We start from the raw sequence: 144,179 nt of genomic DNA on the forward strand, positions 1-144,179 counted from the left end.
TCCCTTTTAGACATGAAGAAACGGGGTTCAAAGGGCAATCTCACCCAGGTTCACACACTGGGGAGTGGGAAATCGGACCTGAGCCCATGTTCTCCTCCACCCTCCTGGGCTCTTTGGTCAGCAGAGCTGCTCTCACCTACTTTCTTACGGTCCAGACTCCCATGGCTCTGTGCTCCCACCTTGGACTTGTATATGGACATCTCTCATCCCAACAAGACAACCCCCCATCATTCAGGTGCATTTCAGATATCACTTTGCCTACAAAGTCTTATGAGATAGCTTCAATTGGCTATCATCTTTTCTTATTAACAGTATATTGGTCATGACTTTACCGCATGATCAGATACTTTCTAAAGAGATAGTCCATGTTCAAGTCGTCTTTGTAATTCTACAACACTGGCTTTCATATAATAGGTGCCTGATAAGTATTTAGGTGATGTTTTATGAGCATCTGTCAGAAAAAATACATAAAATAATATCTTTATTTGTCTTTTCAAAAATTTTGCCTTGCGTGCACAATGTTCCCTGCGTGATACTAGGCACTGGCGATATAAAATAGCTCCTGGCTGCCAAAATATGATCGTCCGGTGGAAGATACGGAAAAGTAATGCAGGACATCTCGGAAACTAAATGGAGTGAGTGAGGTTGGTGCCGCGATAGGAAGAAGCAAGGATGCAAGCCTCAGGGAGGTGGGGGCAGGGTGTTCCCAGAGGATCTGGTGTCTGAGCTGGGAGTAAGGATGCGTTATTCAGTGAAAGCAACGAGTAGAAGGATGTGATTCTAGACAAAAAGAGCAGTGTGGGTGAAGGTCCAGGGGGCAAGAATTTATGAAAAGCTCCGCATGGCAGAAGCACAGATCTTGAGACTGGGGTTCCCTTCAGGGAGGACAGCGAGCCTTGCAGCCCTGCCTGTCTGCCCCGAGCCTGGCACTTGGCCGCACAGGGCTGGTTGCTGGCACACACTCCGCCCTGTCCCACCGTCCACAAGGGGGGCTGGGGCCCCAGACCGTTGGCCAGGGGTTAAGAGTTGTTTCTTCCTGAATTGCTTAAGGGAAAGAAAACGTAACATGTATTAGTTTTCTGAAGAGAGCCTGACCCTCCTACTCACATTGATCTGGACCCACCCCTTGCAAGAGGACGAGCTGAGGGCTTGGTGGGGTGCTGACCACGGGAACTGGACAGCAGTGCCGTGTTCCGGCTCCTGGCCTGCTCCACCATGTCTCCCAGGCCAGATGCAGAGAGCCCAGTGGGGACTTCAGATCCCAAGAAAGACAGAGCCTGAGCGACAGCAGGAAGAGACCACTCCCCTCCACACATTAGACCAGGACTTGAGAGAAATACACTTGTATTGCATTAAGCCACTAAAATGTATGGACTGTTCGTAAGAGGGGTTATCTTACCCTTACCCTATCTTTGGAATATGGCACCTTTTTGGCACATTGGAAGTGCCTACATGACCCCAGTCAGTACATGTGTCTCCTTTGATCGGGATATTTATCTCCTGCAGGAAAAAAAAAATCCAGAAAATATACTGATGTGGGTGTGTCGTGTTGTTCCTCAGCATGACTGACTTTGTATGATATTCCCATGGGCAAATCGGACTGTTCATGAATTTGAGATGGGCTTTTTACCAAATAAATAGGAGGGTCTTTTTTTTATGTGTTGATGCGGGGTGTGTACATTTCAATTTACTCTCACCGTTGCCATCAAAGTTGCCAGACTGGAGCCTCCAAGGACAGATGAGTGTCACCAAGCCTCAAGACATCTTCCCCAGGTGGATTTTGTAACTGAACCAGTTCCAAGGAACAAGGTAAGGTCCACGCTCCCTTTAAGCCTTTCGCCTCTGAGGAGTCCTCTTCAGCTTGGCCCTGGGACAAGAATCCGAGCTCGAGTCAGTCAGTCATGCTCAGCGTGTCCCCAGCCTGTGCACAGCCTTTGGCCTCTATCGTTTCTGGACCAGCGTGCAATGGTTCTGCAAATTCAAAAGCGCGTATCGAGGAGTGAAAGGGGGGTGGGTGAGCTACATATCCTTAGAGCAGTGTGCTCCCTTTCATACCTGAGGGAAAGAACTAGGTGAAAGCTGTATTTCCTTAATCCAGAATACACTACTAGGTAGTGTTGCTACTTATAAAGGGTTACATGTATTGTTGATACATTTATACTGAGAAGGTCAGTCCTGTTAGAATATAGTTTGTCGTGTAATTTTCTCATTTATCTTTTTTGGGCACTTCATAGTAGAAAGTTGTTCGCTTTCTAAAGGACGGAATTAAATTACTTAATATGAATATCTCACCTCTTCTTGCCTGAAAACAGATGTGAAACTCATAGTGATTATTTCAGTGAATTACCTTCAGCTTTTTGTAGGAAACTTGCATTATGCTGTTTTTAAACTTTGTTGGTAACAATCATAGAATTATATAGTTTTAGATTTCAGAAACCATCCAGTCCAACCACCATTTTGCACAAAAGATAGTGGAGAGTCTAAGCGATTTGCAGCTACAACTTCACATTCCCACGTGAACCGGTTTACAGTCCGCTCCGCCTTCACCAGCACAAATTAATTCAGCCAATCAGGTGTGCCAGCAATCTGCACGATGCACATATTTCTGGTGATCGGAGAGCTCCAAAAAGTTCATTCTGACAATACCACAAATGGAAAAGCTCAGTAGAGATTCTAAATCAGTGCACTCTTTTATTAAGTTGAAAAAGTCTGTAAAAAAGTCTCAAACTGAGGGCACCTACCGTCATTTCAGCACAGAGCTTTGCAAAAACGGATGAACAAATACATGAACTGTCTGACCCTCACATGCCAGATCTCCTGAATCTAAAGACTGACCAAGTACCAGTTTTGTCGCTGTTGTTTATACATCTAAGTATCTAATAAGCTGGGCTGAAGTGTTGGCATATATATATATAACTGGGTGGTAGAAGGAGTCATTCAAAGAATCCATTTGTCTGTCCCGTTAAAAACTGCAAAATAGAGAAAAGATAATAGTGATTACTAACAAGACTTCTTTGCTTGGTGGGGCAGTGGAAGATAGTTCTTACTGGTATTTTTTAGAAAAAAATATCTAGCTTTTGATATGGTAAGATACTATTTAGAAAGAAAGATTATTTGTAAATTTAAAATAATATGTGATTGGGCTAATTTCTTTTCTTTTTTCACTGCAGCAAGATGTTTTTCCAAAAACAGATTCACACCAAAATATTTGACGATAGCAGCGTCACATGCTTCCATCATGCCGGAAAGGAGTCCGGCGCAGACAGTACCCGGGCTGCCTGAGGGATGCTGGTGAGTGCTGGCGGAGAAAGACTTGTCACTAGGCGGTGCTCTCCCAAGAGGAGCTTAAACTTCCATTTACACACAGAAAGGGGAAAGGGAAAAAGGAAACATATCTCAGTTTATCTGCTTAAGAGCAGTTTGATATGAATGTTTACTGTTTCTCGAGTATATCTTGACAGAAACATTCACATTTTAGTCATATTGCTTGGGGGGGAGAAAAACCTCACTGAGAAATCAAACCACCTCCTTTAAGCACATACCCTTAAAAGGTGCGTGTGTGGAAGGGGCTGGACTTGGATACTCACAATTTAGTATCTTTCGTCTCTGTTCTATTTACCCCACCTGACTCTGCCAAGCACTCTTGTCTTCTTGAGGAAACAGACCGAGGGAAGGGAGGGAGAGGGAGAGACGGAGAGACAGAGGCTCGGCGCGGGCCCTGCCTGGGGCGTCGAGGCCGCCAGTGCCGCGCCCGCAGCATCCTCTCCATCCGTCCCCATCCACCCACTGCGCTGCCTGGCTAATGGCTAAGGCTTTTAATTCTGGTCCCCACGCTCCCTTTCGGGTATTGAACTGAGAACACCTTTCACAGTCAGATCGCCGACTTGGAGGATGTCCAGCTCCTGCCCAGAAAGCGCCAATAAAATGGGAAAGTGCGCAATTGATTGATAATACATTTTACAAGAAAAACAAACTAAAGGAGATAAATCGTTGAACTCTCACAAATGTGCCTGCCTAAATCCAAAGAACCAAAACTTTCTGAAAGAGTCGGGCCTGGAGGGAGGTGACCCGGGAGCGCTCCCGCGGGCGTTTCCGGGGAAAGGGAGCGAGAGAACCCGGGAGCGGGTGGGCGCTGACCGTCCAGAGCGCTGTCCTCGTGCGTGGGTCTGGGGGCTGGGGGGTGGTGGTGGCGGGGGAGGGGTGCTGCCGGTGTCCTGCCCGGCAGCTGTGCCCCGAGGTGCCCAGCCCTAACCCAGCCGCTGCCCTCCGGGCTGCCCGCCTAGGACCGACCTCGGGTAAAGCGGACCTCGGCCCCAGAGTGGTCCCCAGCCTCGCCGGCAGATTCCCCCCAAAACGCACAGACTCCAGTTGACTTATTAAATGCCGAGGCAGTCAGGCAGCTCCTTTTTTAATAGCCCAAGATCTACATTTAGACAAAAACAGATCCGAGTTCCTGGTAAAGGCGTTTCTTCTCATCCTGTCACAAGTGACAGGAACGGAGGGAAACAGACTGAAGGAGAGAAGCGGGCGGTGAAGGGGAGGGACAAAGGGGAGGAGGAGAGAGATGGGATGAAGGGGGAAGAGGCAGGAGAGGGGAAATGGGGGAGGGGGGAGGGGGAGGGGAGGGGAGAGGGGAGGGAGACCGACAGGGCGGGTAGAGATGGAGCGGAGAGGAAATGGGGGAGGTGGGGGGGATGCGGGAGGGGGGAAGTGGGGGAGCTGGGGGAGGAGACGGGGGAGACGCGGAGGGGGAGCTGGAGGGGGTGGGGAGAGGGGAGACAGACGGGATACGGAGACATGGGAGGAGTTGTTGGCGGGGGGGGGGGGGGGGGGGGAGGGGGGGGTGTCTGACGAAGATCCGCGCGGGGATACGAACACTTCACCGGCTTCTAATTAAAGCCCCGCGCCGGGCCCTCGGGGACCCTCCTGACGTCGGCGGCCGCGGGGATAAGAGGCTCCCCGAGGTCCGAGGCCGGACTCTGCCGGCGCGCACCCCAGGCAAGCGCGGGTTCCCAGCTCGGAGCTGCCGAGGCACCGCGTCCCCTTCTCCGCGCGTCCAGTGCGCTCCGCCGGCCCGGGCGCCGCCGGGCATGGAGTAGCGAGCGGGGCGCGCGGCTCTGGGGCGCGCGGACAGACGCCGGGACAGACGCCAGAGGACGCCCGCGGCTCCGGGGCGCGGGGACAGGTAATGCGGCCGGACTCCTGCGCGCAGCCGGGCAGGTGTGGGCCGGGCCCTGTCACAGGGGGCCAAGGGTTTTCCAGAACCTGGCCCAGCGGGCGGCCGGGGCGAGGGTCCCGGCGCGGGAGCTCCTCGGGGTGGGGGGGGGGAATCGGGGACAGCGGGAGGAGGGGGCGACCGCCACACAAAGGCGCTGCTGGAAACTTGAGCGCGGCCGCTCCCCGAGGGAGATGGGTGTGGGCCCGACCCTCCGAGCGGCCGCTGCCGCCCCGCTCGGCGTCTAAAGGGGCCGGAAAGTTGTGGCGACGCGTTGAGCCGCGGGGCGCCGGCGATGCGCCATTTCCAGGAAAGTTCGGAGGCCGGCGGCGGGGGCGGGACGCGGGCGCAAGGCGGCCAGGGCCCGTGTCGCCCGCGCGCGGAGGGCGGGCGCACCCAAGGCTTGCTCTCAGCATCAGCGCGTGGGACCTCGGGGAGGGCGAGTCCTCGTGGAGACCGCGGCCCAGCCTTCCGCCGCCGGGCCCCCGCCCGCCCTCCAGGCCCGGGACGGCGCGGGGCGTCCGTCCACTGGGTTGGCGGGCGTCCTCTGGGTCCGCAGGGCCGGGGCGCGTGGACCGAGGGGAGTGGCCTCTCCCGCCCTTCCCGCTCCCCCCGCCGACTGGCTGTCCGGGTCTCCCCGCACCCCTGTCCCTGCAGCGAGCCGAGCTCCGGGAGCGCGTCGGATCCGCCCAGCCTGGCCGAGCGCAGGATGCGCGGACCCGGGCGTCCCCTCCTCCTGGGGCTGCTGCTCGTGCTGGGGGCGGCGGGGCCCGGCCGGGGGGTCGCGGAGACCCGGGAGGCCGCGGACAGGCAGACGCTGCTGCAGCTCATCGTGGAGATCGTCCAGGAGCTCAGGAAGTACCACTCGGGGGAGTCCAAGAGGCTGCAGCTCTCGGGCCGGCAGGACTACACCCTGGGCCGCAGGGAGGTCTCGGACTACGGGGCTTACCCGGAGGAGCAGAGAGTGGGTGAGTGTCCCCGCCCGCGTGGCTGTGTAGACGGAGTGGACCGCTTCCCAAGGCGTCTCGGGTGTGTGCGGTGCTGACGGCGGGTCCGCCTGTCCTGTCTCAGGAGACGCTAGAACTAGTACTTGCTTGGAAATAGAATTGTCTTTGAGGCCACGTACGTATTTTTAAAACATAAATACATTTTGACCGTCAAAAAAACTGGGAAATATGTTTTTTAGAGAAGGAAATAGGAATTCCATGAATGATGCCTGGCAGATAACATAACTACCCCTCACCCACTTCTAAGACATGTGAGTTGTTGCCTAGGTCAGTAATTTCAGCATAGAACTGTCATCTGTTATTTTGGAAATGGAAATATTTTCAGCAAAGCGGTTTCAACTGAGACAGAAATTCCCATTCCCCGCCCCCCCTCCCCATGGCAGAGCCTTCCCAGAGTGGCTGCCCCTTGGGATATTACCAAGGAAAGCATGAAAGCTTTTAATGCTTTCATGACACAATTAGGTCAAATATGATAAGGTCAATTTTATATAGACTGACTAAAGTTAGTTGTAAATGAAGACTGACATTTAGGAGATGTCTAACCCTTGCAAGTAAGATTCTTATGGAAACGTTCCCTCTTCAGATGAGGGGAATTGGTGGTAGTGTGAACACGTGCCATCGCATTACTAGTGCAGAACAGGTGAGTGAAAATGAATCCAGATGGCTATAAAAAAAAAAAGCAGAAACAAGGCTGAAATCAGAAGGAACGTCAGTCAGGTTAGTTACCAACACTAACTAGGCGCTGTGCCGGTACAGTCAGTCTTTCCCTGGGAACTGTACCTTTATCTCATCCAACCAGGTTAATGTCTGTTTCCATGCATTCACACCAGCCTTCATAACAAGTGGTTTTGACAGCAACTAACCCTTTTTCTAAATATATACCTCGAAGAATATATACCTATAGCAAATTTTTTGTTTGAAGTATGAGATCAGGTTTTCTTCCTAGAACTTTGAGAGGTTGTTGAATTTGATTCCCAAGCTCTTCAAGATGAAACTGTCTACGAGTGATTTATTCACTGGAAGATAACTGTCACACACACACCACACACACACCCCTTTCTTTTCCTATAACTTTACAGTCCCTGCCTCTATCCTAGTGGTGGAGACTGGGCGTTAATACCGGAGCTGGGAGAGCAGTTAATATGATTTGAGGAAAATGTGCCCTATCACCCGTCTTCACATTGTCACGTACTGCAATCACGGGGCTGCTGTGTTCAGGGCAGAATTTCCAGTAACTTTAAACATTCACTTCGGATCACATGAAAACATGCTCCTTTCAGGCAATTGAATAATTAACTTACTTTCCCTCAAACAGAAATTGTTCCTCGAGATCTAAGGATGAAAGACAAGTTTCTGAAACATCTTACAGGTAGGCTTTCCACGCATTACTTCGCCGCTCCCCAGCTTCTGGCATCCCGCAGCCCTCACAGTCTGTTTCTTCTTCCACGTTCCAGGTCCTCTTTATTTCAGCCCAAAGTGCAGCAAACACTTCCACAGGCTTTACCACAACACCCGAGACTGCGCCATCCCCACCTGTAAGTGACCGCATCCAACTCGCTTTAGAAATGCCGGTACAGTGTAGACGAGGCTTCAGGCCCCTCCACCTAGGTGAACAGGCCCCTCCCTTCTGTAACCCAGGTTTGCTAATACTACTCCCTGTTGACTATACAGTCCGGGGCTGGGGTGAGGAGCCCGCTTAAGATAACCGCAGGCAGCAGCAGCTAGTGCCAAACGGAACGTGGTTCACAGTCATTGGAATGAATCGGCTCTTGGAAGGGGCTGGACTCCTCCATGCACGCTCTCGAATTCTGGTCTGATGCCTGTCCTTGTATCCACTCAACTCTGACAGTGGAACAAATGTTTCAAAGGAGTTGCTAAAATGACTACTGCAGGGTGTAAGGTAACTATGGTTGGCCCTGGGCCATCCCCACTGCCCTGGCCAGAGACTTTCCGTTTCCACCAGTAACTGTAACCCCATCACCCAGGAATTTTACTGCTATTTCAAACTCCTGCTCTTCTACTTGGCTTCCTCACTAACTCAGAAACGCAGGTGCCCTTTTCCGTCTGGCTCTCAGCTGGAACTTCCCGGTTCATCCACAGCAAGTGCGCTCATTCCCCCAAAAGTGCTTTCTTGTGCCCTTCACAAAACATACAATGATGACAAGTAACTGATTAGCTAGAGGGACATATGCTAGAGCCCTGCACCAACTTTTCTTTGTGTGTAGGGACCACAACTTTCCTTCTATTTAAGGCTCACAGGAGGGCAGTTGTACAAATACGGCAGGTCTCCTAGGAGCTGCTTTCAGGACTGTCCGAAGGGGCAGCAGACCAGACCTGCCCGTCCTGCTCAAAACAATAAGCCCCTTTCCATGAAGGGGAAGCTGCTCTGTGCAGGCAACAGCATCCCTTTACGGAGCTCCTTGTCTCGCACGTCCCCAAACGTGGCAGGCAGACAGGGAGCGCCTTCAGGAGGGAGCTGACGTGGTCCCGCTCAAGGCTACCACGGGGACAGTGGCACGAGTCAACGGGTGGCACCCGTGTCCCAGAAGCTCCGTGCTCCAGGCTCACCCTCTCATCCAGGCCACGTGGACCTGGGACACCTCACTTCCCTCTTTCCTTCCTCTGAAATGGAATCACCTTCTGTTTGAGAATTACTAACCTGCTTCTAGGGGTCAGAGAACCTTCTCATTTTGTTTCAGTATGTATATATTTTTATATTAAATCTTGTTTTACAATAATAGGATCATAGATTCTAAATTTGAAAGTGACCCTTAGGGTCATTGCTTGAATCCTTTCATTCACGGACAAGGAGACAGACAAGGCACTTAGGCTGCGTGTGCCCCATCGCAGGCGCCACCCACATTGCTGCCTCCTTTGCTGAGTGGGCCGCCACCAAGCTCCTAGTAACCCATAAGGTGAGGCAGTGGGACCAGGACCGGTCAGAAATGCCCCTGGGCCTGGAAGCAGATCTGTGCCCTGGACAAGTGGCTGCTTGTGTGGGTCCCACCTCTCTCAGCCCATAAAGAGCTGCAGAGCCAACCTGACCACGTCTGTGCTGCTCAAGCCTGCATACGACAGTTCCCAGAATCCTGGCCGGTTAGACAGAAGGAACCACAGACCTTCTCACTCAAGGTGTGGTCCTGGGGTAAGCTCTCGGGAAGAGCAGGACTTGTGAGTCCACCACACCTGCTGAGAAAAGTCTGCACCTTAAGGGACCCCAGGTGGACATCAGGGTGGAGAACATGTGGCCCAGCGGGGTCGTGGTCGCCCTCAGGATCTCGGGGTGTGTGGCAAGTGCCAGTTATCTCCTTTGAGCTCCTACAGTCCGCCGCTTCCACATGTGGTCTCTTCAGGAAAAGCACATCCTAAAAAACATGGCACATCTGAAGAAGAGCAGAAAAGCCAGGAATCCTGACGACCCTGCCTCCAGCTGTCACATAATTGTTTCCTTTGAGCCCAAACTGTTACGTCCTCTAGATATTTAGCGGGTGTGTTTTTAGAAGGCTTAGGTGCTTGCCTAACAGACATGCTGTGCGTATTTATTGCTGTCAATTTACGCATTCACTCAGAATTTCAGCTAAGAGCATGAATTCTTCCATCTTTAAGTAGGATTCTGTGACTCTTGAGAACTGAACTTCATATTGAGGAAGGCCTTTATGGGCGTGATTGCTGTGTCCTCTGAGGCAGCACCTGTGAGACTGACGAAACAGGAAACCATACGAGATACCTAGGAAAACCAGTCTGCGCTCAGAAATCAGCTCTTGCTTCCCTCCATTGTCCAGCCAGGTTTTTTGCTCTGGCCCTTGGCTGTTAATCCACGGTCTTTAGAATTTCTGTGCGGAAGGCTCTGTGTTATGATTAACTCAAAAGGGGACTCGGCCTGCACGTGACCTAAAAGTTAAGTAACACCGGGCACGGGAAGACCGACCGTACTCTAGGAAGCAAAACGAAAGCTGTTTTAATGAGCCCAGCAGCTACTGCGAGAAGAAAACAGGCAGAGAGCAGCCGCGTGGGAGACTCTGCATCCCCACTTCCCACAGCCTCCCAGTTACATCATTTAACTTCTGTCACGTGATGCTAAAGGCCCCGAGGCACCATAAATTATTAAATCAACAACTTCCAGCCGTGATTGCAGATGACAGTCTATGTATTGTTTCCAAGGAATTCAGAATATTTAAAGGAATGAATGGCTTTAGCAGTTGCTATGCTTGTTTAAAGTGAATGCAGTTCATTTAAGTTGTTGAGGTAGCTGACGAGGGTCTGTGATTTATTTCCCTTGTAGACTATAAGAGATGCGCCCGGCTTCTTACTCGGCTGGCTGTCAGTCCGATGTGCATGGAGGGATAAGGTAAGCTGACAGCCCAGTCGCTGTGGCCCACACACCAAAGACTGGATGCATTTGGGACATGAAAAATTCATGGGAGTTTAGAGACAGTCATTCTTTGGGTAAAGTAGCCTTACTCTGAGTAAGGTTGACAGAACACTCAAAGTAGCTCTAGGTACTGGTCAGTAGTAAACACACAGCACCCCAGGCAGCCACTGAGACCTGGTCGCAGGAGGGCACGCTGGCCGAGCTCACGTTAACCCGCACACAGCCCACTGGCTACTGACTTCAGTGCGGGACATGGTGTGTATCCGCCCACCCACTTCTAGGCTTTCATTCAAACACTCATAGGTGAGTACATGACTAACCATATCCATGCGAATTTTAGCGACATATCCGGCGAGTGTTTGCACTGAATTCTGTCATTATACCAATACACTTGAAAAGAACAGCTAAGAATAGGCATCCTCTTCAAATGTTTCTATCAAAGCTATTTTTAAAAAGCCTCTGATGGTAAAAATATAAATACACATTGAGTTTATGAGCTAAACTTTTTACCTTGGCCTCTTGAGGGCTGACATGTAACACACAACGCTAACTTCAGCAAGAGTCAAGGGATGGGCTGAAAGGTCTTATTTTCCTGACACAAATGCCATCGATTTCAGCCACAAACTGTAACTTCACAACTGGACACTAGCTGTGTGTCTTGTGTGCTAGGCACAGCCAGATGCGGGGTCTACCTTGCAGTCAGATGGCTGTCCCTTCGCCTCCTGTGAGTGGAGGAGGGGTGCTCACTGTGGCGAAGGCTGCGCCGAACAACGTCTGCACAGATGCTCGGGGTCAGCCGGGCAGTGGGTGCTGCCCTGAGCTGCGTCCTTAGCGCTGCTTCTTCCCATCAGGAGTCCCACTAGCAAATGGGGGTTCAGTGAAACAAGTGGTTAGTGGAGGGTATCATCCCACATTTTCCCCAAGCTCACTGAAACTTGTATAACACTTTCTATGTGGGGGAAGTGAAAGCACAGTTTTTAATGCCAAAGCTGAGAAATTCCTCCACCTTCACTTCTCATCTGAATGCTGTCCAGTTTCTCTTCCACTGCCCACATGGCAAACAGAAAACTTCTTATTTTTAAAGCAATGAATGGATTCTTGTAAGTCTCCCACAGTACCTGCCCGGGGAGATGAGAATGTTGTTTTCATTAAGCATTTCTTTATAGTTAAAGCATCACTATTTCCAAAGATGAACCAGGCACATCCCTGGAAAACAACCGCCATCTACTCACAAGTGGGGAGACCAGATGCCCAGCGTCCACATCCACCGAAGAACCGCTCAGGCCACAGGCTTCCTGTCTCTGTGCCTGCGAGCTAACCCCCTGCTTCCCCACAGCGGTTCCCCAAAGACTGCTCTCCTGCAGAGACAGCTCCCCGGAGCGAAAAGACGAGAGTAATGGTACCCAGGAGCCTACGCTTCCGTGGAACTGCTCCCGAGCGTGGACCTACCTCTGCACCGTCTCAGGACGGGCACACCAGGGCTTTCCCAACACAACACGGAGACCCACATCGCACTGGTCACCGCCGTCGGTAACCGTGTTCACTTTGGTCAAGAAGTGGGTAGTTTAAAATACAGATACTTCTGCTAAAATAATTTTATAACATTTAAGAAGATTAACTTCTTCCAACTCCAGAAGTTCTAAACCACAGTAGCAAAGTCTTAACTGGCTGGTGACGACGCAGACAGTCAAGGGTTTCTGTGTACCCTGATGTCCCGGAGGGCAGAGCACACATCCTGCGTAAGCAGCAGGTTTTCCTTAAGTGGCATAAGCTGCGTCCACATACGTTTCTTCCGCCGTCCTAACACATGAAGATGTCACAACAAAGCTGCAGGGTAAGACTCCTCTTCCTACTCCAGACCAGAGCCTCAACTTCTTAAAGGCTAAGTCTGAAAGAAGTGGGTCTTTAGAGGGGTCCGAGCACAGGGACCCTCCACACTTGTGGTCTCAGTGCAGAGCCCGAGCCTGAGCCCTTTGCTCCTTCTTGCTGAAACTCGTGACCTGATCTCCTCGAGCCAAAGAGAAGCTGTAGCTTCGCAGCCATCCTCCCACACAGCAGGAGAGCCTCCCAGACACACCCCTTCACTACCTGGACTTGCCGCTCCAGTAAGTTACAAGCCTGAGCCCTGGAATATTTTCAGAGAAACGGAGTTTTGAGTAACAAGTATCCAGCTCGCTCTACAAAATGCAGCCTATTCTGAGCAACCCAGGATCGCCCCACATCAGCGTGGACTGAACTACCGAGGACTTGGCGGCGGACGCATCAACACTGAGCACCGTTCTTCAAACCCTAACAAGCATTCTCTCTTCGTTTGTGATGATTTCCATCCCTTTAGCGCAGCAGGCCCGTGAGCACCGAGTTACTTTCCAGAATAAAATATACACACATTTTGGCACACAGGGAAACACGCAGACTGCAATACCTCACATCTATGCACACATTATGTTACACGTAATTGAATGTATAGGTCTTCCAGAATCAGTAAGCAACTGTGAATCATTCTCTGAACCCAAACGTGTTTGTTTCGCAGCGAGCAGAGCGCCGCGGACGAGCAGCGGCCCGGGACCGTGAGAAGTGCCTTGGAGACCAGCAGGGCAGAGCCCACTGCCTTCTGGACACGCCCCATGAACAGAGATTTATTTTTGCAGACAGCCTCTCCCATAATTCCTTTACCTTGAGTTTTGTATGCTGACACCGTCTGTGGGCACAGAGTCAGTAAATGGGTGTGCCCGACAGTAATGCTCGCCGCCGGTCATTCTAGACGGCCGGAGGATGCTCCACGCTTGATGTGTCATGCTGTGAAACGGCGGAGAGATTTCTCCTTTTCCTGATTAGGTGACGTCACAAATACTTCTTGAGAAGCATAAGCAGAATCTAGAACTATATTTTCATATAGCATATGGTATTATTTAATATTTTATTACTTTTACAATTAAATGCCCAGAGTATCATTTGGAATTGCATGAAAAATTTAAAAAATATAAATAAATAAAAAGAGACAGAAAAGAGCTTCAGTTGTGGAGACATTGGAGTGTAAATCTGTGTACACGCCCAGGCTACTTTCATTTGTCCTTTGTATAATAAATGTAAGATAGTATCTAGATGCTGTGTAATATGTACATACTGTAAATAAAACGCAAGTAATAAATGAAGTGTTTGTTATAATGAAGTCTTCAGAGTGACTCTTTACTCCTGAACAAGTTCATCAGTGGGCATTCATGATTTACAAATCTTCTGAAAAGACTGAAATACTGGCAGGATATCACAGAATATAAAAGGCATAAATAAATAAAACGAGAAAGCTATGAATTCTTGTAAGGGACATTAGCATTTTTTAAAAAGAGTGGCACTATATATTGGCGACATATTTCTTAACGTACGTGTTTGGTAGCGAGTATTTCAAATAAGGTTGCATCCGTATTTCCTGTATGACTTTGTAATGGAAACACTAAACTCCGTATTTCCTGTGTGACCTTGTAATGGAAACGCTAAACTAAGAGGGACCTTAAGACTTCCAAAAAGCTCCAGATTTTTACAGGTAGATATATTTTGAACAAATCTGACTGGATCTAATTTTTCAGACAAGTGAATTCAGCAACGAGGTTTTCTGTTCCATGAGCCCTAGTCTGGATACAGCCTAAGGACAAAGTCAATTAGGAACCCTAGGATTTGTCTGAGGGTCTGTGTTTAAGACATGTGTGTAAATGTTAAAGAAAACGAACTAGAGAGATTTATTCATCAACATAAAGGAACAGAAAAGAGTAAGAAATTTCCTTACTTTGAGAGTATTAAGCAATTACTGAACGATTAGGGCACTAGGGTGTAATTTTTGAAGTGCTTTACTTTCCTGTTTCCTAGTTGCAGGTAGACTTTTTCCCTCAATTCTTTACTTTTTAAAGCTACCATTATCAAATTCTCAATCCTCCCACGTTTCCGGATAAGCCCTCATGGAGCGACCCCGCAGGCCACCACACACACGCCTGGCCAGCCTTCTTGCCGCCACCTCCCCGGTGTCCCTGAGTCTGCCGCCCCCGGTGGCCTGGTGGGAAAGACACCTTGCTCATCCCTCAGGCCCGAGTAAGCTCAGGACCGAAGGTCCCCCGTCTGGGGCTCCTGTGATACTGAGGACCAGAAGCCGTTCCTCTGAACTCTCCCTGCTTCTGAGCGACCGTCACTCAGACCGGTCCGTGACCCCGAGTCCTCCCGGGACTTCGGGTCATCAACGATGAACTGGGCTGAAGACCGAGAGGAGAAAAGCTGTCCCTCATCTAGCCATCCACAGGGGTCTGCCTTGGGGTGCTGGCCCCAAGGAGAACCCACACTCCACTGAGGATGGGGCGCAGGCAAGGCCGCTGTGGCTGCAGGGCTGCCAGCTTCTCCCATGAACATATTACTTGAGTGGAAGCAACGTGCCTACTTAGGCGCTTACGCCGCTTAGGGTGCTGCCCGGCACGGGGCAGACAGGCACACATCACACATCATCCAAAAGGGACAGTGGAGGCAATGCTTTCTGATTCTTCTCCACCTGTCAGTAGAAAAACAGGCAGACACCAGACTTGTACTTAGCTGTAGTTTTGTAATTTCCCCAGTTTATTTGAAAACAATCTTTTCTGACATATATTCATATGAATTTTAGATCAGTTATCTCCAAGTGCACAGAAATTACCTATATTTGCCTATAAACTAAGCACTGATAAAAGAATACTTAACATATCAATATTTAAGCATTCCAACATAAAAGGACTTTTTCCCCACTTATTATTTTTTTCCCACCTAAGCTGATCTATATTTGACATTCAGGTTAATCACACGCATGTAAAAGCAGACGTGGTCCCCACACTGACCCTAAGGTAAACCAGCACACAAGTGTCCTTCTTCCCGGACATAATTACGTTTCCAGAGGCAAAGTGGTTCAAACGGGAACACAAGGTGACTTCCTTATGAAATCAGCTAGACAGACACAAACTAAGGAGTGAAGGTGCTGAAGATGAGTCACGCAATTCTTCCTCCTTCCTGTCCTGTCGGTGCACAAGTGTGCACTGTGCATGTGTGTGAACACTTCTCACCAACAGCACTGGACACCAGGCCCTGGCATCAAGAGGGAGTGCAGGGCAGGGGCCCCGTCCACACAGAGGGAAGAGGTAGTGCAGCTTCCTGGAAGTGCCGATGGGCGCAGATGCTGCCGAGCCTTACAGAGATGCTTTACTTCATTATGTTCTATCTTGCTGCTCTACGATTTTCTTTGTTCCACTATTTTTGTAACTGGGGCAAAGTGGGAGGTTCAACTAGTCTAAGAACACTTACCCCATAAACTGGCTGAATCAGACATTTTTATTTATTCGTCCACCAAACGCAACAACTGATTTCCATCTACAATTATTTTTTAAGGTAAGAAACAGTGAGTCAACTGAAAAAAGGGCTGCGGCCTTGGCTAGGGAATGGCGACACTGTGACACCTGGCTGAGAATGCGGGCCTGTGGGAACGAGCCTGGGCCGCAGCAGGGCTGGACCCGGGTCAGCGAACCTTCTCCAGGAAGGCTCTGCAGCAGCGCACACACTGCTGGTAGACGGTCTCAAAGTCGGCGTCATTACCCTGAAAAGACAGCGAAAAGGAAGAGTAACAAAGCCTGCCTAAGGAAAAGGCCCTTCAGGACTCTGCCTCCGACTCCCGACGTGAGGGCGCACAGACAGGCTGGTGTTCACGTTATCCCTACCCGTGAACCGCAGCATGGAAGTGAGAACCATACTTACATAATAAGGGTCTTCAATGATGAGCTTCTTCTGTGGATCGTAGCTCCCAAGTAGTTCAATTCTCGCTCTGCAGTTTTTAACTTGACTACTTTTCCTATTCAGATCTCTGTAAAATTGAAACATGAACTCAGTTTTCTGATCTATGGTTTCAAGTTAAACTGGGACGTCTGCTAGGGTTTTATGAAGCACCCATATCAAAATCCAGCAAAAGTGACCTGACTTAAAGAGGAAATCAAGCACTCGGCAGCTCTGCACGGCCCTCCGTGGGGCTGCAGTCATGGGGCTCTGTCTTTCAGGCAAGGGAGCTCGCAACAGCAGGGGATTTACACGAAATGTACAGCTTTGAGTCAGACAGTAATCTGCATTCTCCTGACAAGGTGACAGAGTGGAACGCAAAAAACCATGAGGACCAAGTCCCAGAGGGCGGGAGGTTCCACGCTAAGGTGTCCTGACGGTGGTCCTTGCACCCACTCCACTGCCTGGGGGGGCTCCGTGCCCATCTCCCACCTCAGCTTTCTCACTGAGCTTCGTGTGGACTGTTCCTGCATTTGGTTACCAAATCTCTATGGGGGACAACAGAGTCTAACGGGAAACCCGCGAGGCCTCAGAGCACAGACCCTCCCCAGGAAGCCACCGAGGCTGAAACGTGAAGGGCAGGTGGGAGCAGGGGTGGCTCGGGCTGCACCACCACGTGCCAACCACGTCTGGACATTTCATTAATAGGGTGCCACACAGCGTTCTCTGACAAGACACTGTTGATGATACTGATGAGCTATTCCGTAAGTGAGAAAAATGTGGACAAAACAAAACCAACAAGTGAAAAACAAAAATAGAAAATCTACGTATTTTAACGCAGTTCGTGATTAATGAAAACCTAGGTAAGCCTGCTGCATCCGTACCTGTCCACCCTACAACAGTGACTAAAGGAAAGAGTTTCTGTTAATCAAACACACGCAACATTTACGGGTTAGCAGTGAAGCAAGGCAGTGTGGTCCTGCGCTCACACCGCGGGCTCGTCTGTCCTCTCGGTGAGGGTAGACACCGAGGGCCCTGCGGGCGGAGTGCTCAGGCATCTCACTCAGCAAGACCTATTGTGTGACAGGCAGCACGGTGCCCGTCCTGCAACTGGTGCATGGTCTGCTCATACACTCCCTTTGGTCACTTAGCCCGAGTCTGCCTCTATATTTGTAAAATACATCGTATTCATTTATCTTTGCATGGTCACATTGTATCATATTGTTTGTTAGGTTTAATTTGAATACATGAAGCCCATAATACATGTAAGCCCACCTCAGACTTCAGGAGGAGAGGCCCAGGAAAACGCTCTCATCATTGGTTACCAGTGCCTGGCTGAAGAAATGCCACACCAAGTTCCTTGTTGCCCAGATCCATGTCCCCTGAGGTCAAACGCACAAGTGAGGCGATAGGGCACGGTGGTGAGTGTGACTCATGCCTCACACAGCCTAGGCTAAAATTCCAACACACCCACCACTGAATCTGTGACCTTGGGCAAGTAACATAACCTCTCTGTGCCTCGAATTCCTCTTTGACAAGATGGAGCAACAGTGCAAACCTTCAGAGGAAGCGCTTTGGCGTGCACAGCACATGGTATGCACCATGCTTAGCCATTTTTATCTAATACCTTAATCTGACAGTTTTTGTTTTTTAAATTGATTAAGGCAATCAACAATTTAAATGAACTAAAACGTCTTCTTTTTTGTTAGTCTTTTTTTGGGGGTTGCTGTGAGGCAGCTGTAAGGGGGAATAAGATGAGAAACACAATAAAACACCATGCTGGCCGTGAATCATTATAGCAATAACAAACTCGTTCTCCTGCAAAACAAAGCATCACCTTATATGTCAGACTTTTCCTTATCCAAGGGTGTGTCTAAGTGTAAACAGATCTATGAGACTTCAGCTCCAAATTATTCCCTGGATTTCTCACTCTTCTAAATAAGTACTTCCACATGTTGTGACCAGCATTATATATTACAAGCTTAAGGTACTAGAAAAGTCATTTTGGACAACAAACTGCCTAGCCTATTACTGAACCGAGCTGAAGAGAAATACCCTTTAAAAATACGATTACCTCAGGTTGCTTTCATCCATACATAGTATATAATCAAAAGTGGCAAAGTCTTCTTTGGTAACCTAAAAGTAAATGAGAAGTGAAAACATAATGTTTACGTTTAGACCAATCAAGCCTAGAGGATCCAAAACAGAACCTTAAAAAAAAGAAAAAAAACAAAAGGCTATACTTGAATCTGCTACTCACTTATTAAGTTATAAATCAATTAAGGTACTTTAAACAGTTAACCTGATTTCCTAAAATTGTATTGCAAATAAATTTTATTTTATACAGTTCCCTAGAATAATCATAAATAGTATAATATGTGGATGCAAAGTTTATACTTCATCTTCGACTTCTTAGAAACAAAGTATAATTCAGTTAACGTATTAAAATGTTCCGTGTCCGAGCCCTATTTTTCATTCTACAAGTACTCATCCTCAGCCCCAGTGACATGGGTCAACTGCAGCACTGGCGGCTGTCCTTGTGGGGCTTCCCTCCTACGCAGGGTGGGCAGCTCTCAGGACTGACAATGCCTCACAGAAAAATAAAGCAGAGAAGAGGGCAGAGAGGAAGATAACATTTGAAGTAGAGGGTGGTCAGGCTCACGAGAAAGAAACACATGAGTAACTGAATCTCTGGATCTTCTCTATTCCGACTAAATATCCATAACTTGGACATGACACAGAAGAAAGTACCACTCAGTATTTTTACTAATTCTAACCCAAACTTGGCACTGTTTTCAGACATAATTCATAAACATAAGCTCACTAAAATATAAACAAAAAACTCTCTTATGATTTTTTATTAGTATAAGTAATAACAGAATAAGAAAAGAGCGACTATATTCAATTTTAATAACCTATAAGGGGAAAGATACACCTGAAACTAACAGCATTGTAAATTAACTATACTTCAATTAAAAAAATGGTAGGCAGGTGGGAAGGAAGGAAGGGAAACATGCCGTAATCAAGGATGGAAATAATTTCTAAGAATGCTTTCAATACTCATCTTCATCACTAAAAAAATCCTCTAGGATATAGTGGCACAATGAAACTACAAAGATTTTGAATGCCTGGTTAAGCAGAGTAGTGGCACTCTACGATAATCAGCGCTGCAAAGGAACCATGAATATACTCACTCTTCTGTGAAAAATAATAAATTTTGGCCCTTAGTGCGCGCTTGCATTAATTTGTAGCGCAGCACATTAATAAAGTACCGGGACCAAATTTTGCTAACATTCCCAAGGTACTAGCTTATTTTAAAATCTGTTAGAACAAATATTACAAGTTATTTCCCCAAATTAGTTGTCTGAGAAATGTCCTGAGATTAAATATTAAACACTGTTTGTAATTTTGGAATGACTGCGATTGCAGATCCTAAGAAAGACTTAGTAACTGACAGCTACATGTAGCTACATGATGTTTGGATGTTAAAAAGACTGTGGAAGAGGAACAGCTATAATTAACATCTTATAAAGAATGCATGGTAAAGGATTTCCGCTTGCAGCTATAAATGAAATAGCTTGTGGCAAAACAACCCTATTGCCAGAAAAAAAGTAGAAAACGCCCATCAAAACTAAACACTTCTGCACAATCATTAACGTGCTCCCATGACAGCCAGGCTCAGAAAGGCCAAAATCCCAACCGCACGCACAGGACCAGGTATGCAAATCGGCGGGCCCTCTGCTGCTACAGATAAGCCTGGCTACCTGCGAGGGCTGACCGGCCACAAAGGGCAGCTGGCATCTTGCCCCTGCCCTCAAGAGGACTTGCTGATCCTGGGCCCTGGCTAGAGCTCGGAAGAGAGATCTCAAACTTCCTGGATGCAGAAATTTTTAACTCTTAAAATTATTTAGGCCTTCCCTCTAAACAACTTGTTACTTAGGGTTTTATCTATTGTACCAATATTCACCAAAGCTATTAAAAGTGAAATTTTTATAACACTTATTATTCACTTAAAAATAATAAAAATTCATTACCTGTTACTATAACATTTTTATAAATGAAAAACAGCTCTATTTTCCACACTGAAACTTAGGAAGGAGAGTGGCACTGTTTTACATTTATGCAAATCTCTTTAATGTCTGCTTACTCAAGGCAGACGGTTCTCCTCTGTGCTTCTGCATTTGATCTGCTGAAATATGCAAAACCAGCCTCACACAAGTATGTAGCTTAAAAGCAGTATTTTAACAGCCATTGTGTAACTGTGGATCTTCTCTGATGCAACACCAAAGCTCATTCGCAGTGGTTTCTTACAGGTTATTTGCAATGCAGAACCTGAAAACATACGAGCAAACTTTTCCTACTCTGTCCTAGCTCACTGGTTATGGTTAGTCTGAGCCTTTGAATGGATCCCTGACTCACACATTTTGACCTCACTGGCCTAGGGGTCCCTGGAACCCACTTTGGGGACTGTGCTTTAGACTCTCACAGGAGGGGCTGTTAGCAACGTCTGAGGACATTGTGATTGTCACGATGGGGGATGAAAGGGGTGCTTAGCATCGTGTGGGTCAAACCACCGGCCTCCCAGGTCATGAGAAGCCTGGGCAGAAGGCCGCTGATGGAAGGCAGGAGCACCAAAGGGCCAGTGGCCCTCACCGGATGGAGATGCCGGAGGTGAAGCTGGCACCACACGTCTTCTCCTCAGAGCATCTGCCAAGTTCCTAAACTATTCAGAGAAAGAAGCCAAGAGAACAAGTGGAAGGCCGCATGCAGCAGACTCAGTGGGGAGGGAAGAAGAACTACTTCAGAAGCTGCTAAACAGGAACAGCCCTGTGTGCCGAACGCCTCCCCGGCAGGGGGACTCCTGGAAGTTCACCCGAGAGGGGCCCGTCCAGCACAGCCCGAGCCCCGCGAGGCAGGTCCAGAAACCAGTCAGCTCCAAACCAATTCCTGCCCTACCAAAGCGGAGCCACCTGGGGGCGAAGGTCCTTCACCCAAAGCTTCTACATTGTCTATACATCATGCTCCGCATTTAATCCAAACTATCAAGCATGCCGAGCAATACAACAAAGAGGAAAAGAAAGAAAAGCAGACTCACAGATGACCCAGGTATTAGCTACTAGGCTTCGTGTAAAATAACTGTGATTGGAGTTGTTCACGAAAATATAGGGCAAGATGTAGAATTTCACCAGAAAGCTGGAGTCAATTTAAAAGATCAAATAAAACTTAAAGAATTAAACAAAGTAACAGACACTAAATATTCAATAAGTAGAGGCTTATGAACTGTTTGAAAACAGAAAGATTTGTACATCACAAAACAGGTCAGGAGAAAAGTCTCAGACTGAAAAACAGTGAAAAAAAGGATGGAGAAAGTAGCAAAAGCACAAGAAATTTATGTTCAAAATACATTTAGGTTGAATCTCAGAAGAATGAGGGGAAGAAAAGTAGACAAAGATAACAGCCCAGAATTTTCCAGCACTGATGAAAACCATCAAGACACAAATTCAGGAAGTGAATCTGACCACATAAAACTGCTGGTAACTACACACCAAAGAAAGCTAAAGACAGCAGAAGAAAATGACAGCAACAGCAGGGAGCAACAAAGGACAATGGATTAGATGAATCCTTCCAAACAGTTAAGGTAGAAACACCATCATTGTTTGACAAAAGTTTTTTAACCGAAGAGAAAAGAAACATTAGCCAACTTGTTTTATGAGGCTGCTCGACCCCGACACAGTGTGTGATGCCAGGTGTGTATCCACCCAACAGAACTGCACACACACAAAAATATTCAGTGGACTCAGCCCCAAACTAGAAACAACCGAGTGTTCCTCAAGAGTGGAACTGATAATAAACTGTAGCCTAACTGTAAAATGATACTGAGTCCACAAATGAAGACGACTAAGCTTTGCTATGAGCAACAATCCGGAGAATCTCACAAAGGAAAAAGCTGACAAAGTATACACACTCTAGGATTCCACTGCCATAAAGCTGAAAAGGTAGACGGCATTCTGAGCGGTGACCTCTGGAGTAGAGGGAGTAGAGCTGGTCGTGCCATAAGATGCACTGAGCACCCTGACATCTGTGCATATGTCAAATAAAGTTTACTGAAAAGGGAAAGAATGTATGATAAAGTAAACATCCCCACAGAACTAACCGGATGCGAGAGTTCACATACTCCAGAGAAATGATTACATGCGCTAAAAAGAAAAAAGTACCCTGAATGTATCCTGTCTATAAAACCCAGGTTTAATAGAAATATTAGAATAGTTCTCATACAAATTGTGATACTCACTAAAGAGGAAATCTGTAAACATTAGAAAATGCTAAAAAATAACAAAGATCTGACGTGATACTGACATATCCTACTAGGACTTTCACATTTTTAAAAAAATCATTGTTGAGAAAATCTTCTTAAAAGCAACAAGAAAAAGAAAATAGATCATGTGGAAGTACTACTTCTAAAACTGGTAATAATTTCATAAGCAGTAACTTTCTAGCTTTGTTTTTTTAAGGCATGTGTATTTAAAATATTTCATTTGTACCCACTTTTATTATAAACTTAGTGTATGAAAAATAATCTGATCTTAAAAGCAGAAAACATGGAAGTGTCATTGCTCATAATTCTGAAGGTCTACTCAAAATAAATCTACATTATTTAGAAAACAAAATAGAAACTGGCAAGGTATGTACGACCCTGAAGAGATTAGAATGGACAAATGATATAAAAAATGTTTAATCTCCAATGAAAATTCCACTTAAGAAAGGGTCCTTAAAATAGTTAATTTAAATAGTAAATTGTTAACATGCAGAGTCAACTGATGTAGCCAGAAACTAGTTCACAGATCTCAGTTATCTAAGTCAAAAATAATGTGTGTATTACTAATTTCTGAGACATTATTAACATATTAAAAGTGTTTCTATAGTAATTTTGTTTTGTGAATTTTCTGGCTCACACCTCAACAAATAAACCTGTAATTAAATCCAAGTTCTACCACTTTGCAGCTGCATAACCTTCAATAAGTCATTTATTTTCTCCCCAGAACTGTTTCTTGACCTGCAAAATGTGTTTACCAACCACTCCTTTCCGTAACTGATAAAATTTGAGAACGACCAAAATTTAAAATACGATGCTATATGGCAAAGCAATCTGCCAAGTTTTAAATAGAGACAAAATTTAGTATAACAACGACTAAGGAATCTTTATCCGGTCTTACGAAAAGTTCTGATCCAAGCACTAATACTAAATTATAGTTCTCACACTGCCATCCATACTTACAAACATGCAATATATTTGACAACTGATTTGCAAAATATTTGGCTTCTCACTTTGAAGGCCTCAAAAGCTCATGTGACACCAAGCCATAACCCTTCTTGGCCTATAGAGCCTACATTTTGTTAGGATGGATACAAAAGGAAGTTAGCAGATTTTAGCGAGGTTTTTAAAAAATCCAATTGAATCTCCACAAAATAATCATATTGATAAAAATAGCAGTCCCTTTAGAACGACACGCTAGTCAGAAACGAAGCGTGTTTCTGTAGCAGCTGGTCCCCGTGGTTATAGAAGGTGCCAGCGCGAGCACCCACAGCAGCTCCTAGACTGGGAGGGACTGGACGGGCCGCCTACGGACCCCGACGTCTCACCACGAATGCTGCCATGAAAACCTCAGCACCCCACCTCCCGCGGTTCCACGGGAGTCTAGAACCCTGCAGCCCAATAACGTGCCCACCAGACCAAGTGGCTATTTAAATGAGTTACAGTTTAAAATGCAGCCTCCATTACACTGGCCATATCTCAAAAGTGCAAGAGCACATGCAGCTGGTGGCTTCCACCCTGCAGAGCAGATAAGGCACGCCAACCTCCTCGCGGGACGTGCTGCTGGGCCGCGTTCCAGAACCAAAACCCAGAAGTACTACTGCTGGTGTGCAGGATATGCATCCATAGTAATATCAGCGTTACCCGGTATTTCTAAGGCACTTCACAGCTGGCAATGTTTCTGTATTTACGACCGAAATTTATTCTAGCAACAACCTAGTAATGGAAGCAGACTAAGTCACCAGGGCTTAAATGTTTAAAGACCTCACGCACAGAAAAAAAGGCGATGCCAGCTCAGGTCGGCCAGCTCTTAGCCAGGGCTCTCTCGACCATGCATTTTAACAAGTCGATTCCAAGACCATGCAAACCTTTCAGAACTGTGGAACCAGAATGGGTGTATTGTGGCTGGTTAGGCTGACCCTAAATAAACAGACTCAAATAAACGCACTCATTATACATAAGTCTGGTTAAGCCTCTCACAACCGCTCAGGTTACGGGATCAACGTATTAGAAATTAAACGAGGTCTCTTCTACCTGTCTTGCTTTATGGACTGTGTTAATGCCATGATTTCTCAGGCAGCTCACAGCTCTCGGATCTGGCGACCGGCCCACGTTCCAGTCAGAAACAGCGCCACTGTCAATGACCCACTGCAACACAAAACACACAAGTGCACCTTCAAGGTCAAGTACGGTACCTGCCGGGCAACGTGACTCATGGGGACACCATGCTTCTTCATGCAAGCCTGCCCTCGATAATCAGGAGGGTTTCCTAGTTCATACGTGGACGTTGCTGCACTGTCTATCCTCCACTGCAGGAGAAAAAAAGAATTTTTTTCACAATTTTCTGCCCCAAAGCCATTCAGGTTGTCCTCTTTAAGGCTGTGAACAGTACTTACAGTATCTGAAATGTTTTGATCAGTTACAAGTTTCCTGAAAACTGCTTCTGCGATGGGTGATCGACAGATGTTACCTTAAAAAAAAGGAGGGGGCAGAGTGAGCATCTGAGGTGAGGGAAGCAAGGTACTCTTCTCTGAGGTGACCGTCCTGCCAGCACGTGGCCGAACCTGGGGGAACAGCTGACCCAACCCTGCTCAATGATTTCACACCAACTGTCCAAGTACTCAAAGTACAAATGACAAAGACATCCGAAATCAGAACAGTCATGACCAAAATCACCGTTTTTCAGGTTTGCTATCACTGACCCAGAAGCGAGTCGTGAAATCAACGAAGTGGGTCGCAACCAGCCTATTTTAAAATGAAATACGACAGAATAGTTTAAAATATGCATTTTCAAGTATACTGCACATAATAAAGATGACTATTGTTTCATAAAATACACAAGCAAATGTATTCAGACCTAAGAGTAGCTCCACACAGACTTCTACCGCAGGACCTGTGCAGAGGGAGCCCTTGCTTGAGTGCTGTGGACCCAAAAGTCAGCCAGCTGGGGTAGGGATGGTCCTCCAGGCTGTCCAGTCTGCCCAGAACTTACAGCAGCTGCAAGTTCACAGATCCCCAGAGCCACCCTCACTTCAAACCAGCTGAACCTTACAGGTTCAATATTTCTCCAGAAGGGCTGCAGAATTCAGGAAAATGCTATACTTACGATTATAGTTTTATTATCACAAAAAGATACAAAGCAGAACCAGCCAAAGTCAGAGAGCACAGCAAAGATTCTGGAAAGTTCCAAATCGGAAACTTTCTCGCCCTTGGGGATGTGTCACATTCCCGTCACCCATGTGTGACAGTACTCAGAGTACTCCCAATCCAGGACACCTCCCAGAGCTCCAGTGCCAAGGATTTATTGGGGTTTCATAAATAAGCCCAACTGATTGAATTACTGGCCTGTGGTTGAACCCAATGTCCAGCCCCTTCCCCTGCCATGTGTGGCTCGCAGCCTCCACCCGAGTTACCTCCTCTGCATAAGCTGTGTAGGGCCATCCCTGAATCACAGAACACTCCTATCACTCCAAGGGAATTCCAAGGGGTTTGAAGGTTACCTCCCAGCAGCCAGGACAGAGGCAAGGCCTCTCATTAAATGGGGTCAAATTCCTTACTACACAGGGGAAGAAAGATAAAAGACAGAAAATCCTCCCTCAAAATATCTGTCCGCGTGCTAAGCATTGTATTTGTGGGGGACGCGGAATCAGCTGAATACAGACAAGAGGGCAAAGGCTGCCGGACCCGCGATATACTACAGGAGCGCCGGAAAAGGCTCCAGAAAGCACAAGGAATACGACAGCTTCCTATGAGAAAAACAGAACAGTCAGGACTGGTCTTTAAAGGATGAAGAGTATTTAAATACGGCTTAATTGTAGGAAAAAGGTAACCTGACACCACCATGCTCTCTCTCATCTCCCAGTGTGCTGGCTGGGACACAATTAACAGCACACATTCTTCAGACCTTTAAAACATTAAACACTTAATAATCTTGCCAAAACAAGGAGTTCCGTTCTTTTCTGCTATTACCCTTACCAATGGTATACCTCTGACACTTCCCTGCACTTCAGTCTGAAACAGGTCCAAATAAACGCTTTGAAGGAATACAACTTTTATGTTTCAGAAACGTACTGTTGTTACTGTCCTGCACACAGGCTACCAAGTGAAATGGCAAACAGCAACCTCAAATACCCCAGAACTCCATGTCTCACCCCCTCCACCGGCAAAGCTCTGGCTCAACACACAAACTCTCTCTGAATTGTGGGTCTCCCTCCTGTGGCCCTCACCCCTTCTCAGTCCAATCTCAACACAACAGCTGACGGCTTCTTTTTAAACTTCCCACCTCTGCTCAAAACCCTCCAATGGCTTAACTCGCTCAGTGAGCCCAAGTCCTCACACGGCCTCACCAGATCTGTCCACCGCAGAACCTAAATGTGGGTCTGAAAACTAGGGCTCAGGACCCACCAGCTTTGTATATAGTTCTCAAAGCTAAAAATAATTTTTTTACATTTTTAAACAGTTGAAAAATACTCATAATATCTTGAGAATATTCCACAGAATTCAAATCCCAGTGTCCATACACAATTACAGCCCAGCATGATCACTTATGTATTGGCTAGGGCTGCTTTTGCACTACACCTTTGGTATGGCCTACAGAGCACAAAATATTTGTTCTCTGGCTCTTTACATAAAGAGTTTGCAGACTCCTGCCCCGGAACACTCACTGTATGTCAGGAAGTAACTTCTCCCCTACGCACCAAGAACAGCACTGCTCATGTATCCACTGGGAACTGAGCAAACAGTCACATTATCTGAGTCCTCAGGTACAGAGGGGTGTCTGACTGAGAAGGTACTAGGTCGCCAGGCCAAGAACTTCAGCTTCCCAGCCGTTTCTTGAACATGGCCAGCACCCTCACTTCAAAATCTTTCACCTGCCTTCCTCTGGGTCCAGAGTGCTTTTCCAAAATACCCTACACTTGCTTCCTCACCTCCGTCAAGTCTTTGCTCAAATGTCACCTTCTCGGTAAGCCCTCCCCTGAACAGCCTACTTACAGTCGCACTCTCCTTCTCTGCCCCTTTCCCGCTTCACTGTCCTAACCAAATACCTGATTGTTGGTGACGGAATGTGAGCTCTAGAGACGCAGGGAGTTTTGTCTGTTTTCCTCACCACTATGTCCCTAGCACTCAGAACAGTGCCTGGTCCCATGGCAGTTGCTTTAAAAAAAAAAAAGTACTGAAAATAAATACTTACAAGCAGACATCTCCCATTAAGAGCCACCATAGTGCATTATGTCAGCCTAATCAACGATACTAAGTGAAATAAACAAGGCAATGGAATCCTATTAGATGCCCAACCTGGGCTGAACTGCCCTTTAAAAACTGTGTTGAAGCCATCAGTCAGCCTTCAGTGGAGAGCTTAAAAATCAAATGATGCCGACTGTCAAAGTGAAACAAGGAGGCCTTTTACTTTTCCCCTCATAGAAATTCAATTCTGCAAATACCTAGTATGCATCATATTTTGTCCTAAAGCTGGAAATACAAAGAAAAATAAGCCACAGTTATTGCCTTCAAGAGGGCTAAATCTAGCTATAATCTCAGGAGGCTATCAAGTTAATTATAATAAAATCTGTGTGAGGAAAGGTGTCTATAAAGGGTCATGGGAACAACTACCTCTACCTAGATGATCTGGAAAAAGTAAAGAAGGGGATACTTGGGTCTGACATTTTAGAAAGGCTTTCCAGGCAAAATGCAAAATGGGTTCCCAGAAAGAAGCACACACGGAAGGCACACTGAGCATCTGAAGTCCTGGGGAACAGGGAGTCCACAGGGTGTGTGAGTAGGAAACGGTAAACGGGGTAAAGTGGGAAACGCTGAGCACACTTCTGTGGCCTTCTTTAAGGGAGCACCTAAAGAGGAGTGGAAGGAAATGCAGGAAATGCAGACTCATCAGGTTTTAAGTCACTGGACTATTGACCATATAGGCCGTCCTCTCTGGGGAATTAAGGCGATGGGGTGGAAGCACTGAGGTGCCCTCTCAGAGGAAAAATCCTGAAAGCTAAAGGGAAAGTGAGCTCTATTTTAAGTAAGGGAGGCTAACTGTTGAAGTCCTAAAAATGAAAATAATTCTGAGCTGGGAGTTACCTGAAGAATTAAAAATAAAAAATACCTTCATTTTCATGTAGAGGAATATTGGCACATGGGGCTGTTACATAGCGACCTAGGGAATCAGATCTCCCTGGTTTGGCTTTTACAATCAAGAAATCCTAAACCTTTGCACTTCCCCTGCCTTTAGGTCAGATCCATTTGTGAGCATGGGCCGAGGCAACATGCCAGCAAACCAGTGTTGTCATGGGTTTCGGCGCATCAGGAGGCCCTTAAGGGACAGATCAGCCCAGTGGCCTCGAGTCTGTCTGATGAAGGGGAAAAAGGGATTCTAGGCAAGTGCAATGTCAGGAACCCTGGCTTGGAGTACAGGTGCTGCAGGTGAGAAGGGAACCGGGCTTGGAGAAAGGACTGTACAGAAGCTAGAGGTCCAGGCTTGCATAGAGGGCTTCGGCAGGTGACAGGGGATCCGACTCGGAGACAGGACTCAACAGGAGACCCCGCTTGGAGAGAGAACCGGGCACGTCAAGGACACCCCGCCTGCAGAGCTGCCCAGGCAACGGCGCCGCCCCATGCCACCCTCGGGTCTCCCCTCTCCGGCCTCTTCCGCATCACCGTTCCTGGCCCAGCGGCGCAGCCCAGAGCGCACGAAGCCCTCCCCAGCCCTCCAGGAAAGTCAAAGTGGGGCTAGATGAGCGCTGTCTCACCCAGACACACGAACAGCACTGACTTGGTCACCTGTTCGGCCATCTTCCCGCGCTCATAGAGGCGCCCACTAATCACGTAGGAACTTTTCTGGCGCGGCGCATGCGCACCGCGAGGGGCCCGCTCCGCGCGCCCGCGTAGTCCTGCCCCGGCCCCACCCGGAGCAATAGTGCAGTCTCGCGCTTGCGCAGTCTGGCCCCAGAGCCTCCCGCGGGAGGCGGCGCCGAGAGCCACCCCGAGGGCGGGGGGTGGGGCGCGGGGAGGGGAGGGATGGGGCGGGACCAAGAGCCACCTGGAAGGGGAGGGGCCCAATGGGGGAGAGCTGGAGTCACGCGCCTCTGCGGAGTGACCACCCGAGGGCAGGAGAGGGCGTAGCCCCGAGTCCCGGGGTTTTGGGGACCACAGACTGAAGCCAGAGAGACGGGGCCTGATGGGTCCCCGAGTGTCCTCGGAGAGTAGGGGGTCAGTCCTGGAATTCAGGTGAGCGCCCGTCACCTGGGCCGCGCGGCCGAAGGTGAGGCCCGCGATCAGGGGCTGTGCGGGGTCCGCAAGGGCACCTCCTGGTACCCCGAGACCCCCGCCCCCAGTGCCCGGGTCGGAACCAATGCGCAAGGTCCGCTCTGCGGCAGGACGGCCGCTGGGCTGCCCAGTTGTAGAAGCTGGGTTGCTTCAGCAGCCGCCCTGGGACCGGTGAGGGCGAGCGCACACCTCCCTTAGCTGCAGTTTTTGTCCTGCGAATATGTGTGAAGTAGGTGCTTTGCCCCGGAAAAGCGGGTGTTTACCTGCTCCCTCACCTGTCGCAGGTGTGCACCTCGCTAGACCGGTCCCTGCCCTGGGAGGCGGAGCCGAGCGGGGAGGGCCTCTCCTCTTCCTGGGTAGGTGTCGGCAGCTCCAGGGGCGCCGGAACGGACCAGGCTCGGGGTCGCAAGTGAGTACGGGTGTCGGTGACGCCGCTGAACCTCACCTGGAATCGGGACCACCCTTTACGCTATACAAAAGTTTTGCTGAGGAGTGTAAATCTTTGGTGAAAGAGGTAGAAACGATGTCTTTGGGATTTTTTTTGCCGTTGCGCATCTATTAACACTCAGTTATCCCACAACTGTTAAAAGTTAAGAGGAACCAGCTCCCTGGACTCTCCACAAATGCGGTTGTGATTCAGGTTTGGCCCCAGTTGATTCAGTTCACAGAATGGCTTTTCTCGTTTTTAATTTTAGCGATTGTCATTCACTTCATTTGTAAATATCTAATATTTGAAAAGCCAAGGCACTATCTTTTATCGCTCCCGTCTGTTTTAGTGGGGGACACTCTGGACCTTTGTTGGACGGTTTGCGTTCAGCCTGGGCCTGGCTCGCGCAGCCGGAGGCAGAAAGCTGCCATTGTTTCCGGGCTCCCCAGGTGTAAGTGCCGGGCCCTCCACACCTCACCTGGCCCTGCCTGTGATCAGCCACAGTTCCGGGGAACCTCTTGGGGCAGAGTGGCCGCCTCCCTGGTGCTGTGAGCGCTGGACCTTGGATCTCTTTCCTTTACTGTGGTGGTTTATCCTTGTGTAATGAAATAGGAAACTGCTCTGAACAGGTAGATGACCATAAGATAATGAGATTTACCCTGCTAGCTGGAAATGTGTCATTTTCACTTCATCTCAACAAATAGTTCTGTGTCACCACTGCTGCTGCTGAGGCTGAGTTGGAGAGAATGACACAGAGAGGAGACCCCTGCCCATAGAGAGTAGGAATCTGATGGCCCCAGAATGTTCTACCAAAGGGGAGGAGGTTTTCAGGTTTTCTTTTGTATACAGAACATGCGTGTCCTGCATTTTTGTCCTCGTGAGAGTTTTTATTGAGGTGTGGGAGATGCCTGAATTAATAATGGGTTAGTCAGAAACTCTGCACACACGCACCTCAGAGAAATAACAAGTCTCCATGGTGCTGTTTAGTTCTTTGTGTGGCCTGCTATTGGCATACCTGCGCAGTGACCAGCTGGAGGTTAAAATCGGTTGTTACTTCCATCCTGTTTATCATGCGTAAACTAAGGAGAATTGGTTATCTGGTTTACAAATATTCTATTTAAACAGTTTCTTTAAAATGAGTTAATACTATCCCTCATCTTTTGTAAGATTAAAAAAATATTTAAAAGAAATCTGTGCTCATCAAGAGTGATTTGATGCTTTTATTCCATTTAGGAAATTTTCTCAGGGGCTTTCTCACTGTTTAGAAAGAAAGATATGGTGTTTGGAAAGAGAACGCTGACAAGCGAAGGGGATGTTGCTGCCGTGACGCCGAGTGACCGGTGGTCACAGACGTCTTTCTACAAGTTGCCTTATGTGCAAGTGTGTCCCGATAAGACATCATCCTGTGAAGTTTGAGACCTAAACACACGGAATTTTTATTTTCTTTGGGAGGAGTCCATTTTTCACAGTCACTGACCAGGTTAATGTGGCCTGTGTAGTTCTTCTCTGAGCCAGGATCACTCTTCAGTTTGAGAAAAGGTAACGTGGTATAAGTCAAGGGGCTCCTTATGCTGGAAGTTACGGTTCTTGTCACTCCATAGTCTCTGTCCCCTGTCTGAATCCTGTGGTCAGGGGAACAAGAAAAGAGGCACAGGCCACAGTAATGTTTGGGGCTCAAATCATCAGTTTAGTTTGAAGTTTGGATTAGAAGGTTAATGACCTGACCAGAGAGACCAGTTTTGATTTCTAGAACTGACAGACTTTGTCTCCTTAAGACAAAGGAAGCAGTTAAACCCAGGCCACAGAGAGATGAGAATTAGTTTAAGAAACAGTGGCATCCACCTAAAGGGGTGGGATAGGGAGGATGGGAGGGAGACAGAGGGAGGGGATATGGGGATGTATCTATATGTATAGCTGATTCACTTTGTTATACAGCAGAAACTAACACACCATTGTAAAGCAATTATACTCCAATAAAGATGTTAAAAAAAAGAGAAAGAAACAGTGGCCATAGTTATCAGGTGGTAGTGTCCGAGATGATAACGTCCTAATAAAGCTAAACTCAATATTTCAAAGGCTTTCAAAAGGTTACATAGATATATAAAGTTTCTTTTATTTTAGCTAAGGTTTATAGCCAAGATAAAAATTAATAAAAAATTTCCTATAGGTAGCCCTCTCATAATTGAGACTCCATTAAGGAAAATAATATATTAGATGCTTGTTGACCAGAGGGAAAGTTTGGGAAGCCCTTGAAGTCTTAAAGCGATGAGGTGTTGGGAGGGGGCCTTTCCTCTCCCTACTTTCGTTCTAGACGGGAGGGCTAGGCTGGAGACTAGTCAGTTTTATCACCCCGGGTGGCAGCTTACTCCAAATAGTATTCTAATGTCACTGTGGCCCCCAGTCACCCCAGCCCTGAGTTTACTGCCCCATGACCAATATGGGAATTATTTCTACATCTTAAGCTCATTTCAAGCTTTTGAGGTTTCCAAAGTAAAAATTTTCTCCTCAGTATTAAAAAAAATCCTCTTAATTAAAAAAAAAAAGTCTTAGTATGGAAATTTTCAAATATTTCAGTTACTTTTTAAAGAAAACTTTACATCTGTTTTCTTGGCTTGAGGTTTGGCATCCATCCTTCTCTTTGGAGGAAACTCAAATATTTATAGATGATTTGCTTTGCCTTGGAATTCAAGAGACTTATGAATGTTGAGATGCAAACCATGACTTAATAATGACCTTGTCTTCACAACTTCAGCAATATAATGATAGCAACATTCTGAACAGACCATGCCCCTTTGCCGAATGGTACAGCAGAGGAAAAGTGGATGAGCCATGATTTGATGCTGAGGACAGGAATTGAGGCTTGTCTCTAAGTCGTTGTTATTACTTGTTGGCTCTGACAGAAAAATTCACCATTATACAGCTATGACCTGGCAATATGCTCATATTAGAAATGTAATAGGATCTGTACTATTCAAACAGATTAGCCAGGTTCTTCTGGAATTCAGCTGAACGTGAAGGTGTCCTCACCATGACCAGCCTTGTGACACCCAGCTCGCAGTGACACAGGGCTGTGTCTAGCACTCAGGCTCAGTGATTGAGCTGTGTGGTCTGCAGGCATCCCGGGCTGCATGTGAATTCCCCAGTCCAGTAGCTTTCCTTCCCATGTTTATAAAAGAGGCTCTGACCTTCCCTACACAGGATGTTTGCAACAGCAACTCTCAACTGTGGAATTTGCTTATTTAACTGGTTTAATTCTGCCTGGTTGATGGAGTTCAAAGTAGAAAGTCTTTTGGGGGTAAGGTTTATGTATCATTTACTGAGCTTTAGTTGCACGTGCCAGAATATCTGATCCAAATTGGCTTTAGCAGGAAAGGATTTCACTGGTCCATGTGACTGAAGAGTCCAGAGCTGCTTGTGGCACCAGCTGTGGCCCAGCCCTGGGCTCAAGCAGTGCCGGCAGAGCCCAGGTTCTCTCTCCAACTCTAGTCAAGCGCTCCTCTGCATGGCTTTGCTCTCAGGCTCTCCCCAGTGGTGACAAAACCTTGCAGCAAGTCCAAACAGAAGTACCTGTGAAAGAGGCAGTTCCGGCAGCTCCCACACAAGCCCTTGGTCAGACGCTGACGTGGATCAGCCTTGGTTACAAAGCTCTGCTGTAGCACAAGGAGGACACTTGGTCTAATTCTGCAAATGGGTCCCCTTCAGGTGCGGCATCCGTGGAAACAGACACACTGTGCTGGTTCCAAAAACCAGAGGCGTAGATGCTCAGTAGGAAAAGGAACCAATTTCCACTGAAGTTTATTAATTCAAGTCAGTGTGATGTACTGAGCACCTGGAGGTATGAAGAGGGCTCTACAGGGGCACAAAGCTTTGTAAAAAGCACTGCTTCTGACCTGTAAGGATTGCAGCTGAGTGGTGGACAGCTGTGTGGGTAAGAGTCTCAAATCACAAGCTCGAGTGCTGGAAATGTAAACATTCTATTGAGTCCTCGTTTTCAGTCACGTCTCAGAGTGGGTGTTGAGAAGAAGCGTCAGGTGTATGCCGCCTCTGCCCACTCAGATTTGCTTCTGGGTCTTCAGTTATCATTAGTTCTGAAGCTGGCCCCTGCTGCACTCCCAGGGTCCTGACATCCCAGCTCTGATGGAACAACAGTAGAGTTTCCTGCAAGCAGAGAGCTGGCTCTCCCGTGCCTTCTGGGCTGAAGGGGTCTTAGGGGGGTGGGCACCACTTGGCAGTGGGGCTGCTTGAGGCTCTTTAGACCGGTGTGCTTGTTGGTCTCCTGACACTCAGGTCTCCTTAGTTTGGGGTTTGGTTTGGTTTGGTTTTGTCCTGCCTTTCCTGTGACAGCCTAGAAAGGACTATTTTAAGGTACTGTGCCATCAACTTGTACCACGCTTCCCTCTCACCCTCCTCTCTCTCAAGATCTAGGAAATGTTACAGAGTCTGAGAGTCAGGGAACCTTTGCGCTTACTCAGCACACGTTCTTCTAAACCCACTGGGTTTTCTATGTAAATGAGCCTTTCCTAGTCCTCACAGGGTTTTGATCTTTAATTCCTAAAAGCAACAAATCCTTCATTCATTTAACAAATATTTATTGGGCACTTACTATATGTTATTATGGTGTGTGTTGGAGATATTACAGTTAATAAAGTAGTGTGATTAACCTCATGGCACTTACATTCTAGAGAGGGAGATTAGCTTAGAACGATTAGATTAGATAGACAGATAGACAGACAGGGTAGATAAAAGCCATGGTGTAGACTAAATATGGTGGAAAAACTTTGAGGCATGTTATCAGTGATATTACTTAGAGCATTTCTTTGGAGAAATGACCATAGGTGTTCAAGACTGGAAACAGAGAAACCACAGAAAGGCTGCTGAACAGACACCACAGGAACAGATATTCCTTGGGCCAGACTGGTGGCAGGGGAGCGGGTGAGATGAAATCAGATTCTGAGCGTGTTGAAGGTCTGTATTCCAGTAGGGTGTGCTGGTGGACTGGCACTGGGAATGAGAGCGATATGGAAGTTACAGCTGGCTCAGGTTTTGAGTGTGAGCTCCGTGATGGATGGAGCCTACCTGGAGAGGAAACCTGGGGAGCAGGCTGGAGAGGAGGTTAGGGCATCACTGTTAAGTCTAAATGTGATTAATTTGAGATGCTTACTTGGATACTTGATTTCAAGGTCCAATACGTAACTGATACGGTGAGTCTGGCATTTAGAGAAAGGTTAAAGAATAGATCAAGCTTGGAGAATTATCAGATATAAATGGTGCTTAAAGTCACAGGACCTGAGGTGTGATGTGAATAGGAAAGGTGGAGCCTTGGGGAAGCTGAGAGGACCCCGAAAGGGCTGGCCTCCAATGCTCCGCTCCCTCTTGGAAGCTGTCGACGGGAAAACAATGCACAATGTGAGAGCTGTGAGTCAAGTTTTATTTGGGGCAAAATGAGGACTGTAGCCCGGGAGACAGCCTCTCAGATAGTGCCAAGGAACTGCTCTGAAGAGACGGGTGGGGAGGCCAGTGTACATGTGATTTCGGTGAAGGGGGTACATGTAATCAAGCACACATTTTGGCAGAAGTTCGCTGCCGGTCACAAGCAGATGTCTGTATCAGTGATTTTAGTGCTTTTCTGGATATGAGAAAATGTGAGAAACTGTGCTCTTAAAATCTTCTCCTGAAAGGATCTAAGTATCTGAAGGCCTGTTCTGCCAGTTCTTTCCAGAGCACAGAGGGCCTCCTTCCTGAGCTCCGCCCTGAGCTCCTTTCAGGGTGTGTTAAAGGTCAGCGACTGCAGTGACCTAATCTTTGTGGAGTCAGATGGCAAGTGACAATTTTCAGTTGGCAAGACAGACGAAGGCAGTGTTAGCAACCTTGGCACTGCTGGGTCCTCTGGGGCCTCTCCCACAAGACATGGGGCAGGTGTCTTCCTTGCTCCTTGGGTCATCTGTTGTTTTGTGCGGCGCAGGTGGTAAAGCTCTGCTCAGCTGCCCCAGGAAGGGATGGCCCCGGGGTGGGGGGATCTTGCCAAATCTCAGGTCTGGTCTAAGATTTAAGTACTCGTGGTTTCAAGTAGAAGCGGTGTTTAAGGTTGATTTGGAAGAATGAGTGGAATTTTAAGAGGTCAGAGGTTGGCATTTTTTTTTCCTCTAGGGCCAGGCAGCCCGTATATCAGGCTTTGGGGGCCAAGAGGAAAACTGAGGCTATGTATTGACACTTACGCAACAAGAGAGAAAACAATCTTCCACAAATTGTTACTGATAAAAACTGAATTATAATAATAATTGAGAACTTTTTTTGTAATCCAAGTCTTCTGGTGGGTAGAATGGGATTCTCTTTATGGGAGAACGTTTTCACCTTGAGTTCACTATTTAGCGCCCCTCATCATGACAGATCATAAATGTTCAGCTATCAATGCTGATCTAGGATGGGATTTTACCTGTTTCATCTTTGAAAGTGTGTTCTCACATAAAATATTCTTCTTTTGATTCATTTTTTTCAACCAGCCGTTCCCATGGGAGAACAGTGCGTGGCTGGGTATGCCCGAGTCCTCGGGGCCTCTGAGCTCCCGACGCCCCTTCCGTATGTGCTCTGGGAGGGGCTGTGGGGCTCCTGTAAGGGGCTGATGCCGAGCTCCCTCGGGGAGCGGTGAGAGGCCATCTGGCAAGCCCGTTTGGCCAGAGGCCCGGGAAAGCCCTCTCGGAGTCCTCTCCACAGCTCCCCGCACTCAGAAACCAGAGGCCCCACTGCTCTGAGGACTCCTGCCCCTGCCACCCCCAGAGGGAGCCCAGCCTGGTGGAGTGCAGCTGTCCGCCGTCCTAGGGCTGAGCGACAGCTTCTCCAAGGAGGGCTACATCTCCTCACATTTCCCCCCGAGAGGGAGGACTGGCCCTCAGCCGAGGGCACCACACAGCGTGAATAACTCCCACAGTGAACATCCCCTCTTTGACCCGCAGTGTGCATCCCACCTGCCGTTGGACTCTGCCTGCTACATCTATTCCAGGTGGACAGGGGGGTTACGGCCAGAGGCATGACTCGGGCGCAATGAGGAAGGTGCAGGAAGGGGCCTATGACATCAAGTTTTCAGGCACGTGCTAATAGGAGCACTTGGTACAGCAAAGATCTATCTTTTTATCCATTTTAACATTTAATAAAAAGGCAAAACTACTGCTTTGCTCTTTTAGAAGGACCTGCAAGTAGTCTATTAGGAATGCTATGTAATCAAAGAGAAAGATATTAACATATGGTGTGTTATATTTTATGTGTTTTTACCCAGTTATCTACCTCCCCAAACTAACTGATTAGAATGTATATAAAACAAGTCTAGTCCTAAGTTAGAAAATAAAAATTACAGATACTTCTCCATCTTTCTTCTGCAGCAAATACCATGGAGAGATGAGAAGTCATTTTTAAGCATAATAAGTAGGGTTATGTCAGCTGCAGCAACAAGCCCCCAGATCTCGATTTCCTAGCACAAGAAGAGTTGTGGTGGGCAGCTTCCCCCGTGTTCTGATCCAGGGTTCTCCATCCCTCCCACTGTGGCTGTACCCTGGAGACCCCTTCAGGCAGCCAGTGATAGGAAAGGGAGGGTGCAGAAAACGCTCCTTCCCACTATTGGGGCGTAGAAGCTACATCCATTACTGTCTCTTGGCAGCAGCTCCCAGGACCAGCGCTGTGCTGACGCGGGAAGCACACGAGTGTGTGGGAACTAGCTAACACAGGAGACCCCCTGCATGCGACTTGTTCATTCCATAAAGAGTAAGGTTACATCATCTTAGATCCCAACAGAAATTAAGAAAACAAAGGCCTCATCTAGTCCTATGCCCGGTATCAAAGCACACACGTTACAAATGGACAGTGCACGTTAGTCGGTTTTCTAGTCGCACTCCGGTTGCCTTGCTGATCGCCAGCTCGGTACCTCCTTTGTAGTGATCCAGCGGAGAAGAGGCGGGCTCCCATCGAGGCTGTTCACACCGGTTGTGGTTTTCGGAAGCCGTCAATTGTGTCAATACCATATCGGAAACTTGGAAATGCCGCCTACCGTGCACACTTTTTCTTGATCACTGTGGAATACCAAAACCAGTTGTATGTCATAGCTTGCTACTGACATTAGTCAAGTCATGACTAACAGCTACTTCCATAAAATGTACTTTAAAGGCCGAAGTATCTACATAAATATGTTCACTTGGAATTTTTCTACGTTGTATTTTTTCTAAGACCTCCTAAATCCAGACTGTCTAACCAAAGCATTGATAATAGGAAAAGTTTAAAGACCACTAGTAAATTGACATAATTTTAAATGGATGTTTTAAGATTCCTTCCCTATTTAAAGATTATGTGCTTCTGAGAATTTTTCTGTGTTCATCTTTGTGTTTCATATTCACCATCGCAAGTGAAAGTAGAGAACCAAGAGTAGCAGCTTTTCAGTATCTCAGTACCATCGTCAAAATGGGACAGTGTGATTTTAAACAAATACATGATCGAGAAGATGAAGAGCAACTTTATGTTAGTTCCTAAAGATGCAAATTTCAGAATTGTCAATGGTATACAAATGCATATAATAACAAGTGAATATTTAGTGTATAGCCACTCACCAAATCCCTGTCCTTTGAATTATGTGTGTGCGTGTGTGTATGCGTGAGGGAGGGGAGGCTGTGTGTGCTCTCTTGTTTGTGTAAAACATAAGGGTACATTTTTCACTTTTCTACACCTCTTCATGCAAGACATGTTGGCTGTGAGAGGTCAGATTTTAAACAAAAGACAACTTATGGAGTAATTATTCATGATATACATATTTTTTTACAGCTGGAGTCATACGTTTCCACTAATATATTAAATATTTAATAGTACAGGATTCAATTTATGCTGAGCAATCTTTGTTCTGTAATATTTCAGACATACAAAGGACTATTGAGAATAACAATTTTTACATCCGTGACTTACTATGCACAGCCTAAGGGAAAATGTACAAGTTTCCAGTAAGCTTCCTATATAAGCCTTCCCCAGGACCACCCCACCCCCAAATCAAATATCATTTTACTTTATTTTTATATATAAATATTTGTATAACATTTATGTAAGCGTTTACGTAAATGTGTGATACCCTATATATCTTTATGCAACTTGTTTTTGCTGTCAATATTACTCACATTTTGCCATGTTGATACAGTAGATCTAGTTTATCTGAAGTTCTGTATAGAATACAATTTTAATACTACACCAAACTAGATATATCTGTCCTCCTCTTGAGGGACGTTTGTCTCCTGTTTGAATGTATTTATTTCTTTGTGCTGTTAAAAGCCCTGCCTCGGTGGCTGGGCTGCCGCAACAAGTTACCACAGACTGGTCGGCTTACAACAGACACGCTGTCTCCCGCGTGGAGGCTGCCCGTGGGGCGTCAGCCGGGCCGTGCTTGGAGGGACGCACCCCTCCAAGAGTCCTGCCTTCTCTCCCCCAACTCCTGGGGCCCCAGTGCTCCTGGGCTTGTGGCCGCATGGTCCAGCCTCTGCCTCTGTGGCCACGTTGCCTTCCCCTCCTCTCTGCATCTTCCCCTTTCTGTCTCCTTAAGGACTTAGGGGCCACCTGGGTAGTCAAGAATGATTAACTTAATTACGTCTGCAAAGACCCTGTTTCCAAATAAGGTCCCTTTCACAGGGTCCAGGTAGACGTGAATTTGGGGGCCACCATTCAGCCGGGCAGCCAGTGCCTCTGAGCACGTCCAGGAGTAGAATTGGTGGGTCATCTCCAGCTGTCCTCAGAACAGCTCCCACAGCAGCTACACTTACTCACGTCCCCACCAATGGGACAGAGGCTTCCCTATGTGCCCCTGCACAACCTACACATGCTCATTGGCAGGCTTTTATAATTTCCGTCAACCTAAAGGACAAGAAACGGTAATGCTTTATGGTCTAGCTTTGCATGTCCCCGGCTTCTAGGGAGTTTGATCAACTTTTCATATATTTATTGGCCATGGAGGTTTCCTCTTCTGTGGATTAACTAATTGAACACTTTGCCCCATTTTCTATAGTGATTTCATATTTTTATTGATATTAAAAGATCTGTATATATTCTGGGTGTGGTACATGTATACAATGGAATATTACTCAGCCATAAAAAAAGAATGAAATCATGCCATTTGCAGCAACATGGATGGACTTAGAGACTGTCATACTGAGTGAAGTGAGTCAGACAAAGAAAGACAAACATATGATATCACTTATATGTGGAATCTAAGAAAAGGGTACAAATGAACGTATCTATAAAACAGAAAAAGTTACAGATGTAGAAAACAAACTTATGGTTACCAGGGGTTGGAGGGGAGGAATAAACTGGGAGATTGGGATTGACATATACACACTACTATATATAAGACAGATAACTAATAAGCACCTACTGTATAGTACAGGGAACCCTACTCGATACTCTGTAATGGCCTATATGGGAAAAGACTCTAAAAAAGAGTAGATATATGTATATGTATAACTGATTCACTTTGCTGTACACTGGAAACTAACGCAACATTGTAAATCAACTATACTCCAATAAAAATTAAAAAAAAAAAAAACAGAAATGGAAGAAGCAAAATGTCCAGAACTAAAGAAGGATTTAAGAATTCAACTTGAAGAATCCTAAATTTTAAATAACAAACAAAAAAGTAGAAGATACTAAAGATATGATAGAAATACAAATTGAAAAATTCAAATTGATTTGTAATTATAATAAATCAATTAACCATAAATCATGTCAATCATAATAAACGTAAATAAATTTAAAATTTCTATATTAAAAAATAAAAGATCTTTATATATTCTGGATTCTAAATCTCTGTCACTTATGTTTATGACAAATATCTTCCAATCTGTGGCTTATATTTTTATTTTTTAAACGTATGTTGATACAACTTTTTAAACTTTAATGTAGTTGAATGTATCTGTAGTTTCTGTAGTATCTGTAGTTATTGTTGTGCCTTGTTTGTAGCATTCCTCCATCCTCGAATCATAAAGATATTCCCTAGTCTTTTTATTCTAAAAGTACTAAGTTTTGCTTTTAATATTTAGGTGTTCAATTACATTGAATTTTTTTGTGTGTGTATGATGTGATATTGTAATCTAATTTTATTTTGTTTTCCTTTGAATGACCTAAAGTCCCAGAATAATTTATTAATTTACCATGTCATCTCTCTCATATATTTTAAAATATATGAGTATATATATATATATATATATATATATATATGAATATTCCTTTCTTGCTTTTTTCATGAAGGTAGCATTTTTAATTAAGTGCTGTGGATCATTCAATAAGTTGTGTTGTATAATTTTAAAATATTAGGTTCTCACTTCATATCCTATACCAATGCAAGTCTGAGGAGGGTCAAATATTTAATGTAAAGTAAAAGCTCTGGAGGAAGAAAATTTAGAATAATACTTGTATAATTTTTTTCTTAAAGGCCTTTAGTCACAATAATAGAAAGATGATAATGGTAGAAAGCTCAGACAGATGTTGCCATATAAATAAAAACAAATACTGAAAAACTATACATAAAAGTATGAAAACAAGAAGCTGAGATACAAACTTGCGACATGATTAAAATTTTAGACAAAAGGAGTATGGCACCAGAAAAATAAGCAAAGAACATGAACAGAAAATATGCAAAGCAAAATGTAAACAAACAATAAAAATTGGTCATCCTTTCTGATGTGCACACTTTGCCTCGACCAGCTTCCCCAGTAGCAGTACGAATTTTTTATGGTAATACCCAGTGGTTCTAAGGTTGGATAGTAATTTTAGAAGGTGATTTGATAATGGAATAAAAAGCTAGACATTTTTGACTTTTTGCAGTCATTAATTCCAACTCCTAAGAGTCTCTCAAGATAATTACCATCGAACAGTGGTATCACTAAAAACTAAAAATGGAAATAATCTCCTTGTTTAGCAATAAGAACCACCTGAAGCAGACGCTAAAATGCAGACAGTAGTATTGGTGAGTATTAGTAGCAGGGATGCCTTTTTTCTTCAATATTTGTGTATCTATATTTTTCCTTTATTTTTACAATGCACTTATGCCATAATTTCTGGTGGTTTAAAAAATATAGAAAAATTTTCAGGGACTTCCCTGGCGGTCCAGTGGTTAAGACTCCATGCTTCCAGTTCTGGGGGCATGGGTTCAATCCCTGGTCGGGGAACTAGGATCCGACGTGCCACGTGGTGCGGCCAAAAAAAGGAAAAAAAAATTTTCCTCATAGTTGGGCCTTTTGCACTATGAATTTGAAAAGTAATTCTCCCATAATTTCTGGTTCTTTTATGGTTTGACTTTTGGTTGTTTTTTTTTTTTTTTTTTTTGCGGTATGCGGGCCTCTCACTGTTGTGGCCTCTCCCGTTGCGGATGGAGCACAGGCTCCGGACGCTCAGGCCCAGCGGCCAATGGCTCACGGGCCCAGCTGCTCCACGGCATGTGGGATCTTCCCGGACCGGGGCACGAACCCGTGTCCCCTGCATCGGCAGGGGGACTCTCAACCACTGCGCCACCAGGGAAGCCCTGACTTTTGGTATTTTAAATCATCAATGCATTTGGAGTTTATTATTATGTAATGTGAAACTGTGGATGACATTTTTCCCCCAAAGGACCACTATTTATTGTGTACAACAGCTTTTCCACAATGATTTGAGGTGCAATATTTATCATATATTAAATTAATTTATATATTTGGGCCAATTTCTGGATTTTTTTAATGGATTTATATATATATTTATTTTGTTTTACTTATTTTTTAATTTTTTTTGGCTGTGTTGGGTCTTCGTTGCTGTGCACAGACTCTCTCTAGTTGCGGCGAGTCAGGGCTACTCTTCGTTGCGGTGCACAGGCTTCTTATTGTGGTGGCTTCTCGTTGGGAGCACAGGCTCTAGGTGCGTGGGCTTCAGTAGTTGTGGCACGTGGGCTCAGTAGTTGTGGCTTGCAGGCTCTAGAGTGCAGGCTCAGTAGTTATGGTGCACGGGCTTAGTTGCTCCGCAGCATATGGGATCTTCCCAGACCAGGGCTCGAACCTGTTTCTCCTGCATTGGCAGGTGGATTCTTAACCACAGTGCCACCAGGGAAGCCCTGAATTTTCTATTTTGTCAAATTGATTTTTCTGTCTGTATTTACATCACTAAGAGGTAAATTATTGAGGCGTTATAATATGTTAAACCAGAGCTTATCCCCTTCATTCTTCTTCTTTCACACATTTTCTTCTAGCTTTTCTTGCTTATTTTTCCATATGAATTTGGGAACTACTTTGTTTAGTAGTTAGACACTTGTTAGACTTAAAAGAGAATATGAATTTGATTTCATTTTTTAAAAAGTAGAAAAACCATCATAAGAAAATTGAAAAGACAAATGGCAAAGAGGAAATCAATGTTGGTAACTCGTATTCTAGAAAAAAAGGTTAATTCCCTTAATATACAAATCAATAAGGAACAGAGAAATACCCTCCATAAATGGACAAGAAATAAATAAAAAAGATTTGGCAGAAATGGAAAGATATTCAATATTACTCATCATAAAAAACAAAAGTACACTGAGAGCTTCATGACAAAGAAACTGGTACTGGAATTGCCACTTGCTGTAAACAACCAGAAACTGGGGAAAACATAATGGAGCATCTGTTTTCATGTTGGACAACAGGCAAGTGGGTCTAGGATCCCAGAGGAGAGGGGAAATTGAGGTGAAGTCCACAATTGTCCGTTTTTCTGCCTGGGCCACTTTCCAAGCTGCAGCACAGGGAGGGAAGCCCACCGTGGCATGGGTTCTTTCTGAATGGGAGAGACAAATTGAGTTTGGAGAGGCTGAGCAACTGGAGTTTACAGAGCAGATTCCCAGAGGAGAGTGAATCAGAGATGGAAAGAGCTCAAGAAATCTGCAGAGTCCTTGGCTGAGCAGGAAGCATTGGGTGAAGGGGACACTTTCAGGGCAGGGCAAAGAACGACTCTCAGGAAGCTGTGAGGCAAACAGTCCTCAGAGCTTATGCAGCGTTGGGAGCAGTAGTTCCAACCAGCCGAGTGGAGAGAGTGTGTCACATCCGAGGTCGTTCTGGAGACAGCCCAGAGTCACGTGGTAACTGCAGGCCTGGCACCGAAGACTACACACTCCAAGCGAAACATAAAAGCAAGCCTTGGAAAGACTGAGCTGATCTGCAAGTGATGCCCTGGCGCCAGCACAAACGCAGCAACACTGTTTAAATAAGACAACAAGATCTAGATCCTCAACATGGCGGTGTTCATAGTTCTAGCAACCACCAAATTTCGCTAGCAATGGGCAGAAACAGTAAAACATAACCCATAACTAGGAGAAAAGTCAGTCAAGAAACAGACCCAGAAAGGGCAGAGGTGACGCAGTCATCAGACAAGGATATAAAAACACTTTTTAAAATATGCTCAAGGATTGAAAGAACAACAAAAACACAATGAGGATAGAAATGGAAAGAATGAAAAACAACCAGTGGAACTTTCAGGGCTGAAAACACAATCTTTGAAATGAAAAATTCATCTGATGGTCAGAACAGCAGGGTTTATATTGAAGCCTCTTGATTTCTTTGACTCTTCTGGTTCCTTGTCCTGTGATAAAGGAATGGTCCGTCCCACATATTTCAGAGCTGGAAAGATTATGTGAGCATCGCTAGGATGAATAAACCTTCCTCTGAGTTTATGAATACCCAACCGATGCTGAAAACATAGAATGCTATACAAATGCAAATGCTCATTAATTGAAGTAATCACTCAATTCCTGAGTCTCCTAGAATTTTACTAATATGGAAAATCTGTGCAGACAGGTCAAACATTTTCAACAAAACAGTCAAATATATTAAATTTTGTATTATCTGTTATAGACGGTAATAAAATACATCTTTTGTTCATTCTTACCATTTTAATATTTTTTGCTAATATTGTGCTGAGTTAAGAATTACAGGGAAAAGGTACATAATTGAGAGACTGGACCAGATTTTAAGATCCTTTAGAATTCCATGATTTTATAATTTCTGAGATTTTGAGAGTTTAGGGTTTCCCAATCTTAGTGAATTTAATTTAGTAGGAAAATAAAGATGAAATGATCAATAAACAAGGATTTTCAATTTATTTTCTTTGGTAGGATACAATTTGATAATGCTTAATTGTGTATGAAAAAATGAAATTACAACAAATTTCTAACTTCTATTTAGTAGATCTCTTCATTAAAATCATTTTTTTAATCTTTCAGTGAATAACCCTATACCTTCCAATTTGAAATCTGAAGCAAAGAAGGCTGCTAAAATTCTAAGAGAATTCACAGAAATAACTTCCAGAAGTGGACCTGATAAGATCATTCCTGGTAGGTAAATGAAATACATACTTTTCACTTCTACATCTGCTCTGTTTCTTAAATTACCTTTGCAACCCTTGACTCACACAGGTCCTCAGACCACCTTTCTCCTCTGGGCCCGTCGTCCCGGCTGGTGTCCTGGGCAGCCCTCTCTCCTCCTCCGCTCTGCAGGGCCCATGGCCCTAAGTACCCTGTGTCCGTTTCCACTGCACGTTCCCCAAACTCACAGGTCCTTATCCTCAGTTTCTGAGGACTTTGGCAAACTCATCTTGCAAACTCACCAGCTAATCTCATTAATAAATTTTAATTTTGTGTTTTTTCTTTCTAGGTAAGATAGTTATACTTTATAGTGGTTTAAGAAGACTAATCAATGATTCCCAGCACAGCTACACATCTGTATTCCCTGGGTCATTAAAGTGCAGTTCCTAAACTCCCCCCTGACCTGCTGAATCAGACCCTGGGAGCAGCGTGGCCAGGAGTGCAGATTTTATCTCGTCTCTAATGTGATTCTCCTGTAGTCAGGCTGACCACACAAGACCTGGTCCAGAGGCCAGCCTTTGGGAACCACTGTCTGTTCATTACTAGTACCAGTTATTTCTAAAGGTGTTTCAGAGAATACCTGTCTGACGCAGACACTCACACGCAGACTAGCTCAGGCAGCTGCGGGCTGATCTCCCTCTTAGTGCACAACTCATCCTACATTAGAGAAACCGGTTTAATTTCTTAAGCCAGATTTTCTGAAGTTATTTAACAGACCTTTAAGGGTTGTAAAAATTTCTAATTTGTTGTTGTTATGGTAATAATACGAAGTGTTGTTATTTTGGCTCAGCCACTCCTCCCATCTTAAGAAAACAGCGCTTCATAGAGCCTTGCTCCTTGAAGGCAGGTGGCCACATCTGGGCATCACCCGGGAGCTTGTTAGAAACGCAGGACCTCAGGCTCCACTTCGGCCTGATGAATCAGAATCTGCATTTTTCACAAGCTCTCCGGTGAGTCACGTGCAAGTACAAGCTAGAGCAGCACGTGTAACACTTGGAGAAAATTCAACCAGAAAAGCTCAATTTTCTGTAGCTCTCTTCTGAAGCAGGAGACAGAAGACGTTTCTCAATATACAGCAGCATCTACGTGCATGTCAAGCTAGCCCAAGTTACAGATAAGCTGTATTTCCTACCATAAAAACTTTGGGGTATGGATTATTTCTCGTGGATTTTGTCCAGCAAAATTCTGCCTTGCCTTTATTCTGCTTCCAGTCAAAGGCCACCCGACTCCCTTTCACTGGGTGTAGCTCAGAAAATGAAAACCCGTTTACACAGCAGCCTGAATAAGAGCGAAGTCCCGCAGGGGTGCGGACTGTGTGTCTGATGGAAGCCAGGGAGGCCGCAGCTGCCAGATGACCAAGCCTCGTCCCTCCTTGGGATGAGTAGGGAGGGCCCATTACGCGTACATTAAAGCTAGGGAGGTGTATTACGTGATAGGAGATAAAATCTAAAAAATATTTTAAAACAAAATGCCCAGACCTTTAGACTTTCTTAGGCTGTGAGTTCACAGTCATCTGGTGCGAGGGGCTCTGAGACGTAAGTGAAACTCAATTTAGAGAGTAAATCTGCAATCAGTGCATCTACATTACAAATGAAGAGCTAATTGGACAATTATTCAGGGATTATTGGTATTTTAATGTCCCTGAATCTGGGTGGATAAGATATAAAAACACACCTGACATTTGAACTATGTTCATTTTAAGAATATACTTCTGTTATACCTAACGCTTCTGAGTAGTGCCACTCACTCTAACAGCACTGAGAATGGCGTGTGAGGCTGTTCTGCCAACAAGTGTCGTATAAACAAACCTACCTGATGTATAATGAAGCTGTCAGCATCAGTACCATGTGTTACCCTTTAGAACACGAGCTAAGGCACACTTAGGTGATGACCGTCGGAGAGAAGAGAGCCTTACTTCTAAACCTTGTTCAAGTACCAAGAGCTCCAGGAATGGTCTGTGTGTTACCCTCCTCGTGCTCTTGGTTGAACCGTCTCTGAGAGTCTGTTGTTAATTTAAATTTTGAAATGGCGTGCATAAGTGTATTAGAAATTTAGTGTTTCCTAGGGACACCTACAAAGCCTTTTTTGTGTATTTGAGTACACTGTCTGGTTTGACTTCCTTGACAGAATATGTGACTAAAATGATGGTAAATTAAACTACCTTAAAAGTAACATTGGGATCCAAGAATAATTTCCAATGTTTAGGCTTCCTTTGTTATTTGAAAGATGTACTATTGTGTAAATAAATCCACAGACTATAAGGCACTGTGTTTAGTGGTACCTATGTTAATAACCTTCCTGTTATGTAACAGACTTCCCTGAAATGTGGATAAACCAATATTCTGTAAATTGAATTATAGTTTCAGTGCACTGGTAGTTATGTGTTATTCGAATACTGATCAGATCACTTTATAAAGTCAAAACACGTTTTAAAGTGGCAAAATCATTGAATTTTCCTGGTTTTGAATCCAGATTTTCATATTACTAGAAGCCGAACTCAACAATGCGGCTCTACGTTCAAACGTCCTGCTGCAAACTGCATGTCGTCACTTTTGAAGTTTCTCCTTAATACTATGTAGGTCTTAATTTCTTTGAAATACTTTTGTAACTTGTAAAATTATAAATTATGTTGTAAATTAATTGAAATCTCCAAATTATTTGTCCTGCTACTAGATATCAGTACAGTCTCATCCCAGTGTCTCACTTCTTGTGTCCATTGCAGGATTCTGAGCGCCTGCCCTGTCGGTTAGGGCCGCCGAAGGCTTCAGGCGTCTCTGTCCTGGGGCGGTTTCCTCGCAGTTCCCTGTGCCGCTGAGGCTATAGGGAGGCCCTGGTCCCTGGGAAGCAAACCTGCGTGCACAGGCCTGCTGAGCTGTCACCTGCTGGGCGCTCACCTGTCTTCATGTTTTGCAGCACACGTCATTGCCAAAGCCAAGGGCCTGGTGGTCCTGTCTGCGATAAAAGCTGGGTTTCTGGTCACCGCGAGAGGTGGCAGTGGGATCGTGCTGGCGCGCCTTCCAGATGGAAGTAAGCTAGCCTCCCTTCACTGGGAGGGGCAGAGAATCCTTGTCCCTTTTTTGTTCTGTTTCTACTGTAAACAGGTTTTGTAGGGAGAGACAGGTTTTCCGGTGCCGCCTGGACTGCCTTCCTTGGGCCGCTCCCTCCGTTTTCTCTGTGGTCAACCGACCCGTGAGACTCAGAAAATCAGAAGATGGGGCCCCCCGTCTTTACACACTTTGTTGTCCTCCCGTGGAGCATATACTAAACACTGACACTGTATTTCTGTTGTTAAATATGCATTCCTAGTCCTCAGCTTCACCTTACAGTTGCTTTCTTTTGTTTTATGGAAGCTTTTCTCCCCCATTGTTCCTGCGTGGGATCTTAAAAACTAAAACATTTTCAAGAATACCGCCAGGGCAGAATCATATCAAGATCAGGATAATTTGGTTTTACTTCTGGGGTGAAATCTAATACTTGATTTTTCAGACATGACATCAAAACATGTTTGCTCGAATCCCAAGAACCAACATATATAATATTTAAAATGTGTGTGGGTGTGTCATAACCAACTAAAAGGCTTTTATATGAATTTTACATTTGCTGTTCAGTTATATAATTGAACACAGTTTTCTGTTAATAACTCTTTCTAGTGTAGATCATTTAATTTTACTTTGAGGGAGAACATGGGCCATCCACTGACAGGAGATACATCCGGCATTTGGGAGGCGCACAGCCCCGGAACTTGAGTCAGCAGGATTTGTTGTCCCCTGTGAGGCGTCCCCACAGCAAATGAGAGTTTGCCCCTGAGGTTGTGGTTCAGATTTCATAGCTCTGGGCTTGGCTACAAAACAAAAAGTGACAACATTCTCTTCTTCTCAAGAAAAGAAGCATTAGGCAAATTTTCACGGGCAGATCCCCAGCAGTACGACCAGACAAGTAGGCACACTCAAACCGAGTCCGCCGTGAGACGGGCTCTGCGTCTGCAAGGAGCCCCCGGCCCTGCAGGTCCGAATGGTCATGGACCGGCGACTGTCAGAAAAGGGGGAGGAGCCGTCAACACCTGGGGCTCCTATCAGAACCTCAGGTGGACCTTCCTACTTAGATACCTAAGTTTCTGTCTCCCATCTTCCCAAGTAGCTGCTGGTCACTCTTCAGAGGGTAATATAATATGTGCCCAGTGGGGCACAGCAAATCCCCAGACCCTGGCCAGGTGGGCAGTTTGTTTTTCTTTTAGAAATTAATCACTTTTAATAGTTTTTTTTTTTTAAAGATATTAGGGGTAGTTTATTAAGTAATTTATTTTTGCTGTGTTGGGTCTTCGTTTCTGTGCGAGGGCTTTCTCTAGTTGTGGCAAGCGGCGGCCACTCTTCATCGCGGTGCACAGGTCTCTCACTACCGCGGCCTCTCTTGTGGCGGAGCACAGGCTCCAGACGCGCAGGCTCAGTAGTTGTGGCTCATGGGACTAATTGCTCCGTGGCATATGGGATCCTCCCAGACCAGGGCTCGAACCCGTGTCCCCTGCATTAGCAAGCAGACTCCCAACCACTGCACCACCTGGGAAGCCCAGGTGGGCAGTTTTTAAACAGGGACAGTCCCTAACGTAGGAAGTGGAAAATAACTTTGAGATTATGAGACATTAATTTCTGTAATCAAAACCCCTCTAAGCCCAGATAGATTAGTTCTGGGTATATTCAAGCACTAGCCTGCCATCTAGAATACATGGTAGCAAGAAAAATTAGGCTTAGGTAGCTACTGGGCATTTTCAGAAAGTACTTCATCTAGACTATCCCACCCACCCCCCAATTTTTTTTTTCTAGACTTGTTTAGCACAACTGTGTCTAGATCAGGAAAGCTAGGCACACAATAATCCTGAAATGTACCATATCATGGCAAATGGAATTATTGTACTTAGTTTCCAAATGTAAGGATGTGTATCTTGTTAGAATTTTAATAATCTTGAATTTATAACCTATTTCTTGTGCTTCTACTAGGCACAAAGGGTGTCAAAACAGTTTTCGCCCTCCAGGATTTACCATAGAAACGGTTTAGTAGTATGTTACCCTTAGAAGCGATTATAATAAACTCTTTTGAATCCATTTGCTCTCTTATAGCTATGATAAAATGCTAACAAAAGACTGGAATTCCAGCTCAATTATTTTGTACAACATTAGGAATACTGATGGTTGAAATTATCAAATGCTATGTATATTTAATTGGTGAGAATTCAATAGTTTGGTATTATGCATGTTTGTAGGGAAAGATTAGAAAACACAGACTTGTGAGTCTATGAGGCTCATAATGAATAACTAACACCTTTCAAACCTTTTTAACTTAAAAAATTATAGGGCTTCCCTGGTGGCGCAGTGGTTGAGAGTCCGCCTGCCGATGCAGGGGACGCGGGTTCGTGCCCCGGTCCGGGAAGATCCCACATGCCGCAGAGCGGCTGGGCCCGTGAGCCATGGCCGCTGGGCCTGCGCGTCCGGAGCCTGTGCTCCACAACGGGAGAGGCCACAGCAGTGAGAGGCCCGCGTACCGCAAAAAAAAAAAAAAAAATATATATATATATATATATATTTATTTATTTATTTATTTATTAAAGAACATTTAAAAACATAGGCAAAAATGCCAAAATCTCATTATTTTAAGAAGAAACACTAGTAATTCATATTTTAGCATTTTTCCTCCCCATATTTATGTGCCAAGGAGTTTTAATATTAGAGTAATGTTTGTTTGTTTTTATTAGAATGGTCTGCACCTTCGGCCATCGGGATAGCTGGGCTTGGTGGAGGATTTGAACTAGGAATAGAGGTGAGTGGTGATGTGTGTACATACGACTGCCCTATTCTCTAAAAGCAACTGCTACGTGAAAGTCGAGTGATCTCCTACTGTTCCTGTTTAACCACCTATGGAAATCGTTCCCTTTTATTTTCTTGACTCTCTACCTGAAGCTGTGTAATGTTTATCATTTTTCTCCTTTGCCTTCATTGAGAGTAGAGTTTCTTTCATTCACCATCTCATCTCTTTCCATCTTTAGCACATCTGCAGAACACTTGTTCTCAGACCTGAAAACTACAATTGGCAGTTTATGGCTTCTGATTGCAGAGTCATGGGTGCAAACAACTCAATGCCATGTATCAACATTTGTGGCAAAATCCAGTTTGGTATCCCTAATGTTCAAACTACTTCCAATTTTTTAAGTAAAGATTGACTTTGTATTGTTTCCTTTTACAACTTTGCTGCTAATGATTTTGGTTTCTATCAAACGGACTAGAAATTATACCAGTACACACTTGTTTACAGAGGTCTCTCCCACAGGGAGCATCTACATGATATCAATCTTTCGTCTGCTGCTTTATTGCTAAGTGATTTGGTAAATCAAATCTCCTAATATTCCCCAATCATTTTCTTCTGAAATTTCAGTCAGTTCCTTCCTGAACTACCCTTTTATGAACTTGCTCTGTTGCCATAGCTTTAAATGCCCTCGGCCTTATTAGGAGGAAGTATTTCCACTGATTTTCATTTTTATTTGACCTTTACTTGCTGCTGCATAGATTCGTGATATAAAAAGAGGAACATATTTTAGTTTTGCTAACATGACTGCCTTTTGGTTGTATATTCAACCAAATCATGGCCTTCAGAAACATCGCACTCGTGTGGAAAGCGTATTTTCAGCATGTGTTATGCACCCCTGCTCACACGTCCTGGCGCTGTACCCAGGTGTCTCTCATCACTGCCCGCTGACCCCAGGCTTTGGGGCTCCATCTCAAAGAGCATTTGCTTATATTTGCCGTTTGTGGAAACTTTGAATGCCACTTACCCTCATGGCTGTGTAGAAATTAACTCTGGAATTCCATTTAAATACTGTACATGGAAGATAAGTATTAACTTTTAAAAATATCCACTTCAAGTAGAGATTAGAAGACTGTCCTAGGAGTTTGTGCCTCTTCAATAGGACCTGGCTTTGCTTCCCTGAGTGTAGCCATAAGGTTAGAGCTGTCGGTCACTTTTCAGTGCTAATGAGAGGCCGTGCTGGTTCCCCAGGAAGCATCTCAGACCTGGCCAGAAACATGCAGTTACCTTGGGGGTGCAGCTCTGACCCAGGATGAGCGAGGGAGCTTGGGGGTCGGCGGCCATGCACCCGCGGAGCTCCTGCGGCTGGATGCTCTTGTCGCCCCAGCTCCAGTTCCAATGAAGTGCAGCAGGCCCGTGGCCACCTCAGGCAGCGGGACCCATGCCCTCGAGTCTGCAGCCCCCCAGGCTGCCTGGGCTCCTCTCTGGCGTTCTTCTTCCGCCAGACGCTTGCTCCTAGTGGGATGGGGCGCTCAGCGCTTGCGCCAGTCTGGAGGTTTCCTTGCCTGGCCCTTACCTAGGTTGTGAGTCCTTCATACCTGCGCCCTCAGACTGGCCAAGTGTCAAGCACAAGTAGGCACCCAAAATAAATGTTTCTTTAAAGCACTGGCATCATCGGTTCAAACTATTAAATGTTTGTTGAATAACTTAATTATCTGCCATTCTGTTTTGGAATGGAATAATTAGCAATAATGGCTAACATTCTCATAAAACTCTCACATGTACTCTCATAGAATCATTTCCATACTGTGGCCATGCTGAGTGGCTGTCGCTGCCGTCATTGTGTAGATAACTGAGTTATGTGACGCCTCCAGCCGGAGAATGACAGGCTGGCCATTCAGAGGGAGGCCTCTGGCTTCCATGGGTGCTTGGGTGAGTCTCCTCGCTTCTAGTGCCCCAACTGGTTCTAACTGTAACTCCCACCCATATAACACGCCGTGGATTTCAGGGCACGGATGAGGTAGGCAGGGCGCATGTGATTCTTTTCAACGCACAGAGATGCTGAGCATCTTGCAGAGGTGGTGTGTGGTTGTCTCTCATTGGTTTCACTGGAGACAGAGCCTGAGACAGGGCTCGTGGTGCACGTGACTTACTGAGCAAATGTTCTGGGTGGGGGGGAAACTATAAGGGGCTAAGGGAAGCAGGACAGAGAAGGGGAAGAGTCCAAGCAAGGCCGTGGTTCCAGGTAAACTCGCCCTGGTCTGATGACAGGAGGAGAAGGCAGGTCTTACGACAGAGGCAAGGGGGCTGCCGTTTGGGGTCAGCTGCTCTCGCCACCTGGCAGCACGTGGGTGTGGTGTGTGGTGGCAGGGCTGGAGGGGACTGCAGCGCCCCCCATGGTAGGACCAGACCCCTCTCCTGGGCCCAGGACCCCCTGCGAGCTTCCGGCCCCCCCCCCCCCCGCCCCGCTGCCTCCCCCAGGTGGCGACCCCTTCGTTACACGTGGAATGCATACTTGACTATCAGGAAGTCTAGTTCTAGCTCCACTTTGGAAACTAGACCAGGAACGGTTCTGAAGGTATGTGAAGTTAGGGACGTGTACAGAATCTGTTGGCCTTCAGGAGCTTGGGCATTAGTTAAATATAGATTATGACACTGGTCCACTCATGAGAGCTGCTGAGAATTCCCAAGGTTGTATAACTCACACATACCCACCAAACACAACAATAACAGATGAAAGATTTAAAAGTCAGTGGAGTAAGGAAAGATAAGCTAAGACTTGGTTTAAACACCATTAAATTTTCTTTCCAGGACAATTATAGCAGAGCCCAAAGGTCTGAAAACCCTGATACCTTGGGTTATCCAACTGTTCGTTGTTTACCAAAAGCCAGAATCCACACTGGGCCATCAGATCACCCAAGGTTGTAATGTGAGAAAAATGACTCTGCTTTTTCCAGGAGAATTTGGATGAACCCTTTTCCTTTAATGATGAGGAAGGCATCTAGGCTTAAGTTGAGAAACTACTCTTTGAGATCAGAGTTCAGTTTCGAAGTCCCCTAAGATTGCTGTGCGAGGGGGGGGATCTGTTGGTGTGAGGAGAGGCAGGGGATGGGAACCCCTCAAGTTTGGGTCGAACATTGAGGCTGACGATGCCACGTACTGAGTAGGAAAGCTTACTGCTGTGCAAGGGGGGGATCTGTTGGTGTGAGGAGAGGAAGGGGATGGGAACCCCTCAAGTTTGGGTCGCACGTTGAGGCTGACGATGCCACGTACTGAGTAGGAAAGCTTACTGCCCACATGATGAGGCTTTCTGGGGAGTGAGACCGACTCCTGAGCAGAATGGCTTGAGAGATGGGAAAGAAGACCCTTCTATGGAGGCTAGGGGTGGGGCTGGGGGACGGGTCTCACTAGAACCACAGGAGGGGGCCCTGGGCTTTCTCGCCAGGTTGTCTGGATTTGGGGCTTGAAAGCTATCTCTTCGTTACAGGACGACAGCGTCAGGGACTCGGTGGCTTGGGTTCAAGGTGGGTAAACACTTGAGAGGGAGATGGGATAGTGCCGTGTTGGGGACAAGGTGTCAGGGGATGAGAAGCCCTCCGGTTCCTGAGAACATTTCTCCCCCAGCTTTTCCTGCATGATACTTGTATTTTTTAAAATTCTTTTTAAAGAATTGAGTTTAATTGTAAAACTCGCATTTTATTTACCGTTAACTGTATCTTAATGCGAACTTATTAAGAAGCCTTTATCAAATTCTTAAACGTCTGTCTTAACTGTTTATTTGCTCCGTTGCTCCGGTTTTCTTTCAGGAAATCTGTTTTGCTTTTTATTCTAAGCTGTGGAAATAAATCAAGAGCCGTAGTCAGTACCGCTGCTCTTCAAACTGTGGTGCTTTGGACCTGGTTGTCTCATCAGTCACGTCACCAAAGAACACGGGATTATCTTACTCTTATTTCAGGAGAACTGAATTGAGACTAGACATAAAATTAAAGGATTAAGTTATTTTCTTTATTGACTCATAGAGTTGTGCCTTACTTAACTACCCTAAGACGTACCACGTAGAAGGAGACATAACAACTAGAGTATCCACAAGGTCGCGGCTGGAGACTTACACCGAGTGTGTATACTCTAAGCATTACACAGTGATTTCATATGTGTTATCTTGAAAAGTACGTAAGATTTGGTTATATAATCAGTGAGAAACGCTAAATAATTCCGTATCATTCAGCATGGTGATCATCAGAAACTGTCCGTGTATAAAACGGAATTAACAGTTGACATGAGTCACAGTGATGTGTTTTGCATGCGTCAATTAGCCGGCATATGTGGTCTGTCCTACGGAACTTGAGTGTATTTTTTCATGAAGGGATTCATATTAAACTGTATCAGGAATTCCACTAGGCCCTTCCGAGTGCAGTCACATTTGGTAATAATCAGATTCTTCTGTCAGATGAAAGCAAAGATTTGAAAAATTTAAAGAACGGTATAAATGAAGTCATCTTTTAAACAGTAATCTGCTTGGCCTTTGCATATTTTATTGAGATGTGATGCCAGGGTTTACAAATGATTTCAACGCATCTTTCAAACAACCCTAGATTTGTGTATATGCGTATATACATGTATATACATATACCTATACGATTATATATACTTAGAAATCCGGTTACTATTATACCCATTTTACAGAGGAGATTGGGGCTTTGAGCCACTCAATCATTTGCCCAAGGTCACACAATATGCCAGGGGCAGAAGTGGAATTAACACCCAAATGGTTTCCATTTTGAGCCCAGATTCCCAGCGCCAGGCCCTCAGGCCTTCAGTTCTCCGGCACTTGACACACGTGCTTGACCTCCACGTGGTTCAGGGGGCAGGTCCTGCCGTGGACTTTAACCATGAAGAGGCCAAATGGAGCCAAGATGCCGCAGGTGGCCCGGTGCTGCGAAGAGGAGCTGGGTTGAAAGTCTGGCCTCCCCAGCCGGCGCCTCTCTGCGGTCGTGGGGTGAGGGGCCGTGGCCTGGGCACCCTGCGCCGCCTCACCGGGGGGTCCCGCCCCAGAGGAGGCGAGTCTGAAGAACACGCCCTGTCCACAGCGACCTGCCCAGAGCGTGGAGACTCGCTCCAGCTTTGCTTTTACTTGGAGGATTAACCATGGTAATAGGCATAACTACTGGTTAACTAATCTTACTACTGGTGTTCTGCGCTTTGGGGCGGCTTCTGCTTGGGGGTCGCGTGGCCCTGCAGGGGCGCCGGTGGCGACCAGACTCGGGCCCCCGGACCTTCCAACCTGTGTGTGACCTGTTCACGTGTCACTAGGACACGTCACTCAGCCTCACTAACCCGCGAGGCTGCTGAGAAGAAGTCGATGCCTGGAGACCTCACACCACGTGCTCGATGCACGGTGAGTGCCCGGAGGCCTGCGCTCTGATTACCGGCGGGAGGTTAGCGGCTCACATCTGCAGCTGAAAATACAGCACGGCTCTGCTTTCAACTTTCTTTGGCTACATTGAAATTCTTGCTACATTACATATCGTATCTTGGGTTTTAGTAAACATATATTTTAAATGATATTTAGACATTATTTTTAAAATAAATGGCTGTCTACATTTCAGGTATCGGATCTGGTAATAATTTTGAATTATGACAGAGCAGTAGAAGCTTTTGCAAAAGGTGGTAACCTAACACTTGGAGGGAATTTGACTGTGGCAGTTGGGCCCTTGGGAAGGTGAGTACGCTGAAATCCCATTTGAACAGCTCTTGGATAGTAAAGGCTTTAAAACTACATTGTTTATCATTAAGAGAGACGAATTAAAATGACAGACATTTATGATTTACACGTGCCCCAGAGGGTTTGAGGCTGCTTACAAATAAGAAATATACAAAACACAGCCATTGTGATAAAATGAGAAAATCTGAAACTAAAACACACAAAAAGAAATTAAATATTTCAGAACTGCAGGCTGTTGTATCTACCGGAATCAACATAAAATTCACCTTTAAGCTTTGAAGGAGCCAGGTCGAGTCAATTTTAATTAACTGAGAAAGGATGGCATTGATCAGGGAAAAAAAGGGTTTTTTTTTTCAAACTAAATTATGAAAAATTGAAATGGAAGTGTTTTACTCGAGTGATGTTTACAATACTTACAGTGTATTTTCCTTCTCTATTAATAACTATTCTTGAGTTAATTGAGCAATTAAATATTTTAAACCCAGACTGTTTATAGAAGCTACTCAGTAAAATCATTTAAAAATGTTTCTAAGTTCCATGAAAATACTCACTGTAAAAAGAACCACAGTCTTTTACTCTTGAGGTGTGTTTCCCTGTTTTAGGGAAGGAAGACAATATGGGCAAGTATCAGCTGTACGTGTGTTCTCCACGTGCATCACACTGCTACAACCATCTGGCCTGCTGTGTACTTGCCATGAGCTGTCCGTCCTCTAGATCCCTCTGAACACACCTAGCTTAGGCCAGCAGGAAGTAAAATATGTAAAATGATTGAAGCTGGGGATGGGGTTGGTGGTGTGATGAACTGGGAGATTGGGATTGACATATATATACTAATATCTATAAAATAGGTGACTAATAGGAACCTGCTGTATAAAAAATAAATAAATAAAATTTATAAAAAGAGAAAGCCCTATGGACGTGACCTCATTAAATATTCAATAAACAATATTTCTTCCCCCCCCAAAAAAATGATTGAAGTAAGTGCAGAGCAGTATCCTTCTTTTGGGTTAGAAGTGCAGTGCCCATCAGACGTCTTCAAGTGAACATGCTCACAGTTCTGTGACGCAAAGCCTTCTGTTTTGCAGGAATTTAGAAGGAGATGTCTCCCTAAGAAGCTCGGCTGCTGTCTTTACTTACTGCAAGTCAAGAGGCCTCTTCGCTGGCCTGTCTTTAGAAGGTAGCTGTTTGATTGAGAGGAAAGAAACTAACCGAAAGTAAGTGCAAGGCAAATCATTTTAATTGATTTGAAGAACGTGCGATGAGAAAATAATACTTTGTAGACTCATGTAGTTCTTAAGAGTATACAGAGTACCTTTGTACAGGCAAGTCTGTTGGCACCATTTTTCCAACGGCATTTGCTCACTTTGTGTCTGCATCACATTTCGGTAATTCCTGCAATATTTCAGACTTTTTCATTATTACTACATTGGCTATGGTGATCTGTGATCAGTGACCTTTGGTGTTACTATGGTTATTGTGTGGGGCACCAGGAACCGCACCCCTATAGGATGGAGAACCTAATCAGTAAACGTGTGTGTATTCTGATGGCTCCTCGGACTGGCTGTTTCCACTCACCACCACCCCCTGCCCCCACGTTTCTGTCCCTCTCCTCAGGCCTCCCTATTCCCTTAGACACAACAATATTGAAATTAATAACCCTACAAAGACCTCCAGGTGTTCAAGTGAAAAGAAGAGTTGCACGTCTCTTACTTTAAATCAAGAGCCAGAAATGACCAGGCTTAGTGAGGGAGCCACGTCAAAGCCAGGATGGGCCGGAAGCTAGGTCTCCTGTGCCAAACAGTTAGCCGAGCTGTGAGTGCAAAGGAAAAGTTCTTGAAGGAAATCACAAGTGCTCCTCCAGTGAACACACAGATCATAAGAAGGCGAAACAGCCTTATTACTGCTCCGGAGAAAGTTTTAGTGGTTTGGATTGAAGACCAAACCAGCCACAACACTGCCTTCAGCCAAAGCCTCATCCAGAGCAATGCCCTAATTCTTTTTAATTCTGTTCAGGCTGAGAGGCAAGGAAGCTGCAGAAGAGAGTGTGAAGCTGGCAGAGGGTGACTCATGAGGCTGAAGGCAAGCAGCCGTCTCCATAACATCAAAGCGCAGCGTTCCTCATGAGAGGTTTCCTATTGTTAGGCTCAGCCTTTGTCTTTCTTCCATAAGATAGAGACCAATTTTGATTTAAAAAATGCAAGATTTGGAAGTACCCTAACAGGTGACGAGGAACTTCCACTTTAACTGGCATCTGGCTAATTTTTCCCAAAACTGCTCTTCTGTATTTCCACGAAAGTATGTCTAATTGCCCAGAAAAAGATAAAAAGCTAAGACTGAGAGGACTAATTCTAGAACCTGGCAGGAATCCCACTAATAGTGACCCTGACGGGGCTGCCTCAGCTGGTGGTGGACACACGTCTGCCGCTTACAGCAGACTTGAGAGAAGCTGAGTACCAAGTCTGCGGTGCCCGTTTACCCAGAATCCCACAGCACATGCAGAAACATTCAGTGCAGACCCCAACAACCAGAAAATAGGAGGAATGGGGGGATTCTTCAATTTCTCCATCTTGTAAAGTCAAGAGAAATGTTTTTACTTCTGGTTTTACTAATTTGAGAAATTTAAGTTAAGAATGCTTTTAGAAATTTGTGATTCTAGGCCTTTGGAAGATTTTCCAACTAAAGTTCACCTAAATCCTGGATAAACTAAAACAAATATACTTCTTAATCAGTTGCAGGGCTTCTAAACATGCAAGGCAAATCCTTACATAATTTTGATACAAATAAATGTTTTAAGGAAGCTATATGTTAGCACCATTTTTATAAGAAACTTAAAAAGTAAAAACCTATAAAGATGTATAGGTATGTGATTGCAATTATATGTGTATTAGTGTTTATATAAATATATGTTTATTATATGCATTTGTATATAAATATTCTATATATGTTTGTATGATGTGCTTTTATATTATTGGGAAAAGGATATAAATATCAGACCATTTATGGTGATTGCCTCTAGAGGTGAGCTTGGAGAGGTGAATTTAGAGGCTTTAACATGGGTTATGGTTTGTAGTTTGTGTTTGAAAAGTAGTATCTATGAAGTGCTATACGTGAGTAAATCACACACACATACACAGTTGTGCGTCCTACATTTAACTCTAGAAAAGATCTATGTCTGCAAAAGAAATGTTCTTAATATATTTCTTATTAGATTTTATTGTCAAGACATTCGAGCTTATGACATTTTATTTGGAGATATACCACGGCCTGCTGAAGCAGAAGATCTTTATGAAATTCTTGATTCTTTTACTGAAAAGTATGAAAATGAAGGACAACGAATCAATGCAAGAAAAGCAGCACGGGAGAGGAAGAAGGCTTCTGTAATCATGCTTGGTTTTTATATTTTTCTTAGTAGCCACAGAAAATTTCTTTATATAGAACATTCTATCCTTGATATCACGTTTCTAATAGCCTACTACACTTCCCTTTTAATTTCATTAACATAAAGTTCTTGTGAAAATGTCATAAAACCTTGACAGTCATCTATGCAAATTTCAGGAAGAAACATGGTTCTCCGTGATTGCATTTCTGCAAGGATAGAATTTTATAATATTAATTAATAATACTAATAACTGCCACTAGCCAGGGGCCTTGACGTGCAGAGGGTTTTGTGCGCCTCGTTCATCTAGTTCCGCATCTTTCGGAGCCGCGTGGCCCTTTCCTGGTCAGCGCATCGCTCTGCTCCACCTGCGCGGTGTCAAAGGTGCCAGGATGAGGGAAGCTTCCGGTTATAGAAGCGCGCCCCCAGCCGTCACCCGCGTGTTGTCCAGTTCAACCAGATGTGGCCCAGAGCAGTACGTGTGCTCTGTTAATGAGTGCATAGGATAACGTTTGCCGTGTACACCCACTGGGGGCGGGGCGGGGGGAAGCCTTATATGCTCCTAAGTGAAAACAGAGTTTTAAAATCACATGCATTTTTTTGTTGTTGTCTTTCCTCCCAGGCTAAAGAATTGCCTTCAAAACCATTGTCAAGACCACAGCAATCGTCTGCACAAGTACAGCTGAATTCTGGCTCTCAAAGTAAATATTTGTGTTGCAATTCAAATACATTTATAATTAAGTAATCGTGAAATATTATTAAGAAATCAAGCTACATTTAATGATAGATCTAAAGTCATTACTTTAGTGTCAAATAGAAGAACTAATGAGTATTAAAGAGAGAAAAACAAATGCTCGGTCTCTTCTAAACACACAAGGCAAATTGTCATTCCTGTAATTTGTGAAAATGTCTATTCTCATTCAGAAAATGCTTTTTCCAATTCACAAAGTGATTTATCTTTAAAGTTTTTCTTTTTTTGTCATTTCTTCCAAAGACTATTATCCTGCTAATTTGAAATGGAAACAAAATAAGGCTATTTTTTTCATATACACATAGATTTATATTTCTGAATATTAATTTGACCATACATTCTTGGGAGCTCAGGGTTTCATAAGGTGGTTTTAAAATAGGATAAATTCGTAAAGCACCAGGCTTTTGGCCTTTACACCTCTTTCCATCACTCATTTTTATGACAGTCACTCTTGGAATTCTGCTTTTCATGTATAGAGGTTACCAGTAAATAGCAATATATTAAAGTGGGCAATGTTTCATGTAATAATTAACTGTTCTGCAGCTGGCTTTGGACTGTGGCTTTTGAGAGCACAGTGATGAATCTAACTTACCTCTTGCCTTTAAAGAACTTTCCTTCTAGCAGCAGAGATATCACAGGTGGAAAAGTAACTGCCAGTACTGGAAGGAAGTACAGTTGACCCTTGAATAATGCAGAGGTTAGGGACACCAACCCCTCATGCAGTCAAAAATCCATATATAACTTTTGACTTCCCCAAATAGCCCATTGCTGACTGGAAGCCTTACTGGTAACATGAACAGTTGATTAACACGTATTTTGTATGTTATATGTGTTACATACTATATTCTTATATAAAGTAAGCTAGAAAAAATATTATTAAGAAAATCATAAGGAAAAGAAAATACATTGATCGTACTTTACTGTATTTATTTATACCGTAAGTTTACATTGTCTGTTTACAAGATGAATTGTCTGTCAGTACATACATCAATATTGTCTCATATGATACAAAAAACTGTAAATGTTATATGTATTACTAACACTAGACATAAAAAGTGAAAAGATAATAGAAAAAGAAATTCGTATTTACAGGTATAATGATTCATGCATTGATGAAAAAGAAGCAGCAATATGACTGCTTCACGGTAGCCTAGCCTGTACGCTAATGAGTGAGAAGTTATGAAATGTGGATGGCACACAGTATTACAGCCATACTGATAATACAGTATTAGAAACATTGTTACATTTTTTAAAAACCACTTTCATGCGATGAAGACTGATAGTTTCTCCAATTATGAGAGAGAGAGAGAGGGACATACAGTACAGCAATGTAATCCTTTGAAAGCCAAGTTCTAAAACAGTAAGAAAACTAACACATTATTAATTTTGTATTAAATACGACTTACCTTATGCCTATGTGAGAATAGGCTATCCACTTCTATACGAGTCTTGCCCAGGATGTTCCACACGGTGAACGCTTAAGCGATGATGGTGATAACACAAAGACGTCCCGTACAATTATTAGATTTTCACATGCGGACATTCACACGTACACCACAGAAAAGTTTATTAACCGAACAGCATGCTGGTTATTTACTGTTCATTAAGTGGAGGCGGATCCTCATAAAGGTCTTCATCCTCCTCCTGTGCGTGTTGAGCAGGCTGGGGTGGGGGAAGGCTCGTCTCAGGGGTGGCAGAGGTGGGGGAGGGGCGGGGGAGGGGGAAGCAGGCACACTCAGTGTAACTCCATGGAAATACATCGTAATTTCTGACTGTTGTGCTTTTTCATTTCTCTACAAGTGGGTCTATAGGATCCCAGTCCTCCTTCCACTTGCTTTACTTTCAGTGCCCATATCCTACAAGTTAAAAGCAGTCTTGAATAATCAGAACCCTCTTCCGGATTGTCTGATGTCAGTTTGTTTCTGGCACTGCTTCTGCGTCTTCTTCCTCATCGTCTGGCACTGGTTCAGAAGCTCTCATCTCCATCTAGTCATCTTTTGTTAATTCCTCCAGTGTGGCGTCTATTAGCTTTTGAAATTCTCCAAGATCTGTATCTTGAAACCCTTCACAGCAACCCCCGCCCCCATCTCCTTGGCCATATCTACGAGCTATTTCATGATTTCCTCGATTGGCTCTGTTGTAAATCCTCTGAAGTCATGCACGACATCTGGAACAGTTTTCTCCAGCAGAAGTTTATTGTTTCAGGCTTGATGGCTTTCATGACTTTTCCTATAAGCAATAGCATCTCCGGTGGCGTAATCCTTCCGGACTTTCCTAATGTTCTTTCTATAGGCGTTTTCTTCCATAGCATCAACAGTTCTTTCCGTAGAGTACCATGTGTGATGAGGGCCTTTAAAGGTCTTGATGATCCCCTGATCTAGAGGCTGGAAATACAGACGTTGTGTTTGAGGCCAAGTACACAACTTGGTGGTCTACTCATGGAGTTGAACTCACGGGGCTCTGGGGGGCCAGGGGCATTGTCCAATATCAAAAGAATTTAAAAGGCAGTCCCTTACTGGCAAGGCACTTCCTGATTTCAGGGACCAATCCAGCAAAAGGATTCTCACGATCCAAGCCTTCTTTCTGTACAACCAAAAGATGGGCAGCTTGCGTTTATCTTTTCCCTTCCAGGTTTGGGGTTTAGCAGTTCTGTAGATGAGGGCAGTCCTGACCATAAACTCCACTGCCTGTGCACAAAGGAGCAGAGTTGGTCTATCCCTTCCTGCCTTAAATCCTGCTGCTCGCTTTTCTTCCTTCCTAATAAATGTCCTTGGTTGCATTTTTCTTTCCCAGAATAGGGTCATTTCATCTGCATTAAAAACCTGTTCAGGCAGACGTCCTCTCTCCTCAGTGATTTTCTTAATGGCATCTGGGAACTTGTCTGCTGCCTCTTGGTCAGCAGAAGGTGCTTCTCCTGTTATCTTGAGAGTATTTAAGCAGATAATTTACTAAAATGATCAAGCCAGCCTTTGCTGGTATTTAATTCTCCAGCTTTAGATCCTTCACCTTCTTTTTGCTTTAAGCTCTCATATAATGACTTTGCTTGTTCTCAAATCATATTAGAGTCGATAGCAATCCTGCACCCACATAAAAACTGCATTTTTAATACAAGATAAAAAGATATTTCACCAAAGATGCAAAAGGTTTATGTGCCTCTCGGTGTAGCTGCAGCAACAGCTTCATGAATTTCCTTTTCTTTTAAAAGAATTTTTTTTTTGATGTGGACCATTTTTAAAGTCTTTATTGAATTTGTTACAATATTGTTTCTGCTTTACGTTTTGGTTTTTTGGCCACGAGGCATGTGGGATCTTAGCTCCCCAACCAGGGATCCAACCCGCAACCCCTGCATTGGAAGGTGAAGTCTTAACCACTGGACTGCCAGGGAAGTCCCTCCTTTTCATTTTTTACAGCGGTTCTTACACTGAATTTATTTATGTTGGAATAGTGGGGAGCTGCAGCTGCAGACCTCGATTTACAGTATACATCAAGCAGTTCAGCTTTTGCTTGTAATGACTTTTCTCTGCTTCTTGGAAGCACTTCCAGGACCACTAGTGGCCCTTTGTATGGGTCCCATGGTGTTATTCAAGGTTTACGGCATCATAGTAAATACAATGGAAAATACGCCAGAGCCATGAAAGAGAACTTACTGCAGTGATACACAGTTTACTGGAGAGATTGCTCCCCATGTGGAGATGATCGCTTGCAGCACTCAGCTCACCGTAGCGCTCTAGCAACAGGAGGTGCTGCGCTATTACTGTAGTGCAGTGTGTACATCTGCGTACGCACAGTAAGTATGTTCGTTTATGCACTTACGAGTTAATACTGCAGCCTTACACTTGTTTACATTTCTCTCCACTGCAAATCGTGCCGTGTGTGGTCTATAAGTGTGTGTGTCCATAAGTTTTGATAATTTTAACTTTCAGTAAAAGATTTGGGTATATTTTATCATAGCAAATGATAAAATAGACTAGTTTCTACATACATTCCATGCATTCATGACACACCTAACTTTGTCTTAATTCTTTTGATATTTCTAGGTTGTGCATTTCATCTGTGAGTTTTTTCAAATTGTGGCAAATCTCAGACAAATTTTCAAAAGTATTTATCGGAAAAAAACCACGTATAAGAGGACCCACACAGTCCAAACCCATGTTATTCAAAGGTCAACAGCGTATGATAAGTTCTGGGAGGAGGGGACTGTAAGTGTCAAAGCGCTGCCGAGGGCACGAAGCCCGTTCTGCCCCTCCCCCTCCGTGCTCTGTATCCATTTGCCCAGTCTTCATGCTGGAAGGAAGTACAGTTGAGAATTGGGCGTGAAACATGACTCATAGCCCTTATATTGATTCCTGGCTGTGCCTTTAGCTTAAATTCACCCCTTCCAGGACGATCCTCAGGAACGAGACCTATTCTTCTTTATTACCCACCCCCGCCCCCCGCCCTAACAACTTACTCTGTATCCCATTCTCTTGGGATGCTGCTTTCTTCTATCAAATGGGATAGTCTATTTTTCATTCATGTTGTGGTGATTAATTTGTTTACACTCTTATTTTCAGTAGCAAGATGTGAGAGTGTTCAATCTATTTTTATTGATGTTTTAGATCTGAGTATTACATAAAATTTGACCCATCTGTATACTTTAAAATGCATAGTGTTGGGCTTCCCTGGTGGCACAGTGGTTGAGAGTCCGCCTGCCGATGCAGGGGACACGGGTTCGTGCCCCGGTCCGGGAAGATCCCACATGCCGTGGAGCGGCTGGGCCCGTGAGCCATGGCCGCTGAGCCTGCGCGTCCGGAGCCTGTGCTCCGCCGCAACGGGAGAAGGCACAGCAGTGAGAGGCCCACGTACCGAAAAAAGAAGAAAAAAATACATAGTGTTTCTAAAATTTCCTTGCTAAGAGAATAGGTATCTGTATCGTGCTAACATAAAAATCCTGTTCATCCTCAATATCAATCCTTGTCAGTGTAGATTAAAAAGCTACTTACCTTATCTCAAGAAGCTCCTCTCACCTGACAATGGAAAAATCTTGGAAGATTTGTTTCTCTTGCATATTCTTCCTGAGCATGTATTTTAAAATCTCACCATCATCTTTGGTCACTGGATCCCCTACCCTAGCCAGCCTTGGCTTGTCTGTTTCCCACAGTGATCTCGTGTCTTCTGATCTGTCGATCTGTGTCGGCAGGGGCTGCTCTCCCTATTTTTCGCAGTGTCCTTGCCAGCTCACCTTCTTGCCTGTGCACGTTTCTGCAAACTCAACTCTATTCACTATGTGTCCTTGTGAATACTCTCCTTCTCCCTTGACTTTTTAGCTGCGTTATTTGTTGCTCGATTCCTATTGTTTTCACATGCGCATCACCTTTTCTCATGCAGTGTATCATTCCCAGTTGCGAACACCCATTTTTTATTCAATAAAAGGAAAATTTTAAACTAGTATCTATTTTCAACCTTTTATTTTAAACATGACCTATTCCTAAGTTCTTTATTAAAAAATGAAATCTTAATTTTTTATATATCCTCACATATATAATTTTATATAAGTATATACGTGGTTCATAAATATGGTTTTTGAAAGCATAGTTTTTTCTTTTTCTTTTAGGACTCATTCTCTTTTTCCCATTTCTCCTATCTTAACTTGCACGGCACCCTCTTCCATACTCATCCCAGCGCACCCATGTGAACGACAGGAGTGATATTTTTCTCCATGTTTCTATATTCCGACACGTGGGCACATGTGCAAACACGTAGATACGCACAGGCAGAATATTTTGCTGTTGTCTCACAGAAATGCTGTCTTATTATTTATGCTTTACTATAGCTTGTTTGTTTGTGGGTTTTATTTGTTCCTTTTGCTCAGCAACACCTCATGGAAATCCCTGAATCAACTGATACAACTCTAATTAATTCTTTTTAAAGGCTATTTAACATTCCATCGTGTAGATGTGCATATTTTATTCAGCCACTCTCTTACTGATAGATATTAACTTTCAGTTTTTTTTCCCATGCTGAGCAATGCCACAATTAATATCTTTTAAAGTTAAGTTGTCTACAACATTGGCACTTTTAAAAAGATAATTACCAGGAACGGACATGACAGGTCAAAGGATATATTTTTAAATTTTTAACAGATTTAGTAGCTTGCTTTTTAAAAGTTTTTACTACTGCAGAGTCTCATTAGCCATTCCCCACCATATGCACTCCCCACCATGTGCACCCCCATCATATACCTACACTCCCTGCTATGTACACGCCCATCATATACCTACACTCCCTGCTATGTACACGCCCATCATACACCTACACTCCCTGCTACGTACACGCCCATCATATACCTACACACCCTGCTACGTACACGCCCATCATACACCTACACTCCCTGCTATGTACACGCCCATCATATACCTACACTCCCTGCTATGTACACGCCCATCATATACCTACACTCCCTGCTACGTACACGCCCATCATATACCTACACTCCCTGCTACGTACACGCCCATCATATACCTACACTCCCTGCTACATACACGCCCATCATATACCTACACTCCCTGCTATGTACACGCCCATCATATACCTACACTCCCTGCTATGTACACGCCCATCATACACCTACACTCCCTGCTATGTACATGCCCATCATACACCTACACTCCCTGCTATGTACACGCCCATCATATACCTACACTCCCTGCTATGTACACGCCCATCATACACCTACACTCCCTGCTACGTACACGCCCATCATATACCTACACTCCCTGCTACATACACGCCCATCATATACCTACACTCCCTGCTATGTACACGCCCATCATACACCTACACTCCCTGCTATATACACGCCACACCGTAACATTCCTCACCATATTCATTCCTCATCACTGTTAGTGTTGGAGTGTCTTGAAGTGTTTACGAGTCTGAGGGTTGGTTATATCTCCTTGTTAATTGGATTGTTTTTGTCCCTATTAGTGATTTAAATACTTTTTCATACTATTGCTGGTGTTTGGAATTTAATCTTGTCTGAAAAGTCTCTTTGTTTCATTGGTTAATTTTTTGCTATTGGAATATTTGTTGCATTTTCAACTTGTAGTAATGCTTTGTATATTAAGGGCTTTGTCATTTGGATGACAGTTTTTTTTTTCTACATGTATCATTTGTCTGTTGATCTTATTTCTCATGTATTTTACTATATGAAAGTTTTAATTTTTATGCAAAAATATATCTGTCCCCTATTTTCATAGGTTTGTATTTTTTAGTCATGGTTAAGGACTTCCCTCCTATACAAGATTGCATTCATGGTATCCTAAATTTTCTTGCAGTGTTTTTTTTTTTTTTTTTTTTTTTTTCTTGCAGTGTTTTATTCTTTCAGTTACTGGATACTTACTCTTCATATACTTTAAGATCATTTTACCAATACTCCCCTCGACCCCCAATATGCAATTCTAGTTGAAGTAATATTATGTACTTACATGAATTCTGTGATTTTTTGATATTAATTACAATAACATTACATATATAAGTTAATAAACTTGGCATTTGTATGATAATCTTCCTATTTTATGCTTTCCATTTGTTGAGATATTATTTTGTCTTTCCTAAGATTTCATAGTTTCTGTGCCTTTCTTGTTAAATTTATTCCTAAATACTTTGTGATTTTGGTTTGCTGTGTTGAATGGAATGTACTTTCCCATTTATATTTCAGAGTGCTTATTTTAATAGTTGAGAAAGTCTTAATTTGCATATATTTTGTCTTATATATGGTCACCAACCCCAAATCTCTTGTTTATAGTCAGTTGTTAAAAATAGATTCTCTGATATTTGTACCCTCTTCCCCACCTTGCCAATGCTTATTTCTATATTTTTCTGTTCATAAACTTCCAACACCACTGGCCTTCAAAGTGGTGTACCTCTGTCCTTAGGGGGAACACAGAGACTGCGAAAGGGCACCTGGGCATAGGTAATTTAAGAGATACAGTTTACAGATGACCAGTTTCCACACGTGTTCTTTCTTAAAGCCAGAGTCCAAGTGAGAACATGACGTGCAGGTTACCCTCTCTGTCTTCTATCCTTTCACAGTAGTTTTTTTTCACACTTGAATAAGAAAAGCAAACCCCAAACCATCTTAATCATACTACAGTACATTGTCCCCAAAATGTAAGAACAATGATCCAGTGTGAAGTACGGATGTTAATGTTGGTATAGTTAGTTAAGTCTGATGAACAGTAAATACTTTGTAGATTAGGTGATTTACTTTTTTTTTTTTTTTTTTTGCTTTCAACAAAGCTAAAGAGAGACCTAATGGCACTGTTATCTTAATTTATAATAAGAATAGTAATTAATATTATCATTATATATTATTTTTAAAATCACATAGCTACTTATCACCAAAATAAAAAATTATAATAGTAATAGTTTATTATTTCATAAGTAATATTTTATTATTGCTATTGTTTTGATGATAGATCACTATGCGATTTTTTTTTTACCTCTATCTTAGAAGGGACATAAAAAAATTCTGTTACATTCCTATAAAATATCTCTTTCTTGCCCTCTCTAGTTTTTATAACAAACAGCTTTCTTAACACCTAACACCTATATCTTTAAAAAAGAACACTGAAATACAATTTTAGGTTGAAACTATGTCATTCCAGAAATAATACTCATCCTCTGTATATGAACTAATTTTTAAAAGTCGTGTCCACTCACTGAGATGCATTTCAAATAACCTTTTACTTTCCTGTTTAGTAAACTAACAAATTCATACTATATTAAAGTTTTGATCAATGTGTGCTAATAATTATTATGATAACTCAATCTATAAGAAATTATTTAATAGATGATCGTGTTACATAAAATACAATTTTAAAAGTAAATTTATGTACAAATTTGTGTTGTAGACACATAAAGTACAAGATTAATACATTGCTAGAAAATCTTTGGGACAAATTAAATGAAAATATGATTTGAAGGTTAAAAATGAAAAACGTCTTGTTGATTTTCTTTAATGAATGCTGATGGGTTCAGATCACTATCGTATTTAGATCCTTTTATCACAAAGGGAGTGATATGAATGTTTATAAGTAATTGATATTGAAATATGCTAAAAAGTACACCTTCAGCTTACAGTTAACGATTTTAGGTATCAATTTAAAAACATACAAGGGAATATTTGCTGTTTAAAAATTACTTTAACATTAAGCAAGCAAGAACGTCTGAAAATCACTGGCTTGGGGATTACGCTTCCGTTATTCAGGTATTTTCTGCAAAAAAAAGGTGTCTGCATTTTGCACGAATGTGTAATTGCAAGGCCAGGAGTTGTAGTTTATGTGCGTCTGGTCATACGGATATCAGACATTTACCATCTGCCTTGCTTTGGGTCTATTTTCAGGTAGAAAATAGGAATACCTGAGGAATATTCAGGTATTCCTCTTGATTTAATCACTGGCTTGGGGATTACGCTTCCCTTATTCAGGTATTTTCTGGAAAAAGAGGTGTCTGCATTTTGCACGAATGTGTAATTGCAAGGCCAGGAGTTGTAGTTTATGTGCGTCTGGTCATACGGATATCAGACATTTACCATCTGCCTTGCTTTGGGTCTATTTTCAGGTAGAAAATAGGAATACCTGAGGAATATTCAGGTATTCCTCTTGATTTAATCACTGGCTTGGGGATTACGCTTCCCTTATTCAGGTATTTTCTGGAAAAAGAGGTGTCTGCATTTTGCACGAATGTGTAATTGCAAGGCCAGGAGTTGTAGTTTATGTGCGTCTGGTCATACGGATATCAGACATTTACCATCTGCCTTGCTTTGGGTCTATTTTCAGGTAGAAAATAGGAATACCTGAGGAATATTCAGGTATTCCTCTTGATTTAATCACTGGCTTGGGGATTACGCTTCCCTTATTCAGGTATTTTCTGGAAAAAGAGGTGTCTGCATTTTGCACGAATGTGTAATTGCAAGGCCAGGAGTTGTAGTTTATGTGCGTCTGGTCATACGGATATCAGACATTTACCATCTGCCTTGCTTTGGGTCTATTTTCAGGTAGAAAATAGGAATACCTGAGGAATATTCAGGTATTCCTCTTGATTTAATCACTGGCTTGGGGATTACGCTTCCGTTATTCAGGTATTTTCTGGAAAAAGAGGTGTCTGCATTTTGCACGAATGTGTAATTGCAAGGCCAGGAGTTGTAGTTTATGTGCGTCTGGTCATACGGATATCAGACATTTACCATCTGCCTTGCTTTGGGTCTATTTTCAGGTAGAAAATAGGAATACCTGAGGAATATTCAGGTATTCCTCTTGATTTAATCACTGGCTTGGGGATTACGCTTCCCTTATTCAGGTATTTTCTGGAAAAAGAGGTGTCTGCATTTTGCACGAATGTGTAATTGCAAGGCCAGGAGTTGTAGTTTATGTGCGTCTGGTCATACGGATATCAGACATTTACCATCTGCCTTGCTTTGGGTCTATTTTCAGGTAGAAAATAGGAATACCTGAGGAATATTCAGGTATTCCTCTTGATTTAATCACTGGCTTGGGGATTACGCTTCCCTTATTCAGGTATTTTCTGGAAAAAGAGGTGTCTGCATTTTGCACGAATGTGTAATTGCAAGGCCAGGAGTTGTAGTTTATGTGCGTCTGGTCATACGGATATCAGACATTTACCATCTGCCTTGCTTTGGGTCTATTTTCAGGTAGAAAATAGGAATACCTGAGGAATATTCAGGTATTCCTCTTGATTTAATCACTGGCTTGGGGATTACGCTTCCCTTATTCAGGTATTTTCTGGAAAAAGAGGTGTCTGCATTTTGCACGAATGTGTAATTGCAAGGCCAGGAGTTGTAGTTTATGTGCGTCTGGTCATACGGATATCAGACATTTACCATCTGCCTTGCTTTGGGTCTATTTTCAGGTAGAAAATAGGAATACCTGAGGAATATTCAGGTATTCCTCTTGATTTAATCACTGGCTTGGGGATTACGCTTCCCTTATTCAGGTATTTTCTGGAAAAAGAGGTGTCTGCATTTTGCACGAATGTGTAATTGCAAGGCCAGGAGTTGTAGTTTATGTGCGTCTGGTCATACGGATATCAGACATTTACCATCTGCCTTGCTTTGGGTCTATTTTCAGGTAGAAAATAGGAATACCTGAGGAATATTCAGGTATTCCTCTTGATTTAAAGATGATAAAATAATGATATTTCTATCAGAGTGATTTAAAATATTTGCTTAACAAGAGCAAGCTTTGACATTCTTGGGTATTTTATATGCTATATACTAATAAGTTTTCTAAATGTTCCCCCTCTTTAATTTATCTATTTACTTTTTTTCAGGTAACAGAAATGAATATAATCTCTATCCTGAACTTTCCAGCTACCGGGAGAGAGTTGGTAAATAAAAATACCTCTGTTTTAAAAATGATTCATAACCATCTTATAATCACAAACTTCCTAATTAATCTGGCAGGTTGTAAAAATATCTGGGAAGTTGTTTAGCACCGCTTCTTTGATTTATGGGATATCCACGTTATCTTGAGAAGCACTTCATTTAAAACATGCTCTGGGGCTTCCCTGGTGGCGCAGTGGTTGAGAGTCCGCCTGCTGATGCAGGGGACACGGGTTCGTGCCCCAGTCCGGGAAGATCCCACATGCCGTGGAGCGGCTGGGCCCATGAGCCATGGCCGCTGAGCCTGCGCGTCCAGAGCCTGTGCTCCGCAACGGGAGAGGCCACAGCAGTGAGAGGCCCGTGTACCGAAAAAAAAAAAAAAAAACATGCTCTGCACAGTTATAATGATTAAACTTCATAAGGTCAACAGACAGGCTGGACTTGCTTGGGGAAGGGGGCCCATCGGGACCTGAGGGATAAGGGACAGTAGCTACCATTGAGCCAAGGCTGTGGTCCACCCCCGCCCCCCAATGTGGATCACTCCCAAGAAGGCCTTGGCAAAGTGACTCTGGGAAGTAGGGTTCCTTTTCTCAGATTTCTCTAAAGTCTGTACCTGTAGTATAGATGCCTAATAAATATTAGAAATATCTCTTAAAAAGCAATAAGGGAAAATGTCTAATAATAAGAAACAGAACCCTAAGTGGGCTCTGGAGACAGAGGCTCCGACTTCCAGCCAATACCCTCATTCACTGGCTGTGTGATCCAAACACAATGTTGCTTCCCGTGGTTGGGTGGGTGGTTGGGTTTTGCTTTTATATTTGAGGGTAGGACAAGTTAAGTGGTATAAACAGTACGTAATAAGTTAATATCAATATTTATTTTAGTTCTTTCTCAAAATATAAGAGATTTTGAAGAAGAAAATGTAAGGAAAGGTTTAAAGTCTATTTAAAAACTAAATCTTACTTTACATTACCGTGTGAAACGGTTAAATTCTTACCAAGGACTTCCTTACACCTGGTCTATCAGCCTTGCAGGGAAAAGTCACAACCCACAGCCCTCAGGCTCGAGTTGAAAAACCATTTGAGCGGGACACCTGGCTCCCCACAGCCTGTCCCATGCCCACAGACGAGCTACAATTTTGCACGGGCATAACGATAATTCTCCAGACTGTACGTACTTTTGCTTTGCACCCTTTGGAAGCTCCAAACCACCTAGTCAACTGGCCTCTCGGTGAAACAAGCCTTGAGCGTCCACAGCCCTGTTTACTGGGGTGTTTTGTAACTGAAGGTCTGTACCTCCTCGGTCAGCCTCCATCATCCTCTTCTCACCCACCCCATGACTGTCAGTGACACTTGGGCACAGTGGACGGCTCTCTCTTGTGGGGCTGTCCTGTGCTGTGCTGGTTTCAGCAGTACCCATGCACTAAGCCCGCTCGATGCCAGTAGCACGCCCTCCCCAGGGGGTGTGACAACCACAAATGGCCCAGACTTTGCCTTTTGAGAACCGCTGGTCTGGTGGCCTCGCCTGGTAGCCTCATCCGGCTCACTCGTCATTGACCCTTACACTCCTACAGAGGACATGGTCACCAGAGTTGTAGATGCCACACGTAGCCTGGAGGGACGTGGCGCTAGGATCAAGTCAGCCACCCGGCTCATCACTGCAGTAAATGTGAAGCAAAACATCGCTGTGTTCTCTTATTTCTGGTGGCTTCTTGAAGGGGACCTTCCAAAGGCTGAGATTCTTCTGAGTCATTTCTTGGGCCAGATGTGTCGGCTACACATGGGTTACGTCAGGCTCTGCTGAGAAGTGAAATAGCAGCATCCCGCGGACGCAGACTTGCTAATTATGAGCCTCAGGGCAGCTGCCAGTCACCAAAGCTGATTGTAATCTGTTTCCTGTTAAGCGTAGCCCTGATTTGGGAGAGAAAAATACCTCTATTTGAATTAAACTTGAATATTTTGATGAAAATGGTCAATTGCTTCAGAGATCCCCCAGATTCTTTTGAGTGCAGAAATATAAAACTTGAAGGCATATACTGCTCAGAAGGAAGGCGTCTGTGAACGCTGGCTGCTGTAGTGACCCAGTGGGCTTTGCGTCCATGGTTTCCAGGGTGGTCTCCCTTCCTGGAAGAACATATCTCCTTGGCTCACCTTTCCTAATGAAGTATTTTGTGGGCATTAAAGTTCTCCTTATGGAAATTATCACAAATATTTACAGTAAAGAGGAACTTTAAGTCATTTTGAGCTTATTGAGGAACAAGCTAGCAGCAGGGCATGGCACTGGCCTGTCAACTGGTCCGTCCTGGGAGCGCCTGCCCTTACTCTGCCGGGCTCACTCCTTCGTTTTCATGTGAATGAACTTTGCCAACGACCCTTCAACTCCCGACTCTCCTACACTCCCGCCAGGAGGTAGAGGGATTTGCCTGACTGGTGAGTTGGCTGAGGAATCTGGCACCCCTCTGTCTGCCTGTCTCAGCCACACTCTTCACTAGCTCTACCAGCCACGACACCTCCCTCTCTGCCTCACCTCTGTTCGAAACTCGGGTGGGAAGAGGAACGTTGACTGTTGACCTCCTCAAACCCAGCAGCACCGCCTTGTCCTCTGCTGCAACTCAGAACCGTCTGCTTTGCCCTTATACCCATCTTTCCCATTATCTTATTTGGAAACCGCAATTCAGAGGCAATGGCAACCCCTGGTCGGGGGGCAGGGATTGAGCCAAGTCTGTGATCCCCTCTATCTTTTCTTTAGGTCATAATATCTTTCTTCCTCTAACTTATTCATCATAAAATATATTTCTAAAACTTCTAAAAACAAATTCAGTTATCAGTGATTACCAGGGGTCCTCAGCATCGGATGTTCTTGTTCTTATTATTTGTACAGTCTGGATAACTCAGTGATGCAGGAAAATATACTAGTTCTCCTTGAAAGTCTGCCTAACAAAAGTACAATGCACTGATGAATCTAAGTTCAGTCTCCTGAATGCAATTTAAAACTCATATGGTTGCTGAGGACCCTGGGGTATAATCTCTATAGTGATTAAGGTTGCCTGGAGACAGACTTCCGAGATTCAGATCTCCCCGCCTTGGGCAAATCACTTAACATCTGCAAGTCTCAGGTTCATATTCTGTGAAGTGGGGATGCGGGAGCTGCCTCCTAGGCAGTGAGGGACGAGGATGTTCATCCCAGTGTCCGGCTCGGGCTACAGGAGCTGCTCTTATCATAGCCACACTGAATGACACCTGTTATCATGTTGATCACCACTCCTATGCATCTCTGATTTTGTAATCAGTGCTACAAATGTGTACATGTATGGCAGCTAAGGTGGCTATGGCTTCCAGAACATTCCCTGATATCCACAAGCACTCTCTTTTTACGTGCTTCTTTCTATTATGCGAAATGTCTGGGAGACAAGAGGGGAGGAGGAGTTACTCGAGGGTTTTTTTCATTAATTAAGTTCAGTTAATTGAGATTGAGCTTTATATATGGAGGTCATAAATGTAATTATTGATATAGGAAAATAGTTTTCAGAATGATTTTTTTCTTTAACGTTAACTTACATTCTTCTGATCTAATCACAATGAGGCATGGCATTTCTGCACGTCCCGTCTCAATGTAGTATTATAGCTACTTTTCAAAGTACATAGTAATGACTGTTCATTCATATGTGTTAGTAGTCATTTAACTGGGTTTGATTTTATCCAGACTATATCAAAATTTTATTCTTTTAGTGACACACTTTTAATCTTATTTCTTAAAATTAACAGGCTAAAAGTAAATACAGTATAAAATATAAAAATATACAGAACTTTTCTATTTTATAGAAAAAAACTGTACCAGTAATACCGCTAATATAATTATATTAGTTATTATTAAAGCTATTTCTTTAGGAGAACTCAGCTACATGGCACACGCTTTATTGAAAGAACTCTGGCACCATCTTGTGTGAGATACACATTCAGTGCTTCAGTAAATGTAGTTTAACTAGAGTGTTGACCATTTTCATTTCTTACTAATAGTCCAAGGTCACTTTATTTTTTCTTATTATAGTATTATAGGCTCAAATAAGTAACTGAACTTAGAATTTGGTTATTTATATTTTCAGTACAACTGTACTGAGATGCATTTAACAAGCATCTAATTGCACAAAATTATACGAAACATGGAAATGCCAAATTCCATGTAGCTGAGTACCCAGAAAGTATCTGTTTCTTTATACTTATTATGATGCTATACAGTTTGTAATATTTAATGTCTTTTACTCATGTTACCCACTCAATTCTCAAGGTATTTTTTTCCCAATATGGGTTGAAGTTCTGGTTAAATATATGTAGACATGCTTCTTGATGTGCTAATTTGAATTTCATCTCTCTTTTGAGAGAAAGGATCAAGTAAGTACAGAAATGAAAATAGCCGTAAAAGCCTGGGGAAAAGAAGTGTCTACTGATGAATCAGCAAATACATCCAAGCTGGAACCCTCATTATCAATGACCACAGAGCACGGTTTTTAAATTGAATCTTTTATGATACAGTCAAGTGCATAAATATCAGCTTTTATCTCTAATAGCTATAATTCATTGAAACTACCATGACTATTCTATTAAAATTGGAAAAACAATAATATTATCTTATAGTTTAGTCCAAATTTGAACAATTATAACCACAAATATTTGCCAAACACATATTTAAGTATATAGCAATATACAGTTTGACTTGTGTGGATTTAGGAAATGTTATTACCAAATATTTGCTCTTTACAAAGAAGAAAAGCGTAAGTTTAATAAAGTGATGAAAATCACGCAGACCATGTGCTGTGAGTTCTGCTGGCCTCCAACATCAGAATACCAAGCCCTGAGTTGTTAATTTATATCTTACCTACACATACTTCCAGTTTTTCTCATAAAAATGTGAATAAATACTTTTTTCTTGTTTTAGGCAATTTGAACCAACCTATTGAAGTGACAGCACTCTATTCTTTTGAAGGACAACAGCCAGGAGATTTGAATTTTCAAGCTGGAGACAGAATCACAGTTATATCAAAAACAGATTCACATTTTGATTGGTGGGAAGGAAACCTTCGAGGTCAAACTGGCATTTTTCCAGCCAACTATGTTACCATGAATTAAAGTTTATATTATTTTCTTCTTTGAGAATTACAAAAAAATCATTACTACACTGGCAGGATTTACTATTCAGTTAAACAATGTTTAGTATAAGTTTAAAAACACTTCTGTTTATTCTGTAAACTTTTATCCAGTATGTAAAAGATTTTGTTTATATATATATAGATAGATATAGATATAGATATAGATAGATAGATATAGTTACGTATCTTTAAATACTTTCCACTGATTTTTATCACATATACGATTTAATAGTTTAATATCCTCCAACTTATATGGTCACATTTCTTTTGTGTTCATTTTCAAACATCACTAAACATTTGATTTGGCTAGGTATATGATGACTATTTTATCTGAAGAGTCTATTTTATCTGGAGAATCTTAAGGATAGGGGCATGAATACCAATTTATATATTTGCAAAGTGAATAGAAAAGAATAAATCAGCTTAAATAGTATATTAAGTAATACTTAGAGTTGTAGGTATTAACTAGAATATTAACTAGAATATTAATCCTTAAAAATTTTCTCTATACATTCAAAAATTATATGTAAGAAACACGCTATGACAAAGAAATTCAACCCCTATGCATTAAAAAATGATGACATCTGTTAACTTTCCTTCTTTATGAGGTTACGCTTGTTCATTGGTAGCAGTAGAATAAAGTTATGTGGATATGGTTCCATTGTCCCTAAATAAATGTTTTTAAAATGCGAAGTTAATGTCTTGATTTTGTTTTTCTTATTTTCTTTTGGTAAAGTAACCAGAGGTCTGTGGTTGGTCTGGATGTTAAAACCCACCTCCATGACTATGCTACTGACCTCTTTTTTTCAGCTTGGTTAATATATAATTGACAAAGTTGTACAATATTTAAAGGGTACAATATGATGCTTTGATTTGAAATACATATGCATTGCGAAAGGATCCCCACTTAGTTAATTAACACATCCATCTTCTCACATATTTACTTTTTTGTGGGTGTGAGAACACTTAAGTTCTACTCTCTCAGCAAATTTCAATTGTACGATGCAATATCATCAACCATAGTCACCGTGCTGTACACTAGATCCCCAGAACATATTCGTCTTAGAAACTGGAAGTTTGTATTCTTTGACCAACATCTCTTAATTTCCCCCACCTCCTGACCCCTGGTAACCACCAATCAACTCTCTGTTTCTAGGAGTTTGGCTTTTTTAGCTTCCCATATGAGATCGTACAGTATTTGTCTTTCTCTGACTGATTTATTTCACTTAGCATAATACCCTCAAGTTCCATCCATATTGTCGCAAATTCCAGGATTTTCTGCTTTTATTTATATATGCCACATTTTCTTTGTCCATTCATCTGTTGATGGACACTTAGGGTTTTCTACGTATAATAACATGCCATCTGCAAACAGAGATACCTTACTTCTTCCTTTCCAATTTGTATGCTTTTCATTTATTTTTCTTGCCTAATTGCTCTGGCTAGGGCTTCCAGTACTATGCTGAATAGAAGTGGTGACAGTGGACATCCTGATCTTGGAGGGAAAGTTTTCACATTTTCACCATTGAGTATGATGTTATCTGTGGGCTGGCCATATATGAGCATGTTGTTTAATATCCACATATTTGTGAATTTTCCAGTTTTCTTCTTATAGTAGATTTCTAGTTTCATATCACTGTGGTCAGAAAAGATGCTTGATGTGATTTCAACATTAAATTTATAAAGACCTGTTTTGCACCTAACATAGGCTCTATCCTGGAGAATGTTCCATGTGCACTTGAGAAGAATGTGTATTCTCCTGCTATTGGTCTAACATGTTATTTAAAGACAATGTTTCTTTATTGATTTTCTGTCTGGATGATCTATCTATTGGTGAAAGTGGGATATCAAAGTACCCCACTATTATTGTATTGCTGTCTATTTCTGCTTTTACGTCTATTAATACTTGCTTTATATATTTAGGTGCTCCTATGTTGGGCACATAAATAATTACAAATATCATTGCCTCTTGTCGAATTGACCACTTTATCAGTATATAATTACATTCTTTGTTCTTATGACAGTATTTGGCTTAAAGTCTATTTTTTCTGATATAAGTATAGCTACCTCTGCTTTCTTTTGGTTTCCATTTTTGTGGAATATCTTTTTCCATCCCTTCACTTTCAGTCTGCATGTGTCCTTAAAGCTGAAGTGAGTCTCTTGTAGGCAGCATATAGTTGAGTCTTTTTTTTTTTAAATCCATTCAGTCAGTCTATGTCTTTTGATTAGAGAATTTAGTCTATTTACACTTAAAGTAATAATTGATAGGTACGGACTTACTATTGCCACTTTGTTCATTGTTTTCTGGTGGTTTTGTGATTCCTTTTTTCCTATATTCCCCTCTTGCACTCATTCTTTGTGATTTGATACTTTTCTGTAGTGGTATGCTTAGATTCCTTTCTCTTCATCTTTTGTGTATCTACTGTAGATTTTTGCTTTGTGGTTACCATGAGGGATTATATAAAACATCTTATGTTTATAACAGTCTGTTTTAGGTTGATAACAACTTAGCACACATATTAAAGCTCTGCATTTTTACTCTCCCCCCTCCATTTTATGTTTTTAATGTTACAATTTATCTCTTTTACCTGTGTGTACATCAACAAGTTCTTGTAATTATAGTTATTTTAATGCTTTGTTATTTAACCTTCACACTAGATTTATAAGTGATTTAACCACCACCATGATTACAACAGTAGAGTGTTCTGAATTTAACTCTAACCCTAGACTATTATCACGGCTTCCAGTTTTGATTCCTTGCTTCCACACAGCGGCCAAACAATCCTTATGCTCCAGATTTTTATCCTGCTTTGTGTTCTTATAGACTTACATTTTATACAAACATGTGTTGACTTTTTTATAATGTAATTCATAAGACATGGAAAAAGAAATGAAGACTCTCATTATCATCACCCAGCAAGAAATAAAACTCTTCCCAATCTCCCTCCCTTTCTGACTCAAAGGTAATCATCATCCTAATTAGCAGTTTATTAATTCCATATATTTCTTCACACTTTTATTACATATGTATGTGTCCCTAAGCGCTATGCGGTATTGTCTTGCATACTTGCAAGCTTAGAAAATTTAAACCTTTAAACTTATAAAAATTATACAGTGAATGCACTCATTTGCAATGGGATTATCATAAATTATGATGTATACATTCAAGGAATTAAAAGACAGGGTGGAGAATTTCAGCAGAAAATTGACACTACAGGAGAGAAATGAAAAAAAATTGGAGTTGAAAAATAGAATAAATCAAAAACAATAAGTGGATTTAACAGTAATTTAGACATAGCAAAAAGAGAATCATTGAACTGAAGGTAGATCTAAAGCTTAGTGAGTTGAAAAAATTGAAAATACAGGAAAGACTTTTCTGCTCATTTTTCCACACTGATCTGATTACAAGACTTTATGGTATTTTTTAAATGTTGCAAGTTAAGCAATTCTTCTCACTTTTCTTTTTTTTTGCAGGTTTCCCTGGCTGTTCTTTTTGTTTATTTTCATGTGTGAACTTAAGAATCAACTTAACCATCTCCAGAAAAAAGACTTACTATTTTTTCAGTGGGACTGTGTTACATTATATTAATAATACATATATATATATAACGTAAGGAAAATTGTCATCCTTGTGATGTTCATTTGTCCAGAGCGAGGATAATGGATGTCTTTCTATTTGTCCAAGTCTAATGTTGTTTTTAGAAGTGTTTTAAAGTTCTCACATGATATTTGCATATTTCCTGTTAAGGTTACATCTCGGCACTTCATCATTTTTGTGGATATCTTAGTTTCGCATCTACCTACTTTAAATATCTCATCATCTCATTTGTTTACATGCCTTCTGTTTCACCAAAGGTCCTTGAGGAGAAGACCAAGTCTTATTCAACTTTGTATTTTCAGTGCCCAGCAAAATGCTCTGTTACTGAATGAATTTCCGTTTCTCAATTGAGGAAACAAAGAGAAGACTCAAGAAAATTAAACCATTTGCGAAGAGTCACAGACTGTTAAAAAGAACTGGAACTTAAAATACACTCTTCTGAGTCTACAGAAACAGTCTATATTTAATGAAATTCAACAAAATCCTCCAACCATTATTCATATATCATATTTGTTTTACACTTAAGACTTCACTAGTAGTCAGCTTTTGTAAAAAAGATAAAATTTTCTTTTCTCATCCAAGATGTTCATGAGCATTTCTTCAATATTATCTACAATTCGGAAATTTTATCAAGAGGTTCAATTAGAATTAAAAATACTTAAAAAACAAAAAAAGCTAGAGGCCTAAACACCTTTTGAGTTTTGTCTTTTGTCATCTAGAGTATTTTCTGTACACTCTCTCTTCAATTTCAGTATTCTCATTTTCCTGCCTATTTAAGTACCTCGTTAATTTATGGTCACATTGAGTGGCCTGGGCTTTGAGACTCAACAACCTGTGCTGTCAGGGCTGCATTTACAAAAGACAGTAGTAAATTTGAACAACTACCCCCTCAAGCGTTTCCAACATCACCAGGCCTCTTCTTTGTGAAGATGTGTCCCAATGTGGTTTTACCTTACTGCTTCTAGGAAAGGTAAAATGAGGCCACGGGGTTTCCTGAAAACACATGTGACAGAGTAGCCAGTCAGACCAGAGAGAGACAGCAGGCAGGAAAACGTCGACAGCACAGCCCGCTGTCCGACAGTTAGGACGGCTGAGCCCAGAGTGCTGGACACCGAAAAGCAGATCTCCCTGCCTCAGAATGGGGCGCATTTTAAATCTGACTGTCACAGAGAATTTATGAGATGGTCCCTCTTCCCAAAAGCTTGAAATGTAAAGATCGGCCTTGGTCAGAACCCTCAGTGCTTGGCATGGTTTTGTGGGTAGACATCGTGCTCAGCCAGTTACCTGCTCTAACAGCTTAGAAATTCACTCCTGAAGACACTGGCTTGGCAGGGCTCCAAGGAGGCCTGCGTGAGCAGAGAGCCAAGCACTCGGCACCTCATACGTGTTCAGTATTAGCTCATCCTTCCCGGGACAGTACTGGCCGTTTTCACAGAACACCTGTGTTATGGTGCACCCTGTTTTCCATGCAAAAGCCATGCACAGATTTTTTTTTTTTTTTTTTAGCTAAATTGAAAATTGAGTAAGTGATCCTTATGTTGCATAATGAAAAGCCTTGCACTTACCAACAGAAGGTAGTTCTTTAACAAAAGTAATCCATCATTCTAGAACCTCCCCTGCATTCAGATTTGCCCTGAAAGTAATGATAAAAATGAACAGAGCAATGCCTTCTACTATGGATATAACAATTTATTTCGTGGCTTAAAAATTAAAATAAATTTTACAGAACTACAAAGAAAATCCAGCCCATTCATTAAAATAAAACAAAATTGTAACAAATGTACCACATTAATGCAAGATGTTAAAAACAAGGAAAACTGGGGGTGGAGGTGACAGGGACTTGGGAATTCTCCATACTAGGGGCTCCTTTTCTTCTGTAAACCCAAAACCTGCTCAAAAAGTAAAGTCTTAATTTAAAAATAACATGAAATCAATCCATTTGATCTTATAACTTAATCCACTCATAAGTAAATTGTAACAGCTGAGGAAAATATAATTTCTATTTTTATATGACAGTATTAGCCCTTGTTTTCAAGATTCAAACATCACTATAATTATAGCATGTAATTTAAACCTTTCAAGAAAATTAGAAGCTACAGGCTGAGGATATTCTGGGAGAAGACATAATACTTTTTTCTTTCTCATAGGCAGAGCTCCTGAAGGCCGCATGAACAAAAGCATGGATTTGGAAAGAATGTTCAATTCCATGTGAAATTGGATCAATAATAGAATTTCTGAGTCTTGGTAAATTTTTATCATAGCCACGTAACAAGCTTTTGGGAGGATTAAATGAGCTAATGGATGTGAAAGCTCTGGAAACCTCCAAGGAGAGCAGCAGCAGGGCAGGGTTGGAAGCACCGGCTTCTTCCTCGCGGGGGCGGGGCCTCCTCCACACACACTACCCCCGAGGGCCAACACTCGAGCTCTATGCCAAGTATAAGTCGGATCCGAGGTAGGGAAAAACGTTTGGAACACTTTAAAATGCTATTTCTCACAGCATAAGGAACATGCAAAAGGTCATGAATGTCTATTTTTTAATTTCACACGTATTCAAAGAATGTTCAACTGGGAGTTCCCGCTGAACTCATCTAGGAGCTAATTGATGACTACTTTGGGGCGCTGGGGGAAATGCACCCGCAAACACAGTGGTGATTTCGGTCATCCCGTGAAGATGGGGCTCATCTAGCGGGCAGAGCCCATGTGCCCCTAGTGATACTGGCAAAAAATCTGTCCTGGATGAGATCCTCTGTAACAGGAGAGTGAGCCCAGCAGTTAAGACTGCAGGCTCTGGATCCAGCCTCCATGACCGGGACCTCAGACAACTTATTTAATCTTTCTGTGCCTTGGTTGCCTTATCACTGACGGTCACATGAAGCACTCAGAACAGTGCCCAACACGTGAAAAGCTCAATAAATATTAGCACTTCTTTGCAACCAGAAGAATGTCTGACACACTGGCTTAACCAGCTTTTTCAAGTAATCGCTTGTACTCGCAGTTTAGATAAGCTATATCAAAAAGGGAAGAAACAGGGCTTCCCTGGTGGCGCAGTGGTTGAGAGTCCGCCTGCCGATGCAGGGGACACGGGCTCGTGCCCCGGTCCGGGAGGATCCCACGTGCCGCGGAGCGGCTGGGCCCGTGAGCCATGGCCGCTGAGCCTGCGCGTCTGGAGCCTGTGCTCCGCAACGGGAGAGGCCACAACAGTGAGAGGCCACAACAGTGAGAGGCCCGCGTACCGCAAACAAACAAACAAACAAAGAAGGGAAGAAACAATTCTCTTCTGCCCCAGAATGTGTTGCCGTACGTATACTGGTGATGTGGCCAGCTCCTTAGACGCAGACGGGGATGTTTCCTCTAGGTTTGGTATTCACAATACCTCCTCAAAACAAAATTCTGCTAAGCCCGGGTCCTCCACGGGGCTCATTCCTGTAGGTTCCTCCTGCCACCTGCTGGGTGAGCCCCCAAAGGAATGAGGCTTCCGCACAAACAGCCTCACACCTGGCTCTGTTGGAAGGCGCCCCTCCCCCTCCTGTTCTCCACCCTGGGCTGATTCCAGCTGCAGGGCGGGGAGGACTCTCAAGGTTAAAAGCCTGGGCGGTTTTTCTTTGCTTTTTGGGAGCTTCCCTCATTAATGGGTCAAATGTGAGTTATGCTGAAGATTTAACATGACGGTTAAAAATTCTCAGTTACGGTAAGAGCAGGATACTGCAATCTCAATTTTAAAGAAAGTCATATAAAACATTTCAAATTTGAGCTCCACGAATATTTTCTCAAGCCAGGTGGCAGTAGTAAGTAAAAAAATAGACCTTGTATGCTCTCTTTCAAGACATTATGAAATAGTTTAACACAGCAAAAGAACACTCCATTGCTCTAGAAGTCTTTTGGAAACAAAAGTATTTTTTAAAAATAGTTACTTTCTTAATTTTCGTTGTAAACTAATGAGAAATTAATGAGAAGTAGTGGTAAAATAATTGTGATTTTTTTCAAACACATGAGTTGGTATTTGGAGAATGGTTTAACATTTATTTTCTTAAATAAAACATTGATTTTCTTAAATAAAACATTGATTTTCTTAAATAAAAACTCACCTTTATCTTAGAGTAAATGACATCTACTCAAAATATATTTGTTACTAACTCTTCATAAATCATTTTTTCTCACTTGGGAAATATCTAAGTTTTCATTTTGTAAAACCCAATAGCTATGTTAAGTATGTTTAATTATTTTTATTTATAAAAAGTGATCTTTTTTATGAACTCAGGCTTACATATAAATATTTCCTGTTTTTATTTATATCAAATGATACCAATTTTCCATTTAAGATGCCAATACAAGATTTCCTTTTGAAAAGTGTCAAGTAACAGGGAAGATGGTTTTCTGATGTGGTAAATAAACTTGTGAAATTATATCTAAGTGACTGATGTTTGAGAAACAGTACCTTAGGAGATACAGGCACCTGCTTTTAAGAAATGTGGCAAATATCTGCTTCCTCTTAAACCTAGAATTTCACGAGGAAGATGCTGTTACTGCAGTCGAATTATTTAGAGAGAACTTGTAAAAATGAATGACATAGATCACTGTGAAAGTCAGTTTCCATGTTTGATCTCCAGTCTACAAAACAAACAATGCAATGTACAGTCAATGAAACACATTATTGATTTAATTTCACTTAAGTTAAATTGGGGGGGGGGGCACATAAAAGAAACACAATCTGAGAAATGCAATACTACAGACTAATGTTAATGTTATGGAAAATTGGAATAATAATTGCCCTTCCTGACCCTATTTCTACTCAGTTTTCATTAGAGTGTTGGATTTCACTATAAAGGTCTTGGTTATCACATTCTTAGATTAAGCAAATTTGGCAGGGATTACAGATATGTAAAATGACAGTTCAGTATATAAATGTGTTTACAAACTAGAGTAAAAGGACAAATCTAATATAATCCAACTACAATAAACACAAGAGTCAGCATCTTCTTCCCCTCCCCACAGCCCATTACCCTGGTTGAATAAATAAAGGTGGCAAAGGAATAGTTTTAAAAAGCGAACATGGCAATTCAAGAATCTCCATACTCTTAATTCACAGTCTATCTTCAGCAAGATATTGGGTTGGCCAAAATGTTACTGAAAAACCCAAATGAAGCTTTTGGCCAACCCAATATCTATCTTAGGCAAAGGAAAGGAAGGAAATCTGTCTTCTCAAAATATGTTTTCCTCCTCTTGGGACCTGAGAAAAGTGGGCCAGCCTGACACTCTCTCCCTGGTTTGATCCTGCAGTGTCCTTCGGAATGCGAGAGTGTGATTAAGTGACTAACGTCAGCATGGTTGCTGACGAAGTAAACCACACAGATAAAAGCATGTGGGAGCGTCGGGCATTTCTGGGGGCAACTAGGAGAAGATGGGCATGTCTGACTTGGAATCACCTGGAGTTGGACAGGTTTTGTGCTTGTCTGGAATCCAATCTCTGTTATAGTATTTTTGGAAATGCCTCTCTATGTACAAGAACACAAATGAACATCTAAGGTCCCATGATGTTGACATTCACCTCCAGGGAGCAGTTTCCAGCAAATTTAACAGCAGTCTTTGGAGATCACCATGTAAATAAAGCATCATTTTAAACTGCATCAAAGAACATGAAAGTGACATAAAATGAGAGTAGAAACCACAGAATGAAACGAACTGCGTTGCAGGTGAGTCACTGGAAGGGGAAGGAAGGAAAAGTGCTAACCTAACTTTAACAAGATTTTGACTGAAAAAAACAAACTTAAAATTATGCACTAGTCCTACACTGTAGTTAGTAAATGTGTTCAGTAGTGTGGGGTAGCAATCATAACTTTGTGAGCGCTAGGACTGAACAAACAGGAAAGCCCTGTTTCGCATCCTCAGGAAAAGAAGTTACAAGTACAGCAGGGAATAAGGTGTGAATGAGCCCTTGGTTTGGCATTAGAATCAGAGGCAGCCCCACGAGCTCATGGTCTTTAATATGTGTGCAGATAAGTGCACACAGAACGTCCACACCATGCATTTCCAGCTCTGTCCCCTGAGAGAGCCCAGGAGCCATGGCAGCCCCGTTGTCATGAGCTCATCCAGCACCCCCCTGCCCCAGATCCTGGCTTTGAAAAACCATTAAAATACCATCTAAATATCAATCGAAGAATTGGCTGATTCCTGGGTTGGTGGCTGGGGAAATACAAGATGAGCCTGGGAAATCTGTGGGACCAGAAAGTAAGGAAGTGCTCAGAAAGGGTCTGCGGACCTGGGGAGGGCCAGCGGACCTGGGGAGGGCCAGATATGCACTGGGGAGAGCTCCCAGTGATCTGAGCTTGAATAATCTGAGAAAAAAAGTAATGAAAACTATCTATTATAACCCAGAAGACAAACACCCAGAGTCGATACTGATATAAATAATTGAATAAGTAAGTAAATGGGGAAGAAGGGCAGCTCTTCCTCAGGGAAGATTCTAATCAATAATGTGAAAAGAATCAAGAAAATATAAAATCGCCATTAGAACACTACAGTAATCATTCTTGCAGGCCAGATCCACTCACGGATGCAAACTTAGGGGCAAGGGATTCGCACATATCTTCAAAGTGTCTCCCCAAGATCTTTGATGAAAAGGGATAAACAGTAACCTTACAAGGGAGAAGCCCAGTAGATAGTACTTCAGCCAAGTGACCAGGGCTAACACCATCAATAATAACACTGAGACGCGGTCTGCAAAGTACCTGGGCATACTCTCCAAAAGCGCTTTCTCAGTGTGAAAGATGGGGAGACTGAGAAATGTTAGATGTTGAAGGAGAGCAAGGAGACAGATTCCTGCAACAACAAAGAGCATCGATGGAAATACATGAAATCCAAATAAAGTCTGCAGTTAATCGTTTTGATAACTGATAAGATGTTAACATCGGAAGGAGATGGGTGAAATGTATGTGGAAAATCTATGCAGTATTTTTGCAAGTTTTCTGTAAGTCTAAAATTATGTTAAAATAAAAAAAATATACAATTGCAATTGACTTTTGTGCATGAAGAGTTTTTTTAAAGTTCTGCACGTTTTTAAGCATTGCTTGATTATGCCTTTAAGGCCCGAGTCTCTCTACTTGGCATTCTTAAGGGTTAGGACTAAAATTGCTGTGCTTGGCTGGGTTGGTATTGTATTTGGCTTTTCTGTATGTTTTTATATGCACGTTTACATTATTTCATAACTGTGTTTTTATTATCATAGCAGAGCAAGCAGTGCTGTCTGTCTTCAGACACAGCTCTTGTGGGACTACGTAAGCAAAGGATGGAAAGTGGAAACCAAGGAAGGAGACTTTGCCTGAAGCAAGGGGTCCTTCTCGCTTAGCTTAGCAGGTCACCTGGTGGTCCTAGGGCTGCTGTGCTCATGTAAGAAGTGAGATTTCTGGGAAAGCTTCCCAGACTTTGACATTCGTTAGAAACAAAAAGAAATCAGTCCTGAGTGATTTCTCTTTCCTTTCTCAGTCTGGACAAAGCCGTGCTGTGAACACACTGCTTCTTGACCAGCTTGTTCTGCCAGTAGTTTCCAGACGTCATCTGGTTTTCATGTATGGTTAAGGTTCACGTTCAGATAAACTCTGTGGGGCTGGTTAAGTATCTGATAGACTGATCCCTCCGTCAAATACGCCCAAATCCTTACTGGGTACAGTGTAAATCCATAGGACTTGTGTCATACTAAGAAAAGACTGATTAAAGAATTTAATTAAAAACAATAAAACAAAATTTTCAAATCTCATGTGTTTTATATTCACAAAGGTGAGCAATGGTTTTTCTTCTTTAGCACGTCGAATTGTCCACACTTTCACTTAAGTCAAATAAAAATATTACACGTGTATTTCAGTCCTCATGGTTTACCAGGTACTTTCCAGACCATTCTCTCATTTAATCCTCACAGCTGAATGAAGACAGTACCATCGTGCAGATATTAGTGGTGAAGAAACTTGGTGTCCTGCCCAACATCACACCGCTAGTAAGTGGCAGACCCAGAGCTCCGAAACTGGTGACTGTGCTGGTTCCAAGCTTACATGGAGGCTCCAGTCAGCCCTGAGACGGTGGGGAAACCAGCTGTCTCACCAATAGCTCTCAACCATCTACAGGTATGGGTCTTTCTACCATATCCCGTCTGGGTCCTGAGTCTGGAGTAATTTATATAGAGTCACATACATTTTAAGTCAGTGTGATATGCTAGAATAAGACAGCTGAGCGCAGTGGGAAATACCAGACCTGGACTCGACTGCCTGCAAGCTCTGTGATTTATGTAGAGGACTTTCCATCTTTGAAGCTCAGGCTTCCCATCTGTAAAACTGGTATGAAATAAAGTAATGCATTTAAGTGATTTCATTGAGTGCTGGGCATTTAGGAAATGCTCAGTAAGCATTACTGAAGTATTATTACTATTGTCACATAAAGTTTGCAAATTGAACTGGCAATCGCTGTCGATCAATAGGCATAAACCCAACTGGAAGCTCAGATGTCAACCATCCGTAGCTTTATTTAGCTCTTGCCACTTTCTAGCCCAGTCGTCGGTAGACATGATCTTCAAGGAACATGAAAGTAGGAGGTCCTTGAGCGTCACACAGGGCTGTTAATCCGGGAACCACTGCACCCAAGGATTTTGTGGATACCTTCTGGTTCTACCTGTAGTTTCTGAGGCATGTTTATTGAGGACTGAACCTACCTCTAATGCACACTGTATTCTCTATGCCTGTTTCCATCTCCGTATGTCCCTGATAGGACGGGGCTTTGTTGCTGCGCCCTCGGAGCTTAGCCTACTAACAGACCTGCAGTAACTGCTGGTTAATAAGTGGAAGCTGGGTAAGCCTTGCAGTTCCCGTGTTAAATTTGTACCTACATACATAACAAGAGCACTTTCTAATGAAATCTGTACTAGTCTATTACGCGAAATGCCTATTCGACCATCTATACGTTCAATCAACGTGTGTTTATTGAATACTGTGTGCCAGACACCGTTCAAGGCAGAGAATAAAAAAGACTAATATCCCAGTGCTTCCGTAGCGGTGTGAGAGTTATTACTGTGCGTGCACAACAGGAGGTTCTAGCTCTCTCGCCACTCATCAGCGTCTCGAAAAATAGCACAAGGATGCATTAGAAGCAGTGTTTTGTAAAACAACTCTTTCTGATGCCATACTATGAAATACAACTGAAAGTCATCCAGGTTGCATGAAGTCTTCTCACATCCCCTCCTTCCTGCCCCAGACACCTTGAAGCCAGGTGTTTCCCACAGCCAAAACACAAGCCTGCCGGATAACAGTCCCTTTCCTGTCTGCGAGCTCCGATGCGCAGTCTGTGTCTCGCTCATCGTCTCTCCTCAGGTCTATCACAGAGCACATGTCAGGTCGGCAAAGGCCCAACCCAACTGAAGTAAGTCTGTAGCTTGCATTCTCGCACTCTTGCAAAGCAGTTGAAAACAAAATTAAGGCAGAAAAAGACATAAATACATACGGGTGTAAGTTTGAGGAACTCAAAAATGATCAACAGACTACCAAGGCTAACTTTTAGTCAGTGTTTTGGATTTTTATCCCGCTAATTATTCTAAAATGGTCACGTTGCTTTATTCCCACACAACAGGCACAAAACAGAGGAGGAATACCTCCTTTTACAGACGTTGGTTGTTCTGAGATGCACCCATCTCTCCAAAAGGCACCCTTGATCTGAATTTATTTTTATAATTACATGCACGCTATCTAAAAGGAACAAAGAACGTGGGAAAGGATAAAGTTTAAAATAAACTTTAAACTGTGGGAATGCAGACAACACAGCTGGAGAAAAGAGAATGACAGGGAGGGCTGCTTAATGTCTGTGCTGTAATCAAGATGACCCACACCATGGAGACTGGAACCAAGGATGCCAGAAGTGAGATAAATTAATTTTATTTTTAAATATTTCATGAGTTTCAAAGTACATGAAGCCCAGGGGAAAGCCAGCTATTTCTGGCCGTGCAGGTAATCACGTTAAGTCTTCAAGGCCCATCGTGGTTCAATATCATTTCATTTACAGCCATGTGAGCGTTATATTTATTAGTGTTGAGAAACTGAAATATGGCACAGCCGTTACAATTATGATTATGACAACTAAATAACAACTCAGAAAAGTGCTTGCAATATATTGTTCAGAGAAAATTAGGGTACACGAGTTTACACGCGTTACGACGAAGTGAAATGCATACATGCTTGGAGGTTGGAAGGGAAAATACAGGTGAACACAGGCTGTGTGTCAGGGTGCTGAGGTCATGCAGTAAAATTTTTCTTTGTCTAACATTTTATATCATGTTTTATTTTCTTAATAACAGCTAAAAAAGATTTCGAGTAGAAGTTACTTTTTTTCCAAAGGGTAAAAATAAACATAACCAGGATATTAGTTTGCTTTTTTTGTTCTGGTGTACCTTTGCCAGACAAGCTGGAATTTCTCTCTTAGCACCTCCACAGAGATTATAATTACGGTGTCAGTCCTGAGGAGAGGACTTCCCATGAGGTTACACGGTCAACCCTGTGGAAGCCAGGTAGGTGCATTGCAATGTGGTTGGGTTACTGTGTCACTTAGGTTCTGAAAGTTACCTGGGCAGCCATCCGCATCAGTACACATACCTAGAGAGTACGTTTCCTGTTTAAGTCACTAGAAGTAAATTGTCTCTTATGGAATAGGAGTAACTGTGAATATGTAGCAACTGTAACCCTGCCCCCCGTCTGGGTGACAACGGAGGGGTAGCCCTTGCTCGGGCCTCCCTGCCGTCCACTGCCCAGGTCTGCCCTGGGGTGGCTGCAGCAGTTAAGTTGGGTCCACTTGGTCCAGGTTTTTAACTCTCAACAATATTTGAAGGGTTTCTTAAATATAGGACTTTAAAAATGCTATAAAATATTTAGTTGAGAAAGGTTGAGTTCATACTGTATGCATGCAGGCACAAACCATGTAATTCTAGAAACAAACAAGGTGATTAAAGTCCTTACGTTTCCGTTTCCCAGGCGGTTACAATGATTTCACTAAGGCTCCCACATTCTGGGGAATGGAAGTTCTATTTTCAGTTTAATTCTTCTCCCAGGAAGAAGTTCTCAGTATGTGAGCTAAATACTGCTGTGACTGGTAATAAGGGACCTGAGGTAAGAATTGAACAACACTGTAGCATAGGGAACTCCATACAAGATTGAACACTGGATAGAGAATGAAATCCATCCTGGACAAAAATTATTTCTAGCTACTGACGATGCTGCATTTTGCCCAGCCGTGGGCTCCTGGCAAACAGCAAAGGTTAGGCGTCCCCACTTTGTGTTCTGAGAAAGGACCGACTGCAAAGAACACCTTCCCCACACCTGAGATGAGACCCCCTTGTTCACCAGCGACAAGGCCACTTGTCCATGTTCCCGTTCTTTGTCCCATAAACGATTAGCTGAACTGCTTTGTCGCCACTGCTGTAGGAAACACACCTGTCGGCTTGTTAACCGAACTTTGGCTAAGATTCTCTCCTCCCCGTGGCCCCTGAACTTGGACCCTCCCTTGAGCATTAAGATGAGGAATGCCCCCTCTCACTGCCTCTCTGCGGAACAGCTGACCTCTGACCTCCTGCGGTCAGGCTTGCCCACACCCGTCTTCTTATCCTCGTTCACTCCTTCCCAGAAAGACCAAGACTCGTCTGCCCAGGCTGGAGATGCTTGAAGACCTCACGGTCAGTACCTCCCCTCCATTGTCGTAAAGTCCCCTCCTCGAGGTTTGTTTGATCTGACACCGCACTGGTTGAGAATTACACTAAGTTCTTCACCACAACGAACAATAGCAAAGAGGGCTCACTGTCTGTGATGTGGTGACCTATGGACCAGGGAGCCAGGAAAAACAAAAACAAATGAGTCGTTTGAAAAGTTATAGCTGAGGACATAGACAAATAAAGCAAGCCTTGGAGTCTAATCTGCAAGAACAGGCAAGTCTTGATTGGCTCAGGACAATGCTAATTCTTGGTGGCCAGAAGTGTGGGATTTCACAGGGCTCACGTGGCAGGAAGTGGAAATGCCCTTTGTAAATGCAGGTCCTCTGAAATGGGACAACTAGACTGCTTGAAAAGCAAATCAACCTGGGAGAAATACTTAGCTCTCTTTGAATCCTGGTGGAGGGAAAACAGGATAAAAGAGAAAAAAGTCACTCCAGAGTCTTCCTGAGCACAACGCTTCAGTTTGGGGTTTCAGTCCACGTGCCTCTGTGACCCCCAAACCCTAATTCTAAAATGTAAAGGCCAGGACTAGATAGGGCAAATACACATCCTCTTTGGGACAAAGGGCTTTAAGGATGGCCTGGGTTTTAGGGCCATATCGGCCAAGATCCAAAATTTCAGGCCTTTACAAGATATTTTGGTAGAAGAGTGACAATCAGATGTGCTCCAATGTCAGGGAGTGGTGGCCAAAAAAGGGCTACAGAGGAATTATTGTGGAACCCTAGCTTCCAAATGGCTTGGATGTTGAAGGTGAGAGCAAGGGAAGAAGGGGGTCCATTTGCTCGATGGGGGACTTGCAGCTCTCCTTTGGCTATGTGAATTCTCGTGTGCCTCTTAGACATCCAAGGGGGTGCTCTTAAGTGAGACCTGTGTCTGCAGACCTAAAGCCCAAAGAACGCTAACATCTACCTTTAGAACATGCATTTACCTAAAGAAGAATACAAAAGAGGAGGAGGGAGACCGGGTCCTGGGAGAGCTCCGTGAGGGGCAGAGCAGAGCAGAAAGACTGGAGCTATGAGTAGCCAGCAAAGTTGGGAAAAGCAAGAAGATTTAATGAAATAAAAACCAAGAGAGGGCTTCCCTGGTGGTGCAGTGGTTAAGAATCCGCCTGTCAATGCAGGGGACACGGGTTCGAGCCCTAGTCTGGGAAGATCCCACGTGTCACGGAGAGGCTAAGCCCGTGTGCCACAACTACTGAGCCTGTGTGCCACAACTACTGAGCCTGCGCTCTAGAGCCCATGAGTCACAACTACTGAAGCCCACGTGCCTAGAGCCCGTGCTCCACAACAAGAGAAGCCACCGCCATGAGAAGCCCACGCACCACAAGGAAGAGTAGCCCCTGCTCGCCGCAACTAGAGAAAGCCCGCGTGCAGCAACGAAGACCCAACGCAGCCAAAAATAAATAATAAATAAATAACTAAATTTAAAAAAAAACAAGAGAAAAAAGTAGTTAAAATGAGAGGCACTGGTCAGGAGGACCAGAGCTACTGGGATGACACATGAGGTGGAGACAGAGGAGAGCCCCTGGGGGTTGGTGTGGAAGTCAGTGACAGTCTAGACCACAGTCCTCCCAGGGGCGGGTACAAGCCTGAGCCCCCTGGAGTGGGGCGAGGGCAGGTTGAGGGGAACTGCGCGGAGGGAGGCCTGGCGGGGAGGCAGGTGAAGAGTCCGCCGTGAAGGTGGCAGAGAAAAGTGCAGAAGTGGAGCACGTGGACAGCAGTGGTGCCCGCAGGGCCTGGAGGGGACACCTGAAGGTGGGGCTTCGAGAAGGCGGCCTTTGGTATGTTCAGACTCGTCCAATTACTGTCTCAGGGTGAAAGGCACACTGCTCAGAAATCGTCGGGCTGGTAGGCTTGGGCTCAGAAGAGCAGGGCTTTCGCATCTCTGATCTCACGTAGCTCAGTCTCTACATGAGACGCGGGAGGTTCAGGAGAAAAGAAAAAGCATAAAGTAGCCACTGTGGGGACTCGACGTCGTTTCTGGGTGGCCCGCAGGGCCGACTGAGAAGCATGGTCTGAGGCTAAAGGGGCCCATCTCCAGGCCTGGGGTCACCCTGGGCTCTGTGGGGCAGACCCAGAGCGGCGGCCACGGCTCCGGGCCGAAGGGCAGGTCAGACAAACACGCAGGGCAACCCCAGGGAAGGACGCCCATCTGCCCGGATGTCCCAGACAACTGACACAAGGTGCTGGCGTGGTTTACTTTCAGAGTTGTCACCTGACTTGTTCAATTCGGCGCTGATTCTTTGGTTATGTATTATTTGCAAGATTCCCCTTCAGGGACCAGCTCCTTCTTAGAAGGGACTTAGAGGCCAGTTTAAGAGCAGACAGTGAGAAAAGACCAAAAAAGCAGTGGGAGGACACTCTTTGAGAGGAGAGATGCCAGGCCTCGCTCTGGTACTGAAGACAAACTGTGTGTATTTTCCCCAAGAGAGTCAGGAAGAGGGAAGGATGCGTGGAGAGGAGACACCCTGATATGGAGCAACACATTATAATACGCACAATATAATAGAAGTGAAATAAATACCGTACCAGAATTTTTCTTCTAAGCAATGATTAAAGTGAGGTAAACATGATTATACCTATGAACAAGAACTGGAAAAGTGTGTCAGAAAATGCTAACAAATGACTTGTTAGGGTAGGGAGAATGTCAGTGAAAAAAAAAGGATTCTGAGTTTGTTCATTTTTTACGGTCTTGTTTTTGCATGAGATGATCTTTGAAGCTCCACCCACACCCGCCCTGGTTCACCACAGGTGCATGTCGTGAAGACAGAGGCTTGATGGGGATAGTCACACAGGCGTGCATGTATCTGTGTCTGCAGACGGGTCCTGGTGAGGCCACCGTGGACGTGCCAGGTCCTGGTCCCTCAGGAGGGGTGCTCCCGCTGTCACCGGCTGGGTGACGCCTGCTTGGCCTGATTCTGGTCTTTGGAACCCACAGTGAGAGTCTGTCCTGTGTCTGCTGCCCCTCCTGTGGGCCCAGGGCCTGTCTCGGTTCAGAATTAACTTCTATTCAGTTTGCTCTCTATCAGACACAGGTTGTGAGCTAGTAAAAAAAAAAAGACATTTTAAGGATTGGTGGTTTTTTTAAATCAACCTTCTCCTCAGGCTTATGGTGAGTTATTGGTTATGGGAAAATGTCTACATAGGCCATAGTGCGGCCAAGGCAATGTAAAATTGGGAGGTAAAAAAAATTCTAAAATAACCCTCTCTTTCTTTACCTCCCCCAAAGCTCACGGGCCCAGCCGCTCCGCAGCATGTGGGATCTTCCCAGACCGGGGCACGAGCCTGTGTTCCCTGCATCGGCAGGCGGACTCTCAACCGCTGCGCCACCAGGGAAGCCCTGTCCATTCCTTTGATTGTAACCATCCTTGGTGGGTATGAGGTGGTATCTCACTGCGGTTTCGATTTGCATTTCTGTAATGATTAGCGATGCTGAGAACCTTTTCCTGTGTTTATTTATCATTTGTATATCTTCCTGGGAGAAATGTCTGTTCGAGTCCTTTGCCCATTTTTTAACAAGATTATTTGTTTTGCTGCTGTCGCTGCTGCTGAAGCGTACATGCTGTTAAATCATACAATTACCTTAAGTCAATAAAGAAACGTGGTGACTTTTTCCCTTAAGTGATACACGCGCCTAGACTCTGTCATCTGATATTAGGGTTAATACAAGTATTAAAAAAAAAGGAAAAATGTATCATTTTGAGATTTCATTTAGTTCAGGGTTTCTCCACCTCAGCACTACTGACATTCTGAACTGAATAATCTTTGCAATGTATATTCTGTGTATCATATGTGTCTAGTATCACCCTGTTCCCCCCAGTTGTGACATGTCTTCAGACATTGGCACATGTTGGGGGGGCAGGGACCTGAACATCCCTGGTTGAGAATCGCTGGCTTAATTGTATGAGGATCCAGGAGTCATTGTGATACCGAAGCCTCATTGGAATCTTATTCTGGGTGTTACCCAGGACGCTAAAGACCTATTGTGTCAAGGTTTTCCTTTCTTACCCAAGCAATATTTCACACTGGAGTGAGGATGATTTTGTATGACTCGTAAGCACATGTGAGAAGGGCAAAAGGAAGATATTCACTAACTCTCCTTTTGAAGGTCCTCCATTGGTTAAACTTTGGGGACACACAAATGACTCCAAGGGAAAATGGTGATATTTTGGAGGAATTTATACTTTCTTTTTGCTTAAAAAAATATTATCAGCAAATGATTTGAAGCCAACATGGAGATACAATTTGTTCAGAAAACAACTAGCTTAGTATTATTCCAATTATATTTGATATGTGTATTGTACTCTAAGAATATAAATATAAGACATCTCTGTCAAGACGACTTATAAATAGTCTTAAAAAAAATAAACTCTCCACGTAATCGCTCTTCAATTTTGGCATGCGCACATATTCTTTAAAAATGACAACAAAAACTCTCCTTTTAATTTTTCCCTGGTGTCCACTTTAGCAAATTAAGTCTATAGTTTACCAAAAATTGTTTAACACAGCTGACATGTCTTCTTAGCTGCATTAATCATTAAAGAAAATATCAAATAAGTCATCATCTCTTTCCTACAAGGTAATGGAGTATCGTATACATATTACTGTATATTTTTAGCATATATGCACATGACTATAATACTTTTACAGATCAATTTGGAAATATATAATAGTATTAAGAAAAGAAGATTGTTTCTTCCAAGTCTGAAATGAATTAAAAAATTATTGCATTGCTATTTTTATACACTGCTTTTTAGATTTTAGCATTTCTCCATTAAAAAAAAATCCCTGAACATAATTTTAATTATTACATAATATTCCATTTTCTCCACTTGCTAAATAATTTCTTGTTGTTATACATGTGGATTATTTCCAGCTCTTCACTGTCGTATACATCTTTGTATGTAAAGTTTTCTTGTAGCACTCACTTGCCCAGAGAAATTTCTAAAATACTAAGTCAAAGGCTGTATTTCAACACTTTTGATATATATTAACAACTGTTTCTTTGATAAGTTGTACACATTTGTTCAACATCAATATAAACAAGTATTTCCAATATGACATGTTTCCAAAAAATCACAGAAGCACGCTGCTTATAGAATTATATAGGTATGCATGTAAAGATGAATACATTTTTGTTTATAAAAGTAGAGATGCTAAGCAAAGAGGTAGTTGAAATAGCTAACATCCACATGTTTCCCAAAGGCTTTTCTAGATTTTCCAAATGAAAACTGATAACCATTTAAAAAGTAAACAGTCCAGTGCTTTTGTCTTATACAATTTTTCTTTATTTAGGCAAGTCAGGTTTCTTTCTTAATAGCTATTGTTCCTCTGGACATGGTATGATATGTTGACCACAGGTTTCCATATGCAGATACCACACTCATAACTAATCAAAAATATAGGCTCACTCGTTTTTGCTTTTAAACATAATTTCTTTTTTCTTTTATTTAAAAATTTTTATTATTGAGATATAATTGACATAAAACATTGTATTAGTTTCAGGCATACAAGGTAATGATTGAATATTTGTACACATTGTGAAATGGTCACCACAATAAGTCTGAGTACCATCTGTCACCTTGCATAGTTACAAATATTTTTTCTTTTCTTTTTCTTGTGACGAGGGCTTCGATTGTGTATTTCTACTTATTCTCGCAACTTTGTTAATCACCACTTTTATAATTTTAACTATTCTCTTCCTAAGCTGATCTTTTATATTGGCCTTAGGGATTATTTTTTATTTTTATATAAGTTGAAATAATTGTAAGAATACTCTAAAAAACTTCATCCTTTTTCTCCAGTTGTTTACATTTTGCTTCATTTGCTTATTATTTTATAGATCTTTATTTGTTTTTATACGTGCATATTATTTTTTCTGAACCATCTGAGAGTAAGTTGGAGACAGTGGACCACTTTATCCTTAGATACTAAGGTGGATATTTCTTAAAAGTGAGAATTCATGGTGGAGGAATAGATTTATCTAACGCTATATAACCAATTGCACCAAAACTTACTCGACTGAAGCAACAAACACTTCTGTGCCTTCGGCATCCGGGTGACATAGTGGGTCTCCCGCTCCCGCATCGTCAGCCCGGGCAGCGCTCATTTGGGGACTTGGCTGAGGCGGGCGTGGCTTTCGCACTTGCCCCGTGGCTGTTGTCAGGGTTTGATTCCATGGACTGTTGGACTGGGGACCTCAGCTCCTTGTGGCTGTTTGCCCGAGGCCACCCTCAGCTCTTCTCCATGTGGGACTCTTCACAGGGCAGCACAAAACGTGACAGCCGGCCTGCATCAGAGCAGGCAGAGGCAAGAACAAGAGAGCAACAGCACGGAGGAACTCAGAGTCTTTCAGATGCCTCTGCTGGAAGCATGTCCCATCACTTCCTCCACATTCTGTTTATTAGAAGTGGGTCACCAGTTCAGCCCACCCTCACGGGAGGACTTTGCACAAAAGCATGGGTACCAGGAGACAGGATCATTGCGGGGCCACCTCAGGGCTGCCTACCGCAAGAAAGATTTGATCAATTCTGACCACCCATCTCTAGAGAGCTTCCAAAATTTGAATAACTCTTTTGAAGCTGAATGCCACAACACACCTTCCCAAATCAGTTTGATTATGTGTGCTTTATGTCACAAAAAGCAACAAAAACTAATAATACTTTCACATATTTATAATAGAAACACATTTCCATTGATGAGCTATTTAACTGGAGTATTATTTCCCCTAGAATAGTTCACATTCATGGTCCTGGAGGAACTGGAATACAAATCGTACTCCTAACAGTTTCCCTTCCCCAGTGAAGAGCAGTGAATATTTGGAAATAATTAAATAATTTGCACATTTTCTTTAAAAGAGGTATCATCCTGTTTGTTTTCCTGTAAATACACAAAGGAAGTTTTATACAACTCAGCTACGCAGGCTCCCTGATGGCCTCTCTACCCCCTCTTCAGCTAGATCAATGTGTCAGCTGCGTGGCTGAAAGGGCAGCATGTCGTTGTGTGGGGAACAGGAGCGGGCCCGGGACAGGGAGCTCTGGGCAGCACGGCCACCCCGAGGGCCTGCCCGGGACTCACCTCCATAAACACACTCATGCTCCTGAGATAGTTGATGTCTCTCGGTTTGGGGCTGTGCCCACTTATTCCTTTCCTTTTGTTCCTCTTAGTCTAAAAGCATTTTGGGAAACCTTGAGCTAGGCCCAGTGGGCCAAAGGAATAAGATGCCGTCCCTGTATTTAACTTGCTCCTAAGGCCAGCAGGGGAAACGAGGGATGCTTACAAATAACTGCGCTGTGGGATGAAAATGTGCACAGGAGGTCACCTTTCATCCAGAGGCACAGGAGTGAAGACCCGTGAGATTCAGCGGTCGGTCAGGAGCGCCTGCCTGCTCCGGTGAGCCCTGGTTTCCTGCCGCCCTCGCGCGCCCTGTCCCTCGTCTGGGACTATGCCCCGCTCTCTGACGTTCTCGCGCCTTCCGCCTCTGCCTCATACAGCACCCAGCGCTGAACAGACCAGCGCACCGACTCCCCTTTCTGGTTCAAACACTGCTCTAGGCACTTCACCGGGCCACACATTTCACCCACACCTCAGCCCTAGGACACAGATATTGTTATTTTTCTTTAACTAGAAGAAAACTGAAGTTTAAAAGTGTGTCCACGTCTTTATCCATTCATCTCTCGATGGACACTTAGGTTGCTTCCATGTCCTGGCTATTGTAAATAGAGCTGCAACGCACAGCACTGTGAAGCAATTATACTTCAATAAAGATGTTAAAAAAAAAAAAAGTATGTCCAAGCTCTGAAACCCAGTGCCTTTCCACTTTCCTCTCAAAGCCCAGTTACTTCCTGATGGACACGCTCTGTTGACAGACTCAATAAGCCGTAAGCCCAGAGTCTCCACAACCTTCTTCTCTGAATCAGAGCCCTCTAGCAAAATAGGCTTTCTGCAAATTTTACTGCAGTAGAGGTATCTGAGGCCTTTGCCAGATCACAATGCCGAAGCTAAAGGTGGTCTTTTCTCTGTAATACAAGCACGAGGCATTTAGGACTCAGGAATGGAAACTTCATCTGGCATAGCCTAGGCATTTGAGCTCCCAGACCCAGAAGGTTCTGCTTTTGCAGGAGCTGACTCACCCTGCCTTGGTCATGGCTCGTAGGAATGCAACACCCCGAAAACAGACCGTAGCATTTTAGAGAATTTTGTTTACATGACACTAACCCCCAAATGACCTTAAATTCTAAATAAAAGTTCCATAGGCAATTTGTATAAGAAGCTTGTTTTTAAAGAAAATAAATTATATGACAGGTTTATTATATATATTACAAACTAGACTGGTGAACATTTTTCTCGACATTTAAAAATCTGTAATTAAGACCTTTCAGTACATAACGCTTACATAACAAAACCTAGCAGAAATCCATAAAATCTAAACACATTTCTAAAAGAAGGGACGGTGCCACATCTTACAGGCCGAGGCTTCCAGGGAGGCTGCCCTGTGTGGAGACATGCGTGTTCTCTTTAACCGTCTCAACATTTTGTGTCCAAGACAGTCTTAGCTCACAGGAATTTTCTTTCAAAGCGCGTTTGTCGGCCTGCATCTTGTGGCATTTGGTAAGTGAGACTTGTTTAATATAAGGTGTCAATAAAGCCAAGGTTACAGTATCTAAAAATAATCGACACTCATCCCCAGGACTGCACATGCAGTTAGCGTGCCCTGTGCCCTTTGCCTGGATCCATTCTGCCAGGGTCCAGAGTCCTATGCAAAGCCACCTCTTTTTTTTCCAAAAGAAGAAACAGGCAGCCTGAGGATCTAGGTGACTTGCTGATGTTCACAAAGTTTAGAAGAGGAAGAGCAAAGACCTTGTTCTATTGTTTTTATTGTTCCAGATGGGAGTGTCAAGTGCAATTGAAGTCACCGTCATCAGTAACCAACACGCCTTAGGTTACAAAGGCGCTCTGCTAAAACTGAATTTTTTTTTCTTGGGAGTCACACAGTTTCAACTTGTTTTACTTTTACACATTTCCAAAACAGATCATTTGAAAGATCAAAGAGGTCTGTATTCACGCGGAATGAAAAATCTGAAGAGGGTAGGCTAGAGCACAGCTTTGGTTACCATCCCAAGGGTGTGACGTGGCTTCATCGTATCACACAAGAGACAAGCAGTGTCCCTTCACCTCGGAGAATCTGAGCTAGCCAGAACTGACTCTTAGCGGTGACTTGCCCCTTTATTCTAGGAGGTGCTAAAGTTAGCCAGGACAACGTAGTATTGACATTTTTGGTCGCACTGGGGGGTGCATGTGAAGAGCGTGGATGTCCCCAGCCATCGACGTGGAGAATGAAACAAGGCAGGTGTTTATTCGAGGTGCTACACAAGAGTCACCGATCTTTCTCTGTGGAGGGATCCATCCTTTGAGCAGAGGTTTGCAAGCGGGGAGGGAATGGGGAATTCCTGTGAACTTCAGTGGTGCTGCATAGACAGAGGAGGTGATGTTTTATGTCTTGATAAAACATCAGGGCTTTGATCTTATCTGACATCTCAGCCTCTCACTGCCCCTCTAAGGCTGCAGCCAAACGCTCACTGCGTGAAGCTATGACTCAGCTGTGTTTTCTGGTTTGCAGTGATGTCTGTAACACCCCCTGGCTGTTTCTACTTTATTGGGACTAGGAGGTGTTAAAAGTTCCTCTCCAGGCACTGTGTTCATCCAAACGCTGTGTATATTCCCGCTCGCTCTCAGCTGTTCTCTTTTCCTAGAGGCTGTGCGAGAAAATGAAAAGGAAATCGGTGCTGATGAAACGCAGAGGTGTCTTTTGGCTCTAAAGGGAGCTGAGTTGAATTCAGCAAGCGCACGGCCATTAGTGTGTGAATGGGATTCAGTCCTAGACAGGATGAGATTGCCAGTAGAGACAACAGTCAGCCTGCACCAGCCGCCCAGGTAACTTGTTTGTCCTTTGCTTGGACAGCTCACCACATGTGTGCATGAACACGTGATATGCACTCATGTGTGAATAGTGTACAAAAGACCATGCACACACGTGTATACTCGCATGCATGTGTGCACTTGTGTGAGTGCACGTGTACGCATGGCATTCACGTCTGTGTATGTGTGTGTGCGTGTGTGCGAGCTCACGCGTGCCTTGTGTTTGCTGTGCGTGCTTGTGCGTGTGCCCACGTGTATATATGTGCCCGTGTGTGTTTGTACATATTTCTCTGTGTTTGTGTGCATGTTTGTGCGTGTGTGGCACATTTGCTAATTTAGCCTGCAGACGTCTGACAAGAGTCAATCTTTCCTGTATCTTTATGTGGGCATAAATTCGTTTTAACTCCTAAGCATGGACATTTGTGCAGTTTTCTGGGTTGTTCCTTCCCAGCAAAGGTTTAATTGCTTCACATCTGGAATATGTCAAGTTTATCCTTCTTGGGATCAGTGTCATAAATGTTCTCCCCTTGGGTCAGTTCAACATGACACTGTCTGGTCACACGAGTTCACGTGAGTTCTGACTCCACGGACATATGTTCCTGTGGTTAAGGCTTCCTCCTTTTACCTCCGTTTACATGTCATCCTTTCCTCCGCTCCTTCCCCTCTGCCTCTGTCTCGTGTCCTCCCCAGGGTCTCATCTTGGCTGACTTCTTTGGGGCAATGGAAGCAGAGGCCACGGAGTCAGTCAGCCTGGCTTCTGGTCTCAGCTCCACTTTCTTGCCCAATTAAAGCTGTGTCCCAGAGGAGGCTTCATTTTATTTGGTCTTGGATTTCTCAACAGTTAACAATATTTGGGTATATTAATTTAATTACAGGTTTGTTTAAAGAACAAACAAGACAGTATATGTCAGTCATTTTGTAAAATTTAAGCTCAGATCTTGCTATCATTATTTAATTATAAAATCCTCCACTCCTTGCTTCTTCCTTGATTGCTGGCCTGGATATTGAATTAATTCTATCCTTTCTATTTAAAAAAGTTATTATGTGTGAAATTGCTGATATTAGACTATTTTCACCTCTAAGAATGTCACTTTCACGTGGTTTATCCTACTAATTAAAAATATAGCAAAGTGATACATTTGCATTGTCTAAAACCTAAACAGGGCCAGTAGATGACAACATAAAAATGCTGTTTGTGTCTCATTTTGTTAGGGGTTAGTTTCTCAAGAATAAGCATATCTGCTCGTTTACTTTCATCTCTTTTTCACCTGGAGATCGTTTCCCTTAAATGTCTGGTGATGCTTTATTTTCTGTTCACATTTAACAGTGCCACTTCAAAAAGGTGAACGGAATCTCCACTGTCATTTGTAAGGTTTGTCATTAGCGAGCGGCTTTCTTTGGGGTGATTTGATAGGGAGTGCTCACTATGCTGAAATTTCCCAAATACTGGAAAGGAGTGGCTCTGGTCTAGACTTCTTCCTTTCTCTAGAGGAAAGTCCCTCCTCTCCTCTCGGAAGGAGGGTGCGTGGCTGCTGGTGTTTTCCTCACTGGTGGCAGGGAGAATGGGTGTGCAGGCAGGGTTGAGGTGAGGTACTGAGGGTCCACCATTCCAGGTACAGAGTTTAATAAATTCCTCTGCTTTCAGAGAGCTGTCTCAGTTCTACCCTGGATGCCTTGAATCTCAGCATCCAGAGTCCCTCCCCACATGTGTGGACTGAGGTTTCCTTCACTCTGTGTGAGCTCCAAGTCAGTTTTGGTCTTCTGCCGATCGCTTCTCCTCCCCCTATGATAGAGATACTGTGATAACGACGCTGTCTTGGAAGGAAAGGCTATTATGGGGGAGTACTTGGTCCACCATCTTTAATCTGGAAGGCTTTCTCCTCCAACTAATAGCAAAGATTGAGAAAATGTGCAGTAACTCAACTTTGGGGACAATTTGAACATCTTGAGGCACGAACTTATTATTGTGTTTCCTGAAACTGGTGATAAGAGAATAGTTAATTACTTAGCTTCTGCTTTGTCTTAAATATATTGTACCAGGCTTTGTGGTATTATTCACCCTCAGAAACTGCAAATCAAATTTTGATATAACGTTTTCTTGGAAGAAATTACTTAACTACTCTTTAATGCCATACTAACAGTGTCACCAAATCTTTATTTGAGACAAAGTTGATTCTTTTCTCTATAAAAATTTTTCTCCATATAAAGGTATTGTACTTTGAAAAAAACATATATTATTTGGGAATTCTAATGTCTTTATTGGTTTTCTTGAAGTTTTTGGATAAAAGACAGAATGACCTGATATCATATCCCTATGGAACATCTAGCTGTGGGTACCGGAGGAATGGGAAATTTTTAGAGGAAAACAAGGACAGGGTGGTAACTATCACTGTTACCCTTTCACAGAGGCGTAAATTGAGGCTCAGAAATTTTTCAAGTGGAATTGAAACTAGCACCTGATTTTATATTTTATAATTGCGTGTTCGTTCTCTTATACCCCATGGTGTTCCATCCTTTTGAATTTCTTTGCCAAGGCTGACTAGTTATGAGCGTCAGCCCTCACACGCTAAGCAGGCATTTCTGTCTCTTATATTCTGTTGGTGTGCGGTGTGCAAGTAAACTTGAGAGGAGTCTGTGCGGCCACCTCCCCGTGTTTGCCACGTGGGTCGGCACTGTGGCTTCAGTCCTCTGCGTCCTGGGCTGTATCCTCGACAGTCTCGTGGCGCCGCCTGGTGGCTGAGGTCCACCCTGCAGCGCCACCCCGTCCCGGGAAAGGGAAGACTCCAGGACCCCGTCCTGTCCTATTCTATCAGAATCCTCCACCTCCAGAGAAATGGGATCCCACATGGAGGCAAATTATCTGGTTCAATTAGTGAGATCTGAGAGCGAACTCCAAGGAGCTTCATAAACTACAAATTTTAGATATAAATTCCAGTTTAATCACTGTATTTCCTCCATTTCTTGGCATGCTTTTTCATGTTTTAATATTTCTGAAGTCAGGTCACACCTTACAGTTGCTGCAGTAGGTCTCTGATCTTGGGGAAAAGTACCAGTTCGTGAGTGGTGAAGGTTCAGTTAACAGGATCTCAACATCAAGAAGGTCCAGTTTACAATCATTAACTATTCCACAATGTTTAAATGCAAGAGGATCATATTTCTTTCTTTTTAGAAGTCGGATTAGATCTAGCAGAAGCTCCCATATATCAGGATGTGGAAAACTCCCGTTCACAGAGCTTTGTCTTCTGCCCCAGAGCACTGGACCCTTGGGCGACCTGAGGAAGCCCAGTAGCACCTTATTCCTCCCCCTCCAGGCTATTGTCTCAAGTGCTGGTCCTTCACAGGGCGGGGGAAGGGGGTCGCTGCCCCTGGTCTCCTGGGAGGGGTCCTCCTCCGAGGACTTCACAGCGGTCTGATGCTGGTGGCACTTTTCTCCTTAAACCGTGCTCTGAATTATATTTTGTCTCAGGGTGGTCTTCCTGTCTCTTGTCCTTACTCTGGCTTCGCATGACCTTGACCCATTAGAGCCATAGCCTTGCTTCTATGTATCATTCTGAATGTTGTCCTCGATTAAAACTTCACTCCAGTATTGGAGCCAATAGAAAAATTAACTAAATAGTTCTTCCATTTCTATACCCACTATCGCTGATAGCTCATGTTTTTTGTAGTTATTTAATTGTCAGGCTAATGGACGTTTTTCCTTCGGCTTACCCACCTGAGATAACTCCAGCCCACAGGATAGAACACTGACGATTTTGGCAGGTGCTGGGTTAATTTCTGTAACTTTTCCTCATATAAATTGAACGTGCATTGTTTTGCTTTCCACGTTTGCTTTCATATAATATCTGGATAACGCCTCTCTGGTTAATAACACTGTGATGGTTAATTTTATGTGTCAACTCGAGGCCAAGAGGTGCCCAGATCCAACGTTATTTCCGGTGTGTCTGTGAGGGTGTCTCCGGCTGAGCTGAGTACTTGGATCCGTGGAGTCAGTCAAGCAGTGGCCTGCCCTCCACAGTGGGCATCATCCAGTCGGGTGACGAGGTTTCCATCACCTGGAAGGAAACGCAGAAGGAGGGGGGTTCACGCCTTTGCTTCCTGGCCGCCCATACCTGGCAGGGCAGGGACCTCTCTTTAACAAGAACACGCAGGGCAGAGTCGGCAGCACCCTTGACCGGGGCAGGAGCAAGGGGTGTGAGAGCCCCGCGCTGAAAAGTAATTACTGTCAGTACTTGGCAGGATTTCTTCCAGGATAAGCTTTTTAGTCTATTTTGTCTTCTGCGTTCTTGTTTAAACGTTATACTATACACACTTTTCATATATCAAAAGTATTAATGACACTTATTGGCTAAGTCAAATCTCATTTAACCAAAACATACAATTTATTTAAACCAGTTCCTTACTTGGGGGGCTTTCAGTAACTTTATTTCTTCTTCACTTTCTTTTTGTCTTGTATTATCTCCAGATAAATATGTTTAAACAAATCTGATCATTTAATTTGGATAGGTATTGTGAAGTGGAATTAATAGGACAAAGAATATAAATGTTTTAATGCTTCAATGTATATCGCTGCCTTTCTCGTCATATAGACAGTACCATCGTATGTACGGCTCGTCACTAAAGTAGTGACAATATTGCTTTCTAATTTTTTGAAATTCATAATCTGTAACTATTTTATTCTCATGTTTATTAATTCCTTATAAATACGTAGGTTCTATATTTCTAAAAAACTATACTGCCCAGTGTTATAGTGTTTATAGATTATTCCTAATTACAAGTACCTGACTTGGAGGTTACTGTCTGGAGAATTTAACCTTGAGGTCCTTAACGGGCGCTACAGTCACTCTATATTGTTAAAATATTGTATAAAAATGTAAGTGTATTTACAGTCACGGGTGCTATAACCTCGTTTGTGAAGCTGTGTCTCTCCTTCGCTTCGATGGTCCTCTGAGTTATCAGCACCACCTGGTAGGCTCGGTTTAGCGCGGTGACTGTCACTGGAACCCTGTGTAGCCCTGCTCTCCTAGTCGATACCGTACCATCTTCTTTGGTTAACCTTCCAGCATCCAGCCACAGGATGGCGTCATGAGCTAGGGAAACAAGCTAACTCATTGGTTTCTGATCACCGTGTTTTCATGTTTAAGAGTAGGCTTAAATTCTATTCAATAAATGCACAGATCTCCGAACATTGACTCAGAGGGAAAAAGTAGCATGCTTGCGAGAAGGACTTGACCTTATTTTAATAGAACCAGTAGCGATGTTCTGGGCCACGATAAGCCACTGGCTTAATATAAATTAACCAAAGAATTCTTTAGCGTATGGTTTAATCATTCCAACTGTCCAGAAGTCCGGGGATGATAAGGAGTACGGTAAGTTACAGGTATTTATGGGGTTTTAGAGAGCCCTAAGTTACCATAGAAACAAAATGGCTTCCCCTATTGGATTCCAGACGACTAGGATGATACAGTCCATTAAGAACTGGGATGATATAATTCAGTAAGACCTTGATCACCATGTCAGCATTTGTCTTAGCCATTGAGAACGCTTTCTTACCTTCTGATGGCAGAATTTCTAGAAAGTCCATTTCCACCAAGTCCCAAGTCATGATGGCCCCAGTGGGCTTCCGTGCCTTAGAATAGATGTTCTTCATAAATAATTTTTCTGACAAACAGCACTCCTTTATGTCATTTCCTGAATTAATTGACCCTGTTACAAGTGTGGTAAGAGTGCGAGATTTTCAGTATATACTTTTGTTCAAATGAGTTTGCTGGCATGAGAAAACCACCGGAGCAGGTAACAGCCAGGATAGGGATAGCTCCATTGAGCACCCTCATTTTCCTATGGCATCTGTGGCTCCTCTCAGTTTCCAACTTTCTAGTCCTGGGAGGGCTGCACACTGCTGCAACTGTCAACAGGAGGCCCTGGGCAGAAGTAATGGGGCTTCAGTTTCCCCAGTTCAAACTTTATTAGCCCTTTTCGCGGTTTGGTTCTCAAATTCATGTCTTCCAACGATTTCATCTTGTTCTCCAGGATGCATTACAGAAATCTGTTAGGTAGGAAACTGCAGTGACTCTCATAAACCAGCAACTTTCCAGGTGATACCTTAGTTCCCATCGACGTTAGAAGACCTCTGTTCTTTCAAATGTGGCCCATGGCATGACAGTCCCCAAACGTACGTCAACCATCACCAAGGGCAGGTTTTCACTTTTAAGACCAGTGGCTAATTCAGCAGTTTGCATAACAGCTGTGCTGACTTTATGTTTGGCAGAGCACAAGCCCCCAGACCATGAGGACTGACTTCCCCTGCATGTCTCTCATGGACAAAAGCACTGTCAAGTCAGCTCTGGGACCGGGAACATCGGGAGAGCCAGACAGAGGGTGAGCGTCTCCCTGAAGGGGGTTTCTTGTAAATTATTTTCATATGTTACATTCTTGCGATCATAATTTTCTACTATTCTGAACACTGTCATTTTCAGTCTTTTACTAAACATATTCCATATTTCTATAAAGTACTATATTTGTTGACAATCACTAGATAAAAAGTCTTACGAGAACTAAATGTGATGTCTCCGCATGTACGCACCATGAAGCTATAAATGGTGTGCAGAGGTTAGGAGGCCCCCTCTAGTTCTGGCCCTAAAGAATGGGTGGCAAGTGCTAATGGGTACAGACAGAATTTTCTCTGAGTTTCTCACTTCTTAGTCCCCCTTCTTGCTTCAACGCCCATATTACAGAGTCTTTGATGTTTAATATCATTTATTCAACCCTGTACTTATTCAAGCAAATTATGTAAGTACACACATGTAGGTTGCCTGTCTTTCGCAGAATGCCTTACTTCTGCAAAGTGCAGGCTCCGTGGCTAAGTGAACGGCCTGCACAGCTCTGACTCTGCCCTGAGCTGTTCTGCCTCTTCTTCCCAGGAAGCTTGCTGTCCCCCTGCTCTGGTAAGTACCCTTTCTTGTTTGCTAACAGATCGAAACAGGCCCTGTTGTCAGCGTCGTGACACTTGCACCAAACGGCTGTAGCTGTAAGTACCACTAGGATTTTCCCATTTACACATTTTACGTCTAAAATCTTGAGGTTTTACAAGGTTATTATATTGCAAGTGATCTTCCTCACTTCCTTCAAAGACTAAACAAAATGCGGTGCTTTTCTGTGCTTTTACAATGGGGAGGGAGGGGCATGGTTGCCATATCACCTGAGAACTTCTACTGAAGGCTTTGCACTTACAGGTGTCAGGCACCGTTCGCCAACATATACTTTGGCCAACGGAGCCATACAAAGAATTCATACACCACTGTGCCCTCCCCAGGACCGGGGATGCTCTACCCCTCCCAGCTGGTGCCCTCCCTTTCCCCACCAAACACCGTCCCAAAGGGCCTGAGGAAGGGGCTGCTGTGAGAAAACCATTGTTACAGGGGCCATGAGGACAGCTGTGAGAAAACCATTGTTACAGGGGCCATGAGGACTGGATATTAGTTGTAACTGCTGCATGATGACTTTGACCTGTTCTGATGACAGACCCTTACATCCACAAAATGAAGGAATGCAGGAAGTGAATCCCACCAACATTCCCGTGAATATGCCAACGCCTTTGCAATGACAGAAAGTCAAAAACACTTCAAAAGTTACACTAGAAGGAGACCAGGAGTTCTTCCTGTTCCATAAGCTGTAGAAATGGGAAACCAATCTGTGTAAGTCCTAGTCATGAATCATTCTTGTCTGGGAATTCAGCCACTGGCACCTTCTTTCTTGGGGAGGGAAGGAGACTCCATCCACAATCAGTAAATACTCCTCTGAATTGGATGGTGGAGGAGAACCCTCCTTGCCTGAGTGTAAACATCGGGACTGTTTCAGGTTCATTAAGCCGTTGTTCTAGCTTTTAAGCAAACGTAGCCCTCACTCGTTATATAAACCTTATGCCAGAAAAAAGTCTCATTCCAGCAGATGGGACATAAATACCAAGCCAGAGGGAACAGAAGAGCCCAGGCAAATACAAAATTAAACATAGCTGTTTGGGAACCAACATTTCAAACCGTGAGATGTTAGGCGTCTACTGACGGCTATTAAACGAAACATCTGTTAACAGGTTGTTAGCAGAGTGTGACAAAGAGTGGCTACATTTCAGTGCCGCGGTATAAAATGAAACCTGGCATGATTATTTTTACACTGCTGAGCTCTGCCCCACATTCCCTGAGACCGCAGGAGAGAGACCGCCTCCCTGCCTGGGAGAGGGAGCTGCAGCAGTGTGACTCGCCCCCCAGGGGCAGAGCCTGTAAATGTCTGCAGCTCTCTGCGGCCCCCAAGCCCATCACAGAAGCATTCTGAGTCCTACATCCTGACTTCTGGGTTACACACGCACGTGCGCGTGTGACACAGAGGACTTTTTGGTGGAAACCGTCAGCATCTGCATTAGCACCTGGCTCCTTCCTTGTCAGGAGCAAAGACTCTTTATCTGAACAGGGTGAAATAAGTGCTCCAGAATCTGACAGACTTGGTTTGGATCCTGGCCCACCATTTAAAATGAACTGTGATGTTAGTTATAAAAAAATCTCATGAAAATGCCACTGTTATCTCTAGGGGTCCCATACTAATACTAAAAATAAATCAACAATGTGTGGGGCACTGCTCTATATAAAATAGCTAACTAATAAGAACCTGCTGTCCAGCACAGGGAGCTCTACTCAATAATGTGTAATTGCCTACATGGGAAAAGACTCTGAAAAAAGAGTGGATATACAGTTATATGTATATATACATATACATGTAACTTATGTATACATAACTTATAACTTATCGGTTATACATATATATATGTATAACTGATCACTTTGCTGTACACCTGAAACTAACACAACATTGTAAATCAACTATGCCACAATAAAAATTTTTTTTAAAAACCTTAAAGGAAAAAAAATGAATAAATGCAAAACAACAACAGCAATGCATGGGGAAAAGCAAAGCAAATTTCACCTTATGCTACAGTGTCGAAGTTTAGTTACCAGAGTATTTGTTAAACTAATTAATAATGAGTGTTTTTACTGCCTCTGTGCCCATCACTGTGCTAACCACAAGAGATAGAACATATAAACAAAAACAAACATGACCTTTTCTTCATACATGAAGAAAGGGCAGCTAAAGTTCCGGTACCTTCTTAATTCTGATCTTTGGATGTCCTATTTATATCTCAAAAGTGGAAAAAAACTCTTGTTGACCAAATGTTATTACCTTTCTATTCAATACATGGTAAAGAATACGTTCAATATTTCATTTCACTTATTCAACAAATATAATTCGAATCCAACTCAAGTTTATGCTGGTCTTAATTCTAACCTACTTCCTTTCCCTGAAAACATCATGAAAGGACAATTTTGCTGGTCAGCACAATGTATTACATTTGGAGTATTAGGAGTTATAGTTTTCTTGGTTTTATATTAGAAAGTTAAAGTTTAAAAGCTGTCTGAAAAATAGAGAATTGATTTATGCCATAATTCTCTATGCCCTGGTGAATATGAGCTGCTTTAAGGTCAAAAATGAAAAGGTGAACAAAGTAGTGTGGCGGTAGCTGAGAACTCCAAGCTAGTGGGCTGGCCCAGGGCATGTGCTCTCTCCAAAGCCCAGAGATTTATTCAGTCCACACAGCAGGGCTCTGTAAACCTCTGATGCCGCTGTCTGGTCTCTGCAGTGAAGGAAAGGAGTAACCAGGGTTTTTTAAAAGGTAACATATTCCCTTCGAATATAATACTCAGTAATGGGTTTGAGTTAGAAAAAATAACTTTCCCCAAATTTTAATGTATTTTGCATATTCTACCAAGATCCTAGAGCAAATGGTGTCACAAAGAAAGGGTGCTGGCCCTGCCATCAGGGAGACTTGGGCTTCAAGCCCCGCTCTGCCACTTAGAGCTTGGCAAGTGACACTCTGAATTTGTTTCCTTACCTGCAAATCAACAAATAGAACACCTAATAAATTATAGCTGGAGGATTGAATGAGACAAATTCTGTAAACCAGCTGGCCCGTAGTGGGTGCTCAGTAAACGGTATACTAATTACCGTTGATGTTTACACATTTTAACATTGTTTTATTCTGTATAATGTACATAAAATTTATCTTATAAGTGTCTTCTTTGTCTTCCAAGTTTCTGAGGATGAAAATATGATGATTAATTTAAGAGAAAAAAATAGTTCTTGAATATTATTGGCCTAAATCAAAGTAATTTATATCACATAACATATAATCTTTCACTCAGGGGAATCAGGGTTATGTTAAACCTGACTCATAAAGGCTAATAAGCAGGGGAGGAGGTTTAAATCACTAAACGGTCTTACTTTTAGTAAGGTCTTACCTTTAGTAAGGTCTCCTTATTTTATTCAAACTATATTACAAATGTGTTTTTTAAATAAAAATGGAATTTGCCAAAATGTTAGAATCTACTGAATTTCCTGTTTGTCCCTGGGGCTTTCTTTAGTGCAACAACTCTTTCAACAAGTTCTAAAGGATAAGACATTTTCAGTCCTGGGACTTAAAAAAATACTGCTCACCTAATATAAATACAGAGTTGAAAAGATTTTTAAGTCAGATATCCAGATGTTTTGTCTACATAAATGTAAACAGTTAACAATTTGGAAATATCCCCATATCTGAGGGTTTTTTTTTTAATTTAGTGTTTAGTTTCCATTAGATTCTTTGGATTAACATAGAAATGATAAATGATTAATGTCAGTGAGGAACATTTAAAATTTTGGTCCTGCCTTACTAGGTGGTACTGATTCTTGTATCACATTTGAGTTGCTTTCAGGAAACCAGAAAAAGTATTAATTTTGCTAATTTCTTAGCAGTTCCAAGTAAGCCTGAAAGTCAAGATGAATTAAGGATGAAGGGTCTCTCGGTATTTGGATAAGTTGACAGTCAACCTGTGAGTCATTACTTAAAATACATACCAATTTCATATGCATACAACCAACTTTTCCAACAAACACAGCCTCTTCCATTTCCCCTAATTTTAAGAATTTCTGTTAATGTGACATCTTGGCACAGACAGCATTGGTTTTTTGTCAGCTCATAAGTAACCTTGACCTTGGAAAGGTTATACTATTTCTCTGTGAACGCTCTGTTACAAAAAGAAAATAAAACAAAACTTCTTGAAACGTTATATGCCCAGTCAGACCACCGAGCAAAAAGCTTACAGTGGTTTTCCTAAGAATTTACAGCCAAGTGGCTCAAGTCACTAACTTACAATTTCGTTTCTTTTTGTGGCTGAGTAATAGTCCATTGTACATATGTGCCACATCTTTATCCGTTCATCTGTCGATGGACACTTAGGCTGCTTCCATGTCCTGGCTATTGTAAATAGAACTAGCATAATTTTCTTTAGGAGAAAAACCTTAAGCAGCCATGCTGTAAAAACGCAGTAGAAGAGTGATTAGACTATAAATGTTTAGAGTGAAAAAAGAAGCAGCAGCTTGGTTCCTGGCCTTAACACAAACTAAATGAAATTGGACAAATCGTTGAGCCACTCTTGGCTGAATATTCTCCAACTGAAAATAATAACTGTTACACAAGAGTATAACGTAGAGAAAATTTGCAAAGGTAAGTTAGAAGAACTTGGTAAAATATGAAGCAATTTATGAAGAACTTACAGCATCTCCTCTGGTGTTACCTCTTTTATATCTGGAGGCACTCTTATCATCCTCATGTTACAGATAGGGAGGTCCACCCCGATGTTCCACAGCAAGTTACATCAAAGTTAGAAGAATAGTGCAAGTCCCTTGACCATGGGGTTATAAATTAGCTACCAATATGGTCAAAAAAGAAAATATGTTTTATATGGTTTGGAAGCAAATTTCCGGCTGAAAGTCAGCTGAGTATTGAAATTGTCCTTTACACGTCATTTCTTTTCACATCTTCACAGATTAGATACTTAGCATGAAATTGAGGGCAGAGAAAGGTTAAACACTACGACATGATCACACACCAAGTTGCAAGCAGGCCTCTTAAGGATCATGTATAAAGAATTATTAAGGAAGTAAGAACATGTATCCTGGAGAATTGTGATAATCTGTCTGATTGTTTTCTTCAATCTTTAACTGCTTGCCCCTAGAGTTAATGTAAAAATTGAGGAAAATTAACTATTATTTCAATAGTACTTGGAGAAGAAGAAAAAACTTCCATTTGAATGTGAGATCAGAAAGTGCACCTGCTACTGTCTAGTGGACAAGTGTAAACCCCTTAATTCCCAGCGTTATGAGAGGGACTTTTAAATGACCCATTGCAAAAGGGTTGTGAACCCTGAGAGAAAAGCCACACCTTGCATCCCAAAGCTGGCCTGCTGGTTTGCTCCTGAACAGGTCAGCACCAGGCAGGAGGAAGACAAAAACACGAGCCCTGGGTGATCACCTCTGAACAGACAGAACATAAACCTTGTCCAAACCACAAAACTCCAGCTGGTATGAGTGACGGCTACACAGCTCCATCAGCCCAGCCTCCCACCTCCTGCTAAGACTTGTTGAGACCCCCCCCCCCCAGTTGTAAAACTGCCTACATCCCCCGAGCCTCTATCCCAGAGCAGAGCCCTGCTTCCTCACACTCTCCCCCAGATTACTGAACACCAGCCACATCTGGTAGGGTCTTTCCTAACACCCTCTTGGCAGAAGCCTCAAGGTCCCCCTGTGGTTGGTCTCTTCTCTTTAATGAGTAATAATTTGTGCCTTAATCATGCTTGGTGGGAAGACATGAAATCAGGACATGTCATACAGGAGATGCTGAGGACCTTTCAACTCTTGGTCATACAGGAGATGCTGAGGACCTTTCATCTCTCGTTCATACAGGAGATGCTGAGGACCTTTCATCTCTTGGTCATACAGGAGATGCTGAGGACCTTTCATCTCTTGGTCATACAGGAGATGCTGAGGACCTTTCATCTCTCGGTCATACAGGAGATGCTGAGGACCTTTCATCTCTCGGTCATACAGGAGATGCTGAGGACCTTTCACCTCTTGGTCATACAGGAGATGCTGAGGACCTTTCATCTCTCGGTCATACAGGAGATGCTGAGGACCTTTCATCTCTCGGTCATACAGGAGATGCTGAGGACCTTTCATCTCTTGGTCATACAGGAGATGCTGAGGACCTTTCATCTCTTGGTCATACAGGAGATGCTGAGGACCTTTCATCTCTTGGTCATACAGGAGATGCTGAGGACCTTTCATCTCTTGGTCATACAGGAGATGCTGAGGACCTTTCATCTCTTGGTCATACAGGAGATGCTGAGGACCTTTCATCTCTTGGTCATACAGGAGATGCTGAGGACCTTTCATCTCTTGGTCATACAGGGGATGCTGAGGACCTTTCATCTCTTGGTCATACAGGAGATGCTGAGGACCTTTCATCTCTTGGTCATACAGGGGATGCTGAGGACCTTTCATCTCTTGGTCATACAGGAGATGCTGAGGACCTTTCATCTCTTGGTCATACAGGAGATGCTGAGGACCTTTCATCTCTTGGTCTGAGTGGTGTTCACATTAGTGTTCATGTAATGATTCATTAAACCACACACTTATGTTTTATGAACTTTCTCACATGTGTATAATACTTAGTGATTAAAATTATTTTTAAATTCTGCATTGGATACAGGGATATGTTTCTTAGCCCAGGAATAAAATATTCCCTTCTGTCAACTTATTGGGCAAGATCGTACATATATCAATAATGAAAATATTTTTAAATCCTAGAAACGTAAGCCTCGTGTTTAGACTTTAATAGAGTGGGATAAAAAGAAGTGCAATAGACCAATATTCCAAAATGTAGTAACAGTTTACATCAACACAAACATTCCTGTCTTTGTTTTCTCAGGTCAAATGCGTTTGAACTACCAAATTCATCAAAAGGAATAAAGGACATGAGCCCACATGCATTTCAAGCAGTGGGGCAGACACTGAGGACTTAGTTTTCACATTGGAGGAACCGCCAGGAATGCCCAGGATTGGGTGTTTCAGACCAGGGACAGGAACTCAACATCAGGCATACTTGGAGGGACCCAGCCCAGGGGAGACTCGGCTCTCTTCCATGTGTGCTTCTAAGTCGCACTGAAGGCAGCTCCATCAACACCCAGCAGCCAATGGAGTCAAGACCAGAGTAGAGGATCAAAGGATGCCTTTATGGGTCGGCCCTAGAGGCGTACACCACGTCACTCTGTCCGTATTGTGCTGACTGGGACAAGTTATTGGGTTCACCATGCGAGATGGGCTGCTGACAGGAGTCCTCGTGCGCGGCAGCATTTCAGCTAAGTGTTTGCACTACAGAGGGAGAACATATCTTTGGTGGAGGGCTCTCCACCTACCCCTCCCTGCTCCTATATGAGTGAGAAATGTGACTTCTGTTATGTGAAGCCACTGTAAGTTTTTTCTTTTTTTTCAGTATCTCAACTTGTGTTTCCTTCTTAACTGATACCACGGAGAACATTCCACACCTCAGAGGGATGGCCACCAACTACCAGTTGTCTATTACCAAGATTTGGAAGTAGGGGGAAAGAAGATAAAGAAGCAGAGAAGTAACAAAGGTGGGTCTTTAAAGAGACCAGGCCATGTGAGCCTGAGAACAAGCTCCTTCATTTATCAAAAAGGAATAGCACACCTACCACGAACCAGGTGGTATAGTAAAAGCTTTCGCTTTCTTACAAAACCTATTTAATCCTCAAATAGCTTAGAGGCTACTTGCCTATCCCCACGCAGCTAAAGCAGAGGGAGGGTACTCAGTACTCCTCAGCTAGCAAGTCAGAGGCAGGATTAAACCAGCCGTATGGCCACAGATCCCCTGCTCTGGGCTTTGCGCATTGCTGCCTCAGGGAACAGGGCTCACCGACTTAGGAGATTCTGAGAGTAAGTAAGGAATCATCTCCAAGGCAGTCGAAGGGTTGGCATCAGGCTGAGGTGACCAAACACCCAAAATGCCGAGGGAGCTCAGAGACAAGGAATCCTGCATTTCTCCAAACGTGATGTGTGGCCGGTACTGTCTCTGACTTTAAAACTCTCCATTTTGCCCTTTCCCAACTGTCCCCCAAAACAGCCCAAAGCTATTATCCCTTTTTGCCAACTAGTTACCTTTTCCTCCTTCCCTTGGCAAAGTCTTCAGTGGATTTCCAGAGAGTTTTCCAGAGCTTCTGTTTCTCTCTTCAGCTGAGGCTGTGCTGTTTGACACTGAGGCCACAGTGGCTGCATGGAAATGAGATGGGCCAAGAAAAGGGCAGCCAGGCTGAGGCCCACAGCCAAGAGTTTCTGCAGGAAAAGGAGGGACAGGGCGTCTGGCAACAAACTGATGGGAACTAATTGTCAAATATGGAAACTCATCCCAAATGGAGGGAATTAGAAATAAGTCAGTGCTGACACAGCACACTGATGTTTGAATCAACCACCTCAGCACGCTCTTTCCAGTGTTAGATTCATTCACTCAGGACTTTGCTATTAATGATGAGTGATACTTCACTGGGATCTGAAAGTCCAAATATTCTGCTAGCACCCACTTCTGGTCCTGGACACCAAGGCAGAAATTCTTTATTACCGGCCAGGACTAGTCCCAAAACCCAATGTAGCCTCCTGGACACTTGGCTTGATTAAATGCAGAAATGGTGAATTGCATTTTGTCTGGGACACGGGTTGTCCAATAGCTTACGCCAGCGTCCCCCAAACCCCTGCACTATGCAATGCTGTCTCGAATGATCATACACACAGGCAAAGCCCCGATAACCCAGAGAGAAGGCGGGGAGAGGTGGGAGGAGGAAACAGAGAGGAGCCTCGATCTGCCTGCTACAGAAACGTTTCAGTCCACACTGAGATGGTAAAGAGAATTTCTGCAGATCCTGGAAGGTCCATATTCTCACTGGGTCACCACTGATCTGCTTTTCTGCCTGCTTTAGGAAAGTATGACATTTCCAAAGCTCTTGTGTTACTGCTCCCATTACAGATGGGGCAGGGGCTCACTCTCTTCACACAATACACACAGTAACACACATAAGCTGGAGGATTTCGTTTTATTTCCCGGTGGACCGATGACTGTCGTTCCTCCGCTTCCATCTCTCAGTGGTCTGCTGTCCAGCTTCAGACCACCAAGGATAGGTGAATGCTTCTCTGGAGAACTCGGCTGCAGTTGCCACCCTCACCTTGACTCACTTTCCTTCAGCAAAACTATAAAAGCCCTTTAGTGATGCAGCTGATCTTCAGTAAGTTTTGTCTGTTAAGTTTCCCAGGTCATAGTTCCTCCGTTTTATTTTTTCAGGCTTAGGAAGTTTTGTTAGTGTAATGATTGAAATTGTGTTGACAGGAGTTAAACATTCAAGTGTGATGTGGTCAGTTGATCATGTGGGAGTTTCCTTGAGCTGACGATGCTGCTCGTCTTGCTTTGCCACCTGAAGCTTTGCCACCTGAAATATGCCCCCAAGGGAAGATGTTTAAATGTTTAGAGAAATTTGAATTTCTGGTTAAATAAAGCCTTGAAAATAGGCAACGTGGGACTTCCCTGGTGGCGCAGTGGTTAAGAACCCTCCTGCCAATGCAGGGGACACGGGTTCGAGCCCTGGTCCGGGAGGATCCCACATGCTACGGAGCAACTAAGCCCGTGCGCCACAACTACTGAGCCTGCGTGCCACAACTACAGAAGCCCGTGCGCCTAGAGCCTGTGCTCCGCAACAAGAGAAGCCACCGCAATGAAAAGCCCGTGCACCAAAACGAAGAGTAGCCCCTGCTCGCCTCAACTAGAGAAAGCCCGCATGCAGCAACGAAGACCCAAAGCAGCCAAAAATAAATAAATTTATTTAAAAAAAAAGAAAATAGGCAATGTGATTGGCTGTTGGTTTTGGCACGTGATGAGCACCCGCTGCTTGGTGGAAAGACTGGAAACCCTAGAGACCATAAAAATTGCCACCTTTCTACCCCACCTTCTACCTGGACAGTCCTTGATAGTCGTTAAGTTTCTAGGGTCTAGCAGTCTGTCTCTGCTCAATGCCAGCTCTTCAGACTCTGCACTCCTAGTCCAGAATAGGGACATGGCGATCCAGAGCACCAGCCCACCAAGACGGTGTCTACATGAGCATCAGAAGGACTGAAGGGTGCTAGGACTTGCCTCGCTTCCCCACAGGGCCAGGGACTTCAAGGTTGTCTGTGTCGCGAGTAAAATCTATCTGGCAGCACATTCGTTTGTAAGACATTGCCTTCGGGGGGTTGGGGGGCGGCGGAGAGGGGAGCGGGCAACCAGCCAGAATGCTCAGAGCTTTACACAGAAGAGACTGGTGTCCCAGTACCTTCCTTGATGAAGCCCTAAGACAGTTTACTCCAGCCCTTTATAGTTACTCACATTTATACTCTCACACAGACACATTCTTGGGCCCTGGGGGATTTCTTGCTTTTTTTACATTTTACAGTTGGCTCTGTAACTGTTTTTGCATGAAAGAAGACTTCACAATGATCACTGAGGCCAGAGCTGATGTTTTTGCATCGATTATAACCTCTTAACAACCTCAAATGTGTTGTGAAAGAGCCACGTCAATTGTTATAACTTTATTCTAGTTTTTAATAAAGTAAGGATGAAATAATGCATGTGGAGACTTCGCTATCAACCATTTTAATTTCCAGGAAAACCAGAAGTGTGAACTGTAGTAGGTTATCTGTACTCATGGTACAATCTTCAGCTCTTACTGTTCCCATGCCCCCTGCCGCCAGTGCCATGCACTGTGTCTGTGAGTATCTGTGCTTTACCGTGATTAGTTAATTGCTCTTCACCTTATGCTATTCTGGTTTACGAAAGGCTGGCAGGAACACTCTACCTTGGGATAGCAGGGAAACCTGTACGGGATATGCAATCCCTCTATACATACACACATATCTTTCTGTTAACGTTGGAATTATAACGGGAATACAATATACCCGTCGCGAGGCAGAGGAGTGAGGGAGGCAGCAGGAATAGCAAGGGCTTCTCAGACCCCTGCCTGCTCCGGGCCAGCTAACATTCTATCGGCCAAAGGGAGTCACGTGACCAGCTGAGGTTGAAGCGGGGGAGGGGCCTCTGCCCTTGAAGACAGGGGTTCCAAAACGGCAAAGTAAAGGGCACCAGAAAAATGAGAGTTGAAGGGCTGTGCCATGAGTACAGGTAACTTGCCTCAGTACCCACTCTGGCTTTCCTAGAAATTAACATGGTTGATAGAGAAGTCGCCATGTATGTTATTTCATCCTCATCTAATAAAAAACTAGAATAAAGTCCTAATGATTGATGTGGCTCTTTCATAATACATGGATGCAAATTCCCCATCACTGGAGCCCGAGGGGACCCTGGGACATAAAAGATTGAGTTCTTAGGATAAAATCCAGTACCAGTGGGCTTCCCTGGTGGCGCAGTGGTTGAGAGTCCGCCTGCCGTTGCGGGGGGCACGGGTTCGTGCCCCGGTCCGGGAGGATCCCACGTGCCGCGGAGAGGCTGGGCCCGTGAGCCATGGCTGCCGAGCCTGTGCTCCGCAACGGGAGAGGCCACAGCAGTGAGAGGCCCGCGTATCGCAAAAAAACCCCAACAGAAACAGTACCTGTCTGCTCAGCTGGAATACAAAATTGATGGCTTTAGCAAATTTCCTATAGACGTTCCTGCCCCAGGTGTCCTATGGGAAGCTGCCGGGGAAAGAGTACCCACACTCCCTCGGCTGCCTTCACCCGACACACTCTGTAGCTTAAGGAGCACCAGGGTTGAGGGAAAGGATATGTGTGGGTACACGGGAAAAGAATTCATTAGAGGAAGAGGAAAAGCTGTCGACTATGTCAGAGACTTTTCTACACATTGCCCTTCACCATCCCTACGAAGCCATACTAGGAAGGTAGACTTATCCCATGCCATACATCCAGGCCATGTAACTAGTAGCTGGCAGAGCCAGGATCCGGTTCCAGACTTCCTGGCTTTAAAACCAGTGCCCTTCCCCATACCTGGTTGATTCACCGTCGGAATCTGCTCTATGGTCCAGACATTGGAGCAGGCATGCCCATGCGGCTATTTCTCCTGGTCTATCACGTCCTAGATCTTTAAGAAAAAAAATTTCTGAAAATGAATCAACTTCCTTCTTAAAGTACAAAATAAATTATTAAACTTTTCAATTATCTCGGGAAGTGTATCTTTGTAGAGGTAATTTATTATTTACCTTCCTGTTTAATTAATATCCAGTTCCTAGGCATCAGTTTTGGAAACTTCCTAATCCCTTTGATTCAGAGGGGATGTAATGCTGCTTAGGTGTGACACTACTAGCCCTCCACTGTGTCACAGGAGGTTGCGTCCTGTGGTCTCCCAGAGCAAATACACCACCCCTGCCTCCCCGGCTGCCCTTCATTTCTTGGCACAGGCGTGGACAAAGTAATTAGGTGCCCTGATACAGGTCTTTAGGGTTGCAACTCTCACCTGCCCCTCAGAACAAGTTCAGGTAATGTGTGAACTGCCAGTCGATTACGTGAAATCCTATTTATTGAAGATTAACATCTGCACAAAGCCTCCACGTCTTTATAGAGAGAATTATAAACACGTGACTACAAGCTGGCACCAATGTTCTTCCACTCAGGTTAAACTGTCACTATTTGAAGGATTAAACTCAAGATTAAGCAACACTAGGCTCTTGTTAGGAAAGAACAATTGCGTCACTTTATCATCTTGACTGGCCTCCCATAATATTCCTGAGGAGTCTTTGTGTGTTTGCTTCAGTGCCCGTCAGGTAGCTGTGGGATAATGTTTCAGCTCTGGAACTTCTGAGGGCCTTGGGCAGGCGCGTGGATCTCGTCTCTCCATGGCTGGGTTGAGGCAGGCTTCCCCTCTGCCCTCCCCTCTCAGCCCACATGCCTCCTGAGCCTTCACGTCCACAGGACCCGGAGTTTTCTGCTCCAGGACCTATGACTCAGCTGCCTCTTTTGTACCAGGAAGTCTCTGTTCCCTGTTTCTTGTTTTCTGATGAACTTCAAAGCGGCCTTAGAGTGATTGTAAGAAAGAGGATGGAACACTAGTGAGAGTTCAAAAAAGGGGACCAAAGTGATTCAAACTGATGACTGAATAGTAGGAGAAAACTTAAAAGGAAGTTATTAAAAGGAAAGTTTCCTCCTTATTATATAAACAGGATATTGATCCTTTTCTTTCAAAACGTGTGTGAATGTCAGCAAGAGGAAGTAGGCTTAAATTAAAGCAGAGATATTTTAGTAGTCTAGAGAAAGTACGTTCATCTTTCCATAACTGACATGGGTTCCAGAGATGTCTGGTTCTGTGGGAGGCACAGAAAACACAGCTCCTGACGTATAGGAAGAATTTAACAAATGCATTATCTTGTCAGATTTTTCAGCAGTAAAAGGGCTTTTATCCTGAATTACCCTGTTCTTTGTGAACAAGGCCCATGTGTCAGAGTTTTGCAGAACACTGACTGATGCTTTATGAGATGTGTGCAAGCACAAATGTTGCTCTCCAGTAAGTTTGAAAGTTACATGGCAACCAAAATTAAGTGGATTTCTTTAGTGTAGAAGATGTTTAAAATGTTATTGGACAATCTTAGGCATACAAAGGATAATTTAAGAGGCAATTTCCCAAGCTTACCTCGTGACTAAACATGTTTCCCTGGGCATTCCTATAAACATCTCCTTCAAGAGTTCTGAAGACCACTTGGGAAAACACTTTTCTTCCTGGAGTTGGGAGCTTAAATAAAAAGTCCCTTTTAAAATATGACTTTAATTTAGGACCCAAGAAAATTAGACTAATTTAATTTATTTAGGACCCCACTATTTTGTCACTCTCCTAACCAGAGACATTGGGTGAGCCCTGTCTCCTAGCATTTCAAACCTCACCCCTGCCTGGCCTTCAAGGCCCCCTCCAAACTTGCCCTGCCACATTTAGCCATCATCATTCCCCACAACCTGTCCAGGGCCTCCTCCTACTGGGTCAGATTTACCATACAAGAAACACGGACCTCTGCAACTAGCAAAGCAGGCATCCAGCACATTTTAGAGCAGATCAGATGGAAGTCAACAAGAAAAAGACTGCATATAGTGACTGCATCTTGAGAAAGTGCCTTCGTAAAATCCAAGAACTCTCTGTAACTAGTAGTAAACCCTAGACAGGAGCAAGTGTGTGGCAGACAGCAAAGAGCAATGACCACAACACACACAGGAGGATTTTCTGTGTCCAGAAGAAACAGCTTCCAAAGCAGAGCAGTGTCCCCAGCTGCCCTGAAAGGGCGGTTATGGAGCAGAGCATGAAGAAGGATACTGCCGTCAGCATCCACTTGACGTAATTCTGCACATGCAAACCTTGTAACCAACCTGTCTGTATCTTTCCCACTGCAGATTGCTTTCAGGTATTCTCAACAAAACCTATATTCTTCCTCATAAATCCCCAAGCTAAAGAACTACTCACGGGATGTTATATGTAACAACTGGACTGCATGTGACTCTGCCTTCTACAGTAAAAATGTTTTGTCAGAAATGACTAGAGCGAGGTCAGCTGTCCTTTGTTACAGAATCGTCTCAACTAGGCTTTCTGCTGTCTGGTTATCTGTCCTGTCCTGCCCCCATCGCAGTGGGTTCACAGAATGCTGGCTGAAAGCACAGGAATCCAATCCTCTGGATAAGCTAATATCGCTATAAAGTTGATGACCACTTTCCATTTGGATTTTCAAAATATTGAAATAGTTTATAGATCCCTTGTATTAGGTCTGAGGATCTGAAATATCCTGGGCATTCGTGTTAGAAATCCCTCTTCTAGTGGATGTATTGTTCACAAGCAGGCCCGAGGCAGCACTCAGCGCCCTCCCGCACACCCCCGTTTAGCTGTTGCTGTATATACCGATACTCCTCTACCAGCTTTGCTGTTGGTTCATATGGCTTCTTCCTGCTCTTCTCCGGCTCTCTACCTCCTTCCCCAGATTATATCCACAGAAGAGGTAAAGTTTATTTAACTTAAAGACCTACGTAAGAAGACGATTGATTGTTGAAAGGGTTTTGTCATTCCTGACAAGTCTTTACAAGAGGCATGAGTCACATAGAGCTCGGCAAATGACAGCATGCCAGGGTCACATCAGAGAGCAGAACTCGGAGTTCTGTCTTGTATTAAGTAGATGTTCTAAGGGCGCCTTTCTGTGGGTCTTTGGTGGGGAAGTTTGTTATCCTGAGGTCTAGAAAAGTCTAAGCAGCATCATTCTCCAGACCTACCTGTGCTTTCTTCACAAGTCATAACGGTAGAGCTGAACAGACCCGACATATCACCTAGGTCAACCTCCTCATTTTAAAAATGGGAAATTGAGCCCAGTAGAAGTTAATTAATCTACATAAAGACACAACTGGTTTGAACTGGCAGCATAACTAGAGTGACTATCCAAACCAAGATTTTTGGTTAAGTAAAGGGGCAGTATTAATAATGATGTCAGAATAATAGGTATAAATTAGGACTGTTCCAGGCACACAAAGATCCATGGTCCCCCTAACTGTAACCAGATCTTCTGCAGCTTATAGTCAGCCTACCCTAACACCGATTAGTACAAACAGTAAGAAAAACTTTTGTGCGATGGTTTTATTGAAAATAAAAGTGGCTTTTGATGGAGAAAATAATTTATCTTTTGTTTCACAAACTCTATTCGAAAAAATTATTCTAATGTTTATGCGATGAACTATAATGAATCCTGAACCCACCTTCATTGGCATTACTGTAGTACTATAGCTTTGCATCATTATAGCAAGAACACAGCAAAGCACTTACGTCATAATGCCATGTCTCAAATTCCTCAGACTGAGTAAAAGAAGGCAAAGAACCCATTAATCAAAGATGTATATTTTAATAACTTTGAAAGTTAGTTTAGCTTTCACATTAGATTCAGAGATTGGCCATTATCTATACGTAGAAACATATGTCAAGGTTTATAAACAAAAATATGGCTACTGTAATTAAACTTCTGATCATGGAGTGAAACTAAAACATGAAAATATATTGTTATAATAAAAATCTGAGTGATGCATTTTAATGACTTATTTAAAGAAGTAACCGAAAAGCAGAGATGTCAATAATTGACCAAGAAAATACAGATACAAATCAACTGACAAACTTCTATTGGTTACTTAATGAATGCAGATAACTCTGCTAGTTAGGGATTCAGTTATGGAAAAATAAAGGTTCTGGGCTTGAGGAACCTACATAATGTTGATTAGAAAACATATTGCATATAGTTTTAAAAACAGTACACCTGACAGCGCCAGGCAGACTCTGAGCCCTGTGAGTAGGGCTGCTGGATAATTTCAGAGGGAGAGCAAGGACAGACAAAGAGCAGAAAGGATGGAGCTGGGCTGCAGGGGTGTGTGGCTGGAAGCAGAGATCACTAAGGAGGTTTGGTTGAGCTGCAGGGAAACACCCAACATCAGCAGGGGCCCCAAGTATCAGCTTGCAGGGCTTAGGCTAAACCAGGCAGTGGTTTGGAACCCATGCATTCGTGCCCTGTAAGTTTAAGCATACTAGGTACCATGGGCAGTATTGATTCATTTTGTTTTGTTTCATTTCTGTGTTACATTTAGAATGAGAAAAAATAAACTTTAAAAAACAATAAAGAGATATGGAAATAACTTCAGTCTCTCCTACTGGCTAGATATTAAACCATCTCCCCCAAATAAGTGTCATCTTTTCCTTATAATCTTTGTGAAATATTTAAAGAAGCACCATGTCAAAACTTCCCTAATTTGATCAGCTTCTTGCATTGATGGCTTTTTGACTATGGGAAGGTATTTTTGGTAATTTTTACTTGACATTCTGTCTGTTGGAATGAAAGCCAGTAGTTTTATTTTAACATAACTTTATGCACTCAGCTGAGGATATTTAATTTCAAAGCCATACTCTGGCCAGGGGTAGGCAGGAGGGAGAGCTCATCTGCATAGCATCATTCATGACTTGGTTTCTAGTGTCTACTCATCACTTCTCCTAAAGAGCATTCAACAAGGCAGGTAACGTGTCCCACGGTAGAGAATGTTTACCTTCCTGGCTTGGGGACAGCTTTACAATAACAGTTACACTCCAGCACATTTCTGTAGACACTTGAACTTCCCATTGCACCACCAATATCGAATTCAATTCAAAGGGGAAAAAAGTTAGTAAATGATGCATGGACATCTTATACTCGAGGTTTATTTTTCTTAAATAATAGAGAAAGAAAGAAAGAAAAAGAAAGACAACAAAACCTCCTGGAAATTTGATAAGTTTCACCTGTTAAAGAACTTCCTAAGACTCTTGCCAGAGTTATTGTAACCAAATTGAGATGTGAACATCGGATACCATCTGTGATTTTGTCTGTGTGTTTGCTGTAACAAACTAGTCAGGTTTCAACAGTGGGGGTTCATCTAAGTTTTGAGGGTTTTGTGGTGGCTTTTTTTTGCTTAACTGACTTGATTACTGTGTTTAGAAAACAATAGGATTCAATCTTATGCTTCAAAATGTGGTTTAGTCTTAATTTAGTTAAATGTATTTATCTAGAGTATATCAGGTATTTCTAATCTTAAAGAGAAACCAGAACCCAGTATCTTTTTTTATTTTTAAAGATTCTACTTTGAACTTCTTCTGTGGAGTCTGTTAACACTACCCTCAACAGGAAGGAGGGTAGAGTGTATGCTGAGGCTGGGGAGAGGTTGCTTTATGGTTCTTACTTTATTCCACTGTTTTCTCTCTGGAGTTAATAGTCCCCGTCCAGGCTTGGCTTTTGTCACTCTCACCTCCCCAGGTACTTTAGCCAGCCACCTCCTCTCATTTTATGCTTATTTGTAGATACGTTTATTTGTTTTCTTAGTCACTGTCATAATTAAAGAAAGTGAATCTCCACTCAATCTTTTTTGTTAACTGCGTTGTTTTTATTTATTTATTTTTGTTTTGTTTTTGTTTCATTTTAACATTTTATATTATATTGGAGTATAGTCGATTAACAATGTTGTGATGGTTTCAGGTGCACAGCAAAGAGAATCAGCCATTCTCCCTCAAACTCCCCTCCCATCCAGGCTGCCAGATATCACTGAGCAGAGTTTCCCGTGCTCTACAGCAGGTCCTAGTTGGTTACCAACTTTAAATATAGCCGTGTGGATATGTCAGTCCCAAACTCCCTAACCGTCCCTTCCCCTCACCATGCCCCCAGCCACTTCCTTTTTACACACACCTTCGGTGGTTCTTTGCCTCGTGTTTACAGTATGTTCACCTCTCACCATCCAAAGCAGCATCTTTCTCTTGGCCACCTTTTCAGGTTATTATCATTCTATTTTTCCCCACCACCAGATGTCCCCCTTTGAAAATGACAGTCAACTGTCTCAGGTTGAAGCCTTCGTCTCAGTTCCCTGTAGCAGGGAACTTTCACCCCAATCTCCTCATGCTGAAATTCTATTTGTAACATCCAACTCATCTACCACTACCTCAAAGTTGCCATAATAGTTACACTCCAACACGTTTTTAGGCACTCGAACTGTCGCATCGTCATCAATATCAACTGCCACTGAGGAAAAGAGAAAACCAGTGGACGATACCTCAGCGCTTTATACCAAAGGCTTATTCTGAGCGCAAGAAGCAGTGAGAAAGAGTGACATTTACATACTTTTATGCTTGTTTTAAATATGTTTTTCTAAAAACAAACATTGCAGCTACATTTGAAGCCCCTGTCCCATTCTTCCCCTCCTCAGAGGAAACTTCCGTGGTAAATTTGGTATACATTCATACTACATTTTTATATTATTTTTATAGTTATATATGCAGAATAGCATATTCTATTCTTTTTATTTAGATATCAAAATGTACATAACATTCTGTAATTTACTTTCTACTCAAATAAGAGATTCATACCAAAAAATGAATACAATCCTTAACTTTAAACATTTATTTTAATGCAAAATAAATTATTTGTAAGTCTATGGTTTATAACCAAAATACTCTTTCTTAAGACGAGGGTTAGAATGTTTGTGATAACAGCCTTGCTCACACACGTGTCCACTTAGCTCCTAATGTCTGCAGGAAAACAATTCCAGCTCTCTTTTTGCTCACTCAGCTTGGATTTTTGGCCCACTTGTTTACCCGGGATCCTGCCTAGGTTCCTGGAGGCTACCTCAGCACAGGGCGGATGTGTGGCAGGTGGATTTTTGGTTGTCATCTGTCTGTACTCATCTACCAAACTGTGCTTTGCTCCCTCTGACCTCTGGTCGTCCATCCATGTCGCTCTTTGCTGAGTCCTGTTCACCACCGGTAGGGGTCCAGGCCCAGCTCTGAGATGCTGCACTAGGATGCACGTCCCCTGCCAAGAGATGGTCTCTAGGGATGACCTCTGCTTTCAGAGCCCAAGCCTATCATGACATTTGTCTCATCCTTGCCAATTTCCAGAGCTCAGCTGCGGGGAGAAAGGCAGCATCATAACACCCACCGTTATCAATATCTACTCACTTCTAATTTCCTGAATCAGCTTTATTGTCTTTGAACTGAGTTTATTTCACTTCCTCCCCATTCACCCCTTTATCCAGGGCTGATCCCCAAATGCGAGGAAATATCTTCTTGAATCTTTCTTTTGTCATCCACCTTCTTCTGAAGCACAGAGCAGAGAATGACCTAGATGCTCCTAAATAGGAAAAGGAAATACTGGAAAAGCCTTTAATATTTTCAAATATTATCATGTCATATGTAGTTCAATGCAATGCATTTCCAATTAAAAAAAACAGAGCAATATTGTTACAATGAGAGGATAGGCATATTATAAAAGAATATGTTTCCAAAGTCCCTTTATAAATAAACTTAAGGGAACTCCAAATATACCTTCTTACAGAAAAAACAGTATAAACAGTTGATATCATGGATAATCCACCACAACCACTATTTAGCCCATAAGTAGACAAAACTGTGTCAATTTCAGCTGCGTCAGAAACAAATAGAACTACCATGTTAATAGCGTGGTGCTGGTTGAGCGGTGTAAGCTACTGTACTAGTCATAGCACTGGAACTATTAATTATTTTTTAATAAACTTTATTTATTTATTGGCTGCATTGTGTCTTCCTTGCAGCACACGGGCTTTCTCTAGTTGAGGCGACCGGGCACTACTCTTCGTTGTGGTGCACAGTCTTCTCGTTGTGGTGGCTTCTCTTGCTGCGGAGCACGGGCTCTAGGCGTGCAGGCTTCAGTAGTTGTGGTACATGGGCTCAGTAGCTGTGGCTCGTGGGCTCTAGAGTGCAGGCTCAGTAATTGTGGCGCACGGGCTTAGTTGCTCCACGGCATGTGGGATCTTCCCGGAACAGGGCGCGAACCCGTGTCCCCTGCATTGGCAGGCGGATTCTTAACCACTGCGCCATCAGGGAAACCCTGGAACTATTATTAAATAGTATGATTTCGAGTAATGTGTCTATGGGGGGAATGTCTCACTACAGCAGGGTGGTTATGCTTTTCCTATTCTCTTAATTTATTCTCAGGATAGAATTAGCTAATAAATTTTAAATTAGGTGTTGATAAGTCAGGGAGCCCCTATAACTAAACACAACACAGAACAAAACGCATAATAAATAAATTTTCATTTTTCCTGATTGTGCATATATTGAAACAAGCTTAATTAGAAGATGTTGAATTGGCATAGGAACACTGGTAAACATTTGGAAAGTCACTTAGGGGCATCTTTAACTTTCCCTTACTTTTCTACTAATCACATGTTTAAAAGATTTATTTAGTCATTCAAAAATTATTAAGTAATTTGAGTCAACCTATCACAAAATTCTGCTGTGTTCTACAATAAAAGCTTCTGTTTGAAGAACCCTCTCTATTTTCCAAAACCCTTTCTATGTATACTACTTAATTTTATTTTTATAATCACCCTGTAAAAGATAAAAGGCAGGTATTATTATTCCATTTTACTGATGAGGAAACTGAGACTCAAAAAAAAAATTAAATGATGTGAACACATTCATTCAGTTATTTATGGAAATACCTAGAATTAGGACTTAAGTTTTATAATTTTAACTATAATGTTCTCTCTTTTGAACCGTATCTATTAAACACATAACCCATATTATACACACATTCACACACATATATTAGGAAGGCAGAAGGATCCCTTAATTTTTATCTGAACCATCTTGCATTACAAGGCATTAACCTTATCAGTACTTTCCACGTGCACTTATAAAACACTTTATTTATATATTTTCATTTTAGTTAACTTCAAATTAAAGACTATCCCCCTGAGGAATTTTAATAATTTACCATCAATAGGTGATAAATATTGCAAAAAACAGCCAGGAATCAAAATACTTTGTATCATAATCATTTTGCAGGGTTTTAAGTGACTGATAAATTCAAAGATAGGTTCTCCATGTTTATTGGCTCATAAATTGAGAAAGACATCTTGTCAAATTTATTCCAGTAATAAATAAATTTTAAAAATATACAAACCTTCTATTACAACATTTATTAAAATAGTCCAGCACTATTTTAATCAAACACATGTCTATGACCGTTATGTGAGTAAATGTTGTAGCCAGAGTCTGTCGCCGGAAAGGTGAATGAGCACATTGGTGAAGTGTATCGCTGCTTACAAATCCGATCCAAAAATAATTAAATGACATGCTTCTGAGTAATTGTGGTTACTTGTACATAAATGTGTTTATAACTCATGTATTATTTTAAAATCAACAGTTATTCCTCTCAGAAAAGAAGCTCAGAAAACACTTTGGTCATTAAGGCAGAAAAGCTAACATTAAATCAACTTGAAAAGAGATACTTACATTGAAGTATGGCTTATGCTTTTTTTTATTATTATTATCGTTTGTTGCTGTATCTTTGGTAGCTGGAACAGTGTTCTGCATACAGTAAGTGCCAGTAAATATTTATTATGTTCTAGGCTGTACTCAGAAGCTGAAGTACTGGAGTAACTGACACACCTATTTATTTATTCACTTATTTATATTACTATTTTAATTTTTGAATTATTAAACATATTTTGAGACAAAAAAGATAGATCCACATGCTGCTATAAGAAAAAATACAGCGATATCCAGTGTGCCGTTCACCCATTTTTCCCCAACGGTGATATTTGCAAAACTGTAATAAAATATCACAACCAGTGTATTGACATTCATACAGTGAAGATACATTTCTATCATGTCTCACGTTGTCCTCTTATAGTTAGACCCACTTCTCTCCTACTTCTTCCCTAAGCCCTGGGACCACTAATTTGTTCTTCATTTCTATAACTTTGTCATTGTGATAAAGCTATACAAATAAAACCATACAGTATGTAAACTTTGGGGATGGGCTTTTCTTCAACATAATTCACTGCAGATTCATCCAAATTGGGTGTATCAGTTCATTCCTTTCTATTGCCGAGTGACGTTCCATAGTATGATTGTACCACAGTTCTTGCTTTTTTCCACTTTTTTATTGTGCTAAAATATTTATTGTTATGTGTATAACGTGACAATTACCATCTTAACCATTTTAAGTGTTCAGTTCAGTGGTTTTAAATGCATTCACTTTGTTGTGCAGCCATCACCACCATCCATCTCCATAACTCTTTCCATCTCATAAAACTGAAACCCTACCATTAAACAATAACTCCCCAGAGTCCTCTCCCCTAGCCCATGGCAACCACCATTACACTTTCTGTCTCTATAATTTTGACTACTCTAGATACCTCACGTAAGTGGAGTCACACTGTAGTTGTCTTTTTGTGACCGGCTTATTTCACTTGGCATAATGTCCTCAAGCTTCATACATGTTGCAGTCTATTGCAAGCTTTTCTTCATTTTTAAGGCTGAATGATATTCTCTTGCATGTATATACCTTTTTGCATATCCATTCATCTGCTGATGGACACTTGGGTTGCTTCAACACTTTCGCTATCGTGAATAACGTTCCTATGAACATGGTGTACAAACACTCTTCCAGATCTTGCTTTCAATTCTTTTGGATATATAACCAGAAGTGGAATTGTTGGAACATACAGTAATTCTATTTTTAAGTTTTTGATGAAGGCCATGCTCTTTCCCACAGCAGTTTCGTCATTCTACATTCCCACCAAGAGAGGATAAGAGTCCCAATTTCTCCAGATCTTTAACTGCACTTGTTTTCTGGACTTCCTTCCTTCCTTCTTTCCTTCCTTCCTTGTAGCCATCCTAATGGGTGTGAGGTGGTATTTCTTTGCACTTTTGATTTACATTTTCCTAATGATTACCGATGTTGAACATTTCTTCATGTGCTTATTGGCCATTTGTATAATCATTTTTTGGAGAAATGTCTGAATCCTTTGTCCACTTTTGAATTGGGTTTTTGTTTTTGTGTTGTTGAGTTTTGGGACTTCTATATATATTCTGACTATTAATCCTGTATCAGATACATGATTAGCAAATATTTTCTCCCATTCTATGGGTTGCCATTTTACTCTGTGGATAAGTGTCTTTGATGCACACATTTTAAAACATTTTCATGAAGTGAAATCTATTTTTGTTGTTGTTGTTACCTGTGCCTTTGGTGTCATATCCAAGAAAACATTGCCAAATCCAATGTCATAAAGTTTTGTCCTATGTCTTCTTCTAAGATTTGTATTGTGTTAAGGCTTATGTTTAGGTTCTTGATCCAATTTGAGTTAATTTTTGTATATGGAGTTCGGTAAAAGTCCAACTTCATCCTTTTGCATGTGGATATCCAGTTTTCCCAGCATCATTTGTTGCAAAGAGTGTCCCTTCCCTATTGACCTGTCTTGGCACCCTTGTAAAAATTCATTTGACCATATATGTGAGGGCCTATTTTCACACTCTCTATTCTATTCCATTGGTCTTTATACCTGTCTTTATGCCAAGGCCACACTCTTTTGATTTAGCTTGGTAGCAAGTTATTCAATCAGGAGTGTAAGTCCTCCAGTTTTGCTCTTCTTTTTCAAGTTTGCTTTTGCTATTTGGGGTCCCTTGAGATTTTATATGAATTTTAGGGCAGTTTTTTTTCTATTTCTGCAAAACTGTCATGGGGTTTTTCATAGGGATCACATTCAATCTGTAGATCGTTTTGGGTAGTATTGGCTTTTTAACAAGATTAAGTCTTGCAAACCATTAACATGGGATGTATTTCAATTTATTTATGTCTTCTTTTATTTCTTTCAGTAGCATTTTGTAGTTTTCATACAAGTCTTTTACCTCCTTGTTTAAGTTAATTCCTAAGTATTTTACTCTTTTTTTTGGATACTATAGTGAATGCAATTGTTTTGTAAGTTTCTTTGTAGATTGATCATTGTTAGTGTATAGAAATGCCATTGATTTTTCTGTGTTGACCTGTATCCTCCTACTTTGCTGAATTTTTTTCATTGTAACAGTTTTTTTTTCCCCAGAATCTTCAGAGTTTACTACATATAAGATCATATCATCTGCAAACAGAGGAAAATTTACCTCTTTCTTTCCAATTTGTATGGCTTTTTTGTCTTTTTCTTGCCAAATTACTCTGGCTTGAACTTTCAGTGCTACGTTGAATAGAAGTGGTGAAAGCACACATCCTTGCCTTGTTTCTAATCTTAGAGAAAAAGCTTTCAGTCTCTCACCACTGAGCATAATGTTCATTCTAGTTTTTTCACATATGACTTTTATTATGTTGAAGTCATTTCCTTCTATTCCTAGTTTGTTGAGTGTTTTTATCATGAAAGGATGCTGCATTTTGTCAAGTGCCTTTTCTGCATCAATTGAGATGACCATGTGTTTTTTCTTCTCTTCATTCTGTTGATATGGCGTATTACACTGATTGATTTTCATATGTTGAACCACCCTTGCATTCCAGGAATAAATCCCACTTGGTTATGGTGGATAATCCTTTCAATATGCTGGTGAATTATGCTTGCTAGTATTTTGTTAAGCATTTTTGCAACACTGTTGATAAGAGATAAGGATCTGTAGATCTCTTGTGTTGTCTCTGTCTGGCTTTGGTATCAGGGTAATGCAGGCCTTATAGAATGAGTTAGGAAGTGTTCCCTCCTCTTCACTTTTTGGGAAAAGGTTAAGACAGATTGGTATTAGTTCTTCTTTAAAATTTGGTCAGTGAATAATCAGGTTCAGGGCTTTTCTTTGATGGAAGACATTTGTTTACTGATTCAACCTCCTACTAGTTATAGGTCTATTTGGATTTTCTGTTTCTTCATGATTTAGTCTTGGGAGGTTTTATGTTTCTAGAAAGTTATTCAAGACTGCCACCGTATTTGTCCTATTTTTAAAATTTCACATACATCATGATAATTTCCCATTCCATAAAATATCCTGTGGAAGCATGACTGTAAATGGTTGCATAATACTCCATCCCATAAGTAGGTCATACATTATCTAACCTTCTTCCTGTTGTTGAATGTAGGTTGATTTCAACTGTTTGTCTGCAACGAATACCCTCATTCTGTGCACACATCTCTTCTTAGTCCCTTAGGATATATTCCTTGGAGTAGAGTTCCTGGATCATTGGGTCTGTAAGCATTATTTCCTGCTCTGACCAAATCTTTTGAGATGATGCCGAAGAGGAAATTAGGCTCAAAGTTGAGCAATGAGAACAATTTATTTAGAAAATTTTCTTGTCGGTATCTTATTACTCCAGTTCTCTTTATCCAGTTAGTTATCTGCTTAATAGATAGAAAATTATGGATATAAATATAATTAGCTTTAATAGCAATAAATCTTAAATACAACTTTATAGTAGTTTTTATTCTTATGTTCAGTACTCATATGTGAATTCACGAACATTATTTAAAATGTGATAACAACTAGTCATAAACATCATAATCAAAACATTTATTTATTGAAAATTTGATCTGTACCAGACATAGTGCAAAGCCCTTTATATGCATACTATCATTAACAAATGCCCTAACAGGTGGATGTAAGGAGCTCTAGTTTACAGAGGAGCAACCAGAGTCATTGAGAAGTCCAACCTGACAGCCTCTCCAGAAGCTAGAACCGAGACCTAAGCCTAGGTCTTTCTCTAACATTCATTTAGTGCTCACTACAAAGCAATGAATGTTCTAAGCTATAAAAATGAGGATTTTTACAAATGACAAAACAAAGACCCTGAGAGGTTTGTTATCTGTCCAATGGAACATAGCTAATAAATGGTGGACCCAGGTGCAGACGAATTCTGGATCTCCTACGCTTAGGAGTTCTCGCTCTCTGATCTGCTGCAACGGCACACGAAGTGCAGAGGAGGAAAAGGAGCCACGTTGGACTAAGCAATTAAGAAGACTTCTTTTTCTCTGACTGACACTAGTCAGGCCGCCTGAGCAGAGAAAAGGCTGGACTTTGGGCTCCCACCCGGTCCCCCTCCACCAGCAGTACCCTATTGTGGGAAACAGTGTGTCCAACCCAGGAGCTGGCACCGGCTCCATCTCTCTCTCTCACCCTCAGGGCCACAGTCGTCTTTTCGCATCAGTGTGGCATTTTCTGGTCACACTAACTGGGTAGTCCGATTCTCAGGAGATCTGGTTTCTTGTGCTCCTGTCACTGACGACAGGATTTGACCTCGCGGAAACTCAAGGTGCAAAGACGCATTTGGCACCTGCTGCGATCCTGGGCGGTTGGTGGTCAGTAGGCGCCAGTTTGCCAAACCTGTTGGAAATCATTCAGCTGCTGCTCCTGCTGACTCACCACAAGCCCCCTCTCGGTGCCCACTGGCATTTCTCGAAACATAATCAGACCCAGACCTAAGGCACCTTCCTGCCTGCGGCCCACGGGCTGCTGTGTTGCCCCGCACCAGGCGCACTCAGCCACAACTTTGAAAGGTCAGCCTATCTCGGAGTCGCGGCCTTAACGTGGACATTTCACTCGTCTGGCAGATATTTTTAGTCCTTTGTCCAACTTTTGAAAGAATGGAATTTTGGAAATGTTTCGCCTTAGACGTTTAGCATTCCTAGGCTGATTCACTACCCCGGTGAGCCCATGGTTTCCCCGCTGCCCTGATTACGGTAAAAACAGCAGTCATTCTGGGAATTTGTTCAGGTTTTTTTCCAAATCCACTGAGCCTCGCCTCCGACACCACTGCTTTCCGGCGAGTCCCGGCACCAGGTGCTCCGGTCTGGTTAGGCCCCCCGTAGGCCGCCTGGCGGAGTCTGGACGCAGTCCAGGTCCCTACCCGGTTCCTGGGTTCTTTCTACCTAACACATAGACGGACCTGTTCTGCGACGCGTTTCCTTTCCTTGTTTATAGACTTTTCTTTCTGACAGTTAAGAGTAGTGCTCAGGTAGAGATTTAGGAAATTAAAGAGTCCTAAGTTTCCAAACACGCTGAGGTCACTTTAAGAATTCAAAGGACACGAGACACCTGCCGGGGTGGGGTGGGGGGGCCGTGGGCCGCTCTGCCCTCCCCCAGTCCGGAAATGCCAGCGTCCAAAGGGGACCCGAGGCACTCCCAGGCAGGGAGGAGGCGGTGGATACCTGGATCTGAACCAACTCGATCCCTCCCCGTTCCTCTGCCCTGTGGCGCAGACTGGCCCTCCCAGCTCCGGAGCGCCGGGCTCCGCGCGCAGCCCGCTGGGGGCAGGTCCGCCCGCAGTCCTCCAGGCTACTGGCTGCCCGGAGCCAGTGTGGGCGGGGGCGGGAACCGGGAACCAGGCGCGAGGTGAGGGGCGGGGGCGGGAACAGGCGGGGAGGAGCCGGCGGGGCGGGGACCCAGGCAACTAGCCAATCCGCGCGGACTCGGGTTCGCCCAGGCTCCCGACTGGCCGGCGGGAACTGGGGAGCCGCTCCCCACCCCTCGCGGACTTCGGAATTGGCTGGCGGCCTGACGGGCGCCGCGGCCGCAGCGCGTTTCCGCAGTTTGTCGAACCCCGAGGATGCGCGCCCTGCCAGCCCTGGACGCGCCCCCGAGCGAGCGCCTCCTGTCCCGGGACTCCGGGGTCCCCCGGGCCCGGGACCCGGCGGGGCCGACGCGCAGGAGCGCGGTGGAAAGGCTGGCAGCCGACCGCTCCAAGTACGTGCGGGGCCCGCCAGGAGCCGGCCCAGGCCCGGCTTGCGAGGGCAGCGGCCCCGGGGCGAGCGAAGGGCAGGCGGGCGACCCTCGGCCCCCGGCGCGCGTCCCCGGTGCGGTGGCGCGCAGAGCCATAGCGCGGAAGCCGCTGAGGCCGGACTCGCTGGTTATCTACCGACAGAAATGCGAGTTCGTCCGAGGGTCGGGAGCCGACAGCCCCAGGGGAGGCCTGGTGAAGAAGCTCTTCCCGGGGCCGGGCAAGGACAAGCCACCGGGATCCCCCGGCACGTCCCGGGTGGGAGAGGAGGGCGGGGCCGGGGCCCAGGAGGCCTCGCCGACCGAACCCGGCCCCGTCGCGGCTCCCGCGGTGCCAGGGCCCTCTGCGCCCCCGGCTCCCGCCCCGCCGGTCAGGGCGCCCTCCAGAGTTCCGGCTGCGCCCCGGGGTCCGGAGCTGCTCGGGGCGAGGCACCGGGGGCTGCAGCGCTCGCAGTCCGACCTCAGCTCGCGCTACTCCGCGTCCTTGGCCGAATTTGACACCTTCTTCCAGTACTGCGGCCTGGAGCCCGAGGTGGTGGAGGCGCTCGGGCGGGAGAACTTCTCCGCCGGGTCGGACGTCGTCGCCCTCAAGGTCCGCAGCGTGAGCGTCGCCACCTCCGACAGCGGCTTCTCCCGGCACAGCGGCGGCGACGAGGGGCTGCAGGAGGAAGAGCTCACGGAGCAGGTGCCCAGCACCACCTCGGTGGTCGAGAGGAACGCCCGCATCATCAAGTGGCTGTACACCTGTAAGAAGGCCAAGGAGGCCCCCGGCCAGGGGCTGCAGGGCCCGGCGTGACCGCTGCGCCCCGGGAGACCCGGACCGAGGTTTGCGTCCAGAGAAGCCGGGAGGGGTGTGTGTGTGGCGTGCCTGTGAGGGCTTGGGGAGTGATCGAGCCGGGTGGATCCAGCCTTCTCAAGTAGCGAGGGACCCTAGCGATAGAGACGCAGAGGCTCCTGCGTCAGAGTGGCCGCTGCTGAAGAGCAGAAGGGCCGCCAGGCCAGGTCCCCGCAGGGCCTGCACCAGTTCTTTTGAGTGTGCGGTTTCTGGCTGCCTGGAAAGGTAACACCATCCCAGTTGGTCTATTATTGTGAAAAGTGGAGAGATTGGGATTATAAATGCTCAGTTAGGAAGTGGTTTTACACCTCAGCAGTTATCCTGATTTGAACATAGCCTGAGAGCCCCAGTTCCTGTGGGCATCCAGAGCTTTGATGTGAGTTGACCGGTCAGCCTGTGGCCCCGGGGTGGGGCTGCCATCTCCCCTCCAGCAGAAAGGAAGGCTCTGCACTTCCTGGAGGCCTTTACCCAAGTGGGAGGGAGGAGGACTTCTCTACAGGATCTTGTCAGCAGTTTGACATTCATTTAGCTGCAGAGATCTTAATTTGGCTAAAGTTTGTTCAAATTGTTTCGAGACCTTCCTGCGGGGAGCCGCTGCAGCAGCCTAGTTCGCGAGAAAGAGCTTCAGTTTGTTGAATTGGGAGCTGGACGAGATCGTAACTAGCATCTTAGAGTTCTGCTTGGCAGTGATTCTGTATTTTATTTGCCTCTGATGATAATTTGGGAGGTAAATTTCTTCCCCTTGGACGTCAGTAGCTCAGGGTTGATCGCAAGAAGTTCTTTTTCCCTGAGGAATTAAGGAATGCTTATCCTCACTGTCAGCTCTGTGGAGAGGGCACTTCCGGGGCTGGTGAAGAGAGAAGGGAAGGTACCTTTTCAGGGTTCTCTTTGGGAGCCAAGATTTTAAACATTGCAACATCTTGTTTTCTCTGACCCTGCACTGACAACCTGCTACAGGTGTTTGTGAAATTCACGTGGTGGAAGTATTTTTTCTGCCGTTGAAATGACTAATTGAACACACGGTATCAGTCTTCAGCGTGGTGGGGAGTCTGCCACAGACATGATGCACACAGCTCACCTGTGTCTGAGGCCTGGAAAAAGCCTGACTTCCCCTAGTGGCCATGGTCTTGGTACGGTTGTGACAATTTGCAAAAACAGAGGAGTTCATTGTTTCTCTTGAACTCAGAAGGGTCATGACTTAAGTGCTCCCTTGTAGTTCATTGAGGATTATTGCATTTCCACTAGCCTGAATCCCCAAGGAATGTATATAGGCAGTCAGAATTTAAACTAAAAACATTAACTTGTACTTTTCACCGGTTGTGTTGGGAACTGAGACGAGTGAATGCTGGCCAGGGTTAGGGTTGGCCATGAACGCCCTGATGTGGAGGAAGGAAGCTGCAGAGGCCAGCATGTCCCAGAGGGATGTTGTGTAGGATGGAGCCCTCAGTGGGGAGTGGGGAGTGCTTCTGGTAGCAGCCACTCCCGCACTACTAGCTTAGGCTCCCATTGTCCGTAAACCGAAGGCAGATAGCAGATGCTTTCCAGCCTCTACGCTTTATGATTCCACATAGTCAGTAATCTGTATGTCTGTGTTGCACGATTGAAACCCAGAAAAGGAAAACAAAAAAACTGTCGTCTATCGTAGTATGTAAAAAGTAAACTTACAAATAAGCTCCTTCCAAGTGGCCAGAGTGCACTGTGCTTTATGCAAAGCGTGTAGGTGAAATTGGTGGTGCAAATAGTGCTGACGTAACACAGTGGTGCACAAACACACCAAAATAAAGCCTGACACCGAAAAAATAAAAGCACTCTCCTCTAATCCATCAAGACCCCGCCCCGCGCTCACCCACAGTGCCCCAGTGTGAAAGCCTGAGGGGGTTTAGGATTCAGTCCATGAAGTAACTGTCCAAATAACCTTTCCGTTTGGGTCTGAGTCTGTGAAAGATTTAAGAAGGTTGGTTAGCCTGTAAGGACTTTCACTTTTATGACAGAGAAGTAGTTGAGGCAAGAGGGAAAGTGACACAGGTTTAGGAAACTGCCAGGGTGAGCCTCTGCAGAACAGAGGTTCACTCACTCACCCTCTCCCTCCCTCTACATAACCCTGTTTGTTCAAGTGGGGGACGGGTGTCACCTGTATCCTGAGCTGCGTCATATTACTGCTCAGAGAAGGGAGATGGAATTGACACGGAACCTGCCCAATTTTCTGTATGTCATTGGCAATCACCAGCACTGTGAAGATCTTCTCTACGAATTCACTCTCCTAGACCCGAAGCAGCTCAGGTTATTTGAACTTCCACCCAGGACACCTGAGGGCTGGCTGCTCGGAGAACTGTGAGGAAGAAATGCATGTCCTTTCTCCAGCTCCACTGGGACTGGGACGATGTCTGCCCATGATCACGGCCCCTCAACTCGCCATTCGCAGACACGAAGGCCTCCTCTGAAGAAGAGCCAGGAGAGCGCTTAGACCCTTCGCCTTCATTGGTGAGGGTCTTCTGGCAGCTTGAACAAAATGCAGCTGACCTTTTCCCACAGGATTACTTGGCCGAGATTAATTCCATAACTTCTGGAAGCTGTGGAAACAAGACTACAAGGTGTAATTTTTCTCTAGTTTATCAGGACATTTGTGTTGGAGTCCGTACGGATTCATTTTAAGATTTCATGAAAACTCAGAAAATTTGAGATGAACAAATATATGCTTTCTAAGTGAAAAAAGAAAACACTTTATATGGAGGCTTTTGTCCCCTTGCTAGATAGAGACATTATAAGGTAAAATAAAAATATCCCATCCAGAATTAAATAAAAGGTTCACAAATTTATTACCCCATGGAGTAAAAATATTTGCTTTCCAAAACTGAGAATATCAGAGCTGGAGAATGACTTGTAGAATCTGCATGCAGTCCCGCTGGGATCCATTAGTGATAGATAGTTACATGTGGATAATTTCGGTATTCTGTTTCCCAGTGTGTAATTCCTGAAAACTGCTCTTCTGTCTACTGGTGTTCAGTCATCTTCCTGTCATTCAATTCATTAAAATGATAGGCCTGCCAAAATTTAGGTTTCTGGTTTTCTATCTTTTGCCCAAATAAATGTTACTGATTTTAAAATTGTTAGAATGGTAACTTGCCCTTTGAATTAATTAGGGCTACACATTGTTCGGTTTTAAGGCAAAAATCTCAAACATTGCCAGCTCTCTTCACATTTCTCTTTGATAGATGTGGGGCAACTGAAAGCTAGGGGGTAGAACTGTCTCATCATCTGCAAAGATGCCGTGGGGAGATAGCGCAAACAAACCGGGACACCCCTGAATTTCTGCTTCTTTCTTTTTTGACTAGCTGGGAAGCTCTGTAGTCACCAACTAAGTGCATTTTAGGTAAGCTAGTGGCTTGTGCTGTAATAAGGCTACCTACTCTGTCTTCAGGCCAGCCCCTGGGCCTTTTAGAGAGATTTGAGTTTGAAAGCAAAGAATCTGTTTGCCTCTAATAATTTATTTGTACTGCTTGCTTTGTGTTCTGTTTTGTTGTCCAGCTGTGTGCTAGTGGGCACTGGCCTTACCAATCAACATTCAAAGAAATTTTTCTTTACTTCCCCAGAAAAAGGCCTGCAGGGAGATGGATGCAGAGAAACCAGATGATAGCTGCTTTTGCCACTGATTTCTTTTCAAAATTTAAATGTGCAAAGGAGATGTTTAAAATGCAGAAAATATCACAAAACCAAAAACTGCAGGCACCAGACTTTGTAGTTCAATGCTTGACTTTATAACTTTTGCCTAGAATGGTGTTGATTGACAGCTTTTTCCTTACTCCTCAGGAAGCAAGCCTTCCCGATAGTGGGGACTCCTTGAAGTACGTCTGGTTGATTGGGACATCCTCGCTGCCAGGTTTTGTCCAGTGTACCCAGGTGTCCATATGATTGCTGTTTTCCCAGGAATAAAGCACACCATTGAAGAAGCCTAAGCAGTTTCAGAAGGTTTGAAGTGCTATGGAGAAGATGGGGACATAGAACTTGGAAATTAGCTGAGTTATAACTGTTATGACACAGCTGTAGCTCTGGAAGATATTTTCTTGTGTTAGGTGGACCTATCCTTGCTTCCAGAGAGCAGCAGAAGAGGGAAAAACTGCTTGGAAATATTTTCAAGGGCATCTTTTTGAGTGGCTTGCTGACAAAGAGGTACAATTATACATTTTGATAATATCTAAATTAATTTTAAAAAGAAAAAAAGGCAAAGAGCATGAAAAGCAAACACGAATGCCACGGTATTTACTTCTTCAATCATATTGGGTGGATTGGCACCATTTAAATCAAAGTTCTGTGATCATAAGAAGTTATATTCTACACAAATACTATGGCTAACAAAGGGCAAACACAGGCTCACACTTGCATACTCACATGTAGACCTCAATTTCTAAGCACCACTGCACCGTAAACTACAGTGAATTCCCAAACTGTGCAACTGATCATCTTATGAAGTGAATCAGAAAGCACTTTTAAAACCACTTGAGAGCTGCAAGGTCATTCTGTGAACATCACTCCTGTTGGGTTGTAGCCATGCAGAGGTACCAGTAAAAGATAAAGAGCTGAAATACTGCTAGAAAACCTTTTCTTGTACCTGGACAATTCCTTGAGAGTTGGCAGAAGAATATTGGAGCTTCCTTCCCGCAGATCAACAGCAGTGGTCCTCTTCTGCAGCACTGTTTAGAATATGGGCCTCCATGGTTCTCTTGTTCCCAGCTTCCAAAAGGATAAAAAGCCTCGGTTTAGACAGAACATGGACTCATGACAAGTGATGTGCCCTGCTCTCTGGTCTAATTCACACACCCACCTATCAGGCAATCATTCCAAACTTGGCAACGCTTCACCCTTCTCTGAAAAGGGTGTGTTTGAGACAAGGGTTAGCCTCTGGGTGTCCATAAGGAGTTACTGTGACCCTAAATCTGAACCAGCTCACGGCACTCAGAGTAAATAGATTTCAGATTCAGAAACTTCTGAGAGGAATTTTGTGTCGATGATGACAACCCAAAGAAAATTTGTCACCTGGTCAAAGCTTACAATGTTTTGTCAAAATATGTCCCTTCAAGAATAAAATTATTAGAAGAATTGGGAGGGAAGAGAAATAGTTTTCTCAGTGGTAAAATATTTTATAAACCAATTTTGATATACTCATGTATTTGTTTAATATTGTATTCTATTTTTGTAACTGTTTTACTGTGAGAATATGTCCTTGAATTACT

General features: G+C 43.4%; 4 protein-coding genes across 6 annotated transcripts; 3 read left to right on the plus strand and 1 right to left on the minus strand.

Moving 5' to 3' along the window:
* Window positions 1-5,924: 5,924 nt before the first annotated feature.
* ALKAL2 (ALK and LTK ligand 2) lies at window positions 5,925-10,569 on the plus strand. The gene is made up of 4 exons (XM_065890868.1): window positions 5,925-6,183; window positions 7,538-7,591; window positions 7,677-7,757; window positions 10,505-10,569. The coding sequence occupies exons 1-4, from the start codon at window positions 5,925-5,927 to the stop codon at window positions 10,567-10,569; spliced, it is 459 nt and encodes a 152-aa protein (XP_065746940.1).
* Window positions 10,570-16,109: 5,540 nt separating this feature from the next.
* On the minus strand, window positions 16,110-29,527 carry ACP1 (acid phosphatase 1). 3 transcript variants are annotated; one of them, XM_065891064.1, is made up of 6 exons: window positions 29,423-29,477; window positions 25,070-25,143; window positions 24,869-24,982; window positions 18,435-18,496; window positions 16,346-16,451; window positions 16,110-16,187 (listed from the first exon to the last, which is right to left on the minus strand). In XM_065891064.1, the coding sequence occupies exons 1-6, from the start codon at window positions 29,463-29,465 to the stop codon at window positions 16,110-16,112; spliced, it is 477 nt and encodes a 158-aa protein (XP_065747136.1). In that variant the 5' UTR covers window positions 29,466-29,477. The 3 variants fall into 3 exon arrangements, 2 of the variants coding, with proteins under 2 accessions (XP_065747136.1, XP_065747137.1); XM_065891065.1 differs by lacking the exon at window positions 24,869-24,982 and adding an exon at window positions 24,708-24,821 and having other exon boundaries at window positions 29,423-29,465; XR_010656530.1 differs by lacking the exon at window positions 16,110-16,187 and having other exon boundaries at window positions 16,341-16,451; window positions 24,708-24,982; window positions 29,423-29,527.
* Window positions 29,528-30,307: 780 nt separating this feature from the next.
* On the plus strand, window positions 30,308-78,588 carry SH3YL1 (SH3 and SYLF domain containing 1). The gene is made up of 10 exons (XM_065891215.1): window positions 30,308-30,348; window positions 45,593-45,703; window positions 48,647-48,760; window positions 51,477-51,541; window positions 57,130-57,242; window positions 58,331-58,459; window positions 60,454-60,622; window positions 61,244-61,322; window positions 72,704-72,760; window positions 77,688-78,588. Coding segments are annotated over exons 1-10 (1,029 nt in total). The 5' UTR covers window positions 30,308-30,347; the 3' UTR covers window positions 77,879-78,588.
* A 59,358-nt stretch (window positions 78,589-137,946) lies between these two features.
* FAM110C (family with sequence similarity 110 member C) lies at window positions 137,947-138,912 on the plus strand. The gene has a single exon (XM_065890869.1). The coding sequence runs from the start codon at window positions 137,947-137,949 to the stop codon at window positions 138,910-138,912; it is 966 nt and encodes a 321-aa protein (XP_065746941.1).
* Window positions 138,913-144,179: the final 5,267 nt, after the last annotated feature.

The sequence above is a fragment of the Phocoena phocoena genome, chromosome 14 (genome assembly GCF_963924675.1).
Source record: "Phocoena phocoena chromosome 14, mPhoPho1.1, whole genome shotgun sequence".
NCBI classification, from domain to species: Eukaryota; Metazoa; Chordata; class Mammalia; order Artiodactyla; family Phocoenidae; genus Phocoena; species Phocoena phocoena.

Excerpts from the sequence above, each read along its gene's own strand:
- ALKAL2 (XM_065890868.1), top strand. The coding sequence starts at position 5,925 with ATGCGCGGACCCGGGCGTCCCCTCCTCCTGGGGCTGCTGCTCGTGCTG. Across the intron at positions 6,184-7,537 it reads CCCGGAGGAGCAGAGAGTGG|AAATTGTTCCTCGAGATCTA; the intron begins GTGAGTGTCCCC and ends TCCCTCAAACAG. Across the intron at positions 7,592-7,676 it reads GTTTCTGAAACATCTTACAG|GTCCTCTTTATTTCAGCCCA; the intron begins GTAGGCTTTCCA and ends TCCACGTTCCAG.
- ACP1 (XM_065891064.1), bottom strand. The coding sequence starts at position 29,465 with ATGGCCGAACAGGTGACCAAGTCAGTGCTGTTCGTGTGTCTGG. Across the intron at positions 18,497-24,868 it reads TGAGTCACGTTGCCCGGCAG|GTTACCAAAGAAGACTTTGC; the intron begins GTACCGTACTTG and ends ATTTACTTTTAG. Across the intron at positions 16,452-18,434 it reads ATGGATGAAAGCAACCTGAG|AGATCTGAATAGGAAAAGTA; the intron begins GTAATCGTATTT and ends TCAATTTTACAG.
- SH3YL1 (XM_065891215.1), top strand. Across the intron at positions 60,623-61,243 it reads GGGAGAGGAAGAAGGCTTCT|GCTAAAGAATTGCCTTCAAA; the intron begins GTAATCATGCTT and ends CTTTCCTCCCAG. Across the intron at positions 61,323-72,703 it reads GCTGAATTCTGGCTCTCAAA|GTAACAGAAATGAATATAAT; the intron begins GTAAATATTTGT and ends ACTTTTTTTCAG.
- FAM110C (XM_065890869.1), top strand. The coding sequence starts at position 137,947 with ATGCGCGCCCTGCCAGCCCTGGACGCGCCCCCGAGCGAGCGCCTCCTG.